Source organism: Lissotriton vulgaris, chromosome 7, assembly GCF_964263255.1.
Source record: "Lissotriton vulgaris chromosome 7, aLisVul1.2, whole genome shotgun sequence".
Classification (NCBI taxonomy): domain Eukaryota; kingdom Metazoa; phylum Chordata; class Amphibia; order Caudata; family Salamandridae; genus Lissotriton; species Lissotriton vulgaris.
Window position 1 is genome coordinate 1,181,702,364 of NC_141695.1, and position 144,179 is coordinate 1,181,846,542.

The window sequence follows — 144,179 nt, forward strand, 5'->3', positions numbered from 1 at the left end:
AAAATCATAAACTGGGCAGGCACTCTTGCGCACCATATAGCGCCATTTGTGCTGATTTTTCAGTGCTGCTCGCACTACTGGTGCTAAATTACACCACAGGCAGCGCAATGTGAATATTTTTCTTCCGTTGGCAAAACTCTGGAATCTCGCTTAGTTTTTATGGCTCCGCAGAATTCGACAGAGTAAAACTCCACACGGGCATTTTCTTCAGACATGATCAACAAGCATTTGCAATGCAATAGGTCTTGCATTAGGAAAGTTTGAGCTATTGGTATTGTAAATTACACCGTTTTTATTTATGTGTTAGTGTTGAAAATAGACAACTTAATAGCTTTGTCATTTACAATGCTAATAGTTTTAACTTTCGCAAATGTGACACCTATAGCATTTGTAATGCAATATGTGTTGTATTTACGTGACTTAGATGTATTGATATTACAAATAACAATGGCTTTTAATTTTTTTATATTTAATACTTAAATTAAAGATATTGCCATTTATAATGGCAATAGCTTAAAATTTTGTTAATCATTTTTGGGAAGATTATGTTAATTGTATTTTATTGTGACGAAAATCCAAGAACAGAAGTGAAATATTAACATCTTTTTGTGACATTTGTAATAAAGCTTGAAACATTGAGAGAACATATTTGAACCAGTTGTTGAATCGTTGCACAGATTATTATTATTATTATATTTATTTTTGTAGAGCGCAACAGCTACCCTAAGGTTTCCCGGCGCTAAAGTGAAACTGAAACAAGTAATAAGGAGGGATAGTGAGTTATTGAAAATCGAGTTATTGGTTGAACAACCATGTTTTCAGATTCTTTCGGAATTGCAAATAGCATTCATTTGTGCGGAGATGAATTGGAAGGGAGTTCCACAATGAGTTGGCCAGATAGGAGAAGGAGCGACCTCCCTGTCTGACTCGATTTATCCTAGGTACCTGGAACTTATGTTGGGTCGAGGAACGTAGGGTTCTAGGGGGGGTGTATTGCTGGACCATAGAGCTCAAATAGGCAGGAGCCTTACCAGCCTTGATTCTATGCATAAAGCATAGAGCTTTAAATTTTGCTCGTTGTTCAATACGGAGCCAATGGAGACTCCGGAGACAAGATGACGTAGGAGATCTTTTTGGTAACATACATATCAGTCTCGCAGCTTCATTTTGTAATGTTTGCAGTTTCTTTGTAACATCCTTGCATGCTCCCAGGTATAATATGTTGCCGTAGTCCAGCCTAGATGTAATTAATGCTTGGACTACGGTTTTTAGTGTGTTTCGTGGGAGCATCCACCTGATTTTCTTAAGCCACTTGAGTATGGTAAAACACGTGGCGGCCACTCTAACAGCTGGTTGTTTCATGGACAGGTTTTCATCAAAAATTATGCCCAGATTGCGAGCGGATTTAGAAGGGGTGGGTGTGAGTCCCATCTGGGATGGCCAATGTTGTGGGCCCCACAAGGAGGTTTGTTTTCCAAACAGCAGTAGATCAGTTTTTCCTCCGTTGAGTTTTAACTTATTCTCAGACATCCAGTTGGCAATGTTGTTAAGGCCAGAGTGGAGGGAAGACGGGTTGTAATTTGCATTCGCCTTGAGTGAATAAACAATCTGGGTGTCGTCAGCATAAGAGTAGATCGACAACCCAGATTGTTCGGCTAAGCTGGCAAGGGGACTGACATATAGATTGAATAGTAAGGGGCTGAGTATTGAGCCCTGGGGAACTCCATAGGGTTGGTGGTGGGGTTTGGAGGAGGATGTAGCAGAGAAGACTTGAAAAGTTCTCTCAGAGAGAAAACTTTTAAGCCATGCCAGGGCCGGTCCCGTGATGCCATAGGTCCGCAAGGTGTTGAGGAGGATGGTGTGGGAGACCGTGTCAAACGCGGCACTAAGGTCGAGTAATATTAGTGCCACGGTCTCCCCATCATCAACTTGCCGGCGTATGGTTTCAGAGACCCCGAGTAGGGTAGATTCAGTTGAAAAGCCTGCCCTAAAACCGGATTGGTATGTGTGAAGGAGGTGATTGGATTCTGTGAAATGGGTGAGTTGGGAAACAATATGTTTCTCAAGGATTTTGGAAAATAAAGGTGACAGCGAGATTGGGCGGAAGTTGGAAGGGTCGTTTGGATCAGCATTGGCTTTTTTAAGAAGAGGTGAGACCATAGCATGTTTCCATTCTTTAGGGACTTCAGCCTCTCTCAAGGAAGTGTTAAAAAGTTCTAAGATGAGCGAAAGGGAATGAGTGTCGAGTGAACGGAGGATTTGAGGGGGGAAAGGGTCGAGGGGTGAACCTGATTTAATAGTTGTTATAATTTCTTGTAGTGAAAGTAGGGTAAGGGGGACCCAATCTACTAGGTGCTGGGAGTGAGCATCTAGAGAAGAGTGTGGTTCTTCAGATTTGGACAGGCTTACCGTGGGGTTTAAAACTGATGGAGAATTGGTTGGAATTTTGAATTCCTCATAGATTTTATCAATTTTATTCCTGAAGAATTCCGCCAGAGCGTTACACTGTGCAGTGTTCAGGGATGGAGCTTTGGGTTGGCAGGATGATCCAGAAAGTTCCTGAACTATTTTAAAAAGTGCTTTAGGCCTATTTTGAGCGTTTTCAATTTTTGTTTTAGTAAATTCAGCTCTAGCTGATGCACAGTTGGCATGATATTTCAAAAGGGCTGCTTTGTATAATGATTTTTGTGCAGGATCATAGTGGGCGCGCCATCTGCGCTCTAGATTTTTACAGGCCGTTTTTTCCAGCCTAAGTGCATCTGTAAACCAGGGAGCTGGGGAATGAAATGGAAATTGTTTTTTATTTTTCTGTGGAAGGCATATGTTGATGGCCGAACTAAGCCAGTTTTGGATAGCTGTAGCGTCTCCTATGTTTGTTATAGTGTTGAATGGTCTGGTATCATTTAAATGAGTATTTAGTTTAGTAGTATCCAACTTTTTCCAGTTCCTTGTTACCCTGGGACCAGATGGAGCTTTACAAGAAGGGGTTTGTTGTGGTATTGCTATTATAAATTCCACTAGATAGTGGTCAGACCAGGGAATAGGTTTCAATGGTTTACAGACGATATTGTCTTGATTGAAAAAGATAGGATCAAGGAGATTGCCTGCCTTGTGGGTTGGGCCTTCATTATGAAGGGTGAGCCTTAGGGCAGATAGATCTGATATGAAATTGGTGCTGGTGTGATTAGAGGTGTCATTTAAATGAATGTTTAGGTCACCGACTATCAAAAAATTTGTTGCCTCTAATATAAATGGTGCAATAAGTTCAGGAAAAGTGGTGGCCCAGGCGCTAGCAGTGCCAGGGGCATGGTATATTAAAGCACCAGAAAGCGGGAATTTTGAAGATAGCCTGAGCTTAAAGAGTCCAGATTCACAATTAGGGATGTCAAGATCTGTCCATTGACATGTATAGGAGTTTTGGAAAATAATGGCGATACCGCCTCCCTCTTTATGTGCTCTGTTTTTGCTAATATAACTATAGTTAGCTGGTAGTGCAGTTGCTATGTCTGGACCAGAGCTATTAGTCAGCCAGGTCTCAGTAAGGAAAAGTGCAGTGGGTTGCGATGTTGTGAGTAGGTCAAAAAATGTCCCTTTTATGTTTAGGTAGTGACCTACAATTTAGACTGATAAAAGAGTGGTCAATTAAGGATTGAGTAGGAGTTGGTAAGTGCCGCATCGGTGGGAAGTCGGCAGTTTCTACGTCAATTTCAGAGGGCAGGGAAAGAAGACAGAGATTGCATTCCGAGCATGTGAAAGGGGTATGTATACAATTTATGAGTTTACCTTTGGAGCATGTAGGTGGAATACATGCCAAAAGAACCTCTTTAGAGTAGATATGATGGGGATAATTAGAGGAGCCAAGAGTTATGGCCACTGGCCACGTCTGGTCGCGGATGGGCGCAGACGGGTAGGACTTTGGCTTGACTTCGGCGCGACAGCGGCGCGCCCGCTGCGCGGCCGAGGACACATGATTTATATAGGCAGGGGCGGAGTCAGCTGCAGGTCGCTGATTGGTTGTGCCCTGGAAGTTGCAATCACTTCCTCTGTGGTGGGCGTGGCGCCGTCCCTCCACTCAAACCAAACTATTGGCGGTGGACCGGAGATCAGGTGCGCTTTACATGTAAATGGGTGAGTGCAATTACAAGTTTTAAAAACATAATATCAACACTTTAAAATCGTGTGCAATCATTAATTTTTACCAGCGCTCGAAATTCGTGCTCTCCTATGTCTCACAACGTTTCAAATCAACAGAGTGAAAGGCGGGCGCGGCTTAAGAGCCTGTGGGGAGTCAGCTGCAGGTCGCTGATTGGTTGTGCCCTGGAAGTTGCAATCACTTCCTCTGTGGTGGGCGTGGCGCCGTCCCTCCACTCAAACCAAACGTTTGGCGGTGGACCGGGGATCAGGTGCGCTTTACATGTAAATGGGTGAGTGCAATTACAAGTTTTAAAAACACAATATCAACACTTTAAAATCGTGTGCAATCATTAATTTTTACCAGCGCTCGAAATTCGTGCTCTCCTATGTCTCACAACGTTTCAAATCAACAGAGTGAAAGGCGGGCGCGGCTTAAGAGCCTGTGGGGAGTCAGCTGCAGGTCGCTGATTGGTTGTGCCCTGGAAGTTGCAATCACTTCCTCTGTGGTGGGCGTGGCGCCGTTCCTCCACTCAAACCAAACTTTTGGCGGTGGACCGGGGATCAGGTGCGCTTTACATGTAAATGGGTGAGTGCAATTACAAGTTTTAAAAACACAATATCAACACTTTAAAATCGTGTGCAATCATTAATTTTTACCAGCGCTCGAAATTCGTGCTCTCCTATGTCTCACAACGTTTCAAATCAACAGAGTGAAAGGCGGGCGCGGCTTAAGAGCCTGTGGGGAGTCAGCTGCAGGTCGCTGATTGGTTGTGCCCTGGAAGTTGCAATCCCTTCCTCTGTGGTGGGCGTGGCGCCGTCCCTCCACTCAAACCAAACTTTTGGCGGTGGACCGGGGATCAGGTGCGCTTTACATGTAAATGGGTGAGTGCAATTACAAGTTTTAAAAACACAATATCAACACTCATAAAATCGTGTGCAATCATTAATTTTTACCAGCGCTCGAAATTCGTGCTCTCCTATGTCTCACAAGATTGATGCTGTGGTGGTGCTGAGTGATGTTGTGGTGGCGATGAGTGATACTGTGGCGTTCAGTGATGCTATGGTAGCGCCTAGTGATGTTGTATTTCCCATGAGTGATGTTGTGGTGGTGCTGAGTGATGCTGTGGTGAAGCGATAGATAGATAGAGGGAGGGCGATAGATAGATAAAGGGAGGGCGATAGATAGATAGAGGGAGGGCAAAAGATAGATAGACAGAGTGATGGCGATAGATAGAGTGAGTGAGTGCGATAGATGGAGTGTATTTATGTTGCATTGAGTAGTGTAAGTATGAGGTGTGTAATTATATGGCACTGAGTGGTATTATGTGGAGTGTATTTACGTTGCATTGAGAATAGTAATTATATGGCGTGTAATTATGTGGCATTGAGTGGTAATATGGGGAGTGTATGTTGTATTCAGTAGAGTAATTATGTGGCACTGAGTGGTATTTGGAGTGAATGTTGCATTGAGTGCAATGTAATTATGTGGTGTGTATTGTGTGGCACTCAGTGGCATTTGGAGTGTATGGTGCATGGAGTGCAGTGTAAATATGTGCTGTGTAATTATATGGCACTGAGTGGTATTTGGAGTGTATGTTGCATTCAGTGTAGTGTAATTATGTGCTGTGTAATTATGTGCTGTGTAATTATGTGGCACTGAGTGGTATTTGGAGTGTATGTTGCATTGAGCGCAGTGTAATTATGTAGCATGTAATTATGTGGCACTGAGTGGTATTGTGTGGAGTGTATGTTGTATTCAGTAGAGTGTAATTGTGTGGCATGTAATTTTGTGGCACTGAGTGGTATTGTGTGGAGTGTGTGTTGCATTCAGTAGAGTGTAATTATGTGGTGTTTAATTATGCGGCACTGAGCTGTATTTGTAGTGTATGTTGCATTGAGTGCAGTGTAATTATGTGGCAGTGCAGTGTGTGTGAGGCAGCGCAGTGTGTCTGTGAGGCAGCGCAGTGTGTGTGTGAGGCAGCGCAGTGTGTGTGTGTGTGTTTGTGTGTGCCATAAATGTGTAGTTAGTGTGTTGGCAAAGGGTCATCTAGTTTGGCTTGGGCCTGTCTCTGGAGCGAATGAACAATATTCTTGTGGAGAAGGAGTGCTGTGGCAGATCTGGTAGCCTGGTTTCACATGAGCCTTCCTTGCGCATCATTAGTCGTTTACTTTCATGAAAAGGAGGTGCTAAGAAATTTGAATCTGGGAAGTTTGGCAAAGAAGGTTAGATGGACTTGTGTGAACGAGGTCAACCATTGTACACAGAGTATGCGGGCCTTATGGGGAACTACAAATATAATTGGGAGTTGAGGAATAAGCACGGGATCGGATAAGACAAGAATTTTGATTTTGATCTGTCCAGTGTTTAATTGCTACAAGGCAATCCAAGAGTTTCTTTTGGAGGTGGGGGATACAGAGAAAAAGATCTGTGTGTCATCATTAAGGAATTAAATAGAGAATGCACAAAATAACATGGTTCACGGTGCAAAATGAGAATAGGATAGACTTAGGGGCCGATTCTTGGCAAATGGTAGGGAGGGAACTAGGGTAGTGATAAACAGCCAGGGGTGGTGAAACAGCAGTTTAAATGGTACTTCATTTTAACTCTATGCGAACAATGCCTTAAGTAAGTGGCAAGGATGGTGTGATGTACACTTTTCCAAAAAACTAGAGAGAGGTTAAGGAGGATGAGACGTGAGTTGGTGGTGGACAGATGCTTGCGCAGTCGCCATCTCGGTTTAACACAATTGGCCAAAAACAGATTGAAGTTGATTTGGTAGGTTATGATGATAGGCAATTAGTGAGTTGGATGAGCATTAATCGCCCAAGTGTTTTCAGAGGAATGAGCGTAGAGATAATGTCAAGTAGCTATTTGGATATGATGCGCACCTACGACTGTTTTCTACACCGTACTTTGGTTGGATGTCTTTCATTTATTGGAGCATGCAACTTGGGGCATTAAAGGAAGCTAGCAGACAAAACCAGACCACTCGTTATCTTCTGGTGAGGATATAATATGGGGTGTGCTTGCAAAAGAAGTGGTAAAGAGCTACAAATAATCGTGTGATGCACGAATAATCAGAGATTTCTAGCGAACAATCAGTTTTGTATATATACTCAAATGATATATTTATTCTATTTGGCCACTGAATATATTTCTTTTGAAAAAAATCAATAAAATACTTGAACTAGTCCTTCGCTGCCATCAGCTCTTCGCCGGCCTGTGAGGAGTGGGAGGGCGGGGGCTGCCTGCCCATGCGCGCCACTCTTCAGTTTTGTTTTGAGGTCGGAGCGCGAGCCCGGAGAAGAGAAGTGCCGCATGAAGTCCCGGGTCCCAGGTGAAGGACTGGGTTTTTCTAAGACCCAGCGGTGCCAGGGACAACACCTGAAACCTTCGTGGGTTACCTGTTCCGGCGTACAAATGACAGAGACACGGGACACTTCCTTCGGCGTCAAAGATTCAAGGTTTATTTACTGCAGGGAACACAGAAGTCGCAAGAAGTACATAGCATGTAGGTTCAAGGAGACTGCTTCGAATTGTATCTGTGGATCGCTCCTTTTATACAGTTTTTCGTCATATAACAACATGGCAAACAAAAGGTTACAACCCGGTTTCCACAGTAAATTTCATAGGGGGTCGCTTTCATGTATTCAAGGTCCCGGAACATAATTACAGTAGCATCGCCGGTTCCCAACTGTAAAAGTACATCTTCTCACCATTAGTGCATTCCATTCCGGCAGTAAACGAATCAAGGAAGAGTCAGAAACAGGTGCAGAGGAAGACGAGGATAGCGAACAGATTGAAAAGAGTGTAAGGGGGTGCTATCAGAAACACGATTGCAGGGATCAAAGGAGACGTGCCTAATGAATGCACAACTGAGACAATAGACCGGCACGGCAAGATGAGCCTCGAGCGGGGCCATCTGCCTTGCAGTGTCATCCCCCTCGTCATAAAGACACCCTCAAAGGAACACGTGTCGTCCGCAAAAGCTTGGGGATCCCAGGGTCGCGAAGCGGACAGTGTCCGTTTGCTGGCTACTTGAGGGCAAGAGACAAAATGGATGCCATATCTAAAATGGAACCCGTGGGTTCAGATGAAGAAACCCACGTAACAGACGAACGATTTAGGTTAGCACAACGAAAACGCGTACACCCACTAAACTCGTCATTTTGCGGTTCATAGATACCAGACTCGACCATATTCGTGCGAGTCGAAAACACCACTTACAATTGTCACAGAACCTCAGACGCTCCTTTTGCCCTCATGTAGGCAAGCACTAGTCGGAATCAAAATCGATCTCGATATTCATCAGACCATCCAGATGTTGCTGCAACATTATTCTATCCATCAATGCTTCCTTGGTAACAGGTGGCCGTCTTATACACGTCGTAGCACAGAGGCCACATAAGGCAGGACCACACTGCACACAAAGACAACACGTGAACAGAAATGCTACAACAACCCCAATGATCATCAGAATTTTCCAACCCCACGTCGACATCAGGCCCCAAAACCACCCTAGTAGCGTCCAATCCCCTACGTCCACGTGTATGGATTCGGAGATCTTATGCAACTTTGAGATGGCTTGATAGACAGTTGGAGCGTTGTCAGGAATGAAAATGCAGCAACTCGAATGGATCATCTTACATACTCCACCTCTATCTGCAAGGACAACGTCTAAAACCATACGATTTTGTAACGTCATAAGCCTGTCAGCCTGAAGCTCTGCTGTGATGTTACCAAGGGCACTTGCAGTGATATTAGCGGTCGATTCCACCACTCGAGTCAACTGTCTCAGGTTCCTACTATTGATCATAGGTCCCCAAAACGGCAAGAAACCCTTAAAGAAGTCTCCTGCTTCTTGACCGGCAGTGTCCTCTTCGCTAATCACGCCTCTCACAACTCTGGTCTTGTGATAATCCGACCCAACAGTAAAGGTCGGCGGCAACAGATTTGCAATATAACATGTGCCTGAGAAGTCACGAGGCAACCATGTATATGCGCGGTCGTAACAAACAAAGTAAGTACCCTTGGCAGTCAGAAGAACAGGGGAAGAGGCCGACGGCAAAACATACGTTTCGGTACAGGCACTCCTCCCAAGCTGGGCTCGCGGACTTCGGCCAAGACCTTTCAGACAGAAATTACCGAGATGGGGTACGATCCAGATCGGAGACGAGCTTTTAAGCTGCAGATCACCCACTGACATGCTATACTCAGCCTCACTCAGATCTCTGTATGCTCGCACCTCTTCCTCTGGGATAAGCGATGCATCAAAGATATCCCTATCTAAATCGGCAATCGCTCTTGCCAAAGGCTTGTGGTACGGGCCAGGACCATGATCTGCAGTGCTTGGCTCTCGATGGGGGTAGGAATCTAGTGCGCTACGAAACATTGTTTGAATGCTCGAGCTTAACCCTGGGAACTGTAAGGAAGGACCAAGTATGGGATTCCCCTATCCGTGGTATGTGGCATTAACCCACACACCCAACAGTTGGTAGTGTTCATCACCAACTGATGTTGATGAAGGAGCTGAACGAAGGAATTGTTCATGAATTCCGCACGTCTAACCTGCTCGTGTTGGGGTAAGATGTGAAAGGAATGAGGAGAAACAGTGGAAGTAGGTTTGGGTTCAGAGGAAAGGGTAGGTGAAGCAAAAGGCAAGAATGATTGTATCGCATAGTACACTCCACCCACCAGTAACAAAGAAACAGTTAAGAACAGTAGGAACACCTGAAACATAAAACATTTGGTACGTACAACCTCATGCAATTCGAATCTTTGCGCTTGAGTCTTCTCCACTTCCGACAACCTTGAGAAAGTCATCCTCTAAAACTGTCCGCAACGTTCTTGACGCACTTCGTTCTGTGTAGCAGTAGTCAATCCCCAGGAGTTCCTAGGAATCAACGGCCTCCGACCTAGTGTCAGGACCTACTAAACAGAAGGAAGTACCCGCACGGCCCTACGGTCAACCCGGATGTAAGGTTCTTTTGATCAAACAATATATACAAAATCTCCTAGCTGTGGAAAAACACACATGTGTGAAAAGAACTTGATACAAAACCACAATTGTTCAAAAAATGTTCAGAGTGATAATGGGGGTAACGTGGATTTCAAAAGGAAAAAGCAAAAATAATTTTTATTTGTCTCTGGTATTGGAACGAAGAAAATATCTGCTTCTTCCAGGACGAGTCTGCTCTTCGAACAATGGGTCGGACTGTGGAACAGAGTCCTGTCGGTCAGACGATAGTTCAGATCTTGAATTCTCCAATGACAAAGGTTCAACAAAATTATCTGGCTGCTCTGAAGTATCTCCCACAGGCTGAGCATCACTGAACGGCACAAAGTTCGGCAAAGCTTCCGTTTCTGTTGCAGCAATGCCAGTCCTCACCCACGAGTCCGCTGGTAAAGGTATTGGTACCTTTTTGGTGTGGGTGGCGTGCACCCAATGCTTACGGCCCTCCAAACGAACAGCGGTTCTCATGGCGAGTAGCACTTGGAAGGGTCCAACAAACCTCGGCTCAAGGTTTCGCTTCCGGCCAAAGTTTCTAGTAACCACCCAGTCTCCGGGTTGGAGCTGGTGGCCTGGACCCTCCGTCTGCGCCGGCAGTGCTTCAAAGACCTGTTGATGAATTAACCTCAGTTTAGCAGTCAGATCATGAAGATAATCAATTAGCATTGGATATTCAAGATTTGTGAATGCACTGGGTCTAGGAACCCCCCAAATATTTGCAGGACGGCCGAACACAATCTCATATGGGCTAAGCCCTACTCGAGAGTGTACAGTCACCCTAGTTGACAGAAGAGCCAGGGGCAAAGCGTCGGGCCACGAGAGACCAGTCGTAGCCTGAATCTTTGCGAGTTTTAGTTTCAGAGTACCATTGTACCCCTCAACCAAACCTGCTGACTGGGGATGATTGGCGCTGTGGAATTTTTGTGTAATTCCAAGGCCCTTACACACACTCTTCATCACACACCCCACAAACTCACTTCCGTTATCAGACCACACAATCCGCGGCATTCCATACCGAGGGAAATATTCCTTCAGTAGGACTTTCGCTGTGGACAGGGCAGTATTATCTTTGAGAGGATAAGCTTCGATCCATCGGGAGAATGCGCAAACCACAACTAAAACGTATTTCAGGTTATTACATCGCTCCATATGGATGAAATCCAGTTGTATCACCTCAAAGGGACATGTAGGAGGAGCGAAATGGCCAGGGGGTGTAGGAGTACCCTTGCCAGGATTGTACATCATACATACCATGCAATTCTTGACCAATCTCTCAGCACATTTAGTAATACCATCATTCTTCCATACAGGGGACAACAACTTACAGATACCCTTCGCACTAATATGTGACAGACCGTGTGCCATGGTCACAACAGCTAGCACATATGCATCCGGCAACATCCATCTTTGATTCTCTGACAAATCAATCCAACATCCATTCGCATCCAACTTTCCTGTGCTTTCCTTCCACTTGGTCTTTTCAGTTTCGGTGGCCTCATTCTGGATCGCTTTTACACTTTCGACAGTATCCTCACACATACCTGTTTCTGCAGGCCACCTTACCGAACTCGTCACATACATCCTAGTTGCAAGGTTTCTCGCAGTCTCCTTAGCAATCTCATCCGCAAACGCATTGCCACGACCAACATCATCCGTCACCTTACGGTGCGCACTACATTTAATAATCGCCACCTGCTTAGGCAATGTGAGTGCGTCCAAAAGATCATTCACAAGCTGTCCATGTTGGATCTTCGTACCATGCGATGTCATAAAGCCTCTCTCTCGCCACAATCGTCCAAAACTATGGGCAACACCAAAAGCATACTGGCTGTCGGTAAACACATTCACCCGTTTCCCTTTCGACAAAACACACGCTCTCGTCAAGGCAATTAGTTCTGCCGCCTGTGCAGAATTCTGATTCAATCTTGCAGTTTCCACAACCGTACTCAACGTTACCACAGCATACGCAGTCGTCACATCACCATTCGGCAACTTAAAGCATGAACCATCCACATACAAAGTACCATCGGGGTCTTCCAATGGAGTGTTTTTTAGGTCAACACGACCCTTCGTTTCTTCCTCAGTTCACAGATAACAATCATGTGGTAATATGGTAATACCTCGTCTGATTCCATATTGACTGGCAACAACGTCGCCGAATTTAGAACATTGCAGCGCTTTATTTGAACGTGACTTGCCAAAAGCGTCAACTCATAACCGGACAACCTTGCGCTTGTCAAGTGTTGGGTTTTCGTACGATTCAAGAGAGTGTCAACTGCATGCGGAACCATCACTGTAAGCATATTATCCATGACCAATCCTGCAGATTGTCGGATGGACACCGCAGCTGCCGCTGTTGCTCTTAGACAACTCGGCAATGCTCTAGCTACTGGATCCAAGGTCGAGGAAAAATATGCACATGGACGCTGCTTACCACCAAATTGCTGCGTCAAAACACTCAACGCACAACCTTCCCTCTCGTGAACGTATAGTGTGAACGGCTTACTGTAGTCAGGAGTACCTAACACAGGGGCCGAACACAACGCATCACGCAGTTCAGAAAAACTTTTCTGACATTCTTCTGTCCATGGCAAAGGAGTTGGAACATCCTTGCACGTGAGGGCTACCAATGGTTTTGGCACCACAGGGAACTGAGGAACCACAATTTTATTCACCTCCCGTAAATCAATGACAAAACGGTAAACAGGAGGCTTAGATGGATCAGTGCGTTTCAGAATAGGTAACACAGGACTATTACACACGTTTCCCCGAGTCTCCTCGATAACATCTTTTTCCATCAAATCATAGATGATCGCTAGCAACGCTCGCTCACCATCAAGGGAGATACGATACTGGGGAATACGTGGTAATCGCACATTTGATTTTAATTGGACAACATAAGGGGAGATGTCAAGCAGGCCCACGTCATTGGGACCTGTTGCCCACAAAGATGCAGGAAGAGAACTCAATTCCGGTGGGAGCTTATCAATGGACAAGTACATAGGAGAGATTACTCTCTCACCCAATGTAAGTTAAACTCCCGCGGGAGAACAATACAGAGTCGCATACAAACGTTTCAGCAAATCCAGGCCCAAAAGATTTTCACCACAACCAGTGGTCAAAATCAAAGGAGCTTTCAGCTCACGAGGCCCAATTGTAAGGGGCAAAGGACTAGAGACCGGATTGCTAACAGGGGCGCCGGAGAATCCAACGGAAACATTTGTTAAGCCAGACAAAGGTGCGCCAGGGAGTTTCGAATGCATGATGAAACTTTTTGCCGCACCAGTGTCCAACAGAAAAGGCTCAACTACGCCCGATGCGGCAACTGCGACGTAAGGCCCTCTCTGATCAACCGGAACTGATACTACTCCCTCTCCTTGTCTATGGCTGTCCTAGTAATTACCGTCATCAGTACCCTGGTCGACATAATAATCATCCACATTGTACTGTGCGGATCTACCTGACGATGATCCACGCTGATCAAAACAATTATTGGAATCAGAGGAATTATTAGAACGCTCATTTTGATTCTGAGTAACACCACGACCTCTACCTCGTGAAGCCTGTTGAGGACCACTACGACCTCCTCTAGATGAATTACCATTATTCCGATCACGCAGAACCGGACAATCAAATTTCAAATGGCCCTCACCTCGACAATAGGCACATTGATTGTACCCAAGCATAGATCTCTGCGAAGAGGAATCATTCCGCGACTGCAACCTAGCGGGCTGCGATTGCGATCTATTCCGTTGTTGAGAATCGTTTTGATTTGAGCGCGGAGGATACGCTTGTTGTAACAAAACTTTCGTTTTGAGCTCTTTCGTCTTTTTATCCGCACAATCACTTTCCTCTTTCTCTCTATTTTCATAATATTGAGCCGTAGCCAATATCTGAGCAGAAGTAGAAACAGCCCACGCACTTTCAGAATTTTTCAATTTGTTGCTAAGTTCAGGCAACAGGTTTGATACAAATTTATCCACAAACAATCTCTGACCTCCCTCAGTGCCCATATCTTGACCACTATGATCGATGAATGCCTCCTCAAATCTCGTAAAGAAATCGGAGACACTCTCGTCCTTCTTCTGCTTACAGGCAGACAGTTTATCCCAGTTAACTTTCATTGCTGGCATAAGTGTCTTCATAAGGGTAATTATTCTTTGTGGAAGATCAGTAATGAGCTGTTCAGGCTTAGCCCCACCAACTTGTCGTACATCAGCCGCTGTAAGCGCAGCCCAATCACCACCCAATTCAGCTGCATGATCTTTGTGACGTATTTTCGCCCATACCGGTTGCGGTACGACATTGCCGAACAACATGTCGATGTCGGCAAGGTTCATGATCTTAGCATCCACTAGTTGGGACAATTCCTTATAGTACCCTGCAGGATTTTTGCGAGGGTCAGGCAAAGTTTGCTTAACCTGCAAAACTTCCGATCGTTTCCATGGTAGGTGTATCCACACTCTCTGGAAATGTGGCAGAATAGCAGGATTAGCAGCAGGATTACCTGGCATCCACACTGGTGGAACTTCACGCATGGGATACAGACCAGGCGTCGACATCCATTCCTCATGTTTGTCTTTAAACAGTGCATGAGGCATCAAAGTGGGACGAAAAGATAGAAGATGCTCGACAGCACGTCGAACATTGCTACCCACAATCATACCACTCGAAAACTGAAGCTGAAGTTCAGTTAAAACGGCCAGTACATCATCTGCCGCATCAACTGATATCTCATCGCGTAAGAGTTTGCACATTTCTTCAAACACGAATCTTTGTGTTGGCTCATTGAATTGAGAGACAGTGTCAACAACTACACGTGGAGGATTCTTAAGAGGATATCTAATCCAATTTTTCGCCATTTTAAATAGCGTATCACGTTCTCTACCACCAGGAAGCTGACTTCGTCTTTGGGGAGCATCAGAATCAGCAGACCCAAGAATCGGTCCAAGAGGAGAATAAAAGTTGGCAACAATATTAGGAATACGTCGCCGAACAGACGGTGAAGAGGAGAGAAGTAAAGGGGTAACAATAGGAGGATCAAATACAGGAGGAGCAAGAGCAGTAGGAGTAGCCACATGAGTGGAAGTAGCGGGAAGGGTAGCTTGAGAAGGTATAGACGATGGAGCAGTAGGGACAGTAGCAGGTAGAAGAATAGGGACAGAAGGATTCGCAAGAACAGGACCAGCGGCAGGCTGATTAACAGCTGCCGGAACAGCAGGTTGAGGAACAGGAGGAACCACAGCAGCTGTGGTATCTTGCGCATATGGAGGTGGTGACTTCAGTAGATAGGACAACAAAGGGTCCTCTACTGCTTCTTCTCCCTTCTTATCCGTACCCGTCGGTAAAACGGGATAACATTTATCCACTGTCATACGTTGCAATCTATCAAAAATTTCCTTTTCCTTCTCTTCTTTGTCACGCTGAAACTGCTCTGCGTTTCTCATCGTTGTAACGATACCTTCTCTTATTACGTTTAAGCTGTTTGATTTATTTCTGCTTGGCTTCTTTACGCCATAACCGAAAGGAATCGAACATGGCCGGCCTTGCTTTTCTTTGGAACAATTTAGCTTCGAGATTATCTAAAATTGGGGTCTCAAAACTACCATGAGGTGGCCAACTAAGGACACCGTCATCTTTAGTATAACGGACCCAGCAATCATTGAAAGTGATAGGACCCACACCATGTCGACTATATAATTCATATATTGGCGTTCCAACCGGAGGTATCGGACATGAGTCCTCCAATCGGGAATCTGCACCACAACCTCTAAAGCAACTGAACAAAGCACTACGGCCAGGCATCGTGCACACTAACCGAGTTTCACAAACGTCAAGGGTTATTGGATTACAATGTCCCCGCAAAAGTGCAAAAACCCTCGGTTTTTGGCGACTGCACCCGTCAAATACAACAACTAAAAACAAAATACGAAGGACCACAAATGCAATGGAACCATGCAACAACTAAGCACCCACAACAACTGAGGATTCTGGGGAGCGACCCACAAATACTTAACTCAGAGATCAATGGCGTCACCAGGAAGGCCCGTCAATCGTCTCGCTATACCAAGGTCTACGCCAGGCGCCAAAACAGGTCGACAGTCAGGGCAGCAGTCCGTCGCAGCCGTCAGGAGGCGGGGATCTTCGCGGGAAAAGTCTTCGGGCCTCTTGTTTCGACAACAGGATCGATGAAGCGGGGTGCACCTTCCCTTGGAGATTTCACACGAAGTTCCTCACGATCGTCGGGCTGTGGACCGGTACCGCTGATGCCGCCCCATGTTGGGCGCCAACTGAAGGACTGGGTTTTTCTAAGACCCAGCGGTGCCAGGGACAACACCTGAAACCTTCGTGGGTTACCTGTTCCGGCGTACAAATGACAGAGACACGGGACACTTCCTTCGGCGTCAAAGATTCAAGGTTTATTTACTGCAGGGAATACAGAAGTCGCAAGAAGTATATAGCATGTAGGTTCAAGGAGACTGCTTCGAATTGTATCTGTGGATCGCTCCTTTTATACAGTTTTTCATCATATAACAACATGGCAAACAAAAGATTACAACCCGGTTCCCACAGTAAATTTCATAGGGGGTCGCTTTCATGTATTCAAGGTCCCGGAACATAATTACAGTAGCATCGCCGGTTCCCAACTGTAAAAGTACATCTTCTCACCATTAGTGCATTCCATTCCGGCAGTAAACGAATCAAGGAAGAGTCAGAAACAGGTGCAGAGGAAGACGAGGATAGCGAACAGATTGAAAAGAGTGTAAGGGGGTGCTATCAGAAACACGATTGCAGGGATCAAAGGAGACGTGCCTAATGAATGCACAACTGAGACAATAGACCGGCACGGCAAGATGAGCCTCGAGCGGGGCCATCTGCCTTGCAATGTCACCCCCCTCGTCATAAAGACACCCTCAAAGGAACACGTGTCTTCCGCAAAAGCTTGGGGATCCCAGGGTCGCGAAGCGGACAGTGTCCGTTCGCTGGCTACTTGAGGGCAAGAGACAAAATGGATGCCATATCTAAAATGGAACCCGTGGGTTCAGATGAAGAAACCCACGTAACAGACGAACGATTTAGGTTAGCACAACAAAAACGCGTACACCCACTAAACTCGTCATTTGCGGTTCATAGATACCAGACTCAACCATATTCGTGCGAGTCGAAAACACCACTTACAATTGTCATAGAACCTCACAGGAGGGGGCCCGGGTGAAGACCAGCGGGGAGACTGCGGGGCCCCCATGCCTATGGGGAGAGCTCTGCTTCTTGGTAGAGTGGCAGAGGAGCTCGAGTGCTCTGCGGGGCTCCCTTGGCAGATGGTGCGAGCCCGTGTCCGACTACGGTGAGGTAAGGGGGGGGCTGTGTGTCTGTATGTGTGTGCCTGCGTGTGCATGCGCGCCCCTGTGTGTGTGTGTGTGCGTGCATGCAGAGGGGTGGGGGCTGGCTGTGCCTGTGTGTGTGTGCGCCGCTAATGTATGCGAGCAAAGCGAAAGCAGGGGCTGGGAGTTCGTCTGCGCAAGCGCGGCTCAGACGCGCGCTTCCGCGGTCAAAACTGAGACTGCAAAAGTGCGCGTCTGACTCGTGTCTTCATTCCTAAATACGGGTGACAATAGGTCTAAAGCAGACACCATCAATGCTTACGCATTGAATGTAAGTCTGCTCGACCTAAACACGAGAAACTCTGACTGACATCTCCGCCACACAAAAGCAAGGAAGAAGTTAATCTGCGCAGCAAAGAGAATTTAGAATATCGGTGAGTAAATCCTTTTAACATTTGCAGGTCCAGAGACTCAAGCACGTATTGGAAATATATAAATATGCTCAATGCAGATGTACAACAGTCCCTACCAAACCATCGATATTTGAATCCTGATAAACTTGTATATCCAACTTACATATCGAAAAGTGTTGAAACGGGATCTCTCTCGGCACCGCATCTCAGTAGAGAGCTGAATCCATGGCACTCCCGTCCAAATTGATTACCTACTGTCCTATTTAAATTTGAAACGAAATTTGGTCTTATTGACACTCTTGTACAGATTATGCAGGAAACATCTGATGTTCTTGACTTTTGGAGTGGTTAGATCCTTTATTCAAGAAAGGTGGACGCCTTATATTTGGCATCTACTACAAAATTGCATTTTTAAACATTGAAGCACAATTCTATGTCGCCTTGCTTTTGTAGATCTACAGGAATGGGTGGGAAAAAACACCTGTTTCCAACACTGCAGACTGGAGTCCCACCTCTTCTGGAATACTGGACAATATTGTCATGGGGCTGGTTAAGGCTGGGGAGAAATACTGCCATTTTCCATGCACACGTTTCTTAAGTTACCTTCTTTTCTACCGTTGACTTTAAACACACATTTGCTTGTGTGATTGCGCAGAATATGGTTCTTAGAAGCCACATTTGCTAACATTTCAACTTCATAGGCACATTATCACGATAACTTGAACATTTAGTTCCAGTGAAAAAGTTCCCTGCTGAAATGTTGTTGTTTGTTAATCGCAGGTAGGCAAAATAGCTATCATAAGAGGATAAACAACAACAGCCTGGCTCGAGTCTCAGCACGGTTGCATGGATTTGTTTTTATTATATAAACATGAGCATTTCCATATGGAAATCAGAGAAGCAATCTGCTGTCACTGCGAGGTCACTGCTTGTCAGAATTCGAGCAGAGATGTCCAACTTGTATACAGCAATAAGTACCAAGGCACCCATAGCAAGTCAATATAATAATGCTAAATCAAGGCAAGTAAAAAATAGAAAAGCAAGTGTAGACCATAATGGTTCTTCTTCTTTATACGTAGTTTTATTCTTTGTACATATTGCAAATCTTGATACACATTGAAAGTGGAAGCAGCCGACACGTGTTTCGTCCTTTGGACTTTTTCAAAGCTAGAGTGTCTTCTTCAAACAATACAAAAACCATGCTGGTTTGTAAGTTAACTGTTGCATATTGAGACAGTTGTGCTCAGCTAAGTCTGGCCTTATGCAAGAAATCATGTTCATAAATGAAGTGTAGTCTGTCTTTTCTGTCCTTTCCAGGCTGTATGCTTTTAGACCCCTTTGCATGGAGGTAAACATGGTACACCATACATCAACTGTGCTGTTCCTGTGCTGGAGGCAAGGCTGCCTGGGCGGGCGCAGAACCTACTTGTGACCAAGACGGGCCGCTGAAGACACTTACCCTCAGGTCATGAGGAGTCAAATCATCCAGTAAGGATTTTGGCAGATCACACGCCCTAGGCAACTAGGCTGAGCAGCACATAGTACTTATATGACAGCAAATATACACTGCTTTAGCACAATGGTGGAAGTGTTCAAACTTTTCACTGTTCGCACGATTCTAACAACTCTCATTTGTTTCTGTCTCCTAATAGTTGCAGCAGATATATTTTATACAAGAATCGCAGTGCTACAATAAATATTGAAACCCTTACTTATATATCTCTTTGGTTATGCACAAGTGACTGAGCAAAAGGGTTCTAGATCTGTTACCATGATTCCTTGAGGAGTCGGGGTTGTCATGTTCTGTGGTTGCACTATCCATTTGTTACCTTCCTATGTTCAGGGGTACCTAATGGTGGTACTATGAGTTAGGAGGACTATAGACCAACATGTCCTGAGAGGGTGCATAGAATCAGTATTGCACCATCCTAAAGTTTATGCTGTCCAACAAACATACAGTTCCTACTGAGAGGTAGAAACCGTATGACAATATACTGTATATTACTACACAAATTGCAAGTGAGCATCAGAGGAATTCTATTTACTGCAAAATAAACTATTGGGGAATTCCTTCTATTGTACTCATGCTTGACCATTATGTCTATATATGAAAAGACCTGCGTTCAGATCAAAATTGAGGTCATGCAATAATGTATCAAATAGGAATTCAGCCAGTTGTGACCTGAAGCAGGGCTCCCCCTTTTGCTCCTCCTTCACTATTCTGTTTATATAATGCAGCTAATGCCTCCTATCTAAACTCTGCAAATGCATTTCTCTCAACTGTACACTACACCAGTTCCATTCTTTCAATTTGCATACTGCACTGTGTTATACAACCATAATTGTATTAGGGTTCAGAAGGCCATGAATGCCCTTGAAATCTCCTATTGCTCTAAATTGGAAGTCAATGTTAGTGAAAACAAAGATATACACATTTTGGGTAAAAAAAATGTTGTTAAGAGTAGGCCTGGGTGGAATTTTAATTATGCCAGAGTAATCAGAGTAATTTCAGTAATTTCATGTTACACTTGTGACACACAATTACTGCTAATTACACCTGTTCACATAATTTGGAGTAATTTGCCTACCAAGAGCACAGGAAAGGAACTCAGGAAGATGCTGACTTCTGTTGTTCATGTTCTGTTACATTTAACTCTATTTTGTCATCTCAAAATGCATCTTCTGAGTTCCTTTTGGACGTGAAGGTGCAATGTGTGCTCAGAAAATACTCTAATTGCATGGTTACTCTCCTTGTGTAATTCCGTGTAATATCACACAATTTTGCATTATGCGGCCACAGCAAATTAAGCAAATGATTTCCAACCCTATCTCAAAGTCGCACTTTGTCACATCCTGTAAATAGCATGAAGTTTGAATAGATTGTTGCGACCGGACTAATTATCACCATTACCAGTTGAAACACAGAGCCATGGGTCTGAACTTTTCCTTGCACAGCATTTATTGTCTACTATCCAGTCAATCTGCCTAAATTAATTTTGAAGTCATGTGGCTAACGATTCTTCTAACTCTTACATACGCCCATGAGGCATTTCTCTGCTGGTTTGCCAAATGAATGGATGTGGCCTAATGTGCCCTATAGTGATACACATTTGCCCTTCCTTGTTAATGGTGGCGATGTTGGATCATACTGGAATTCGAGTTAAGTAAACTTTGTTGGCAGTGGCAAGTTTTTCAAAATGGTAATTACTGGTCTTAAGCTGATTTGGGGTATGATCTTGCACAATCTCAATGTCCTCACTAATTGTCAGTGAATTAACTACCTGACAGAGTCACTGATAACTTTAAATCCTACAGAGTTCTGGTCAAGCAATTTGAATAATCCGGTTTCAAACGTCCATTTAAGAATAATCTGTTTTAATACTCACACCTTCAAGATGTAGTGGTCTTACCACAGAATATGTTCTTGATAGCTATGTTGACCTCAGACCTCTGAATATTTAATGACATTATTAACAAAACAAACACAGGATGAATTCCATAGGCTGTGTTTATTCTTAAAACCACTAATGTTATTTATACATGAATGGCAATTGTAAAAATGGGTGATAGGTATGTGTTGCTTTTGTGGTACATGGAATTAAAAATGTACCACATATAGGGTCATATTTACAAAGAAATGTTGGAGCGTGGAGCTGTGCCAAATATGGCAGCACCGCACTTGGACATTTTTAAAATGAATACAGTGCACCCCTGTGTTTCCCCTAGCACTGGTGCAAAAAAAGCTGCCTAGAGCCAGCCAGGCTCCCGGACACCATGCAGCAAGGGTGCCTGCACTGCAGGGACGAATATTAATGTGCAGGAAGGAACACCTTCCTGCACATAAGCAATCAATAATGGCAATTTGCACCTTCTATGTGTGGTGCAGAAGGCTGTACACATGAAAAGAGCAAAACACGAGGAGAAATTAATAATTCTCCTTGTATCGCCATTCTAACACCTTGTATTTCATGCCGTTAGTTTTTGGTGCTGCCTCAGCCTAGTAAATCTGGGGCGGCGTCAAAAAACAATGGGTGTTGCGGTGGAACACCAACAGCAACACTCATTGCACGCCCCTTTGCCGCAGAGGACTGCAGCGGAAAGGGGTAAACCAAGGGAGTTTCCAAGAGGGCCCCAAAGTAATTCCCAAGGGAACCAAGCAGTGGTATCCCAGCCTCCCCAAGAGCAGAGGTCAGCACCCCCGACAGGTAAGCCTGTTCAGAGGGGGCCCCTTACTTGTTATAAGTGTGGTGAAGTGGGCCACCGGTATTTTGACCCGCAGTGTCCCCTGAGGGACCACCCTGCACCAACCCATGTCCCACTCCGCCAGCTTGCTAGTGGAGCCCTGGGAGAGTAAGAGGTGGGCGCCCCAGAAGGGTGGGATCCGTAGAATTGACCCTTGTTTCATTAGGAGACTTTGAGAGGGTCCCTAAACCTGCACTGCCTGAAAACACTAAGAAGTAGAGGCAGTGGGGGACCATCAATGGCCATAATGTGGACTCTCTAAGGGACAGTGGAGCCAGGATAACTGCTGTCAGCTCCCGGTTGCTGTCCAAAGAGCAGGTTGTCCCTCATGCATTCTACCCTGTAGTGTCAGCAGACAACTCAGAGAGCCAATGTGAGGTGGCTCAGGTTCCCTTTGAGTGGGGGGATCTCAGGAACTCTTCAGGTAGCTGTGAGGCCCGCCATGCCTGTAGACTGTCTGTTGGGCAATGATTTAGAGAACTCCCCTTGGGCTACAGTGGAGAGGAGAGCTCACTTACAAATGTTGGGTCTGTCTGAGTGGGCTTATGCTACCACCAGGTCCATGGCAGCCAAGGAGGATGTTGAAAAGGATCTGGGATCTGAGAGTATGGCCCAGATCCCTGCTTTAGAGAGAATGGGCAGGGGGCACGGGAAGCCGTCCCCCTTGGTTTCCACGGCCCAGGAGGGAGCAGACCCCGAGGGGGATGCCCTGGAGCCTACCGGGGAGCAGAGTGCCAACCTGGAGGACCTGTCTGAGCTGACCCATTGGCAGCAGGAAGGAGGGCCCACCAGAGAGGAGTTTTGTGAGCAGCAAAGAGTCTGCCCTTCTCTTGCGGGTATGTGGCAACAGGCTGCAGCCCAGGCAGCAGGTGACCCGTCTGTTTCACATCTGATTTATTGGGAGAACGGTATGCTGAGGTAAGCCTGTGTGCAGTTGGTGCCCGCATGCTTCAGAGCCATCCTACTGGGGTTGGCTCATAACATTCCATTGGCAGGACATCTGGGGCAAACCAAGACTTTTGAAAGGCTGGTCAACAACTTTTATTGGCCCCAGATGCACAAGAGTTCAGACTCTCATTGCAGGACATGTGAGACTTGCCAGGCAAGTGGGAAGAGTGGGGTGAAGATCAAGGCCCCACTCCAGACCTTTCCAGTTGTTAGTACCACATTAGAGTAAGTGGGTATTGACATTGTGGGGCCTCTGGATCCCAGGACAGCAATGGGCAACAGGTTTATCCTGGTCCTGGTGGACCATGCCACCCGGTACCCTGAAGACATCCCACTCAGGACGGTGACGGCCCCTGTGGTGGGACGTGCACTGATGGGGATTTTCTCCCGCATGGGGTTCCCTAGGGAGGTGGTGTCTGACAGGGGGACCAATTTCATCTCCCAGTATCTGAAGTCTCTGTGGAAGGAGTGTGGAGTAACTTATAAGTTCACCACTCCTTACCACCCCAAGGAAATGGTCTGGTTGAAAGGTTCAACCGGACCTTGAAGGGCATGATTGTGGGCCTAGAGGAGCCCCTGAGGGTGTAAGTGGGACGTCCTCTTGCCATGCTTGTTGTTTGCCTACCGTGAGGTACCACAGAAGTCCTTAGGACACCCCCGCGCCGCACAGCCACCAGCTGTGTGTGTGCCCCTTGCTGCTGCTCGCAGCCTCGTTGTGCCGTCTGCCTGCCTGCCTTCCCCAGCTGGTCGCCGTATCTGCTGTTGTATTTGTATTTAGTATTGCTTTGTGCCCAACTTGTTAACTGTTGTTTTCCCCTGTGCCTGCCCGCCCCGCTCCCCGTTTCCCGCCGCCGTTCACACGCGGCCACGCCCCCTTTTGCTCCGTGTCCTCCCCGCTCCCGCCTCCCAGCTGCTCCTCCCTCCCACTTGTCCTTAAATGGCGACCGCGCGGTGCAGGTGAGTGTGTCCTGTTCTCAGGACACCCCCGCGCCGCACGGCCACCAGCTGTGTGTGTGCCCCTTGCTGCTGCTCGCAGCCTAGTTGTGCCGTCTGCCTGCCTGCCTTCCCCAGCTGTTCGCCGTATCTGCTGTTGTATTTGTATTTAGTATTGTTTTGTGCCCAACTTGTTAACTGTTGTTTTCCCCTGTGCCTGCCCGCCCCGCTCCCGCTTCCCGCCGCCGTTCACACGCGGCCACGCCCCCTTTTGCTCCGTGTCCTCCCAGCTGCTCCTCCCTCCCACTTAGCCTTAAATGGCGACCGCGCGGAGGCGCCGATTGTGCGCTGAAGGCGCGCCAAAGGCAAGCCCGTCTGCGCCCGTCCGCGCCTGGACTGCGCCCAGCGCCAGGACCCCTGGCCCCCACCAATGCAAGACTACCCGACGGACCTACGACGCCGCCTCCCTCAACGCACTCAATGCCGGCCGGAACCCTACCTGCTACCGAGCCACCCCGAAATGCACCCACGGACCCTTCGCCTGCCAAGCCTGCCGATTCACCTGCCTCAGGACCTGCACCACCCCCGCCAAGTCGAGCACCAGCAGCAACCACCTGAAGTGCATCCTGCTGAACACCCGCTCCGTCCAGAGGCACACCGTGGAACTCTGGGACCTGCTCGACGCGACAGCACCAGACGTCGCCTTCCTCACCGAAACCTGGATGAACGCCTCCTCAGCGCCCGACATCGCCACAGCCATCCCGGACAGATACAAGATCACCCGGAAGGACCGCGTCAACCAGACAGGAGGAGGCATCGCCATCGTACACAAGAACACCATCCGCATCTCGACTAACTCCGACGAAACCTTCACCGCCGCCGAACACCTGCACTTCCAGATACACACCGACCCCAGGACCACCCTCCGAGGCACCCTCATCTACAGACCCCCGGGTCCACGCACACAATTCAGTGAAGACATCACAGACTTCATCAGCCCGCACGCCCTGCCCTCCGCTGACTACATCCTCCTAGGGGACCTCAACTTCCACCTGGAGAACAACAACGACAGAAACACCATCGCCCTGCTGGACAACCTCGCCAACCTCGGACTCAAGCAACTGGTGAACACTCCCACCCACTACGCCGGTCACCCGCTTGACCCCGTCTTCTCATCCAGCAAGCACATCTCCTTCAGCCACGCCTCCGAACTCCACTGGACCGACCACAGCTGCGTCCACTTCAGCTTCAGAAAAACTACAACCCACCACCACCCGCAACAGGTTCCCCGCCGGAGCTGGAGCAAGATCACCGCCGAGCAGCTCACCGCCTTCCTCAGCCAGAACACTCCCACCAACACAACAGACCCCAACGAAGCAGCCAGCAACCTCACCAAGTGGCTGACCGCCAGCGCCAACGACCTCGCACCACTTAAGAACCCTCCCAGCAGACCCGGCAGTAAGAAAACCCTCTGGTTCACGGACAAACTCAAGGAATCCAAGAAGAACTGCTGCACCCTCAAGAAAGCCTCGACCTGACCACAGACAACAGGACCGCCCTCAAGCACGCCACCCGCAAACACCATCAGCTGATCCGCACCACCAAGAAGTCGGCACTCAAAGAATGACTGGACAACAACGCCCACGACAGCAAGGAACTCTTCAGCAAGGTCAAAGAGTTCTCCAACCCCAGCGCCGGAAACAACGACATCACTCCCTCGCAAGACCTCTGCAACTCACTCGCCTCGTTCTTCCACCGCAAGATCACCGACATACACAACAGCTTCGACGCACAGACCATGCACCCTAACACCGAACCAACGCCCGCCACCACCACCCTCTGCAACTGGACCCCGATCAACACCGAAGACACCACCCGCACGATGAACTCCATCCACTCCGGATCACCAACCGACCCCTGCCCACACCACGTCTTCAAAAAAGCCAACGCCATCATCGCACCCCATCTCCGGGACATCATCAACTCCTCCTTCCACACCGCCACCTTCCCGGAGAACTGGAAGCACGCCGAGCTTACCGCCCTTCTGAAGAATCCAACGGCGGACTCCACCAACCTCAAGAACTACCATCCCATCTTGCTCCTTCCTTTTCCGGCCAAAGTCATCAAGAAGACCGTCAACAGACAGCTCACCGCCTTCCTCGAGACGAACGGATCCCTCGACCCCTCGCAGTTCGGGTTTCGGGCCAACCAGAGCACCGAGACCGCCCTTATCGCAGCCACCGATGACATCAGAACCCTGATCGACAACGGGGAAACAGCGGCCCTCATCCTTCTGGACCTCTCTGCGGCGTTCTACACCGTCTGCCACCACACCCTAGTGAAGCGCCTCAGCAACATCGGAATCCGAGAGAAAGCACTGAAGTGGATCATCTCGTTCCTCGCCGGAAGAACCCAGAGAGTCCGCCTCCCCCCGTTCAGATCTAAGGCCACCAAAGTCATCTGCAGCGCACCACAAGGATCTTCCCTCAGTCCAACCCTCTTCAATGTCCACATGAGCCCCCTCGCAGCCATCGCACGCCAACACGACCTCAACATCATCTCCTACGCCGACGACACCCAGCTGATCCTCTCCCTCACCAACGACCCCACCCCCGCCAGAGCCAACCTACACGAAGGGATGAAAGACGTCGCCGACTGGATGAGGAACAGCCGCCTTAAACTGAACTCAGACAAGACGGAAGTCCTCATCCTGGGATCATCACCCTCCGCCTGGGACGACTCCTGGTGGCCCCCGGCCCTGGGCACCGCTCCCAAGCCAACGGACCACGCATGCAACCTGGGCTTCATCCTGGACTCCTCCCTGTCGTTGACCAGACAAGTCAACGCCGTCTCATCTTCATGCTTCAACACCCTGCGCATGCTCCGCAAGATCTTCAGATGGATCCCCACTGAAACCAGGAAGACCGTTACCCAGGCTCTCGTCACCAGCCGACTGGACTATGGGAACACCCTCTACGCCGGAACCACAGCCAAACTTAAAAAAAGACTCCAACGCATCCAGAACGCCTCCGCAAGACTCATCCTGGACATCCCCCGTCACAGCCACATCACCGGACACCTGAGAGACCTGCACTGGCTCCCCGTCAGCAAGAGAATCACGTTCAGACTCCTCACCCACCCACACAAGGCTCCCCACGACCTGGGCCCCAAGTACCTCAACAACCGAATTACCTTCTACACGCCCACCCGCCAGCTATGATCGACCAGCCACGCCCTCGCCACCGTTCCACGCATCCGCAGAGCCACCGCTGGAGGAAGATCCTTCTCCTACCTGGCAGCCAAGACCTGGAACTCCCTCCCCACCCACCTTCGGCGAACCCAAGACCATCTCTCCCTCAAAAAGCAGCTGAAGACCTGGCTGTTCGAGCAGTAACACCCCCCTCCCCCAGCGCCTTGAGACCCTTCCGGGTGAGTAGCGCGCTTTATAAATGCCGTGATTGATTGATTGATTGATTGATTAGGGTTCAGTCTCTTTGAACTGCTCTATGGCCATCCGGTAAGAGGGCCTCTGAGTCTGGTCAAGGAAGGCTGGGAGCAATCTCCCAGGAAACCTCCCCAAGATATATTTAACTACATATCGGCATTTCAGAAAAATTGCTGAGGCAAATCTGGAAGCCAGCCAGGAGGAAATGAAACGCCGGCATGACCAGAACACCACTCTGGTCGAGTTTCAACCTGGTCAGACGATTTGGGTAATGGCCCCACTGGAACCTGGTGTGCTCCAAGATAAGTGGACCAGTCCCTTTGAGGTGGTGAAGTGTAAAAGTCCAGTTAGCTACTTGGTGGACATTCAGTCTCCCAGGAACCCCTTGCGGGTCCTGCATGTGAACCACCTGAAGCCCCACTTTGCGAGGTCTGAAGTGGGCATGCTTCTTGCCACAGATGCTGGAATGGAGGAGGAGAGTGAGCCTCTTCCTGACCTCCTGTGTGACGGAGAGAAGGGTGGGTCAGTGGAGGGTGTGGTCCTCTCCACCGCACTGACCCCTGAGCAGCAGAGAGATTGTCACCCGCTGTTGGGGCAATTTTCTGATTTGTTCTCCCTGGTGCCTGGTGTCACTGAGTGGTGCGTCCATGATGTGGACACCGGAGACAGTCCTCCTGTCAAGCACAAGGCTTACCAAGTGACTGACCGGTCAGGGCCTACATTAAGGAGGAGGTCTCCAAAATGTTTGGCCTAGGGGTGATTGAGTCCTCTAGCAGCCCATGGTCCAGCCCTGTGGTCTTGGTGCCAAAAGCTGCTGCGCCTGGTGCCACTCCTAAATTCAGATTCTGTGTGGACTGCCGAGGTCTCAATTCGGTCACGAAGACCGATGCGCATCCCATCCCCAGAGCTGATGAGCTCATAGATCGGTTGGGGGCTGCCTGGTACCTCAGCACGTTTGATCTAACGTCTGGGTACTGGCAGATCGCCTTAACTGATGGGGCCAAGGAGAGGTCAGCCTTCTCCACACCAGATGGGCACTACCAGTTCAATGTGATGCCCTTTGGAATGAAAAATGCTCCTGCCACCTTTCAGAGGTTGGTCAAACAGGTGTCGGCTGGGCTGGAGGATTTAGTACCGCCTATCCGGATGACATTGCAGTGTTTAGTTCCTCCTGGGAGGACCACTTGCGCCACCTCTGGGAAGTGTTGATGGTGCTGCGCAGAGCGGGCCTCACAATCAAGGCCAGTAAGTGCCAGATTGGGTAGGGTTCTGTGGTGTATTTGGGACATCAGGTTGGGAGTGGCCAGGTGGCACCCCTACAGCCTAACATTGAAACCATCCTGGCATGGGAGCCCCCCAGGACCCAGACCCAGGTGAGAGCCTTCCTAGGTCTCACAGGTTATTACAGGAGGTTTGTCAAGGGGTATGGCAACATTGTTGCCCCCTTGACTGAGCTGACCTCCAAGAAGCGGCCAAAGATTGTGAATTGGACTGACACGTGTCAGAAAGCTTTTGATGCCCTCAAGACTGCCATGTGTACAGCAACCGTCCTCCAGGCGCCCAAGTTTGCTAAGGAACTTCTTGTCCAGACAGAAGCTTCAGAGCATGGGGTGGGGGCTGTTCTGTCACAGATCAATGAGGAGGGACTAGACCAACCTGTTACCTTCATCAGTAGGAGGTTACTTTCCCGGGAACAGAGGTGGAGTGCAATTGAGCGTGAGGCATTTGCTGTGGTCTGGGCACTGAAGAAGCTGAGACCATACGTGTTTGGGACTCACTTCCGTGTTCAGACAGACCACAGGCCCCTCAGATGGTTGATGCAGATGAGGGGTGAGAATCCCAAGTTGTTGAGGTGGTCCATTTCCCTACAGGGTATGGATTTCACAGGGGAACACCACCCTGGTACAGAGCATGCCAATGCTGATGGTCTGTCCAGATTTTTCCTCCTCAGTGAAGAGAACCCCCAAGGAGATGGGTAGTTCTCCCCACATTTCAGATGGGGGGGACACGTGTTAGACCTGGCACCATTGGTGTGGGTCTCCCTGGCATTTTTCGCTGTCTCCTCTGTTTTTGCTGGTATTAGATGCTCTGGGCGCTGTGCCACTGCCATTCAGTGACATGGCACAAATACTCCCTGTGTAAATATGACTGTGAATTGGTATATCCCTGATTGGCTTATTTGGTTTGCCTCTTAGTCCCTAGTAGTGCGGCCGGTGTGTGCCCAGGGCTGGTAACTCAAATGCTGCTGGTGGGCCTGCAGTGCTGGTTTGCGCCACCCACAGAAGCAGCTTGTAAAGTGTTCCTCAGACCTGCCACTGCAGTGCCTGTGTGCACTCCAGAACTGCCATCCTGGCTGTGAATTGCCCACACTTCCCAGCCCCTGAACCTTCCCTTAGCATCATGTCAGCCACCCCTATGGTAGGTGCATTGTGTGTGTAAGGCAGGACATGGCTTGATATTTGTAGCATGTCCTGGTAGTGAATTACCCTCCATTTTGTTTTTCACTGCTGTAAGGCTACCTGTTCTCCATAGGTTAGAATGGGCAGACTGGCTGTTAAATCTTATAGTCCTAACTGTCCCAGGGAACATGGTAGAAATTCAAGTTTTGTATGCCTGAGCTCAGAATAATAATATGCATATTTTAGTAAAGTTGTTTTTAATATTCTGTGTTTGAAAATACCACTTTTAGAAAGTATGTATTTTCTTGCCTAAGCCTTCCAATGTGGTCTGCTGTTATGTGTTTAGAGGGGCAAGGCAGGATGAGCCAGACCTGGGTTGAATAGAGAGATCTGCATTGAGTACTGGGGAGGGGTAGCTCCTTGACATGAATAGGGCTGTTAATTTCTGAAAGGAAGGAGGCAGCCTGGTAAACGAAGTGCCTCAGGCCTGAGTAGAACTGGTTGTGGCTGGGTTCAGTGACTAGAGACTTTTGAGAACAAAGACTTTTGGGGTATAAATATCTGTGCCCAAACCCCTGATTTTTGTATTCCTCCTGGATGTCAAGAAGAACCTTTGTCCGTTTCACTGAAGGAATCTGCAGGAGAGGACTGTCCTTGTGCTTCTACTACAGAGAAGAGAGTGCTGACATCGTCGCTAACGCCTGATTGCGAGCCGCCGCAGCTGAAGAGCGTAAGAAAAATCATTGCGCTGCTGCCGCCGAGCGCTCGCAAACCAAAGATAATCGCATTGCACGCTTGTGGGCCACAAAGTGCACGCTAACCCTAGAGATCATCGCATCGCACGTTTGCGGGCTTTTCGAAGGCTCGCTAACCCTGGATCATCGCATCGAGATCATCGCATCACGACATCGCAGAGCGGGCGCCTTGCTTCTGCCATTTTCCTCGCATCGCACCCGGATCGTCGCTCTCTCGCGGGCGCCATTTTCTTTCATCGCCACAAGATTGCACACGCAACAGGATCAGCACATCATCCTCCCTTGCGGCAAGGATTCAACGCATAGCTGGCCTAGTGTGAAGAAGTCTGTCGCTTTGTCCCGCACGCACCCACAGACCAGTGTATCATCCTCCCTTGCGGCAAGGATTCAACGCATCACTGGCCTAGCGTGGGGAAAATCATAGCTACAGCTCGTTTGCGACATTTTGCTTGTTTTACTACGAAATCCAGGTACTTTGTAAGTAAAAGGGTCGCAGAGATCCCTGCTTTGAGCCGAGCCCCTATTTGAACCTTTGAACTCTTTTTCCAGCTTTTCAAGACTACCTCCTTTTTCAGTATTGTGGCTTTTTACCGTTATTGGTCTTGTGGTAAGTCTATATATAAAGATACTTATTTTTTATAAATACTCGTGTGGTGTCCCTTTGTAGTGTCCTTCACTGTGTTACTGTGTATGATCATAAATGCTTTACACACTGCCACTGAGATAAGCCTAGCTTCTCGTGCTACTTTACCACAGGGTTGAGCAGGGGTTATCAAATGGTGTAGCCCCCTTACTCTGACTTAGGAAGAAGGGTCCCTACTTGGACTGTGGTCAGCCACTGCCAACTAGAGACCCCCATTTCTAACAAACACCTTGTTAATATGGAAAATGGCACTATGCCATGAGAGTGTCAAAAAAAGTGACACTCCGGTGGCGATAGGGGCTCGTAAGTTTGCCCCATAGTGTGTCTATATATGCTTAATGAACACTACTTATTGCTAAAATCACTCCCTTGCCATTGCTGTCCATCTGAACAATTGCTCCCCTCAATTGCTGCTGAGACTTGTCAAATATTTTGACTATTCATCTGAGTTATTGATGGCCCACTACTCACTTCTACAGATTTTACTGCACGCTGACACCGTCTAGATGGACTTTTTCCGAACTTTACATATTGTTATTATTTTACTTTTTATTATTTTCTTGCTCATTGTTTTTTTGTGTGATGTTTATTTGTAATTGTTTTAATAAATCATACAATGTTTTATATATGTTTTCTTCTTTGAAAAAGCCAGTTCCCTAGTGGAGGGCATAAGAGAGGTTGGGCAAGATGGATTATATTAAGGTTGAGCTGTTGAGGGAAAACAAACTCTTGTTCAATAGTAAATAATTAAAACTCTCTTTAAACCCTCTCCAGCCCCAGTATATAATACCCTTTGCCCCAATGCACTGACTCTGGGCTGTAGATTTCCTTAAAATCATGAAGACTAGGCAAACTGTAGCATCAAAAACTTGGTGGCCTGCAAGCTCTAAAACAGTCCATCAAAAAAAGAAAGACAACCGGCACATTTACAATCCTGAGATCTGAATAAAATTAAAAAAGAAGAGTCTAAGAATATGTCATCATACATAGTCCAAACTAGATGCAGAACCTTTCTCTTGATTCCCAAATGGTGAATGACTAATCTCTTATACAGTGTCCTCAGACCTGGGTCTGCCTCAGACATACTTGGAGTTGGAAGCCTGAGCCAGCATGCACTCAAGATTAAGGTTGCACTGGGAGGCGTGCCTGACAGATACCTTTCAGATGAAGAAGTGCAACATGAAAAGTATCCCGCTGGAGGTTGAGAAGGACCTTTCCCTTTTGCCAGAGAAGATCCTAGACCTGAAGAGAAGAAATCCAGCAGTAGATGCTACAGGTTCTCTCAGATCTCCGGAATGTCACTAGAGCCCTGTCAGATAATTTATATTATCCTCGCCCCCCCCTGAGAGTGACTGGTACCTCCGCACAGAAATTCTTTGAGAGGGAAATATCTGTAGTGGTCACTTGTATTAAGAAGTAGTGGGGCGGGAGGAAAAATTAAACTTACCAGCTCCGACGGCCGCCGCCTTTCTCCCGATCCTCGCTGCCCAGATGCCCAGGAACTTCTGCACACTGCGCAGGCGCCCAGCTCCCAATCCCAGCTCTGCTCACATGCTGGGAATCGTATTCCCAGCATGTGAGCAATGCTAGGATTGGTCTGAGCGCCTCAGTTTGGCCCTCAGACATATACTGGGAGCCTGTGTTGGTTTCTCCACTCAGCTTTGCAACACAGCTGGGTGGAGAAAGACTAAGTGCGCATGATGGTTTGGACGGCCCCAGAGGGCCAAACCATCATGCGGCTGCAGCATCAGTATGAGAGGCCATGTCCCTCTCTCGGCTTGCGACCTGCAGGGCTAGAAATAAAACGATAATAAAATGTTTTTATTATCATTTTATTTTTTGGGTTTGCCTCTGCTGGCTTTCAGCCGGGAGAGTGGGGGGTCGGGGCGATGCTCCTCCACCAAGGAAAGATCCAGCAAACAATGGATGTTACGTTTACCCAGGGAAGTGCCAACACCTTCAAGAAATGTGAACATGATGTCACACATCACCTGACATCAGGAACCAATGGTCGATTAATATCTCTCTCACATCCTTTATTGTGGGAGCATCACTGTTGAGCAATTAAGCTTGCCTCTTGCCACCCCTGACTAAATATGTCTTGCATGTTGGTGGTGAACAGCAAAGCTTTCCTTTGCTTTCCACAGCACGGCCTGCACAGGGAATAGAGGGGCATATTATCCAGGACCGGTGTTTATAATTATCGCCATTTTATCAGCAGGAAACTGCTGATTAAACGGCGATAATTGGCTTGATAATACGCCCTTGTTAATTCCCATAGAAGCCCATGTTAACATCAGAACATGGGCTTCTATGGGAATTAACAAGGGCGTATTATCAAGCCCATTATCGCCGTTTTATCGGCAATTTCCTGCCGATAAAATGGCGATAATCTTAACACCGGTCCTTGATAATATGCCCCAGAGTTATTTAACAGATGAGTTGCCGAGCAATAGCCACTCCCCTTGCTCTAGACTGACTGTGGGGACAACCCCTTCTTTCAAACATTACAGAGTCTTGGAGGCTTGATAACCACTGAGGCATGCCTGCTAACCTCATGACCAGGACAAAAAGGTATATAACATCTGGCACCTTGGCCTTGCTATTTGGGCCTTGGAGATCTCATCCACTGTGGCCACGGATTACCCCTCACCACCACCACCAACCGCCTATATGATCAATGCACCTTTGAGCCAGCAGGGGCTTGATTTAGGTTCCATGGGGAGGGTGCAGAGGCAATTGTACTGGAGGCCAGGCACATTCTGGTCTCACCTCCCAATTTAGCGATGGCAGTAGCCCCAGCCCCGCCAACTGATAGAAACCGTGATGCCCTACTATAAGAGCCTGTGGTCACCCAGCATTTTGGCTTGCTGCAGTACAGCAGTTTACGCTCAACTCAGAGAACATAACAAATATAAAACAATATGTTTTTGCGGCATGATATATTTTCTATTTTTTTCTCCATCTAATATTGTTCCCAGAGTTACGTAAAATGGCACAAAGTCCCATGCAAATGACCGACATGACAAAAAATATGATTAATGATAATCTTTCCTTGAAGTCCACCCTGTAACATGTTGCATAGATGTCCAGTTTAACCCATCCGGGTAAACTCTGGGATTGCCTTATTTCTAAGATCCCTCACTTTTTTCACATGAGGGGCATAAACTAATGTGCCTAATCCCAGGATTGCGTACATGTTATAATTGCTATTAAAACGTTACTCTTCCCTATGTGTTACAGCCTAGGTCACGATTTGTACACATTCATGAACAGAAATGCTGATGGGCATAAATAGGTAATTTAACATTTCCTGGCACATTTCTGAAATGCTGCATCATCATATGGAAATTTAAAAATAAAATGCCTCTCCTCACAGCGGAATCACAGAAAATTTGGAGAGTTTTGTTTCCTGAGATGACAAAAGCGGTATGTTCACAATGGTTTCTTATAGCTTCAATTAAATCCTACACAGTTTAACCAGAAATAAACGTCTGATTTTTATTCTGCACTTTAAACCCGAAAAATAATGGACTTTAAAAGGTTAAAGCCATGTTCGAATTATACACCCAGTAATCATCTTTTTTCATATTCAATTTTTATTGTTGTGAAAATTGCAAAACAGATCAGCATAAGCACGGAAGACAATGAATCATAGACATTTACAGGAGCATGACATCCCACAATTTTCAGCCCCATAAGGTGTACACAGGCACAGTAAGTACTCAAAGTAAATCGATCATGCCACAGTACCCAGCCACTTTCCCCACACCCTACGGTACTTCTTGGGACATCCTCTTTTAGCATATAGGTTTTTTCTTGGGTTGCAGTCCATTCCACCCCCTTCGCCACTTTCCTAGGTCGGGTGGGTCAGGGCATTTCCATGCCACCGCTATGTCGCGTTTACCTACAGACATGACTGTGTTGAAGAATTTTTTTCAGTTTCTCGAGCCATCCAGCCCATCATTGATCCCCAATAAAGAATGGAAAAAGTCCGCTGGGGCGAGACCGCACCTTGCATAGGATGCATTAATTTATTTATTTTAGGAGTTTTATACAGTGCTAGGTCGACCCAATGGTATCAGAGCGCTTCACAACAAGTAACTTATATGCTAACAAGCAGTGCAGAGATCATAGTAGAACATAGAGGTTTGCAACGGGTAGAGTTCGAACAAAGGAGTAATTGAGCGGAAGAAAACATGAAGAGTCCAGGTCACACAGAACGAGTAGCCGATAAGTTTTCTTGTTCGGGGAGGAGGGAGGGGATAGGATTTCCAGAATGGGTCCGGGGGTAAAGGATGTCAGTGTCACAGGACACAGAGTTAAAGTCAGATGGAGTGCCGGCTAAGGTACTTCCGTGGATGCTGTTGGTTCGCTAGTGAGAGGTCGAGGAAGAGGACTTTGCTCAGGCTTTTGAATTTTGCAAAAAAGGGGATCGTTCTGATGTGGGGAGGATGGAGTTCCAGATTTTGGTCGCGTTACTAGCAAACGACCTGGCTGCGGATTTTTGTTTGAGTGTTTTCAGCGGGATGAGTAGCAGATTATTGGAGCTCCTGAGGTTCCTGGACTGGTCGGTCTTTTTGAATTTGGTGGACAGGTATTTTGGCTTGCCTGTGTGAAGGGCTTTGTGCTTGAGGCAGACTGTTTTGAAGCTGGCCCGCATTTCAATTGGGACTCATTTTAGTTCTCTGAGTGCAGGCGAGATGTGTCGAATTTCTTAGTTCCAGTGACCATTCTGGCTGCTGCACTGAAGGTTGTTTTGAGGGGGCGAGGTGGGATTTAGCTCTACCAGTCAGGACTGCAATCCTGTAGTCGAGTCTGGACAGCACCAGTGCTTTTTGAATGTCCTTGGGCGGGAGGAAGGGTTTTATTTTGGGCAGTAGCTTCAAGTTAAGGAAGGCACTTTTAGCGGGTCTTGTAATGTGTTTGTTCATGTCCAGTTTCGGGTCTAGGGTGATACCTAAAGATGTTACAGTTTCTGCCAGGGTGAGGTTACCATTGAGAGCATCAATAGGTTTGAGCCATTTTGCAATTTGGGGGTTCTCTTCTTTGTTGGAGAGGAGGAGTATTTCCGTTTTCTCTTGATTGAGTTTTAGATAATTACTTGAGAGACAATTTTGTGGATTAATTTTACTTTTTTCCCCTGCTCCCCTCCCTCTCCCCCCCCTCCCCTGAGGAACCCCCCCCTTTACTCCTATGGCGATCCTGTCGCCAGTCGGGAGCTCACCGGACTTCCGGGTGGAATCCCATATACACATATTTTTCTGTATATATGCGACAACGGCTAGATAGTTTTATCAAATCATCCCCTCTTACCCTCTGTTCCCCACTATTTCCAATTGGAACAAATAAAACACCCCTTATCTTGAAAGAGAATTTTTTTTTTTTTTTAATTTAATTTATTTATTTATTTATTTATTTATATATTTTTATATTTTTTTTTTTTTTTTTTTTATTTGTTTTTTATTATTCTTACCCTTTTACATTATTACCCTCTTTTAATTTTACCTTCTTTACCAACTTCCTGATTTACTTTACCATTTTATTTCCTTATTTTGGAATCTACTCGCACCCTGAGACCCAGTGATTCTGCACACACCATTTATCACCTTAAAACACGTGTTGCTTAGATTCCAAGCTAAAGGTCTAACTAGATTTACTCCACACCCCAGGGGCTTTTTCAGAGGCTTATATATCTTCCTCAAATGTATTTTCGCGCATCAAGATGAGGAAGGAGTCGACCTCTTGTACTGAATTAAAGTTATGGGTTTTGTTTTTCCAAACCACTCTCAAAAAGGCAGGAAACTTCATCTGTACCTGAGCCCCTAAACTCCTCAGATCGGGCATTCGACTCCCCAACTCCCACTGCCTTTGTGCTGTTATCTTCCCCACATCAGAACGAATCAGATAGTTAGCGGAACCTAATTGTAAAGATTTTTCCTTCAGGGCTTTACTCAAAATCAACTCTTTAACCGAAAAGGATAAAAAATTCACCAAAATTTTTCGAGGCTCTGACCTCCCTGTGCGCTGCCTAAAAGGATCTCTATGGGCTCTTTGTATCTCTCTTTCAAGATCTATTTCTGGACTGTCTTTTAGGACGCCCTCTCTAAGGATTTTACATATAAAGGCTTTGACATCCCCATTTTCCAGCCCTTCCGGAATTTTTAAAAACTTCAGGTTGTTCCTTCTTGAGTGGATTTCTAATCTTTCCACATCCATCTGAAGGTCTCTATTTCGCGCTCTTAGTGTCTCAATGTCTCTTTGGTGTCTTTGTGAGGCTCCTTTTAAGAAACTGACGTCTTCCTCCAGCACCTCAGTGCGTTTGCTGATATCCACCAATTTTTGCTCCAGACTGGCGCACTGATCATGAATAATTTTTTGGTTAGCCTCGGAAGTGTCAAATTTCTGATCCAGTTTTGTCAACAAATCCTCTCTGATACTTAAAAGAAGGGCCCCCACCTGTGACAAACCTGCGTCCGGGGTTGCCTCTAACCAACTTGCAGAAGATAGGTGACTGGCCTGGGTGGCCTGCGCTGACGTCTGACCAGAAGATCCTCCCTCTATTCTGATTTCATCTTCTTGCACTAGCCCTTCCTCAGACCTCTCCTGACTCTCTTGATTAGTCTCTTGATTTGTCGCATCCTCTAACTCTCCCAGTACCGTGTAGCTGTTTTTTAGAGTCACTGCGAAAGAAACACCTGGTATATCAGGAGAAGTATGTTCCGATTCATCTCGGACACTTTGAGGGTCTATGGCTTTTGAGCCCTTTGATGTAGAGTGACTAGAAAGCCCCGGTGATCCTGATGAGCTGGGGCAGGGGGCACTCCCTCCCCCTATTGGGATGTCGACCACCTTCTCCATTATTTTAAAGTAAGCCTTTAAAGAGGGGGCAGGCTTAGGGACAGTCCCGCCGGTCTTTAATGACTTTAATGACTTCGACTTCTGCTTCTGCCTTTGTTTTTGCCTAGTCACTTCCCCCACGCTATTACTCCTACTACCCCTCTTTTTTCTTCCTATCGGGGAGATTGGGATGACTCCTGTGGAGACAGCGACGGGTAGCTCAGCTCCCAACTTCTGTATTGTGGACCTTAGCTGATACCTGTTCCGTACTGGAGGTTTGGAAGGGGGAAGCGGTGGTTGGGGAGGGGGGGGAGAGGAAAGAACGTTTGAGGGTATGTTTAAAGGCACCTTACTTTTTCCCGTATTATCTTTGATGGCAGTCTTATGGGAGAGAGTGAGCTGATTCACAGGTACTGTGCTGACTACTGTGCTGACTTCAGTCTTGTTCTTCTTACCAGCCTCCCCCACCAAGTTCTCTGGAAATGTAACTTCCTCCTCGTCTTGCCTGAGGAAAGTAAGCTGATTCACAGGTATTGTGCTGACTTCAGAGTCCATGCCCTTATCCTGTAGCAGCCGCCGGAACTTACATACTGTCCCTCCACTGCTAAGTTTCAACACTACAATGCTCCTCTGGTGCCTCAGTATCTGTCCTCCCTTCTCTTCACTCCCCTCCTCCTCATCCTCCTCCTTTAAAGTGGCGCAATACACAAAGTTATTAGTTAATGGCGAACCGAGGCTTACTCTTGCCAACAGCCGCCTTGCTTGCCTCCAAGCGTGAGCCCAATCCCTTGAACCCTGCGCTCCCCCGCCGAAATACCTCCTCTCCTTTTGAGCTGAAAAGTGAATACAGGGATCTCCAACTTCGCTGCCCGTCGGTCCAGAGTCCCAACGCCTGATCAAGCTCATTACAAACCTCGGTCGCCTTCACTTCCTTCACTTCCTGGTCCCGTCGCCGCCCCCGTCTTCGATCTCACCGAATATCGGTTTGAAATCAATTCATGTTCAGGGAGGGACCTGGCTCAAACGCTTAAGGGATCATAGAGAATTATGGCCGATACCATAAATAGCATAAAACTTATAAGCTGGAATGTTAACGGGTTAAGGGACAGGTCTAAAGCAGGAAGGGTTATAGATTTTTTGTTCAGATCAGGGGCACATATTTGTTTATTAGAAGAGACGCATGTAGAGAGGGAAGAATGTAGTCAAATATTCGGGAGATGTGGATGGGTCCAGGATATTATATCCTCGGGACAGAGCGGCAGTACGCGGGGGGTGGCCGTGATTATTAGAGCAGGTTCAGGGATCAGGCTGATAAAACACGACACAGACATTTCAGGTAGATGGTTGATAGCCTCTCTGATGGTGGGAGGTTCCCCTTTGATCTGCGCAGTATACTATGGCCCGAATCTAGATGCCCCGGGGGCTTTGATAAAACTTAAAACTAACTTAATAGAGACAACTGGCCCTATAATTGTAGGGGGAGATTTTAATCTTATTTTTGATAGAGATCTGGATAGAACATCGAGGGTGAAGTTTTCCCCCCCCAAAAAAAATAGCTTAGAACTTAAGAACATCATGAGGGATTTTAATTTGATGGACATTTGGAGATTTAAAAACCCTGGGGGAAGAGATTACTCTTTCTATAGTAGAAGATATGGGCACCATTCGAGGATAGACTTTTTCCTGGTAGATAAGAACCTCTCATCGGCAGTCGACTCTGTATCCTATGTCCCTGCAATTCTGTCAGACCATTCAATGGTGGAAATGGTAGTCAACTTGACACAGAAAAAACTTCATAGGAGATGGACACTGGATCGGACGTTGCTGCTGGATGAAGGAGTGCGACAGGATTTAGTTACCCAGTCTGAAGAATTTTTCAGGGTCAATATAGGGTCAGCAAATAACCAAATTGTCTGGGAATCCTATAAAGCTTTCTCCCGAGGCTTATTAACAACCCGGATGATCAGGAGGAATAGACAGAGGAAAGAAAGAAGGGAAGCAAGGATTTCAAGAATCAAGCTTAAGGAACTGGAATTACAGAGGGCATCGGCAGAGGAGTCGGACAATAGGGAAATACTTCAGAGAGAGCTTGATTGTCTCCGAGCAGAATTTCAAGCTGAGTTGGACAAAGATCTAAAGGAAAAGTGGGACACTAGTAAATTACAACAGTTTGCTTATGGCGAGAAGTGTGGACGTCTCCTGGCATGGAAGGCCCGAGCCGACAGAACAAGAAACCAGATAGAAAGCTTGGTTTTATCGGGTACAGGGGAAAAAACTAACAAGGATGATTGTATTAGAGAAGAAGCAAAGAGATATATGCAGTCTCTTTATGGATATAACTCCTCTGGGGATAAGCAACAAGCAGAATCCTGGTTTGCAAATGTCCAGCTCCCTAAGTTATCGGAAACTGACTGTTCTTATCTTGGCTCAGAAATCAAAGAAGGGGAAGTTAGGGCTCAGGTGTCGAAAATGGCTAAAGGCAAAGCAGCAGGCCCAGACGGGCTCCCAGTGGAGCTGTTTAAGGCCGTTTTAGAGCAGATCATAGGGATTCTGACCTTATTATTTAACGAAGTCCTACTCAGGGGAGGACAGGTACCCAGGTCATGGGCGGAGGCAATGGTTACATTACTGTTGAAGCCAAATAAGGATCCGAGCAGGATTGAGTCATACAGGTCCATTTCACTTCTTAATGTTGATTATAAAATATTCGCGGGGGTATTGGCCACAAGATTAGCAAAGGTAGTAAAAACTGTAGTACATTGCGACCAAAGGGGCTTCATCCCAGATAGGCAGCTCAATGAACTGACCTTTCAAGTGATGGCTGCAATCGATGTAGCTCAAGAAAAGAAACTGCCTCTGACCATAGTAGCTGTAGACGCGGCGAAGGCATTCGACCAAGTTGACTGGAACTATTTGTGGCTGGCGATGGAAAAATTCGGCTTTCCGACGAACTATATAACAGCTATTAAGCTTTTATATTCAGACCCAACAGCAAAGGTCCTAGTAAATGGTTCTTTGACAGAGCAGTTTCATATTTCCCGAGGCACTCGTCAGGGATGTCCCTTATCCCCCCTTTTGTTTGACTTGTATATAGAGCCTTTCGTTTGTTTATTAAGAGCTGATCCTATAATTAAACCTTTTAAGATTGCGGAAGTGGAGTTTAAGTTAGCTTTGTACGCAGATGACCTGTTAATGTACACTATAAATCCGGATGTGGCAATCCCTAGACTATTAGATCTTGCAAAAGGGTTTGGTAACATTTCGGGGTACGCTATCAATGCTGAAAAGACGGAAATAATGGAATGGAACCAGCAGTCTAGCTCGTTAGGGAAGAAGAATAAAATGAGGTACTTGGGAATTCACTTGGTTAATGAGATAGATGAAATCCCCAAAACTAATCTAGAAAGGATTATCAAGGATACAATTGCTTTATTGCAACGCTGGTCGTCTCTGCCTTTAAACATATACGGGAGAGTGAATCTCCTGAAAATGATAGTGCTCCCTAAGGTCACTTTCCTATTTAACGCCATCCCATTATCCTTTCCAGCACCCTTAATTAAAAAACTACAGGGAAAACTGGGCTCATTCATTTGGAATGCCAAAGGTCCTCGCATAGCGTGGAAGAAATTAAGAAGGGGTCTCAAGTCGGGAGGACTCGCCTTTCCAGATTTAATGCTGTATTGCCACGCTTTTCTTTTTAAGCATTTTAGAATTATGGCGGGTCATATGGACCAATCATCAATGGGGCTGCTATTTTCTGTACTGTTAAAGGAGGTTCCTCAGGGTTCCAGTTTTTTTCTTTATAAGTTTGGAGACCCAAAATTTTTTAAAAAAGTGAGGTTGAAGATCTTAAGGTCAGCCTTGAAAAATTGGGTATTCGTAAGGACTAAATTAAACATCACCTATTACGCACCACAGGCTCCCATATGGGACTCACCAGGCCTCCCAGCCTGCCTTAATGATCAACTGTCACTACCTTTGAAACAGGCAGGGCTGCAGAGGTGGGGAGATCTGCAGGGAGATGGCCAACTCTTAAGCTGGGACGCATTGTACAATCTAACTAGGGGGGCCCTGACGCGGTTTAAATACTATCAATTGTCAGGCTGGTGGTCAACGAGATCTTGGACACCTAATGATAACAACCCCCCTAACCCTAAATTTGATGCGGTAGCTAGAAGGGGTAAGTGGAAAAGCCAAATATCTTTTTGGTATTCGGCTATGTTAGAAGGGGATGATGTGACGGAAATTGAAATCAGTAAATTATGGTGTAACACTCTCACCCTGACTAATGGGCCTCTTTTGGATTCTTGGTGCGATTCCTTCAGGGTGTTGAATGCTATAATTAAGCCGGCTGCGTTGAAAAGGAATCATCTATTCACAATGTACAGGGTCTATATAACTCCGAAGAAATTGGCAAAATTTTCAAATATGAATTACAACTGCCCAAGGTGTGGCCTCTTGAAGGCCGACGATGTTCATATGTTTATGGATTGTCCTGCTTTAACGGAATATTGGGGGAAGATAAAGGAATTTCTGGAAGAAGTCCTTTTAATGCCTATAGCACTCCCAAGGTTCACAGTCATGTTTGGGCTAGTGATGAACTATCAAGTTAATGATCTTTCCACCAAATTTGTATTTTTCATCATCCTTTTAGCAAGGCGCGAGATTTGCAGGGCTTGGAAAGATCCAATTCCCCCAACCTTTGCTAATTGCCTGAAGCAGATTATGTTGACTTGTAAATCAGATGTGGCATGCGATCCCAGAAGCTTGACGAAAGTGTGGGCAGCCTTGGTGGCATGGCAAGATCGATGATTGGTTTTCCAATGATTTGTCTAGAGCCCTGCTGGTTCCCCGTACTCCTAAGTAGCAAAGGGCGCACACGGATCGGCGAAAGAAAAGGAGTTTGGAGGGGAAGGGAGTGGCTACTTGAGGGTGCGGGCAAACCAACTTGCATCAGGCCAAAACCAACGAGGGTCAGTACAGAACGGCCAGCAGTGCATGGAGGAGCCAGTGTCCCATCAAGAGTTCCATCTGTGATATATGAGGATTACCAAAAAAAAAAAAAAAAAAAAAAGAGAGACAATTTTGTACCTCTCGGAGCATGGCGTTGAGTCTCTGGATGTCATCAATGGAGGTGGTTTCAAGTTATAACTGTGTCATCAGCATATAGGTGGAAAGAGAAGTTGAATTTGCTGAGTAGGGTGGTAAGGGGTTCAATGTAGATGTTGAAAAGCTGAGGGGAGAGCAATGACCCTTGTGGAACACCCCTGTTAACGGGGTAACGGATAAGACTCAAAGTTTTTGATTTTTATTCTTTGTGAGCGGTTGTGGAGGAAGGAAGAGAACCAGTGTAGGACCGTCTCTTCTAGCTTGCCCTTTCTTGTAAAACCTTGATGAGAAGTTTGTGGTCGACCGTGTTGAATGCAGCCGATAGATCCAGGAGAATGAGAAGGCAACACTGGTCGGAGTCAAGTGACTTGTGTAAATCATCTATGACATTAAGAATCGCGGTTTCAGTGCTGCAGCCTTTTCTTAAGCCCGATTGGTGGGGATCTAGAAGGTTGATATTGTCCAAGTGTTGGGTCAGTTGTGTAAGTACACATCTTTCCAGGATTTTGGACAGAAGAGGTAGGTTTGAGACAGGTCTGAAGTTATTCAGATCCTTAGTGTCTAGGCTGGGCTTTTTCAGCAGTGGTGTGACTTTACCGACTTTGAGGCAGTCTGGTACGACTTCTGATCTCAGGGAGCTGTTTATGATCTTGCACCATAGTGGGGCTAGGACGAGCTTCAAGTCCTTGATCAGTTGAGGGAGTAGCTGATCAAGGGTGTGGGATGAGAGCTTAGCGCTGGAGATTAGTTTGACTATCTCTGCTTCCTGAATGGGAATGAAGGAGGACCAGTCTTTTTGGGGGTTCTTGGAGGCGCTGTCATTGGTTTCAAGCATTGGGTTCTCGGTGGAGGGGATGTGATTGGTGCCTAGTGAGAGATCAATCTTGGCGATTTTGTTGTTGAAAAAGATGGCAAAGTTGAGGTTTGTTCCCTGATGATATTGAAGAGCTCTTTAGGTCTGTTTTTTGCGTTGTCAAGCCGGAGCAGAAGAAATACGTTTTTTTGTTCTTAATGTGCTTTTTGTACTTCCTGCGGGCTGCTTGTAGTTGATCGTGGTGGATGACGGTCGGGTTATTCCTCCAGAGTCTTTCTGAGGCTCTTATTTGTCTTCTTTCTTCGTTGATTTCAGTGGTGAACCATGATCTGGATGGAATGCTCCTGTCTTTTTTTTTGTTTCAGAGGAGCTAGTTGGTACAGGATGAGCGTCATATTTGAGTTGTAGAGAGAGGTGAGTTCGGTAGTGGGGAGATGATCAGTGATGTTCGGGAGGAGCACGCTTACCCTTTTTTCTATTTCAGCTCAAGGGATCTGAGCTGTGTTTCTAATCCATTTTGGGGGTCCTATGTGGGTTGCTGAGTTGGGATCGATTTGTTAATGTGAAATAAAATGATGTGGTGGTCGGACCAGTCCACGGGAAGGATGTGGTCGAAAGTAATTGCACTGCTTTGGGCAATAATTGCATCATGGGTTGCTCCTCTGTGATGAGTTGCTTCTTAGCAGTGTTGGGTCAGATTATTTTCTAGTAGGAGGTTGTTTAGGGTTTGAATTAGCGACTTATTTGTTTCATTCAACCTTAAGTTGAGGTCTCCAAGAATTATGTTGTTTGAGTTTCTGAGAGAGCAATGGGCAATCAGGTCATAGAGATGTTCCCCGAATGCGGAGGTGTTGCCTGGGGGGTGATACAGGAGGTGGCAACATTTTGGCCTGTTGTCACTTGTCTAGATGTTGTCTGTGAGACATTCAAAGGAGCTGTACGGGCAAGAGGCAGTTTCCATATGGAGATGTTATTTTTGTGTATGATTGCTATAACTCCTCCTCTGTGAACTTTTCGTTCTTTGTTGATCATTTTGAATCCAGGAGGCACCTGCATGTCCAAGCTAGGGTAGGAGATATTGTTGAGTCAAGTCTCCGTGATGAATGCTACGTCTATATCGTGGGAGAGGATGGCTTCTGCTAGTTCGGTTGCATGTTTAGAGGCTGATCTGCAGTTTAGGAGCATGCAGTTTTTGGAGGACCCTTCCTTGCTCTGATTCTTTGTAGATGGGGCCCTAAGTAGAGAAGTGAAGTGAGCCGGGGGTATTGCAGCTTTCGGTGGAGGGTGGTCTCTTCCGACTCCCATAATCACTTGGATCTTAGATTTGGAGGATGTAGTGTAGGGAGAGTCGTAGGTTGAGGCTAGGTCTGCCACTTCAAGAGAGGACAGTGCAGCTTTCGATCTTCTGGGTCTCTCTAAGCATTTCTCAGTAACCGTTCTTCTAGTGTCGATGGGCGGAACCTGAGGGGGGCATGGAGCCCACTAGGGGGCGGCACCTTGGCAGGCCAGAATTGGGTGAGATTTGGCGCTGTGGTAGGGGGATGAATGGGCTTTTGGATCATGTCCAGGTTAATAAAAAATTTGTTCAGGCCAAGGATTAGGATTTCAAGCTAATTTTCAAGGTGAGCGAGGCAATGCATCATGCTATTCGAGGTGGGAGGGAGGGTGTCTTGGGCAGAGTTGACCAAAGAGGTGAGTGACGAGTCCAAGTTGTGGTGGCTATTGAAGGAGGAGCTACCTGATTTACCTCTGGGAGGGATCATGGGCAGGAGGAGCACTGGCTTGTGTCGTGGATTGGGCTTTGTGTGGCCTGAGGGAGGAGTAGAGTCCTAGGGAGTCTGTGATTGGGAGTATGACTCATTCCTGGTTGGTTGGTTGGGATGGTAGGGGAGGCGAGGGTGGGAGGGTCATCTGACAGGGGGGATGGGATCGTTATTCGGAGGTGCAAAGTTGCAGGAAGTGTCTAACGGGGAGGGGAGAAGGTTCTCGTAGAGGACGCGAGAATGGTCTGGCACCTCACCTGGCGAGGCAGTCTCACTGGGGGTAAGGTCGGGCCAGGTTGAATAATGTGCAAGGGTACTTTTTTAGCGAGGGGAAGAGGGAGTCGATTACCTCGAGATTATCATTATTTGCTTGTATCAGGGCTGTGCCATTCGAGTAGATGGTTATGGAGGTGTTCCTGCTCTGCGTCTGGCGGTCAGTGAGAGAGATCGTCAGTTTTCAGCTTTGGGATGTGATGGTAGTTTTGGAGATGTGGCGATGTGTTGTGAGGATGGTATTTCATTTGTCAGGTCTTTCAGTATGGGAGATAAGATCCATTTTTATCTGCCCTTAGGAGGAGCAGTGGAAGGTGTCAGCGAATAAAGTTTCAGGGTGCTGTCCAAGTGTGGCCACGGACCACCGCCTCAGGAACCCTTGTGCTTGGATGGACTTACATGGTGTATGGTCTCTCTCTCTTGTTTTTCCGTTGAGAGCATTAGCAGTCTTCTTCCATGAACATGCTTCAAGTGGCTTGTAGTGGTTGTATGCAAGAATCAATAATGCTCAATCTTCTTACCACACACTGCTGTTGATAATTGACCGGACGCTTTGCTCCCAGGTGTTGTGCGATCTGCAGTCCATGTTTCCTTGCAAGGCTGAGAATGTCTCCCACTGATATTTAATCTTTATTCTTGTCTTCAATTTGTGCACCACAGTTGTTGCCTGTGGATAGCAAGAGTAGGAAGTGTGTAAACTGAGTTATCTCCTTCCAGAAAGGGTTACAGTTTTTTTGTTTACCACTTATAGGCACAATATATCAAAATTGAGTTTTTCATTGTTTTTGTTAAACATCAGTTAGTTCTCTTGCTCAATTGTTTACATGACCTTTGCAACTGCATTTTTGGGGGTGAATGAGTTAAAATCCTCTGTCCTTGTTCCTTTTCAGTGTATACTGCTTTAGTTTTTACTGTCGACTTGGGAGCTTTTAATGCTTGGGGGTATTTTTAACAGTTTTCTGGGGTTTTTAATAATTTGAGTGCTGTTATTTTGTAATGATTATGGGGATTTTCTTGTTGCCTTTGTCACCTTTGGCTTTGGGGCTTTTGACGTGCAAGTTCCTTCTGCTGCTATTTTTGTCCTGATTTCTGCCTCCATTTTGGCCGTTAGCAGTCCAGTTGTTCAGCAGTGGGGAAGGGGACTTTGACAGAGCTAATGCTCATAAGGAAACACACAGCACGGATGCACCTCTAGTGTGCTGTAGGTGTGCCAAAGGGTAGCCCATCCCTGTCGGTTCTGCATCCAATGCCAGCCAAGCTGACAGTTTTGCCCAGGACAGCATGGCCCATCGTTTACTCAGCAGGTGAAATTAAGGCTTACGGTAATAAGCCATGTTGCATTTTAAATTTTAATCCAGGCAAAGAGATGGGATCATTATCTTGCGCCATCTGTTGACGGGCTATCACTATAATCCAGGATGAGGAATTTGTCACAAGAAAAAAGACCCCAGGTTTTAATATGGGTACTCATAAAAAATATAGCAATAATATCAAATTGCAGGGGGAACTGTAAATGTGGATTTCTCCCTAAGCACAGGAACATCACTTTTAACAACATTCCAGTGGCACAATGCCCTGCTCCATATTTCCAAAGAGGCATTAAGCGACATTTTGTGGCTTTACGCCACTTTGTAAATATGGTACCCTTTCATGCAGGTATCTGCAACACCCTTTGTTTTTGATGCTGCCCAGATGTACAAGGATGTTTAAATCTGAGGCAGCGCCCAAACTAATGCAATGCAAGAGCAGGCGTTAGAATGCCAATACAAGGAGAAATACTTATATTTCTCCTCTTTTTTGCTTTTTCTGTGTGTGCTGCATTTAGCAGCACACGCATTAAGAGCAAAAAACCATGAATGATTGTTTATATGCAGGAAAGTGTCCCTTCATGCAAATAAACAATCATTTAAAAAAAAGACAATTTGCTAATTCTATGTGTGTGTATTCTGCAACTCCCATAGAAGTTACAAATCGCCATTATTGGTTGATTATGTGCAGGAATGGTCAACTTCCTGCACATAAATATTAATTCCCTGTAACGCAGGCACTCTTGCACTATGGTGCAAGGGTGCCTGTGTTGGCAGTAGCAAAAACAACAATTGATGGACAGAATGCAGAACAATGTCATACATTCACCCCAGTACAGAGATCTGGGCCTAAATCCATCTTTTTTTGCACTCCACACCACCCCAGTTCAGACATGGCCATATGCAAATCAGCCTTGACCCTGTGCCTCATGGGAACAGTCCAGCCCGAACTGCCAAGCCATGTCTTTCCTGGACTGGAATCAAGCATCCTAGGACCGGTTTCTGGCTATCAGCCGTCTTCAGCCAGGATAGCTTGACTCCAGTGGTGTGGAGAGCATGGGACTCACGTCTGAGCATACCCATCCCACTCGGGGTGACAAATTCAAAAACAACAATTGATGGACAGAATGCAGAACAATGTCATACATTCACCCCAGTACAGAGATCTGGGCCTAAATCCATCTTTTTTTTGCACTCCACACCACCCCAGTTCAGACATGGCCATATGCAAATCAGCCTTGACCCTGTGCCTCATGGGAACAGTCCAGCCCGAACTGCCAAGCCATGTCTTTCCTGGACTGGAATCAAGCATCCTAGGACCGGTTTCTGGCTATCAGCCATCTTCAGCCAGGATAGCTTGACTCCAGTGGTGTGGAGAGCATGGGACATACGTCTGAGCATACCCATCCCACTCGGGGTGACAAATTCAAAAACAGCAATTGATGGGCAGAATGCAGAACAATGTCATACATTCCCCCCAGTACAGAGATCTGGGCCTAAATCCATCGTTTTTTTGCACTCCACACCACCCCAGTTCAGACATGGCCATATGCAAATCAGCCTTGACCCTGTGCCTCATGGGAACAGTCCAGTTCGAACTGCCAAGCCATGTCTTTCCTGGACCGGAATCAAGCATCCTAGGACCGGTTTCTGGCTATCAGCCGTCTTCAGCCAGGATAGCTTGACTCCAGTGGTGTGGAGAGCATGGGACTCACGTCTGAGCATACCCATCCCACTCGGGGTGACAAATGCAAAAACAACAATTGATGGACAGAATGCAGAACAATGTCATACATTCACCCCAGTACAGAGATCTGGGCCTAAATCCATCTTTTTTTTGCACTCCACACCACCCCAGCTCAGACATGGCCATATGCAAATCAGCCTTGACCCTGTGCCTCATGGGAACAGTCCAGCCCGAACTGCCAAGCCATGTCTTTCCTGGACCGGAATCAAGCATCCTAGTGCCGGTTTCTGGCTGTCAGCCGTCTTCAGCCAGGATAGCTTGACTCCAGTGGTGTGGAGAGCATGGGACTCACGTCTGTGCATACCCATCCCACTCGGGGTGACAAATGCAAAAACAACAATTGATGGACAGAATGCAGAACAATGTCATACATTCACCCCAGTACAGAGATCTGGGCCTAAATCCATCGTTTTTTTGCACTCCACACCACCCCAGTTCAGACATGGCCATATGCAAATCAGCCTTGACCCTGTGCCTCATGGGAACAGTCCAGCCCGAACTGCCAAGCCATGTCTTTCCTGGACCAGAATCAAGCATCCTAGGACCGTTTTCTGGCTATCAGCCGTCTTCATCCAGGATAGCTTGACTCCAGTAGTGTGGAGAGCATGGGACTCACGTCTGAGCATACCTATCCCACTCGGGGTGACAAATGCAAAAACAACAATTGATGGACAGAATGCAGAACAATGTCATACATTCACCCCAGTTGGCAGTAGGCAGCTAAATTTAGAGGCAGCGCTAAGGATAAGCACAGGGGTGCGCCATTTTTTTGTAAATATGGCGCATACCTGCATTTTGGAAATGTCAGAGCACTGCGCTGCCAAATTTGGTGGAGTTCCGCATTCTGACATTTCATTGTACACATGCACCATTGTCTCTAAAGACTTTGTTGACTTTCTAACTTTTTCAGAAAGGAAGTCACTTGTTCATGTCCTGATCACCTCAAGGCTTCACCATTGTAATAGCCTCCTCCTGGGTCTGCCTAATTATCTGAACCTGAAGCTACAGAGGGTACAAAATGCTGCAGAGAGACTGGTACGTCATCTCGCTTGTCAAAGTTCCATTACATAGGGTTTGTGTGAGTGCTGTTGGTTACCAGTTGGTAAACAGATTATTTTTTAAAGTTTGACTATAGTGTACAGGGCCTATTATAAAACTGGTCCCACATTCCTCATGATCATTTTGTTACCTAATGGCTACGAGAATGTTGAGATCTGCCTGTAATAATCTTCTAGCTATCCCGAAGATCAAGGTACAAACTAGGGGGGCAGATCAATATTTGCTCTTGGGACAAAGGCATGGAACAATATTCTGCTCCCTCTAAAGCAAGCTGACAACCTTGTTACTTTCAGAAAGCTTCTAAAAACATGGCTGTTCACTAAAAACGTAAGTGAATATTTTCTGGAAGGACATGTTTCTTTTTTTTGCTGTGTTAGCACTGAAATGCCTCTCAAGGTGGTTGTTGGACTTCACAAATGACAAGTCTATTTATTCATTCATCATTTAGTTCAGGGCGTAGCTATCAATGATGCACCAGATGGGGTAGGACTGTGGCAAAGTGCCAAAGAGGCTTCTGAACCCTGACTGCTCATGTACATTAGTTTCTAATGAGTTTAATGGAGACCATTTGTATTGCTTACACTAGGGCCCTTTAAAATAATTGGCATATTTATATCCAACCAGCTGATGCCCTAGAGGGTGTCCAGGTGCTAAAAAACACAAACTAAAATAACAACTAAGACAATAGTGCTAGAGGAGTCAGTTAAAAAGGAAAGTTTTCAGTATTTTCCTAAAAGTAAATTGATGGCTTTGAAAGAGAGAGAAAGATTATGCCAAAAGGTAGCAGAAATCCAGCTGAAGACATGACCCTGTTGTTCTCAGATACTGAGCGAAGTGCAATACAATTGAGATATTATTAATAGCTTTATGTTCTAAGCACAGAGCTTTAAATGAAATTCTGCTCTAAACTGGCAGCCAATGAGGAGAGTATCGATAAGGAAGTCAAAGTCAAAGTCAAACAATTTATATAGCGCACTACATACCCAGAGGGTCTCAAGGCGCTTAGGGAGGGGAAGAGGATTACTTGTCAAATATCCACGTTTTAAGTTGCTTTCTGAATGCTAGGTGGTTCTGGGTAAGGCGAAGGTAAGTGGGGAGTGAGTTCCATGTTTTAGCAGCCAGGTATGAGAAGGATCTGCCTCCCATGGTTGTCTTGTTGATGCGAGGTACAGTGGCGAGGGCTTGGCTGGAAGAGCGTAGTTGGCTGGAGGGGGTGTAGAAGGACAGTCGTGAGTTGAGGCATTCTGGTCCGATGTCGTAGAGTGATTTGTGTGCATGGGTTAGCAGTCGGAACGTGATCCTCTTGTTGACGGGTAGCCAGTGGAGGTCTTTCAGGTGACCAGAGATGTGTTCGTTACGCGGGATGTCTAATATGATTCTGGCTGAGGCGTTTTGGATTCGTTGGAGTTTCTTCTGGAGTTTAGCGGTAGTACCTGCGTAGAGGGTGTTTCCGTAGTCCAGTCGGCTCGTGTCCAGAGCATGGGTGACTGTTTTTCTCGTTTCGGTGGGGATCCAGCGAAATGTTTTTTTGAGCATGCGAAGAATGTTGAAGCAGGATGAGGACACGGCGCTGACTTGTCTGTTCATTGAAAGTGAAGAATCCAGGATAACGCCTAGGTTCCGTGCGTGGTCTGTCGGGATGGGTGCTTTTCCAAGGGCTTCCGGCCACCAAGAGTCGTCCCATGCAGAGGGGGATGTACCTAAGATGAGGACTTCTGTTTTATCTGAGTTCAGTTTCAGACGGCTGTGTTTCATCCATTCGGCAACTTCTTTCATTCCTTCGTGTAGGTTAGTTTTGGCGGTGCTGGGGTCATTGGTGAGAGAATTAGGATCAGTTGAGTGTCATCCGCGTAGGAGATGATGTTGAGGTTGTGTTGGCGTGCGATGGCCGCGAGGGGGCTCATGTATACGTTGAAGAGGGTGGGACTGAGTGAGGATCCTTGTGGTACGCCACAGATGACTTCAGTGGCCTCGGACTTGAATGGTGGAAGGCGGACTCTCTGGGTTCTTCCGGTGAGGAACGAGGTGATCCATTCAAGTGCTTTTCCTTGTATTCCGATGTTTCTGAGGCGTTGTAAGAGGGTGCTGTGGCAGACTGTGTCGAAGGCGGCAGAGAGGTCGAGGAGGATGAGGGCGACTGTGTCTCCATTGTCCAGTAGAGTTCGAATGTCGTCTGTTGCTGCGATGAGGGCGGTCTCAGTGCTGTGTTTTGCTCGGAAGCCAGATTGTGAGGAGTCGAGGGATTTGTTGGTTTCGAGGAAAGCGGCGAGCTGGTTGTTGACAGCTTTCTTGATGACTTTGGCCGGGAAAGGAAGGAGTGATATTGGGCGGTAATTTTTGAGTTCGGTGGGGTCCGCTGTGGGTTTTTTCAGAAGGGCGGTGAGTTCAGCGTGTTTCCAGCTTTCCGGGAAGTTGGCGGAGTTGAAGGAGCAGTTGATGACGTCTCGGAGGTGCGGTGCTATGACAGAGTCTGCTTTGTTGAAGATGTGGTGAGGACATGGGTCTGTGGGGGCTCCTGAGTGGATGGAGTTCATCAGGCGGATGGTGTCCTCAGTGGAGATTGGGTTCCAGTCGTTAAGGGTGTTCAAGGGGGGAGAATGTTCATCATATGGTTGGGTGGGTTGGTCTCCGGGTTGGTTGTCGAAGCTGTTGTGGATGTCTGCAATTTTGTTGTGGAAGAATGAGGCTAGGGAGTCGCAGAGGGCTTGGGAGGGGGTGATGTCGTTGGAGTTGGCCGAGGGATTGGTAAATTCCTTGACGATGTTGAAAAGTTCCTTGCTGTTGTGGGCGTTGTTGTCTAGTCGATCCTTGAATGCTGTTTTCTTGGCCTTTCGGATTAGTTGGTGGTGTGAGCGGGTGGCGTTTTTGAAGGCGTCCTTGGTGCTAGTGGTTGGGTCTTTTTTCCAGGTCTTTTCAAGGGAGCGGCAGAGTTTCTTGGACTTCTTAAGATCATCGTTGAACCATGAGGCCCTCTTGCTGCCAGGTTTGCTTTGACGTTTTTTCAGTGGTTCTAAGGTGTCGGCGGTGTTGGATAACCATAGGGTGAAGTTGGCGGCGGCTTGGTCTGGGTTAGAGGAGTGGGCTGGGGTGTTTAGAAGGAGCGATGAGGAGATCTGGTCGATGGTGATTTTGTTCCAGTTTCTTTGTAGAGTTGGTTGGGGGTGGTTGATGGGTTTAGGCTTGTTGTAGGTGAAGTGAACGCAGCTGTGGTCAGTCCAGAGGAGATCCGTTGTATGGCTGAAGGAGACATGATTGCTGGAGGTGAAGATGGGGTCGAGTGTGTGACCTGCAATGTGGGTGGGGGAAGTGACCAGTTGTTTAAGTCCGAGGTTTGCGAGGTTGTCCAAGAGGGTGGCGGTGTTGCGGTCGTTGTTCTTTTCAAGGTGAAAGTTGAGGTCTCCCAGAAGGATGTAATCTTTGGAGGGGAGCGTGTGTGGAGTGATGAAGTCCGTGATGTCTTCACTGAATTTTGCGCGGGGTCCTGGTGGTCTGTAGAGGAGGGTGCCTCTGAGTGTGGTCTTGGGGTCGATGTGGATCTGGAAGTGAAGGTGTTCAGAGTTGGCGAGGTTGACGCCAGAGCTGGTAGAGATGTGGATAGATTTTTTATGGACGATAGCGATTCCTCCTCCTGTGTGGCCGGTACGGTCCTTGCGTGTGATCTTATAATCTTCCGGGATGGCAATGGTGATGTCTGGGGCGGAGGAAGCGTTCATCCATGTTTCTGTTAGGAAGGCGACGTCTGGAGAGATGGTGTCTAGTAGATTCCATAGGTCAATGGCGTGTCTGTGGACCGATCGAGTGTTGAGGAGGATGCATTGTAGGTGATTGGGGTCGGGAATCTGTGGTGTGGTCGTAGCGGAGATGTTGTCGGAGCCGATGAATTTGCAGGAGTAGCAAGAGAAAGGTCCATGGGTGTGTCCAGGAGTGGCTTGGACGCAGTTGGGGGCGCGACCGGGGTTAAGGGCTAGGAGGGTGGCGGCATTGTAGGTGATGCGAGAGGGCTGGGAAGCGCGAGGGGCAGGGGGACTGGCGCTGGGCGCGGTCCAGGCGCGGACGGGCGTAGACGGGCTTACCTTTGGCGCACCTTCGGCGCGGATGGGGCGCGGTCGCTGCGCGTGAACGCTGCGCGCGGGAGCTACTGTCATAAATGGAAGGTGGAGGGGGAGGGGCGAGGGCGGCTCAGCTGGGAGGCGGGCGGGCTCAGGAAGCACAACAACAACAACAACAGGGACAAAATGGAGGGGGGAGCAGATCAGGGCGCCGGGGGATAACGCGCAAAAAGCAAACTACAATGCAGAAATGCTACAGGCAAGCGAGGCAAACACAAATAAAATTACAGGCGAAAAACAATGGCACAGTTAAATGCAAATGAGCACAGCTTCTACGATACCGTGTCTCGGCAGAGAGACAAGGGAGCGAACCACTCAGGGCAGAGTCTAGTCCCAAAACTAAGTACAATGCAAAATTTTGAAGTGAATGCAATTCAGCAATTCAGCTCAACTGAGAGAAGACAGACGTCCTCATCGCAGGCTCCACCCCCTCCGCCTGGGATGACTTCTGGTGGCACGCAGCATTTGGACTCTCCCCTACACTCACAGACCATGCGCTGAACCTCGACATCATCCTGGACTACTAGCGCAACATTAGCCGCCAGATCGATGCTGTCTCATTATCCTTCTTCCACACGCTACACCTGCTCTGAAAGATCTTCAAATGGATCCCCACAGAATCCAGAAAGACTGTCACTCATGCACACGTCAGCAGCAGAATCGAACAGGGCTGGTGTCACCCAGAAACTCCTCAAGAAACTGCAGAACATCCAGAACGCTGCTGTCAGACTCATCCCCAACATCCGTGCCACAACCATATCACCAGCCACCTAAGAGACCTCCACTGGCTCCCAGTCAGCAGAAGATTCAGCTTCAAGGTCCTCACACACTTCTACAAAGCTCTACATGACAAGGGACCTGCTGTGATCCCCAACCACAGCCTCACATTCCATGTACTCACCAGAGACCTTAGCTCCGCCCAACTGGCCCTGGCTTCCATCCCACGCATCTGCAAGACCACTGATGGGGGAACATCCTTCTCCGACCTTACAGCAAAGACCTGGAACACCCTGCCTCTCCACCTCTGGCAATCACCGTCAATGCTTCAACTCACAAAAGACCTCAAGACCTGGCTCTTGGGCTAAACCTCAGAGCCTCAGCGGACCTGCAGCTCTTCCCCTCTCCCCAAGCACCTTGAGACCCTTATGGGTGAGTAGTCACGCTCTACAAGACACTGATTGATTGAGCAATCAAATTATTGGTATCTCTACGATAGAGGCTATTGCAATAGTTCATCTGCTGCAGTCAAAGCATTACCCATTCTTGAAAGAAATAAGGAAAGAAAGCATAGTTTCCATCTTCAGTATGGCTTGGGATCTTGGACCCAATAGAAAGTGGAGGTTGCTAGGGAAGAGGTTTAGCACCAAGTGTGTCAGCAGGCACTATAACTTTACTGTTATGAAGTTTTGAACCACTCATTGGCATTTCTTTGGTACCAAAAATTGTTTTGCTTTTGAACCCACACATAATTTGATCACCATGAAACCCCACCTTGATCAGCTGGGGTTTCATAAATGCCTTCTAAAATGCCTCTTACTGCATGGTCCTGCCAGCTTGACCAATAAAATGCCAATATTTTTTATTCAGCTTGACCAATAAAATGCCAATATTTTTTTATCAGTATGCAGAATGAAACTGTAGTTTACTGTTGGCGGAAATCTTACTTTCACAGACAGTCCTGAAGGTAGTGGTTAATTTGAGCCGGTGGTGCCAGAAGACCCCCGTCACCTAATTTTGGGTATTGGTACTTATTTTTCACCTTTAGATTTTTATCTAGGATAAGAAAGAGAAAGGCAGAAAAGGGGGATAAGAGGTGAAATAGAGAGAGGTAACAACTGTGACAAAAAGAGGAAGAAGGGATAAAAAAGACATTCAAAAGAGAGGTAAAGGGGAAGAAAGTATAAAATGATGGATGAAAGAGGATTGAGGTAGAATCAAGACTAGCCAGCCTTCATATTTGGCACCCTGACATTCACTAGTGCCGGCTCTCTGGCTTCTGAGAAAAAACTGAATGTCCTGGTACTTATTGTCTTACAAATTAAACACTGCCTGGCTGTCCAATAAAATCACCTCTGTGGAGTATTCGAGATCTACATGATAGAGACTTATCTGCTTGTAAGACTTACAGCTGGTCAATGGTCCATGATAGATAGAAGCCACAACTTTGGCCCTCCATGACCAACGGAACTCCAGGATAAAGGAAGCAGGGAAGCAAGGCAGAACCATTTTCTTAGGATAGGTCATCATGTTTCTATGTAGATTTAAAAACCTTGATGGGTAGCACGTGTTAACCTAGACCTGTTCTGATTTCAAAGCGGCTATTTCGGTCATCAGGTGCTCTCCTGTGAATCAGCTAGCCATGAGATACTTATTGCTAACATATATTCATAAACTGTTTTACAGATAAGCCACATTTCGTTGCCATAGCACAGATTAATTGTTTCTTTTTTTCTAATTCTATGCGTGTGTGTCCTGGAGCCACTTACGTGTAAAATATGTAATTTCTTTCTTTGCCACTCATATATGAAAGTCTAGCAAGCTCATTCTCTAGAAGCCCTTACTTATCTGCAGTGGTTAACTATTCCTTTTTAAACTAGGGTGCTAGAGAGCCAATTGCAAGATGACCATTATGGATATGGAATCACCAGATATCTGTTTTATAACACAATCTTGGGTACACGAATACTCCTCCACAGATGTGGTAGTTGCCTTTCCACCCCAATATAACATAACTAGGGTGGCTAAGAAGGACAGAAGAGGAGGAGGCCTGCTCATTGCTACAACCCCTGGAGTGACCATTACGGCTTTAGAATGTACGAGTACTGATCAATTAGAAATATGTATTTTTAGACTAGACAGTCCATCTCAGGTTACCTGGAGAGGAGCTATAGTATATAGGCCTCCCGGCCCGAAAAATTATTTTACATACAAACTGCTAGAGAGAATTGCTCCACATGTGTTAGCCACTGACCTTTTCCTCTTAATAGGAGACTTCAATTACCATGCAGAGATTCCATCTGAACCAGACACCAATCAGCTCATTACCCATATGAGCTCTCTGGCGCTTGTCCAAACGGTGGAAAGTCCCACCCACTCTGCAGGCCACACGCTCGATCTAATATTTACAAACTCCCCTGGCATCACGGTAGAACCTCCATCTTCGCTACTATGGTCACACCATGATCTACTGAAATTTACCATCCCAGCCCATATCACTAAAACTGAGTTCAGGAACAAAATAAAATGGCGATGGTCATAGCGGAAAGTTACTCCCATCTCTTTCTCAACTTATTTCAACCCTCCGCCTAAATGTCAAGCAGATAACATTGATCTGGCAGCAACCTCCCTTGAGGGAGCTATAACATTTGGGCTAAATAAAGTTGCCCTCTTTACTAAAGATACATTTAAACTCAGAACCGCACCCTGAATCAAAGAGCAACTGAAGATAGCAAAGCTCTCCTGTAGGACGGCGGAACGGAAATGGAAAAAATACAAAAGCCCGACTGACCGCCAAAAATATAGAAGTATCCATCGTAGCTATCTGGATAACATCAGACAAGCTAAAAAATTGTTTCTCCTAAATCAGATCGAAAAGGCAGCAAACTCCAACAAGGAGCTTTATAAAATCTTTAAAAAATCCACATCGCCTCCAGCCCAGTCATCCGTCTCTATCTCACAGAACTGGGCGGATTCCCTTTCCAAATTCTTTGAAGACAAAATCAGTGTTATTCATGGCTCCTTTCCATCCCAAGAAGACATAAATATCCTGGGAAATTATTCCATTGTCTCCACGGGCTCTCCTCCCATACTAGAAGAATTCTCCTTGGCCAGAGATATGCTAAAAATCAAATCAGGATCACCTGTGGATGCTGTACCGCCGCGTTTCCTATCAACCATTGCGCCAGTGCTTCTTGATCATCTCACAGATCTATTTAAGAGCTCACTGTCACATTCTGTCATCGCAAAGATATGGAAGGCCGCTAGAGACAAGCCTATCCTAAAAAAATCCACTGCAGACCCTAAACTTCTAACTAACTATCGCCCAATCTGGCTACTCCCCTACTTTGGGAACATGCTTGAATCATTTGTCAACCGACAGCTCATCACTCATCTGGAGAGCCATGGCTTACTGGACCCAGCACCATCTGGTTTCAGGGCCACCCATTGCACTGAAACAGCATTGGTAGAAGTTGCAGAAAACATCAGGCTAGCATTGGACAGAGGACAATCATTTATTCTCGTCCTGCTAGATCTATCTGGTGCTTTCAACACCATCTCCCACAGCATTTTAGATCTAAGGCTCGGGAGATTGGTGTCCAAGGGAAGGCCCAAAAATGGCTCTTTGTAATTAACTGCCTCTACACTTACGTATTTTCTCTTATCCCAATCATTTTAGCAGGGAGCTAAAAACATGGCTGTTTGACAATTAATTCACTCTCCTCGTCCAAACCAACTCCTGCATATTCCACAAGCGCCATTAGACTTCCGGATTATATGTGAGCTAAATAAATATTCCTGATTTGATTTGATTGTGTGAGGCTCTTCTGGCTGGAGCTGCTTATCCACTAATAATGTACCCTAAAAGCAGCATTGGGACTTATCAGCAGGCTGCCACATTTGTGATGCCCAGCGGAACCTAACTACCTCCCTGGCCACACTGCTGAGGACATAGCAAAGCTGTTTGCTGCCTGAGACTGTGTGGGGCCCAGCTGTTATTGCTGCGAGGAGCAAGCCCTGTGTTTCGATTCTGGCGACCGCTGGGTTCCATTGCTGGAAGCTACCTGTAACATGTGGCACTGTGATTACCTCTGTGGCGTGAGTTGTGGCTGTCAAGCAGAACATGAGGCTCTGATGAGAGTTGCGCTGACTGCTCTGTGGATCGTCTCCCAAACTATTCATTTGTAGTTACTGCAGTCTGCCTAGACAACAGAATGCATTTTGGCACTGGGCAGCCCCCTATGTGAGTGTGAGACCAGGTGAGGAGACGGAGGGCGGGTGCCACACCTTCCAATTATACTGGCCCCTGGAGAAGTGTTGCGGTCCTCTGACCTTGCCTTGTGTCTTGCAGCTGAGAGTGAGGAGCGGCCTGCTATTTCAGCACGCCCAATTACTTGCAGGCCCTAGTGGGCCTAATCCCTTTACTGCTGCCGTAATTTTGCTTGGTGCATCACTGGCACTAAAAATCAGTGCACTTAACAAATGCCTGCCATGCACCTCCCCCTGCCAGCCCAGACTGATCCTTAGACTGATGGCTCCTGGATAGATGGACTTTACCTTTCTTGCTGACCTAAAAAACAACCATACACCTGGATCAGACTCCTTCCTCCTGCAGCCCCATTGGACTCCCTACCTTGGTTGTGGATGGGGTGGAGAGATCTCCATCCAGTGGAGGTGCAAAGACTGCGGTCGAGACCCCTGACATGGCCAGCCTGCTCGTGCCCCCTGTGAAGCCTCCCCAGGGTGATACAGGGCCCTAACCAGTACTACATGTGACACCCCCTGCCACACTGAGAGTGCTCTGAGCTCCCCATTGTGACACATCACCCCATCGTTGGATGGCCCGTTCTCTGACTTTTCCGGCACAAGGTCTGGCCCTTGCCCCCTGCCACCCACTGTTCTGCTGGTGAGGAGGGTAGACCTGGGGAGCTGAAACACTTGCTGGCGAAGCATGCTCTGGAGAACCCTCTTCCTACCCCATTGCATTCTGGAAGTTCTCTCGCTGTTGGGGTCCCGAATCCCTGTTTACTCATCCATAATGCTGACTCGTCTGCTGGCAGAGATTTACCAAGTGGGGTCTGCTTGTACCCCCCCACCAGCACTCCTTTCAGGGCTTAGGCAGGATCAAAAAAGCTATGCCAACTTCAGGTGCGATTGGCTGCCGAAGGCTCCCTCCTGGTCCCCCCTCCCCCAAGTGGAAGCCATACAGAGATGGGCAAGACTGACGCCAGACAGACCAAGATCTCCTTTGACCAGAGCAGGCAGACGTGTGCTGCCAATCCAAACACTAATGGAGTTCTTTCAAGTCAACCACCAACAGGGGGCTCATCTCGGGAAACAGACATCTGCTCCATGTTCATGGACCAGAAACACAGTCTCAAGGTCTCCTGTACAGGAGGAGATGACCACCTTCTTCTCTTCCCTTTATGCCGCCACACAACCTGAAACTCCTTTGGACCTTAGTCACTATCTAGACTTGGTGAAGCTGCCCTGGCTCATAAATGGACATAGGCACAATCTTGATGAACCGTTTAGAGCAGAAGAGATTATACAAGTCATCAATGTGCTTCCTGGTGACAAGGCCCCTGGGCAGATGCCTCAAAGCGGCCTTCAATTCGCTCAGATCCTCATCTCTCACGATGTATGAAGAATTTCTTCAGAAAGGCACCCTTCCCTACGAAAAGCCCTGATTGTCACGAAACTTAAGCTTGATAAGAATCCTCATAAATGCAGGTTCAACCGCCTCTTGTCAGTGACCAAACTTGACAATAAGATGCTTGCCTAGCTGATCGCTTCCAGACTATTATCCCTTCTGCAGCTCAGCTCATTGTCAGGCCAGACCAAGCTGGATTTGGGCCTGGGATATCTACGGCTCATAATTAGCGTACCTTTTTTGCTCTTGTGCATACCATTAACCCTGACCTCAATGCCTGCTCGGGTTTTCCTAGATGCCACAAATGCATTTGACTCCTACTTATTTGCAATACTGTCACATTTAGGTCTCTGCCCGAAATTCATCTCTCTAGTTTATTTTCTATACCATAGCCCTACTGCTTGTCTGCGCATCAACGGTACTGTATCACCTGCTTCCTGGTGACTAAAGGCACACATAATTGTTGCTTGCTATCGCGATATTATTTCCATTCCCATGGAGCTGCTAGTGGTGAGACTGAGGCCACCTAACTCACATAGCAGGCTAGGACTCATGCATCACAGAATTCTTGTATCACTGTAAGAGTTGGTTAGATATCTGGGGATATGGATCAGTAGGAGCCTAAATGATCTTTGGAAGGACAACTACAGCTGCCTTATAACAGGATGATAGTGGGGCACTCTTTCCAAATTACAGACTGTGCCTTATACATTTTAAATTCATACATCGCACATACCACACACTGGTGCAAACACACAGAGTGTGCTTACTTGAGGATGTGCGCTGCCTGCGATGCTCGGTGTCCAGTGGACTTCCTCCATCTTGCGTGGTCCTGCCCCGGTATACAGTACTTTTGGTCAGCGCCCTTTGACATGATAGAGAAGATTGTGGCATATGTGATTGAGGACTCACCACACATTCCAATATTAGGCTATGTGAGGGATGTTGCGCCTAAAGCAAGCAGATTAACAGTGATGCTCCTCCTATTAGCAAAGCAACAGGTTGCAATACACTGGGGCAGACGACCCACTCCAAAAAAGGAGGATTGGCTGCATGATGCAGCTTATTGTCAGGAACTGCTTTCAGCATATTGGGAATTGATGCCAGTGCTTGCCCGATCCAAGGACATTTGGTCCCTCCTAGAAGCGTTTCTGAGAGCACAAGCTGATTCAGGAGATAGAACGAGACCATCGAGGCTGTGAGCTCCATTTAGGCTGGCCGGCCCACCAACTTGTTTGAACGTAACAATCCTGAGTGATCGCACGGTTGAGTACTGTTTGATGCACCCACACAGCTCCTCTATAATTGTCCACTTCTTACATATCAGCTGAGTGGCCTCCCCCCTCTTTTTGGGGGGAGGCCAGTGGTGTCCTGTTCCATATCCACGAGCAGGCTGCAATAAACATGTGTCTGAACAACAGCTTCTGTGTGGCGAGTCCAATTTGGGGTTCCTGGAATGTGATGGATGTTTTAGCGGCCTCCCTGGTCGCGGACTTGGCCCTTTGAAAGAAAAAAGTTCGACCTTAGCTGGCAACTTGAGAAGTTACAGCGTTCTAAGGCAGAAGGGGAGCTGACGCATTCCAGGTATGCGTGTGCGCCCGCACATATTGGAGCAAAAAAGCAGAGTGGAACATGGGCAAGACACTTGACTTTCACCCACTTGGGAAGTTATCATGTTTTATTTAAATGAAGTATGCATCCACTGTGATTTTACAGCTTAAAGACTACAGCGCCCAGAAGGCCGAGTGCGGCCACGCCCAAACAGGGCGGGTGCTTGACTTTGAAAAATGGAAAACATGCTGTTACTTCATTTTGACTTCAAGCCACTGAGGAAGAGAGCTGCTAACTCTCGAAACGCGTTTGGCTTTTAATGCAGATTGGAAGTGGTGTCCTGTTCCATATCCACGAGCAGGCTGCAATAAACATGTGTCTGAACAACAGCTTCTGTGTGGCGAGTCCAATTTGGGGTTCCTGGAATGTGATGGATGTTTTAGCGGCCTCCCTGGTCACGGACTTGGCCCTTTGAAAGAAAAAAAGTTCGACCTTAGCTGACAACTTGAGAAGTTACAGCGTTCTAAGGCAGAAGGGGAGCTGACGCATTCCAGGTATGCGTGTGCGCCCGCACATATTGGAGCAAAAAAGCAGAGTGGAACATGGGCAAGACACTTGACTTTCACCCACTTGGGAAGTTATCATGTTTTATTTAAATGAAGTATGCATCCACTGTGATTTTACAGCTTAAAGACTACAGCGCCCAGAAGGCCGAGTGCGGCCACGCCCAAACAGGGCGGGTGCTTGACTTTGAAAAATGGAAAACATGCTGTTACTTCATTTTGACTTCAAGCCACTGAGGAAGAGAGCTGCTAACTCTCGAAACGCGTTTGGCTTTTAATGCAGATTGGAAGTGGTGTCCTGTTCCATATCCACGAGCAGGCTGCAATAAACATGTGTCTGAACAACAGCTTCTGTGTGGCGAGTCCAATTTGGGGTTCCTGGAATGTGATGGATGTTTTAGCGGCCTCCCTGGTCGCGGACTTGGCCCTTTGAAAGAAAAAAAGTTCGACCTTAGCTGACAACTTGAGAAGTTACAGCGTTCTAAGGCAGAAGGGGAGCTGACGCATTCCAGGTATGCGTGTGCGCCCGCACATATTGGAGCAAAAAAGCAGAGTGGAACATGGGCAAGACACTTGACTTTCACCCACTTGGGAAGTTATCATGTTGTATTTAAATGAAGTATGCATCCACTGTGATTTTACAGCTTAAAGACTACAGCGCCCAGAAGGCCGAGTGCGGCCACGCCCAAACAGGGCGGGTGCTTGACTTTGAAAAATGGAAAACATGCTGTTACTTCATTTTGACTTCAAGCCACTGAGGAAGAGAGCTGCTAACTCTCGAAACGCGTTTGGCTTTTAATGCAGATTGGAAGTGGTGTCCTGTTCCATATCCACGAGCAGGCTGCAATAAACATGTGTCTGAACAACAGCTTCTGTGTGGCGAGTCCAATTTGGGGTTCCTGGAATGTGATGGATGTTTTAGCGGCCTCCCTGGTCGCGGACTTGGCCCTTTGAAAGAAAAAAAGTTCGACCTTAGCTGACAACTTGAGAAGTTACAGCGTTCTAAGGCAGAAGGGGAGCTGACGCATTCCAGGTATGCGTGTGCGCCCGCACATATTGGAGCAAAAAAGCAGAGTGGAACATGGGCAAGACACTTGACTTTCACCCACTTGGGAAGTTATCATGTTTTATTTAAATGAAGTATGCATCCACTGTGATTTTACAGCTTAAAGACTACAGCGCCCAGAAGGCCGAGTGCGGCCACGCCCAAACAGGGCGGGTGCTTGACTTTGAAAAATGGAAAACATGCTGTTACTTCATTTTGACTTCAAGCCACTGAGGAAGAGAGCTGCTAACTCTCGAAACGCGTTTGGCTTTTAATGCAGATTGGAAGTGGTGTCCTGTTCCATATCCACGAGCAGGCTGCAATAAACATGTGTCTGAACAACAGCTTCTGTGTGGCGAGTCCAATTTGGGGTTCCTGGAATGTGATGGATGTTTTAGCGGCCTCCCTGGTCGCGGACTTGGCCCTTTGAAAGAAAAAAAGTTCGACCTTAGCTGACAACTTGAGAAGTTACAGCGTTCTAAGGCAGAAGGGGAGCTGACGCATTCCAGGTATGCGTGTGCGCCCGCACATATTGGAGCAAAAAAGCAGAGTGGAACATGGGCAAGACACTTGACTTTCACCCACTTGGGAAGTTATCATGTTTTATTTAAATGAAGTATGCATCCACTGTGATTTTACAGCTTAAAGACTACAGCGCCCAGGAGGCCGAGTGCGGCCACGCCCAAACAGGGCGGGTGCTTGACTTTGAAAAATGGAAAACATGCTGTTACTTCATTTTGACTTCAAGCCACTGAGGAAGAGAGCTGCTAACTCTCGAAACGCGTTTGGCTTTTAATGCAGATTGGAAGTGGTGTCCTGTTCCATATCCACGAGCAGGCTGCAATAAACATGTGTCTGAACAACAGCTTCTGTGTGGCGAGTCCAATTTGGGGTTCCTGGAATGTGATGGATGTTTTAGCGGCCTCCCTGGTCGCGGACTTGGCCCTTTGAAAGAAAAAAAGTTCGACCTTAGCTGACAACTTGAGAAGTTACAGCGTTCTAAGGCAGAAGGGGAGCTGACGCATTCCAGGTATGCGTGTGCGCCCGCACATATTGGAGCAAAAAAGCAGAGTGGAACATGGGCAAGACACTTGACTTTCACCCACTTGGGAAGTTATCATGTTTTATTTAAATGAAGTATGCATCCACTGTGATTTTACAGCTTAAAGACTACAGCGCCCAGAAGGCCGAGTGCGGCCACGCCCAAACAGGGCGGGTGCTTGACTTTGAAAAATGGAAAACATGCTGTTACTTCATTTTGACTTCAAGCCACTGAGGAAGAGAGCTGCTAACTCTCGAAACGCGTTTGGCTTTTAATGCAGATTGGAAGTGGTGTCCTGTTCCATATCCACGAGCAGGCTGCAATAAACATGTGTCTGAACAACAGCTTCTGTGTGGCGAGTCCAATTTGGGGTTCCTGGAATGTGATGGATGTTTTAGCGGCCTCCCTGGTCGCGGACTTGGCCCTTTGAAAGAAAAAAAGTTCGACCTTAGCTGACAACTTGAGAAGTTACAGCGTTCTAAGGCAGAAGGGGAGCTGACGCATTCCAGGTATGCGTGTGCGCCCGCACATATTGGAGCAAAAAAGCAGAGTGGAACATGGGCAAGACACTTGACTTTCACCCACTTGGGAAGTTATCATGTTTTATTTAAATGAAGTATGCATCCACTGTGATTTTACAGCTTAAAGACTACAGCGCCCAGAAGGCCGAGTGCGGCCACGCCCAAACAGGGCGGGTGCTTGACTTTGAAAAATGGAAAACATGCTGTTACTTCATTTTGACTTCAAGCCACTGAGGAAGAGAGCTGCTAACTCTCGAAACGCGTTTGGCTTTTAATGCAGATTGGAAGTGGTGTCCTGTTCCATATCCACGAGCAGGCTGCAATAAACATGTGTCTGAACAACAGCTTCTGTGTGGCGAGTCCAATTTGGGGTTCCTGGAATGTGATGGATGTTTTAGCGGCCTCCCTGGTCGCGGACTTGGCCCTTTGAAAGAAAAAAAGTTCGACCTTAGCTGACAACTTGAGAAGTTACAGCGTTCTAAGGCAGAAGGGGAGCTGACGCATTCCAGGTATGCGTGTGCGCCCGCACATATTGGAGCAAAAAAGCAGAGTGGAACATGGGCAAGACACTTGACTTTCACCCACTTGGGAAGTTATCATGTTTTATTTAAATGATGTATGCATCCACTGTGATTTTACAGCTTAAAGACTACAGCGCCCAGAAGGCCGAGTGCGGCCACGCCCAAACAGGGCGGGTGCTTGACTTTGAAAAATGGAAAACATGCTGTTACTTCATTTTGACTTCAAGCCACTGAGGAAGAGAGCTGCTAACTCTCGAAACGCGTTTGGCTTTTAATGCAGATTGGAAGTGGTGTCCTGTTCCATATCCAGGAGCAGGCTGCAATAAACATGTGTCTGAACAACAGCTTCTGTGTGGCGAGTCCAATTTGGGGTTCCTGGAATGTGATGGATGTTTTAGCGGCCTCCCTGGTCGCGGACTTGGCCCTTTGAAAGAAAAAAAGTTCGACCTTAGCTGACAACTTGAGAAGTTACAGCGTTCTAAGGCAGAAGGGGAGCTGACGCATTCCAGGTATGCGTGTGCGCCCGCACATATTGGAGCAAAAAAGCAGAGTGGAACATGGGCAAGACACTTGACTTTCACCCACTTGGGAAGTTATCATGTTTTATTTAAATGAAGTATGCATCCACTGTGATTTTACAGCTTAAAGACTACAGCGCCCAGAAGGCCGAGTGCGGCCACGCCCAAACAGGGCGGGTGCTTGACTTTGAAAAATGGAAAACATGCTGTTACTTCATTTTGACTTCAAGCCACTGAGGAAGAGAGCTGCTAACTCTCGAAACGCGTTTGGCTTTTAATGCAGATTGGAAGTGGTGTCCTGTTCCATATCCACGAGCAGGCTGCAATAAACATGTGTCTGAACAACAGCTTCTGTGTGGCGAGTCCAATTTGGGGTTCCTGGAATGTGATGGATGTTTTAGCGGCCTCCCTGGTCACGGACTTGGCCCTTTGAAAGAAAAAAAGTTCGACCTTAGCTGACAACTTGAGAAGTTACAGCGTTCTAAGGCAGAAGGGGAGCTGACGCATTCCAGGTATGCGTGTGCGCCCGCACATATTGGAGCAAAAAAGCAGAGTGGAACATGGGCAAGACACTTGACTTTCACCCACTTGGGAAGTTATCATGTTTTATTTAAATGAAGTATGCATCCACTGTGATTTTACAGCTTAAAGACTACAGCGCCCAGAAGGCCGAGTGCGGCCACGCCCAAACAGGGCGGGTGCTTGACTTTGAAAAATGGAAAACATGCTGTTACTTCATTTTGACTTCAAGCCACTGAGGAAGAGAGCTGCTAACTCTCGAAACGCGTTTGGCTTTTAATGCAGATTGGAAGTGGTGTCCTGTTCCATATCCACGAGCAGGCTGCAATAAACATGTGTCTGAACAACAGCTTCTGTGTGGCGAGTCCAATTTGGGGTTCCTGGAATGTGATGGATATATATATATATATATATATATATATATATATATATATATATATATATATATATATATATATATATATATATATATATATATATATATATATATATATATATATATATATATATATAATTTAACTAGTCCTTTTTAAACTAAGTTTCTTGAGTAAAATCTTTGTTTCAAAATGTGCTGGCCCTTAGCCTTTCCAGACACATTCCTGGGCTGCATAAGCCTATGTCTTTTTCGATGTTAACAACTTATCTAACAATTATTGTGACTTACTACTGGCTTTATTAACTTCCTCCAAGTTTATTTTTCCCTCAAAGTTTCCTTCATCCCAGAGATACTCCTTAGTCCTCTGTTGTTCATTATTAGCCTAGCACAGGAGTAGTACGTCACATGCCATCTTGCAATTCTGGTGTGCACAGAATTTGATGGAATAGAATGATCCAGGATAAAGGATTATCCAGACATGCTTGAGTCCAAATCGGCCTTGCATGGAGAATTTAAATGACTTCCCCCCCACACACACATTGTTTTGAATAGGACTGGATGGTAATAGTTCTTGGACTGTGGGCACCCTTCTTCACAGAGCCAACAATGGCATAATTCTTTACTTTGTTCCCAAACGCTTCCTGTGCAGCGAACACATGTTGGCGGTTCAACATTTCTTTTTTTGCTCCTCGCTACCAGAGAACTGCCTAGTAGCTGCCAATGTATTTTTCACTCTTGGAAGATATTCACTTGGCTGTCAGAAGAAGGCTGAGACAAAGGCACGTCTCAGTCAATCGGATGGAGAGCCAATAAATCTGTTTGTGAATTTGTCATTCTTTCAGAGGCTTCCCTGTAGCAAGTGATGCTTGAATTCCCACCTACGGTCTTCATTGGTACTGAGCCTTCTGGCTGTCCAGGGTTGTGACCATGACATGCTCGGGCTCAAAATGTAACCAAGTATGTGGATGTATGTGAAGAAATTCTGCACTCCTTGCTTGAACGTTGATACTCACTCATGAGCAGATGCTCTTTCATGAAATATTACAGGGAGAAAGTAGTGTTAGATTGGATAAACTCTCCCTCAGCATCAGACGAAGCCCAACACTGCACCTATTCAGAAAGGACCTCAAGAACTGGCTCTTCAGGTGACCACGGAGGTGCCCCTCCCCCAGCGCCTTGAGACCCTCATGGGTGAGTAGAGCACTTTATATACCCACTAGCAGCCCGTCCCAACGTTGTCCGGGTATGAATTGCTGCCGGCCAGTAGTATATTGTTTTGTAGGATTTCGTTTTGATAGCATTTCTTATCTGTGACAGGCCTGTGAAACGCTCCGATTCACAGAGCACTGCTGATGCACTTAAGAGTGCGCGTTCAGTAGTGTGTGAACTCGAGTTTCCCTACTTTATTTTTCCTTGCAATATTATATAGCGCGAACTCGACAACATGGCATGAGCACAATTTACATTACAGAAGAACACATTCATTTGTGGTAGGCACGGGGAGACAAATCGATTTGCCTGGAATCACAGGATGGTGAGCTGATGCCGAGATTCGAACGTAGCTAACCAGCTCTAAAGTTCGCAATTCTAGAACTTGTGGCGGGAGGTTTATCTAAAAGTGTATGTCGGTGCTGGCCATCAATGAGAGAGACCTGTGCATTTTTCAAATGGGTGGTGAAAAAATATCAGTACGTTGCTGGAGATGTGGCCCGCCATGCCACCAATGTACTTACCGGGGGAGGGTAAACACCCATTATTCCGCAACTTTCTTTACGCATACCATCACTCCGCATACTATCATTACGAAAGTACCATGACTCTGCAATGCCATAATAACGCATGGCATTACATTTTATATGCTTTTACCACGCATACATTTACAACGCATGAATCGTAAAAGCATGTTTTTTTAAATGTTTGGATAAGGTAAGTATGGGTATAGGGGTATATGTTTTGGAGTACTGAGGTATATGTTTTGGGGCGTTTGGGTATTTTAAGGGTTCAGATATAGTTTTGCGTTAAGGGGTACAGGGGTAGTTTGATTGTTTAGGGATAGGTATGGGTTTTGGGGTACAGGGGTATTTTTAGGTATCAGGGCTAGGTTTGGGTTTTGGGGTAGAGGAGTATTTTTAGGGTTCAGGGGTAGGTTTGGGTTTTGGGGTACAGGGGTATTTTAAGAGTTTAGGGCTAGGTTTGGGTTTTGGGGTACAGGGGTATTTTTAGGGTTCAGGGCTAGGTTTGGGTTTTGGGGTACAGGGGTATTTTAGGGTTCAGGGGTAGGTTTAGGTTTTGGGGTACAGGGCTATTTTTAGGGTTCAGGGCTAGGCTTGGGTTTTGGGGTACAGGGGTATTTTTAGGGTTCAGGGGTAGGTTTGGGTTTTGGGGTACGGGGTACGGGTATTTTAAGAGTTCAGGGCTACATTTGGGTTTTGGGGTACAGGGGTATTTTAGGGTTCAGGGGTAGGTTTGGGTTTTGGGGTACAGTGGTATTTTTAGGGTTCAGAGCTAGGTTTGGGTTTTGGGGTACAAGGGTATTTTTAGGGTTTAGGGGCAGGTTTTGGTTTTGAGGTACAGTGGTATTTATTGGGTTCAGGGCTAGGTTTGGGTTTTGGGGTACAGGGGTACTTTTAGGGTTTAGGGATAGGTTTGAGTTTTGGGGTACAGGGTATATTTATAGGGTTAAGATGGGTTAGTGTTTAAGGGTGTTGGGGTATTTTAAGGAGTAAGGGTGGGTTATGATTATGGGGTGCAGGGGTATTTAAAGGGAGCAGGGTGGGAATAGCACACGATATGAGACATGGCATAAACGACGGAACGTACCACACGCCCCCAGCGTTTGTCACGCCCCCCCACATGCCCACAGCACAATGCAGACACGCCCACAAGGGACTACTTTGCTGGCACGGTTCTTTTACCTTTTAAATGTATATGGTGGGTGTCTGCATAGCCTATGTCCTTCTGCTGCAACTGCCCTTTCCAACGCTGTATTGGGTGTTGTGATTGGTGCCGTGGTTCCTGAGATTACCCGCCTCAAAGGTTTCGGATCTCTCTTTATTATATTAGTATGGAATGAGGTCTGGATGTCTGAGTCCCATCAATCAATCAATCAATATAATAACAGAAAAATTCACAGGGTATGGGGCAAATATGGCTGCACCTATCCTCTAATTGGGTTAGGGTAATTTGTTCCGTACACTTTTAATCTGACTTTGAGTGCGAATGCTGGCGGGTTATTTTAACGCCGGTTTCTTGACAGATTTCTATAAGTGTCTATTTTTATAACAAGTTAATAATACGGATAACCTATTTTGAAAGTAACGTTGCGTGATGATTATCTTCATAGGTTACAATAGGTCTAAATGCCCCACCTTCATCACTGATGTATGATTACACTGAATTTACCACTTTAGTGCTCGGGACTCGACATTATACTTATTTAAACAGAGGTAAGTGTGTCTAGGTAAACAAATTACACTCTTAAACTCTTTTAGTAGTGGGATCATGACATTAATATATACTATATCAATTGATGTTTACCATTTAGGAAGCTATTGATACACTGCACTCTTTACTTCCCTTTGTGTTTGACAGACACAACAAGAATATATTTGGTAAGCGCACTTACAATAATTTATGGGTAGTGTTTCCCTTATATTATAGAATCGCTGGGGGCGTGTGGTACGTTTCGCCCTTCATGCCATGTCTTATATCGTGTGCTAATCCCACCCTGCTCCCTTTAAATACCCCTGCACCCCATAATCAAACCCCAACCTTACTCCTTAAAATACCCCAACACCCTTAAACACTAACCCATCTTAACCCTATAAATGTACCGCGTACCAAAACCCAAACCTACCCCTGAACCCTAAAATACCCCTGTACCCCAAAACCCAAACCTAGCCCTGAACTCTTAAAATACCCCTGTACCCCAAAACCCAAACCTAGCCCTGAACCCTAAAAATACCCCTATACCCCCAAACCCAAATCTAGCTCTGAACCCTAAAAATAGCCCTGTAACCCAAAACCCAAACCTACCCCTGAACCTTAAAATACCCCTGTACCCCAAAACCCAAACCTAGCCCTGAACCCTAAAAATACCCCTGTACCCCAAAACCCATACCTTGCCCTGAACCCTTAAAATACCCATGTACCCCAAAACCCAAACCTAGCCCTGAACCCTAAAAATATCGCTGTACCCCAAAACCCATACCTATCCCTAAACCATAAACTACCCCTGTACCCCATAACCCAAAACTATATCTGAACCCTTAAAATAGCCAAACACCACAAAACGTATACCTCAGTACCCCAAAACATATACCCCTATACCCATACTTACCTTAGCCAAACATAAAAAAACATGGTTTTACTATTCATGCATTTACAAAGAATCTCGTTGTAAATGTATGCGTGGTAAAAGCATATAAAATGTAATGCCATGCGTTATAATGGCATTGCAGAGTCATGGTACTTTCGTAATGAAAGTATGCGGAGTGATGGGATGCCGAAAGAATAATGGGTGTTTACCCTCCCCCTGTAAGTACAATGGTGGCACGGCGGCCCACATCTCCAGCAACATACTCATATTTTTTCACCACCCATTTGAAAAATGCACAGGTCTCTCTCATTGATGGCCAGCACCGACATACACTTTTAGAATTGCGAACTTTAGAACTGGGGAGCTACGTTCGAATCTCGGCATCAGCTCAACATCCTGTGATTCCAGGCAAATCGATTTGTCTCCCCATGCCTACCACAAATGAATGTGTCCTTCTGTAATGTAAATTGTGCTCATGCCATGTTGTCGAGTTCGTGCTATATAATATTGCAAGGAAAAATAAAGTGGAAAACTCGAGTTCACACACACTACTGAACGCGCACTCTTAAGTGCATCAGCAGTGCACTGTGAATCGGAGCGTTTCACAGGCCTGTCACAGATAAGAAATGGTATTAAAATGAAATCCTACAAAACAATATACTACTGGCAGGCAGCAATTCATTCCCGGACAACGTCGGGACGGGCTGCTAGTAATGAATAAATCTGATGTGCACTGTGAAATAATGCTGATCAGATACTTAAATAAAAGGCTCTTTTTTATGGCCCCAGGACATACTATATAAACTATTCCATGCAGTTCCAGGAACACATTACCTTCTTCACTCATTTGGCACGACCAATATCAAGGGGGGCATATTGTGCATAATTTGATGTAGCATAATTGCACAAAATTACAGGAACATTTTGCAAGATTATGGGGAATTATATGAGGAGTATAACATAGTATTTAGCACTCTTTTTTTAGTGTAAAATGAACCCTCGCGCTCAAAATAGACCTCAGGTTGCAATTTGCACTAAGATACTACCGCGTAATGCAACATAGCATGAACATCAGCAGCCACTCACACTCACTAAGTCTGTTGTTCCTCTGCGCCTGTGGTGCAGTTTTTGTGCCAAATTACTCACAATTACATAAATGGGAGTAATTGTATAATTTTCGGTAATTTTGCATGATAAGAGTAACACAGAATTACCACAATTACTCTTATTACTCAGCATAATTAAAATTTTACCAAGGCCTAATCAATATTTAACAGCAGGCTTTCTATACTTGAAGTCAAGAACAAAGTTACCGTCAATCGAGGAAGTCCATTTTCGATTCACATGGGAAGGATCCATACCAAATTTTGAGGTGTAACCACTGACTATGCAAATTATTAACATTTAGAGTCACTGTACACAAATATGCCTAATGCAAGTATTTTGACAATCTGACATGGATTAATCCTCCTGGACCTATGATGGACACACTCACTATGCGTGTACATTGAAGTTAAAGTTGAACTCAGCAGTGGCGGCTGGTGACATTTGAAAGTGGTGAGGCGTAAACTGCTAATCGTACTGCACCGTAGCGAGCGTGCGTAGCGAGCGAGCCCGAAGCCCCTAAGGAGGGTTCAGGGGGATTTCCCCCCGAGAACATTTTGGAAAAATAGTGGAAAAATGGTGCATTTTCAAGCAAATTTGAGAAAGCAGGAAGGTTAATAAAGCAATTGTGAAAGTGCAGGTATTACATTATTAAAGAGCTGTCATATAACATAGGTAGCTGCTTATTCGGTATAACCACAGAGCTTCATAACAGACTTCAAGATACAATGCTGAGAACTTCACAGATTGTTTTTATTTAAACTGCAAACAACAAAACAAACAACTTTTTTTGATTTAACACCTTGGCTGCTGCTTGAATTTCCCCCCTGTGCTGGACAATGCAGGATAGGGTGTGGTCGTGACGGAACCATTCCGTCATCAGCACAGCTCAACCGTGACTGATGACGGAATGGTTCCGTCACCAGCATCGAAGGGGTTAAACTGCAAACAACAAAAGAACCAACTAAACAGGTCACAAACTATCACCATTCAACATATTTACTTTTTGTATCTAAATTCTGCACCGTATGCCAGAAAAACCAGGACAGCATTCCTTATCCCACTAAATAGGAACGTACAGAGCATGAATTTATTCTCCAGTCATCAAACCCCGAACCCTCCCCGCGCCCCCCCATTGCGCCATGCAGCATTTTGTTTCCCAGTTGCACTCAGTGATAACATGATGACCCCTTCTGCTAGTGTAATGTTCACGCTTCTGATTTTTAGCTAAATGTGAGAAGCTCGGTGTCACCTTCTACTGTTTAATTCACTCAAGTTTCACACATTACCCACATGTTCTTCCTCTGTGCCCACCAGGCGTGCAACGGCCATTGTGCTCAACGCCCCCCCTCCCTATGTGGGTCAGCCCGGGCTGAGACATCTTCCCGGGCAGACATTTTGTGAGCTGCCACTGCCAGCCGCACCCTAATACACAGGTCTTTAAAAGACCATTTATGTGTTAACGAGGCCTCTGCCTATGGCCGAAAAATTAGCTCCCCCCCCCTGAAATTTTTCGCAGCCATGAGTCTCAGCAGTAGGCCCACTGAACTACCTTACCAATGATCCAAGGCAGCAAGCGATTGAAAGGTTTGAGGCAAAGGTTCTTAAACAGTGCAAATACCTGGCCTCGGACCTTCCTTTCCTGCTTATTGGCATGCTCTCTCTGACTAGAGCAGGCTAGGGGTTGATCCAAGTCTTAGTGTTTGGTGCTCTCTCTGGCCAGAGCTGCCTAGGGGTTGATCCGAGTATTAATGCCCCAGTGCTCTCTCTGACTAGAGCAAGCTGCAGAAGAAACCCTAAAATTGTTTGTAGAAGCAAAATGCCTCAGTGTACTCTTCTACAGTTTCCTCTGGGCTTTACCTCTTCTTGAAGAAATTGAAACGTTTAAGGTTCTTCAGAAAAGTTCCTTTCAAGTCTGCCAATGCTTTTGGCATACTTGTCCCAATCACCGGATATTCCACATGGAGCATTCACAATGGAAAGATTGTCAAAGATGTGTTGTCTTTCTTGACCGAGGTGGCAGAAAAGTAATGCTGCCTTGTGTTTGGTTTCAAAATCTTCATCATCTATGCCCAGAAACATTTCAACAGGTACATATCCATGACTTCCACTTGACATGTTGTTTTCTAGGATACTGTGAAAATGGCGAGATTTAAACTAAGTGATGAGTAAAAGCCATCTTGAAGCATAAGCAGAAGAAGCAAAAGATGAAGCAGCTGAAAATGCTGGCAGATCAAAGGCCGTCAAGATACACTAGTGCTTATGGAAATCCAATGCAATTATATTTAAAGTAAACAATACAGCCCAATCCAAAATGGCTGACAAGGAAACAGAGTGAGGATATTCTGTGTAATGAAACTTAACACAATCAAGATGGCTGACAGCGAAATAGTGTGAAGATAGTTTACCAAATGGAACTTAGTCCAAATCCAAGATGCCAGATAGTAAAGTGGCATGTAGATAATCCAACAGTAGCATGGGCACAGCCAAAATAGTCGAAAAGTACCCCAAACCGTGATTGACAAGCCCAAATGATATCACCAAAGGGGAAAGGAAGGCACCAGATCAGTACACAGCTGTGTGCATGTGACTAGGAAAATCACTAGGTTGAAAACTTGCCTGGAATGTATTTATTATTTATTTATTATTGCAATTTATAAAGCGCAACGTATGCCTGTAGGCGTCTTGACGCTGTGCTGTGCAAATGTGCCACAAACGTAGTACACACCAATGTACCCTATAATTTAATTTCTCCATGTGCAGTGATGTGCAGTAAGAAACCCTCTATGTGCACACTTCCCATTGCCCTCTGCAAAACACCTCCTGGGTAAGCTAGCTGTAGGGTTGAGAGAAAGCTAGGAGTGGTCCTTTGTTATCCTTCATGCAAAACGGTACATTTATAAAGTACTTATAGCAAAATGTTTGCCAAAACAGATTTTATTGTACACAAATAACACGACATATCATAAAAGAAGCAATCTTCCTTCTAAATGGCAAACTGTTTTTCAGCTTCCTACCAAATAAACATGTACCCACATAGCTCTCTTACCAAAAAGATCAAATTCCAAATATGGCTTGCTCCAAGTTACAGAAATACAATAAATGCTGAAAATAAAAACAAACACAGCAAGAATACCAAAGCATATTTTATATTGCCCACACAGTAAACTGAATTCTATGTTGCTTTGCTCTGGGGCTCATAATGGTGATGGATTAAAGGACTTAGCGGCATGCCATCGTGAAGTGGCTAGAAATTAACTCAGCCAATAAGGAGGTTGTGAACCAAGGCTGACCATTTTAGATTAATGGCAACGTTTGCCACAGGCAGCAATCTAAGGACGCACTGTTGGCAATGCAGTTCTAGGCATATCTCTTTTACAATAACATGACATAACAGAAGGAAGGATTGCCTTGTGGAAGAAGGATTGAGGGAAATGGGCGCTTAAATCTCAAGTCTCTCTGACAGGGGTTGATCCGATTATTAATGCCCGGTGCTCTCCCTGGTCAGGGATGCAGTCTTGTGGGGATGGCTGAAAGGGAGAAAACCAAAGGTGATGATGGACGGAGCATTGACAATACAAACACTCACCCCCAGTCAACTGATCTGGGTTTAATCCATCACCGTTCTTCAGCTCACTCCGCCACACCAGTTCAGACATGGCCATATGCAAATCAGTATGACCCTGTGCCTCATGGGAACAGTCCAGCCCGAACTGCCAAGTCATGTCTTCCCTGACCGGAATCAAGCTTCCCAGGACCGGTTTCTGGCATTACAGCCGTCTTCAGCTGGGCTTGCTTGACTCCAGTGGCAAAGTGAGCAAGGGACTCACGTCTGAGCATACCCTGCCAACTTAGGGCGAACAAAGAAAAACCAAAGGTGATGATGGACGGAGCGTTGACAATACAAACACTCACCCCCAGTCAACTGATCTGGGTTTAATCCATCACTGTTCTTTAGCTCACTCCGCCACCCGAGTTCAGACATGGCCATATGCAAATCAGTCTGACCCTGTGCCTCATGGGAACAGTCCAGCCCGAACTGCCAAGACATGTCTTCCCTGGACTGGAATCAAGCTTCCCAGGACCAGTTTCTGGCATTACAGCCGTCTTCAGCCGGGCTTGCTTGACTCCAGTGGCAAAGTGAGCAAGGGACTCACGTCTGAGCATACCCTGCCAACTTAGGGCGAACAAAGAAAAACCAAAGGTGATGATGGACGGAGCGTTGACAATACAAACACTCACCCCCAGTCAACTGATCTGGGTTTAATCCATCACTGTTCTTTAGCTCACTCCGCCACCCCAGTTCAGACATGGCCATATGCAAATCAGTCTGACCCTGTGCCTCATGGGAACAGTCCAGCCCGAACTGCCAAGCCATGTCTTCCCTGGACCGGAATCAAGCTTCCCAGGACCGGTTTCTGGCATTACAGCCGTCTTCAGCCGGGCTTGCTTGACTCCAGTGGCAAAGTGAGCAAGGGACTCACGTCTGAGCATACCCTGCCAACTTAGGGCGAACAAAGAAAAACCAAAGGTGATGATGGACAGGGCGTCGACAATACAAACACTCACCCCCAGTCAACTGATCTGGGTTTAATCCATCACCGTTCTTTAGCTCACTCCGCCACCCCAGTTCAGACATGGCCATATGCAAATCAGTCTGACCCTGTGCCTCATGGGAACAGTCCAGCCCGAACTGCCAAGTCATGTCTTCCCTGGACCGGAATCAAGCTTCCCAGGACCGGTTTCTGGCATTACGGCCGTCTTCAGCCGGGCTTGCTTGACTCCAGTGGCAAAGTGAGTAAGAGACTCACGTCTGAGCATACCCTGCCAACTTAGGGCGAACAAAGAAAAACCAAAGGTGATGATAGACGGAGCGTTGACAATACAAACACTCACCCCCAGTCAACTGATCTGGGTTTAATCCATCACCGTTCTTTAGCTCACTCCGCCACCCGAGTTCAGACATGGCCATGTGCAAATCAGTCTGACCCTGTGCCTCATGGGAACAGTCCAGCCCGAACTGCCAAGCCATGTCTTCCCTGGACCGGAATCAAGCTTCCCAGGACCGGTTTCTGGCATTACAGCCGTCTTCAGCCGGGCTTGCTTGACTTCAGTGGCAAAGTGAGCAAGGGACTCACGTCTGAGCATACCCTGCCAACTTAGGGCGAACAAAGAAAAACCAAAGGTGATGATAGACGGAGCGTTGACAATACAAACACTCACCCCCAGTCAACTGATCTGGGTTTAATCCATCACCGTTCTTTAGCTCACTCCGCCACCCCAGTTCAGACATGACCATATGCAAATCAGTCTGACCCTGTGCCTCATGGGAACAGTCCAGCCCGAACTGCCAAGCCATGTCTTCCCTGGACTGGAATCAAGCTTCCGAGGACCGGTTTCTGGCATTCCAGCCGTCTTCAGCCCGGCTTGCTTGAATCCAGTGGTGTGCAGAGCATGGGACTCACGTCGATTCCCGCTGTCCTCGCTTTCAAGTCCTGCAGGCAGCACCAGCACGTCATCAGTAAGGCGGCGCGGCAAGCAGCCTCCCTCTCCACTGCCGCGTTTTTCATTGGTGCGGCCGGCTGCCCCAGGCTACGTCAATTTCTCTCTGTATGCTGCTGCTGCAGCATACAGAGAGAACAGGGAAAGTTACTCGAGGGCAGGGGGGAGTGGCTTGGGGGAGTGGCTTGTCCACTGTTGGTAATACTGTCTGTTTGGGCAGCCTCAGGCTGCCCAAAGAGTCAGTATTAACAGTAGTGGGCAAGCCACACCCCCAAGCCACTCCCCCCTGCCCTCAACTAACTCTAAACCAGGAAGTTCTGCTTTCTCGCCGTGCGAGAAGGCAGAAACAATGGTAGATATATAATATGCTAACTACCATTTGTTCTGCCTTCTCGCACGGCGAGAAAGCAGGGGGGGGCGGTGCCCAAACGCCCCCATGGAGGAATCGCCACTGGAACTCAGGAAGGTAGTGTGTGGAGGCAATGGAAAGACCACAATCCCTAAGGTCTCAGTGTAAACTGATATTAACAATACTAATAAAAAATGCAGTCATAGTTTAAAGTTACGGTATAAAAGATGTGTTTGCTCATGGCAGTTAAAGACAGAAACAACGTTTGGGTTAATTATTTCCTATCTTTAACCTAGAACGTGAATTTGCACTAGTAGTCTGAAACACTGAATCTTGTCGACTCTCATACCTCATACACACCCTACTTGACATATTTTACTCTCTACCTCCCAAAGAGAACCTTTAAATAAATATATATATATATATATATATATATATATATATATATATATATATATATATATATATATATATATATATATATATATATATACATATATATATATACATATATATATGTATATATGAAGAATCCTGCAGATGCCAGACAGCTGAACTCCAGAACTGCATTAAAATGGCTCTGGGCTCCCTATTATCAATAATTAGCCAGGGTGCTATGGGACCTAATGCAAACAAGGATATTGTGCCTACCTTCACCTGGTTTTATAGCAAAAAACAGACAATGACTGGGGTGAAGTGGGCTTGTCTTGCCCCGGAAACCCAATGTCACTCCACATCCTGTACTATTGATAGCTAGGCCCCTGAGGTCACATGGTGATATCTCACTGAGAAACGTCTTAGATCATTAGAGAACTAGCAACTTGCTCTTGTTATCCTATTAAATTTCAGAACTGTTTTTAAAGCATATAAGAACCTATCTTGAGGAAGCGGTTTCAAGATTGATAGATGGATGTGAGTGTTTAGGAGTGGGCAGAGATATTCCTTTGCTGATGCCATCAATGCTGTTCTGTTGGAATACTAATCTAGAGCTCTGGTCAATTCTTACGAGGCTCTCCCAGCTTTCTGCCCTATTCCTCTTTCTTTTTTACACTTGTGTGCCCTTTGGCTAAAGTTATACACGTTCAAGCAGTGACACATCATGCGTACCCAGAACTTACTTTTATGAATTTTAGATTAAGGCTGAAAAAGCACCTATGCAGGAACGCCGCTATCTGTATTCCTGGCTCAAGTGCAAAAATTGATGACTCACATGCAAAAATTAATGAAGGAAAACAGTCTTCCTTTTTCTAGCCTCCTTTAAAAGCAAAATTCGGCGCCAGTGGCTTCAGTAAGGCACCACGGACCAAATGTACAAAAGTTAGTAAAAGCTAGCAATTGTGATTTCCAAATTGTGATTCGTACTGAATCGCAATTAGAAAATCGCAGTTCCTAGTGTGAGAAACTATAGAGCTTTTAATTTGTGATTCCTAGTGGGTCTCAAATCGACCCACCTCATGAGTTTAATGACGTAGGTCACAGTTTGCGACTCATTGGTGGTCTTCTGAGATCACCGGACCACCATGTCTGTGATTGCTTTTTAATAAAGCAATTTTTTAAGGCCGTTTTTTTTCAAAGGAAAATGGAATGCGCTTTAAAAATAAAAAATAAAAGTTTCACGTTTTATTTTTTAAGAGTAAAGAGTAAGCAGGGGTTCATTGGGACCATTAGCTGTTCTTAAAAATATGTTGTTAAACATTCTGAAAGGGGAAGGTGTCCCATGGGGGACCCTTACCATTTGCAAATGTTTATCCCGACCTTTGAGTAGCCAGTAAAAAATGAATGTTTTGCTATGGCCCTAATATATATCACTATGATTCAGTACTTTGAAGGAGCTCCCTAATCATGCTCCTTCTAAATACTGAATTACAATTACCAAATCATAATTTTCTCCTGTATATTTCAACATGCTTTTTGTCAGGCGCAAATGGGCCAATTCTGAGAGACGGACCCTTTGTGACCTCCAAAAAGGATATGCACATCTGCCCCACAGGGGTTTTATTGATGTTTTCACTTCTATTACCTAAATTAAAAGCAGGTTCAATAAACATATAATTTCATCTTAAATTAGAAATGGATTTTCTAGATATTTACAATTTTAACAACACAGGAAATTCACTTAGGCTATTGCAATGTCTAGATGGGACTATTGCACTATTTAATGTATCCTCCATGGTTGACCATAAATCAAACAACAGGGCTGTACCACTCCAATGTTGAGCAATATATGTTTGTTTTTATTGCAGACCAGCACAAGCTTCCTGTTCAATGAACAGTGAATTTTGGAACTCTAGGCCACACTAACGTCATTTCAGAATACATAACTATCATATCTATGAGATGAGCTTCTCAGCTTCATTGACCATTGGGAGATTTCAAAGTACTTGTGACAGCAGAAGCACAATGGCTGCCATGCACAAACGCAGGCACCCTTGCGCCATGGTGTTGCAGAATTGATTGATGTTGTGCAGGAAGGGACACCTACCTGCACAAAACCTATTAATCCAGAGTATTTCCTCTTCATCTATGTGGTGTACGTTTACATTGGATCTGAAGGTTGTGTGAGTTTCAGGGGTATTGCTGTGGCTCCATTTCTTCTCAAGATGTCTGCAGGTGAGTCTGGATTAGTAGACGGCGGGAGTGAACCAGTAGGCCTTCTTGCAGTGTTGTTTGCCTGATATTCTCTGTAGGGGTGACAGGGTGTCGGCAGAGTTGAAGATCCATCGGTGTAGGTTGCGCTCTGCGGAGTTGACATCTGTAAGCATTGGCGGAGTTGTGGTGCTGGGGGAGTTGACGGGAAGCTCTTTGGTGGCCTTGATCCAGCTGCAATTGGAGGCGGTGATGGTGGTGAAGTACGGGGCGTAGTGAAGGTGTGATGTATACAATGATGGTCAGTCCAGGAAAGTTTGGTAGTGTGGCTGTAGTTGAAGTTCCAGCTGGCAGAGAAAATGGGCTTGAGCATCTGTCCAGCTATGTGGTTTGGTGCGGTGACTAGCTGCTTGAGTCCGATGTTTGGCGAGGTTCCACAGGAGGGGGGTGGCATTCTGGTCACTTGGGTTATTCAGGTGGAACTTGAGATCTCTGAGTAGGAAGTAGTCGGTGGATGGGAGAGCCTAGGGTCAAATGAGGTCTACGATGGCATCCGTAAATGCGGGGTCATGGGCCAGGGGGCCTGTAGACAATAGTGCTGTTGGGGGTGGTTTTGACATTGGGCCAGATCTGGTAGTGGAGGTGTTCCATGGTCGCCCTTGGGTAAGTAGAATGCGTGGTCAGTCGGATTGTGATTTTGTAAAAGATGGCAATGCCTCCTCCTGGACGGTCGGGCGGTCCTTGTGGGTGATTTTGTAGCCATTGGGGATGGCGATGGAGACGTCTGGCGTCTGGTCCGGAGCAGAGGTTCGTCCAGATTTCCGTGAAGAAGCCGATGTCTGTAGAAGTGGTGTCGAGGAGGTCCAAGATTTCTGTGGTGTATTTGTGTAGGGACGGCACATTGAGGAAGATGAAGTTGAGCCGGATGGGTGCACTGTTGGTCAGTTGGCTGGCAAGAGGTGATGGTGTGCTGATGTAGCAGAAGGTGTTATTGCAGTTTTGGCACGCGCAGGGTGCAAGGGTATTCTTTGGTGATGCTAGATGGCAGGCGGAGTGGCGTCTTAGCAGTGGAGTGTCCTAGAGGCAGGGTCCCTGGTGCTGGTTCCGGTACTGGAGCGGACAGACGCAGACAGACTTGCCTTCGGCACACCAGTGGCTTGCTCTCTGCTCATGGCCGCACAGCGTTCGCCATTAAGTACTGCTGCAGAGGGCTGGACAGCTGCGAAGCAGGAAATGCGGGAAAGAACACTGGAGGGGCGGGGAAGTGGGGGATCGCAGCAGCAACAAAGGAGAGGACAGGGAAAGTGAAACTGAAATAAACTGAAACTCTTGCATAGTAATGGTTGTCTCCCATCTAGCGCAGCTCAGGGGCCTCAGCCTCCTCAGCTTCCTGCCAGCGCAACATCCCCCAGCCTGTGATGCAGAGAGGCGTGGCCCACCATTGGTAATCTCCTCCTTCCACCCTGGTGTACTGGTGGCACATGGCATGCGATGTAGACCTCACCACATTAGTGCACAGGAGTTCCTCTACCATTCACAGTTCCAAGGTGCACCAGGCGGTCTTCTCACACAGGTCAGTAAAGTGTCGCCAAGATACCGGCCAGACTTCACCAGCAGGTAGGGGTGATCGAAATGCCTCAATGTCTACCGCCATGGCCCAGCAACTCCACAGCACCTCTGCCACCCACTCTAGGTCAAAGACGCAGGCCCGGCGAGGCCTCCAGGTACCGGGGACTGTCTGTGCTTTCAAGGTTTGGTTGCTATGGTGTTGCAAGGGAGCTATGAAACGTGATGCATCACTGGTTGCTCCCAGCGATGCGCCTCTTTTCATAAATGTAGCCCTGAATCTGCATTTCCTCTTTCCCTGGGACTCTGGCTGGTCATCCTGGCTGTTGTAGAGTTAGGGGGGGGGTTGTTGATCTGGGCTGCACTTGGCCCTGGCTGCGTCATTCTTAATTCCGTTGTTTTTATTTTATTTTTGTCATTGGAGATGGACTCATGAGCTATTTTTGTCTGTAGAGGCAAAACAAGTGACATCGGGCTGACTAATGTGAGTTTTTTGGCCACTAATTGGCCTTCCGTCACTTTTCTCTCGCTAGCGTCAACATTTTTATCACCTTAACGCCAGTGTCAGCAGCAGTTTTACCCCGGCTAGCTGATACTATCAATATGTAGCGACATATTGTAAATACATCACTAGAAGGCGATAGTTTTCCATGATAGGCCGCGTTAAGAAAACTGCCGCCAACTAATGCTAACTCTAGTTAGCGGCATTTATTGTAAATATACCCCTGTATGTCCTCACGTCAATGCATTTTACGTTTTATAATAGATTTTTAAAAAAACACAAGCACCACAAACAGCAGCGTTCTGTTCATTCGTGTTGCTCCCGTAAAGCTTTGCTTCTTACAATGTGTCATTACGTTATCCTTCGGTAACCAGCATATTGCGAAATTTCCAAAATGATGTAAGATTACAATGGCGTAATGGAATAGGTCTACAGTGCACCAGACAGCATAAATATATTAAACAAATATAAAAATTGCAGAACAAGCTACGTTAGCTCTGTGACCTAAGTAGAAGCATGGAAGCTGCGTGCCTTCATCTTTCACTAAGGCAGTGCTCACTATATCTCTGTTTTGCTGCTCCATTTGCGCAATATTTCATGCTTTCTAACGCTGCTCGTGTGGCGCGCGTGCAGAGCCCTTCAGTCAGCTTTGTTATCCCAGAGCGCGGGAGCCTTCTTTCTTTCATTTGCTGCGGGCCTGCACGGGTCAGAGCGGCTGAGAATAATTGCATGGCTGATCTCACCACTGCTTTCAAGAGGCTGGCTCTGCGCCGGCAGAACACCCGCTCTTGAATTAGACCAGCTCTGAGATGCTCTTACATCTAATTTAACATGTTGCCTGGCATATGAGTTCAGTTTCATGCTGAACCGTCTTCCTCTAGGCATCCGCCTGCTTGTCTTTAATACTAACTAACATTTTCTGAAATAACCAAAAATGGTGCATGCTGAATTTGCTGATGAACAATTGCAGCGCATTCAACTCCTTCTCTTTAGGATAGTTTCCAGACAATATGCTCCCCAGTGGGAGCTGGTTCATTATACACATCACTGTCACCACGTGACGCAGCATTTTTGTTTTGTTCAATTGCTACAGCGAAAATGAACACACACTGTGCATACAATATGACAGCGTGAGGGCAGCAAATGGTGATATAATACTTTATTTGCAGATTTGAGGTTGCAGCCTAGATTCATGATTTGTGGTGTCTCGTGGACACCATGCATACTATGCAAATATGCATTCCGGCCACCCTCTACCACGGCCTGTAAAATAAACAATGCCCAGTGCTTCCCGCCTCTCATCATGTCCCTTCCTGTAGTCCTGCCCTCAGTTTCTAAAGCACATCAAAAATATACCCCATTTGGCGCTTAGATTACAAAGCATACACTCGAACTGCCTTCATGCTTACTCCAACTATGAAACACAAACGGGGATGACATCATCTCACACCCTACAATAAAAAGCCTCAGCTACTGTTCGAACCTCTCCCCTTCTAAAGTCTAATCCACCTGGACTCTTGTTACACATAGTGCACAGAAAGTGCCACAGGTATTTTAGTCATTTTTATGCACTGACAGGGCATAATGGTTCTACAAAACGGAAGGTGGACCCCTTTTTCAGTCCTTTCTGTAATAAGGATCATGTCAGCACACATTTCACACACAAGCAGGCCCATGGGGTCATTCCATCATTTGCTTGGGGGATTGCTGCGTGCAAATGAGGGTCTGCCTTAGCCTGTGCGCCTGCATGGCAACAGAGGCAAGCAGAACATTAACAGATGCTAATTGTGTGCCACATATGAAATTGCATGGCTAGTGCGCGCCATGAGGGAAGGGGACCACCCAGGCATCCCCAAAAGCAGTTCTTGTAACACAAATCAGTCACATGCAGGTGAGTCCTGCCATCTCTGAGAAAGCAAGTCGTTGCTTCTGCATTGAAGGGCAGAGTGATGGTTTTAAGTAGCATGTCTGCCCTTCAGTTCTGCACTGTCAACAGTGCAAGTACAGTTGTGTCTGTAGTTGGCAGAGAAATTGTTTTCTAAATATGGCACATCGTCCCTGGCCACACCAGTTGCTCTGAAATAACATGTATTTGTAAAGGGCACGTTCACCCAGAAGGGCATCTTGGCGCTGAATAGCAGGTGTTTGTTACCCAACTCAATGGTACTCATTTTATCAAACTCAAAAGGATGAAAGGCTGAGTGGACCCGTCGAGACTTTAACCTGTGCCTATGAGGTCAAACAGACACCCATACAGTGGACACAATAATTCACTAAATCACCACACCCCACTAGCCAGGAATGTAACAGCCCATGCAGTCCCATTGGCAGGGGGGGGGCCGGTTGTCCGCAAGGCAGACCCCAGCCTATCAGGATGCCTTCCTTCAGCCCAAGGCCAATGAATATCTGTGAGATATGGGAGGCTTGGGGCTCCCATCACATTCTGTAGGGGGAGGGCATCTTTTTGCGTTACGCCTCTGGCACTATCCCACCATATTTACATGATATGGCCCCCAAAAGTGCACTGCGGGTTCCATTGGCTTTTAAACCTGTTTGTGTGACCCCACCGATGGTACAAAAGGGACTGCACACACTAGTACCGCCCCTTATATGCTATGAATTATGAAGGTGCACGTTTTATAAACATGCAACCCCTAAGGGGACATTCACTCATTTGCATGGGGTCGTGGCCCCATGCGAATGATGGAACGCCCTTGTCTCTGCACCTGCACAAGTTATCTCTGATATCACTACAGTGATAATCTCTTACATTTCACCAATATATTGTGCTTTATAGCCTATTTTTTATTATGGCTTACCAAAAACGTTACCTTTTTATTAACATAGCGCAGGTATCAATATTACCCTTATCTACGTTAACCCCAAAACAGTTTAAAATGTTCAACATTTTTGTGTTTCTTTTCAATTATGTTGCATATTCAGTTAAAGTTAAGTATACAGAACATACTACAATCGACGATCTACGTCTTTGCCTTTCTTATCTTTATTTTGCATGAATAACCAAAAAGAATAGAAGGGCTGAGAGGACATTTTTTCGTGGAATTCAGTATCTCACGCTTAACCATATTTTAATACTGCTCCGTGCTACGATATCCCACAAAGTAATGTCAGTACTTCTACCAGGACCCCTAGACTATCAGAAATCTCGGGTTGACTCAATATGCACAGTGACAGTGTGTCAGGATTCTAGAAGGGCTTTAGGCCAACCAATGCAAATGGATGCTCGTCATTTTTCACACAGACATGTAAATGTGTACGTAGCCAAGTCGTTTCTCAATTATTTTCATGTTTAAGGAGGAGACTGAAATATTAGTGTTTAATTCTGATTGTGGCCTTTAAACAGTGCACTCCTGCACACTCGCAGACCCCCCTCTCTCCACGTCTGAAGTGCCAGGCTCTTTGTAGCACAGTCACGCGCACCTGTCCTTGCCCCTCCGAGATGCCATGTCAGATCTCTCTCACAAATGATCACTTCCTTACAGAAGACTGGAGCAGTACTCTGCGCGCTTGTTTTACCTCCCTCCAGGGCAACAAAACATCCAAACGTATTATGTCTAGCGTGAGGCCTCTAATCACTCTTTCCTTAGTCACCGAGTTAGGGGAATATGCCTCGAAGGTACTTGCAGGGTCTATCACTGGCTCATTCTGACCAGATGAAATCCAGAATTTGCAAGAAAATAAATGCCAGTGTCCAATTTTTTTCTTTCAAGGCCTCTGTCTTCTGATACTGCTGGTGCCACCCACTTCCATAACATGCACTAGCCACTGACCATAGTCTTTTTTAACTGTTGCTTTGTGTTTTTAGGACCTTTTTAGCGTTTGAAGGGCACTAGCTGAATTTCCTCATATATCGAGATAGTTGTGTGGAAAAAATGAATCCGATGGATTCTATTCCTTATTGAGTGTTTACTCTAGAAATTGTAGGATTTTCATCAAATAGGGCCGTGCACCTGTCACTTTGGCCTGACAGCCCTTTTGTGGACAGGTTGTTAGATCAAAGGTTTATGCCATTCGAAACTAGCAGATGCTCTGCTGGTGTAAACCCAACACTTCCCCTTGCTCTAAATACTGTGGGGGAACTTCAGGTTTAGTGGGGTGGGACAACTGCTGATTTACAGTGGTGCTCTTTCTGCACCAGTCTTTACTTGTGGCATTCATTTTATGTTAGGGTCTCAAATAATGTGCACAACAAATTAAAACTGAAGATATTATGTGGCTAAATGAAAGTAAATGGTTTGTGCCCAGGTGAGTATCTGTTTGGATCTTCTCTTAGCCTGAGATAAACTCCAGAAACCATATCTGACTTCTTCCTGGGGCACATATACATGTACTTCCCCAGCAAGGAGCTGTTTAAGCATAAGACAAATCCAAACAGTACCCATCTTCTTACTTAGGCACAGACCTGCGGCCCTCATTTGCAAGAGACGGACACATCTGCATCGATGTGTCATTTTCCTTGCGCCTGCGCCAAATGTCCTTGCAACACCATGGATGTTCTGTATTTACAATATGGGGCTCCATGGTGCATTGTATTGTTAGAGTTGGTCATAAAACTGATGCAACTGCAGCAATGCATCAAAACACATAGGTGATGCCCACTGTAAAAGCCCTGCATCATTCATTAGGCCTGGCCTGAGCAAGCGTAAGGATTTTGATGCAGGGACATGGTAGAGTGATGCAGTGAAATTATGTAAATTTCATGGCCCCAATTCTACAGGGCCTTTTTGTGTGGGAATGCCTATCCCCCATATATTATACCTGGCGCATGCACAATGTGATGCAGGGCTCTACAAACAGATGCATACGTTTGTAGATATGGTGCAGTGTGGAAAAATTGATTGTGCTGCAGCTGCATCAAAACATGATGTAAATGAGGCACTATGTTTCTGAGCCTTAGCAAACAAAACAGTAAGCAGCAGGCTTTCTTGTCACCACAGAACTATACATTTGTACCCCAGCACACACCCAGACACAATTTGGAATGTTTCTTGGCCTAACAAAGAATCCTAACAACATCTGTGTCCTTGCTCAGTTACAGGCCCAAACAAGGAGCCACACATTGGGCCTGATTACGATTGCGGTTTTCCCGCATCCTCTGGGCCGGCGGAAGCCACCGCCAGCCCGGAGGATGCGGGAAAAACGCTGCGGACTGAAAAAGACCCCCCGCCAGATTAGGATGGCTGGGGGATCGTTTTTCAGTCCGCAGCTTTTCCGCCGCGGTCGCCTTCTGACCGCGGCGGAAAAGCTTTAACATGGCTGGCGGTGTCTATCAGACACCGCCAGCCATATTAGGATGTCTGCGGAAAGATGCCTTTACATGGCGGCATTTCCGCCGTGTAAAGGCATACGGATTTGTGTTTGGGGGCCCGTTGCGGGCCCCCAGGGGTGAAGGGGGGGTGGGGGGTGCACATGGGGGGTACCAATGGTACCCCCCTGCATTTGCCTGCACAAAGCGGGAGGCACCGCGAGGTGCCTGCCGCTTTGTGCATGCAAATGCACAACTTACATTTTTATGATTGCGGCGGGTGCTGCTTCAAGCAGCACCCTCCGCAATGATAAAAATACAGGATGTGACCGCCAGGGTGGCGGTCACATCCTAATTTGCACGGAGGGACCGCCGCAACCCCTGCGGACGGTCCCTCCTACTCTATGGTGGCGGACGGACTCAGGTCCGTCCGCCATCATAATCGGCCCCATTGTTTGGATTTTTCCTTAGACAAATAAAATATCCAAATAGCTTCTGGTTCCTAACTGTGGCCCAGAAACACACCTCTGGGCCTGGGCTTACTTGGCACCTCGGGAACCCTATAACTACTGAACATTAGAAATATGGAGGAGACCTAGGTGACATGGCTTGCATGGATGGCATCTGCAGAGTCAGCCCCAGACATTTTGACTTCACTCCTCCATTTTTGCTGAGTTCATTTTTGTTGCCCTTAGGACTCTGTGCACTTATCACGGCTAACCAGTGCTAAAGTGCTTGTGCTCTCTGCTTAAAACATGGTGGAATTGGCTTATATCCAATTGGCATACTTAATTTAGTTATAAGTCCCTGGTAAAGTGCCACAACATGAGCCCAGGGCCTGCAAATTAAACGCTAATAGTGGGTCTGACAGAACGGTAGCTGGGCCATCAGCAGCCCTTAATTTGTTTTCCTTTTATTTTTCAGGGGGCGAGCTTCATCGAACAGCTGAGGAGCAGAGCAGAGCTGAAGCAGCTGTTTCCCATCTGATGCGGGACGGCAAAAAAGGCGGCGTGTTGCGGAAGTGAGGGCAGCGCGGTTTGCGGAGCACCTTGGCGAAGGAGAAATCAGCTATTTTCCTCCAAGCTGGGACAATCAGCTGCGGCGCGTTGTGGGGGGGCAGTTATTTGACAGCGGTTGGCTAAGGTGAACACACGTTTGACAAGGCGCAGTGCCTGCTCATGAGGGGAGCTATTTTTGACCCGTTTAGGGGCGAGTGTGACCGGGGCTGCCTCAGTGGTGTGTGTGTGATAGCGGCAGTCTGCCTTGTTGTACCAGTTGGCTGGGAAGAATGGGGCAGTGTGGAGGGCAGAGCTTTTGCCCTGGTCCACTTAGTGCCTACAACGCGCAAACAAACAAGGGCCCAGCTAGTAACTCCTCAGCCGAGGAGAAGCTTTGTTTCACGGCAGTGCTGCTTTTGCATTTCAGTTAGCACTTAAGGGCCCATGAGACCTTTGTATACCAGTGCTTGGTGATTTCCAAGAGGCAGCGCACAGGCATTGCAGGCTTTGGTGAACGGAGAGTACTAGCGGGTGCGCAGGGTTGGGAGAGCGCGCAGCTCAAATGAGAAGTTTTTCCTTTAGTCCCTCAACTGCAGTGATGTCCTCTGAGGAAAGCACATAGCAAGGGCCATTCCTTTCATTGCCATAACAGGAGAAGGAAAGCACACAGCAAAGGTTGTTCCATTCCTTGCCATAACAGGAGAACCAGCACACAGTGGAGAGTTGTCGGGAGAGGTCTGTGAATGATCGGTGTGGGCAGCATCAGCAAACCAGCATTTCAGCGCCTCTGGGAGCCATGCAGGGTGGGAGTCTTGACTCACCTGAACCCACTGGGATAGCTGGTGGGACGTGGCTCTGGTTGCATGGGTGCAAAGGCTGGCTGGTGGCTGCTGCGACTTGCAGGTAGGGGTCTGGGCAGTGTCCCGGGCTGTTGCGCAAGGTTTTGTGGTCCGCCATTAGGATGGAATCAGACCAACATGTTTATTCACTTGAAGCATTTGGTACAGGGGCCATCGGACAATTTTCGAGCGCAGGCACAGGACCATGGGCAGTTCCAGCCCTTTCGGACAGGCTCTGCCGGGAACGCGGTGGCCATTCCATGGAAGACAGGGGGCACAGGGAAGAAGGGGGTGTGCTTTGATTTCAACAAGTGAACCTGTAACAGAGCGCCAGGCACAGTAGGTTCAAACACACCTGGGGTTTCTCTGGTAACGCATCACACCCCGAGCATAAGTGTTTCAAGAAATCCAGAGACAAAGGGGTCAAGAAGCAGGAATGAGAGAGCGCCCTTTAAGTTTGGCTGGATCCCCCATAAAGATCAGTGAAATGATTCCCTGGCTAAACATCTATAACTCCTCAAACGCTGCAAGGACAATCAGGGAGGGGTTTTGGGAAGGTTTTAGGAACCCGGCGCAGGGATACAATGGGGTAAGACACTGCAGGAGCCAGCTTTTGGTTAGGCCCAATGTGTGTATAGCAGCAGCAAAAATTTAAAAAGAAGTAAGGCTGGGTAGAGTTCAGGCCCTATTGAAAATGTCCCAATCTAAAATTTTGTCTGCTCACCGCTCGGGTAATTCCCAAGAAGGAACAGGGTTAATTCCACTTAACCCACAAACATTCAGCACCAAGGGGGATTTATGTGTACGAGGCAAATGCAGACGCATTGTGTAGTGTAAAATAAGCATCCTTTGACCAGGCAGTGGACATGCTCAGGAGTTTAGGTAAAGGCACTTTACTGGCAAAGTCTGACATAGAGTCTGCTTTCAGGTTATTACCAGTTCACCCTCTAAATTTTCACCTGCTGGGTTTCCAATTCGAGGGGAAGTATTATCTGGACAAATGCATGCCAATGGGTTGTTCGGTATCCTGTGCCTTTTCTGGGAAGTCTAGCTCCTTTTGGAGTGGGTTTTCAGACGGGAAACAGGCCACCAATGGGTATTACATTACCTGGATGACTTTCTCTTCTTGGGAGCACCAGGCTTGGGGGAGTGCAGGACAGCATTAACAAAGTTCTGTGCCCTCATGCAGGAGTTTGGCGTGCCATTGGCACCCGGAAAAACAGTGGGTCCTAGCACAACGAATTCCTGGGGATTGAGCTGGATTCTGTCCAAGGGGTGTCTGGGTTACCGGAAGAAAAGGTGAAGGATTTCAGGCTAGCTTTACAGCACTGCCTAAATAACGAAAAGGTTATGCTGCATCAGTTACAGCAAGTAGTGGGACAGTTAAATTTTGCACTGCGCAGAATCCCAATGGCACGCCCTATTTCCCGCACTATTGTGCAGGCCATGTCTGGCCTCAAGGAGAAACATCATTACACCAGGCTATCCAGCAAGGTCAAGCAGGTCATGCTCATTTGGAAGGCATTCATTCGCGATTTCAGTGGTAGGGTGGTGTGGTCTTGTCCGCCCAGGTCCATTCCAGTGTTGGGACTGATGACCGACGCTGTGTGTAGCGAAGGTTTTGGTGCCATTTTGGGGTCTGAGTGGATTGCACAGCATTGGCCGGGTTGGTGGAGAGACTCCGGGCTTACAAGTAACATAAGCTTCCCGGAGCTCTATCCCATCCTGGTGGCACTGTCCGTATGGCCTGAACATTTGAGAGACCAGTCTGTGATATTTTGGTCAAATGACCTGGCAGTGGTGGAATGCATTAATAATCAAGTGGCGAAGTGCAGTATGATCCTGCATTTATTGAAAGAGATTGTATTACAGTGTGTGAAAATAAATGTACTATTTAGAGTCAAACATGTGCTGGGTGTATTAAATCATGCTGCTATGCATTGTCTCATTTTAAAATGCAGGCATTCAGGTCCCCCCTCCCAGAAGCAGCGGTTCACCCAACACCTTTCCCAGAACAGCTTTGGCAGCTTGGTGCCCCTAGTTATCGGACCTCGTGGCAGCTAGCCTAGCACCCAGGACTAGGAGATCTTACGAAGGGGCGTTTTGGTCATTTTGTCAGTTTCTAGGGGATACTTGGGAACAAAAGTGGCACAACCCAGGGTCGGTGGTCGATTATCTTGGATTCATGAGGGACCAGGGGAGCCCAGTAACTGGGGCTAGGCGTCACATCACGGCCATATCATTGTTTCCTAAGGCAAAAGAAAAAGGGGATCCAACAAGGGATTTTGTTGTACGCCAGGCATTGAAGGGCTGGCAACGCTTACAGGGGGCACAGCCTGATGAAAGGAAACCTACAGGACTGGAAATATTAGATAGTTTGCTGGTAGCCTTGAAGCGGGTTTGTAGATCCCCAGGGGAGGTAACGCTGTTTCAAGCTGCATTTTGCCCCACATTTTATGGCGCCTTTAGGATAGGAGAACTGGTGCCAAGGAACAAAAGGGATTGGCAGGGGGGTCTACAAGTGGAGCCTGTAAACATAAATTGGGACTCCATGCTGATCTCCTTGCATAGGTCCAAGACTGATCAGGGAGGAAGGGGTGAGAGCATAGTGCTTCACAGGCTAGAAGCAATGCATGCTGCGCCGTTGCCAGACTGGAGGCCTTTATGGTACTACGGACGTGGCACACAGCGAGGTCACTTTTGATACACCAGGATGGGTCCCCCCCTCACTATCTTCCTGTTCGAAAAAGTCATGGGTTTGGCCATTCAATGACGCTGGGTTGAAATCAGCTAACTTTGGGACCCACTCCTTCATTATTGGGGCGGCCACCGAAGCAGTGGCCATGGGTCTAAGGGACAAGCAGGTCAAGAGGATCGGTAGGTGGTCCTCTAACTGCTATAAGCACTATGTGCGGCTGCACATGCTTTAGCTCATTGGTTTTGTTTCATGTTAAACTGCAATTTTGCTTCATCCTGTGACTCAGAGAGAAGATGGCAATCAGTTCACTATTCATAGTGCTATGTGCAGTTGTGTATGTTTTTAGCATGTCAGTAGAGCAATGCACTGACCAGTGTTCCGTTTTTCACATTACTTGCAGTTTCTTCATTCTGTGACTCAGGGGAGAAGCCTGCATTGGTCTACCATCAAGATAGGAGGAGGTCACCTTGTCACTCAAGGGGACAACGATCAACAATCGATGAACGAACATCACAGGTGATGGCACAAGTTCAATCTTGGGGCCCGGAACAGCAGGAAATTTGGGTCTTGGGCCACTTTTATGTCCGTCGTTCGAAAACTTTCTTTTCAGGCGCCTAAGAGGCCAGGGCGCCTAAGTTGGAAGCAAACATAGTATTTCATGGACAAAGTGGTCTGTGTGTGGAGCAATTCAGGGAGCTGGTGAACTGCGCTTTAAAAGAAAGTAAGGGACCACCTGCAATCTGGATCCTGTACCTAGGGGGTAACAATATTGCCCATTTCGGACGGGGATGCTAGTGGTGGACCTGCTCACTGAGGTGGGATGGTTGACGAAGAGGTGCCCGATGCTATTATCGTCTGGTCTCACATGATCCCACAGTTTCAATGGAGAGGGGGGAGTCAGTGCGAGTGTTGAATCACGCGGTAAAGCGGAACAACAATAAGTTTGACAAACTGTTCACAACCCCAAAACTAAGGTCAATAGGACATGGGTACATCCGGGGTGATCAGTTTTATTAGCAAGACGGTGTTCACCTCTCGTCCAAAGGGAATCAGGTGTTTATGGAGTACATCTTAGTAGGTTGGAGGGCACGAGACATAGGGCATGACCTCCTAGTGGGCTGAGGAGGGGCAGATAGTCAGGCAACTATGCTGGCATGTGGCGGTAAGGCGTTGATTGGTAAGCATAGTCTTCGGTCCTTAGCAGTTAGCACCATGGAGCTCAAGGGGCAGTGACAGGCGGTAGGTAGGCTGTTGGGGTGCGGGGGCCTTGGGAGTCACTCTTCCCAGTGGGCCTGTGGCCACCCTCGCATGCGCATCAGGGCGCAAGTATGCAGAATTTTGCAGCCTCCATTATGGAGTTTAAGGCTCAGGGCGTAGGGGGGGCCTGGGGGAAAGTATCCATCCGATAAGTGTACTCCCTACGCAACCTTTACTCCGTTGGTGTATTTGTAGTTTACTGGGATCTGAGGGCTGCCAGTCATTGACCTTGCTCTAGGCTCTAGAGGGGACCCGCAGAAAGTGAATATATGCATTGTTAGATTTATGGTAGGAGTGGCTTGTATATTACAGCTTGTTAAGGTTAGCCACGTCACATCATGTGTCTATCAATGTATCTGGACTTTCTGTGAAATTGTACATAATGTTAATAACTAATGTTTTTTAGCTTTATAATAAATACGGCTGGGGTTCACTCCACCCTAATCCAAAAATTGTGTGATGTTAATGCTTGACTTAGAGGGACAGAGTCCACATCCATCCAAGGGGTTGTTTGGACCAAAAGAAAAAAGGGGACTTAGGCAGTACCAGGCCATAAAGACCTTTGAGACCAACGAACACCGAAGGCCATGTATAGAGTTATACGTGGGATCCTGCACTTTCACAAAACAAAGTAAAGTACAGACTCAAGTCTGAGAACCAGCGCGTTGCCTGTAAAGTTTATATGGGCTGGCTGGCACTCAAAGAGATCTCCCAGGGAGTCAGCTTCTATAAAGACACTTTCAACTCATTCGGAAAGATTCCGGTCACCATCATCTTGACTACAAACTCCGCACTTTACTGTACCTGCCATGCAGGCCCCTATAATTTACAGCACAAAGCACACTGTGTGCCGACGTCTTTCAGTTACAACAGTTGCAAACCTCTGGGACTGCTGTGCTGTCAGAGATGTACAGGTGCACACAGTGGGGTAAACGTGGCACCTACTGGCTGCATGCCAGGAGTGAAGCATTATGATGAGTGACAAGATGTGCAGGATTCTCTTCAACACTGCAAGACACCTATGTGCCCCATCTTGAAGTACTGTATTGCCAAGGTGAAATGCCTCATTAGGTTTGGCGAAAATCCACGAAATCTAGCGGAGTTTTTATGTTACTCCGCAGAATTCCGGGAGTAAAACTCTGTGAGTTCCGCCCACACCTACAAAGTTTTCCCTACTGGGCAGTTCCACTGTTGACCCCAGTGTAGTTGTAGTCTTTGTTGTTGTTCTGGTTATAGAGCACAAGCAAAGCAACAGTGCAAAATAATCATTCTCTGCCCTAGGGATGATGCTAAAGTCACTGAAGTAAACAAATAAATTCAATTGAACAAATGTTTAGTTTAGTTTAAAGGAGTTTGTAAAGCGCCTGGTGACGCCTCCCGGCGTGTCCCCGCGCTGTGGAGAGAGCATATTAAAAGGAGAGAGAGAAACCCATTCACAAAGTAAAGAGGCAAGTTTTCAACTTCTTTCTAAAAGAGGACTCATTAATCTCTAGCCTGGTATCCATAGGCAGGAGGTTCCAGTGCCTTGCCGCTAAGGTGCGGAATGATCTGCCTCCCATTCTAGCTTTTTTGGGACAGGCAGTTCTGAGCAGACCTATTCCTTTGGATCTGAGGGATCTGTTGGGTTCATACAAAGACGCCAGATCCGACATATAGGCCGGAGCTCTGTGAAGGATTATCCTATGGCACCAAAGCATAGCTTTAAAAACAATCCTCTTACTAATAGGTAGCCAATGGAGGGCTGCTAGAGAGGGTCGTGAAGGGGCTCTGCGGGGAAGCCTTAACACCAGGCGTGCTGCCGAATTTTGTAAAACCTGTAGTTTCTTGATGTTTTTCTCCGATGTACCCATGAGCAGTACATTACCGTAATCAATACGGGAAGTTATCAATGCCTGCGTCATGGTACGCCTGGAGTTAAGAGGTAGCAGGTCAAGGGTGCGATTGAGCGTTTTCATCACCCCAAAACATTTGCCTACAGTTTTCTTTATGTGGCTATCAAAGGACAGCTTATTGTCAACCCAAACGCCTAGATTCTTCGCCTCTCGATTAGGAGGGGGCAGAGGACCCAGGCAACTGGGCCACCATTCTGCCGTCCATTTGGCCTCATTGCCTCCAATAATGAGGACCTCCGTTTTTGTACCGTTCAGTTTTAAACAATGCTCTGTCATCCAAGTGGCCAGCTTGGTCATGCAGGCATTAAAGTTATCAGCTTCCATAGAAGGGGCTTGGGTCAGAGATATAAGAAGTTGCGTATCGTCGGCGTAGGAGACAAGCGCCACGCCGAACGATTGCACCACCTCTGCCAGGGGGGCCATGTACAGATTAAACAGGGTGGGACTCAGAACAAGAACAGCATGACTCTGTGGGGAAATATGAGTCAAATTATTGGCCCTTCTAATAGAAAGCGACCTTTTAAAGAACATAGTCTTGGTGAATGGAGAAAAGAGGACAGCAGTCTGCTAAGTTTGTCTTAGCACTGTTTCAAGATGTCAGAATTAGGGATTTTCCAAAGGAGATTCATCAGATTGTTCAAATGGCCATCCGACTGTTATACATCTATAATTCAACAGAGCTGCAGTTGCAAAGATGTATTTCCAGGCAAAAGGAGAAGGTTTCATATGAGAACGGTGGGGTACAAATGTGTGCACAGGCTATTTGTGATATACAGCACCTACTGATGGACACTCAAACACACTGAAACATTATGGGATGAGGATAACTATTTTCAATAGGATGACCGCCTGGCATGTAGCCAAATTCTGAGCAGTGGCTGTAAAATTTCAAAAGGACAAATGGTGAAAGTTCAGGGCAAAAAGTCAGGAAAAAAGGTCAATTTTACAGACACATCTTAGGAGCCAGGTATCTCCACACACAGATTGGTGTATATCATGTTCTAGTATGTGAGTAGTAGTACTACTTTACGTGCTAAAAAATGCAATTTGTTAATATGCTACAACATGAGGTATAGGTGGCGGTAAGCATGGGCGAATTTTGCGAATCTCGCGTTCGCGAATTTTGCAGATTTGCGAACTCGCAATCCGTAAAATTAGCGAATTCTTGCGAATTTGCGTTTTTTTTTTTTTTAGTGTTTGCAAGGATTTCTGCCAGTTCGCGAGGGGTTCGTACCAGTTCGCAATTGCGAACTTACATTTCGTCGCGCAACGGTCGCGAATTATGTTGTTTCTACGTCTGGTTCATCATCACAGGTTCCCAGCACCCTCTGTTTCACCACTGCAACCCTCTGTTACATCAATGCCACCCTCTGGTTCATCATTACTGTAGATTATGGGGGGGAAAAGCAAGCACACCAGCCCTGCTTCAACTGAGATGAATTAATTTGGGGTTAGTTTATTAATGTGTCACTGTTTTAAAATTCCAGTCTGGAACCTGCTTCCTTATCTGTAATTTTGCTTTCTGTTGCAGTGCATTTTTTTTCCCCAGGACCTTCTTTGTGGCCTACTTGTAGCTATTGTATGAGCCTGCTGTGAGGGTCAGAGCAGGGTCATACAATTGTTGCAACTAGCAACTGAATTCTGGAGGGGCCCCAGTCAGGAAGCACTACCGGGAATTGTTACTAATGATGAGTTTGAACTCTTGCCCCTGCAGAGTGCTTTCAGTTTTGAAAAACTCGTTTTTCTGCAATTTCGCGGGGTTCGCGGGGTGCGAACACGCGCGAGATCGGATTCGGAAGCCGCAAAGTCGTGCGAATATGCAATTTGTTTTTTTTGCGGCGTGTTAGTTGGCAAGGTTTTGTGCGTTTTTGCGAGCCGCTCGTAGCGCAAGACGCGAAGTTACCCTCGCGGTCGTTCAAGGGCGCAGCCATCTTGTTTGCCTGACGTATTTCCGTTTCCGGGCGCGAAGTGTAATCTCGCAAAGTCCGCGGCTTGCCAGTACAGTCTCGCGCGTGTTCGCAAGGAAAATCTCGCGCGAACTTACCCGCGCGGTCGTGAACGGGCGCGGCCATCTTGTTTCTCATTCATTGCTATGGTTCTGGGCATGGTCTTTGTATCCTCTGTCAATCTCTGCCATCCTTTGCTTGTTTGAAGTTTTTTTTGATCTATTTTACTTATCTATCCCTCTATTTTTCTAGCCCTATATTTTTGTGTTTGCTGCTACTTTTGGTTAATTTTAAACTACTTTTTTAAACTCTTTTCTTTTCTTCTCTTCCCTATTCTATTTTCTTTATTCCTTTCCGCCCAGACCATGGTGAAGGGAGCCGGGAAGCATCCCGAGAAGGGGAAGGGTCCCGCACCCCGTGTCCGGCTCCCGTGCGGGCGTTTGAGGGGGGAGGAGGTCGTACCCAGGGAGATCTTTACCCCGGAGGAGGTGGCCCAACTCATTTTTTATGTTCAGCGCCGCCTCCCCAGGACCATCATGGGAGGCGGCAAGATCAGTGCCGGGTACGGGGCCCGGGAGCGCCGGAAGCGGTGGGAGAAGGTGTGCCAGGCCATTTACCACCACTCTCGGGTCTGGCGCACCTACAACCAGGCCACCCACCGCTGGACGGATGTCCTGACCCGTGAGCGAGATCTGCTCGACCTCCTTGGCCTTGAGATCCCCGGGCTTGGTGAGTAGTAGTAGCTATGTCTTTACTACTATGTTTTCTCCTGCTGTGTTATTATATTGCAAATTTTTGTTTTTTACCAAGAGCAATAATGCTGCTCATTACATTGTAGGTAAATTTTATTTCAAAATCTTCTGTGCCTTTCAGGTACACTGCTCTCCTTCTTCTCAGTAGTGTTGCTACTATGCTTATTTGTTTTAGATTTTGTGTTCATTTCATTGGCCTGTGAAATTATGTATGAGTGTAGTTGAAAGAACTGCGTAATGCTACACACTAAGGTTCAGATTTTTAATTACCGGCGCATCCCTGCAAAGTTGCAGGGATGCGCCAGTAATTGTGCGTCACGCCACCATCACCCATGGTGCGCCGTATTTACAATGCGGCGCGCCATGGGCCCAAAACGTCACCAAAGCGTTACGCATCTGTGCCGTAAAGGCGGCGCATTGCTGGAGTTGCGTCGCAACGATGGTGCAGCTCCATCAATGCTCTGGGGTGCCCTATCTCCCCAATGCTGCGTCAAGCCGTACGTCTGCTTCAAGCAGGCGCAGGGTTTGAGTCACGCATCATTGTCCTCAAAGTGACTGATTGAAATCTTGTAGATTTCCCTCAGCCAGTTTTAGGATGCGTTCCTGCGCAGGAACGCCCTCCCTTGCGCCGGAACACCCCTATTGGCGCAGGGCTTTACAACGTGATGCATCTCCCAGATGCGTCACGTTGTTAATATACGCCGCACCATTGCGCCTCTTTTGTGCTGTCGCTGCGTCACAAAAGTCACGCAACAATGGAGCAAAAGAGCCGGAAGGGCCTTCTAAATCAGCCCCTACAGACTCAAGTCCAGTCCTTCCTTTGTACACATGGCGATAAGAAGAAATAGTGGTGGTGGATTAATAGTTTGAGTATTTTAATGACTGGTGAATGTAGTAGGAAACTTTAGTGTTGTCGCTGATCTTCAATCACGATGGACTTTGGCTGTCACTTTGCGTGCTGCGGACTGCTGCCTGCCAATCCTAGGCAAACCTTTTTAGTACTTTGTTTAGTGAGTTACATAGGGTAGTTTCCAATTCGACGGTCCTCAAATCAAGCAATACTAAAGTAATGACGTAGTCGACCACATGAGATTGGTCAATAATATATCCCGTGGAGTCGTTCCCTATTTGCTATTTCCCAAAAATATTTTGTTACTTTGTTAGTTCTTTTTTAAATGTTTGATTTGGTTGAGAAATATCATCCATGTTTTCTGTTTTTCTTTCTTTCATGTTGTACATCAGCTTCCCCCAGGGGCAAGAGGAGGACACAGGAGGAGGAGGAGGAGGGTGCTGTTGTCGATGCAGGCCAGGACCGGGCAGTCGAGGGCTCCTTTGCTGGCCCCAGTAAGTTTTAATTTTAATATAGAGTACTTATTTTTTCCTAGCGTTCCTCATTCGATTTTTTCTAAATCGTCTTTGATCTTCTTGTAGACAGGATCTAAATTCTTATCCTGCCTCGACTATGACTCCGTGTGGTATTACTAGATTATTCTTATTAGTCTGTCTGTGTAGCTAACTAAGATTGCACATTTGGCATTTCCATTGGACTCCCATTCTAGTCAGCAATAGCTCTATGCACTGAGTGTAGTCCTCTGGGATTGTCCATAATGTCTTTTCAAGTATTCTAAATGTTTATGCTTTGACCATTGCCAACAATAAAAAGGTGAATGACCACCACCAAGAAATAATAAGATACTACTTTACTTTTGGTTTCGATAGGAGGACAATCCATTCTACTACTGTTGCAGGGACAAATCTGCACAAACAGAACTATGGACACTAAATAATGCATCGCTTAGCTTATCAATTATAATAGGTGCTGTAACTGTTAGACTTTCCACATACCTCAGTGATAACAGACTTTGTAGTTGAACCCCCAATCTCCTTACTGACTAGATAGTGTGGCAGAGTCATTTAGCTCCCAAAGTCACCGATGGCAGAGGCACGGACTCATGCTTGCAAAAATTCGAAAACCTTTAGCTCATCCACTCTAGTCTGGAGGACCAAAAACCACAGAGTCTATTTAAGTTTAAAAGCTTTATTAAAAGTAAACACATTTATTAAATTCAAGTTTGTCATAAAAGTGAACGTGTAACTGAAAATGGAAAAGTGCTTAGTGCTGACGATTAATTGGACACATTTCTTGTGGTCGAGCTGAGCTCTCACCTGGTTTGAACTTGATCCTGCTCGTGTTCTTAGAAGTCAAGGTTCTGTCTGTTAGGAGAAAAAGTGGTGCGTGTTAAAAAGTAAAAAGCAAACATTCATCAGTTGTGCCAAAAAGTGCAGCAAGACAACAGCCTTCCCTGGAAAAAGGGACATTTTTACTCTAGAGTACACAGTCAAAAATTATTAAATTGTACACTTTTTTTCACATTTCTTTCTTCCTCCTAGACCAAATATTATATAGTAGTGAGTGGTGTATTCTAACATTATTAAATGTACTTTGTAGGTGGAACATCTGGAGACGGGGCCAGCGCGGAGGTGGTGGTGGCATTGGACGAGGAGGACAACTCTGGGGAGGAGGCGGTGCAAGTGCCGGACAAGGACATGCCTGTGAGGGTTCACACGGTGGTGGCGGGCAGAGGTAAGCTATACATTCCTTAGTCATTGGGATTGAAGACTGCAGAGTGTGCTTTCTGCACGGGTGTATTATAAAAAAAGCAGGTAGTAGCCTCCTCTAAATGTACTTCGACTTAGCTGTGAAGTTTTTGGCGAGAAGAATCCCAATCAGATCTGAGGTGAACTTGATGGATGGGATGAACGAAAAGCGAAAGAAGGGTGTAAGTGTGGAAGCACGAGAAATGTAATGATGACTGGCAAAGAAGAATGATATGTGTTTGCTTGGTCCCCGAGGTGGCTGGGAAGGTAAGAAAATGGTATGGTGCATGGCTGGGTGAATGATGAAGCAAGGATGGGTGGAAGGAGAACAGCCTGGGTGGGTGAGACAGAAACTGTATGTGTGCAATATACTTTGAATGGATGGATGCCTGGATCATTCATGGTACTATCTGACTCTTAGATAGCATATGTGAATCTAGAGAGAGTAGACGGTCACTGGATGAACTAAGTGTTACTTTGAAGAGCATGTAACACCGCACCCGCACGTCCGTTCCAGTGTAGGAAAGGGAAGGAAAAGAAGTTGTAACGTTGTCCAAAGACTACCATGAATAGTAGCAGTAGTTTGTATTGCAACTGCAAGCACAGCATATATCCAGTTATTACGGTGGACACTCCCTACCTCCCTTAATAACTTTAGTTTAGTAGTAGTACGTCATTCATGTGTGGGGGTATCACTGTTCACTCAATAATAAGCAAAGCACCTAAAGTCATCCCATATGTCATCAAATACATCCCATGTGAAGTGATAGATAATCCGATAATTTAGCTTCTTCATTTTCCTTTTCTAATACTCATTTGCACTGTAGGGTGAAAGCTAAATTAATTAAGCAGTAGCCCTTTTAACAGAGTATTCTCAGTGCCACCCGTAATAGAAAAGTAAGAGCTTCACCACCTGCATGTACTGGACCGGTACAGTAACGCAAGTCTGTCTCACTCACCATGGTGTGCGTCTGTTTTTCTCGGGTGCAAGTTCACTGCGCTGGCATTATGCCGGCTTGCATAAGATAACGTACCAATTTTCCTAAACAAGAGAGAAGAAGAAGAATAAGAGTGGTGTACTGTCATAGTCGACTGTAATAGAAGTCCATAGTGCTCGTAGAATTTGTTCCTTAAACTCCCACTAATGTTAGAGCAAGGATGAAGAAGTCGGAGGTTACATAGATACTGTCCTAAATAGTTATGCACTGTGCTTTCAATTTGCTACTTGTACTGTGACAACTTTCTGCTCAATCATTTTGTGTTAATCTTAAGGAGCATTGGTTACAGACTATGTCTTTCTTTTTTCATGTAGTTGCTCCTTCCAAATCCAAGACACCATCAAGGAGGAAGGAGCTGGCTCAAATGGCCCGGCAACGGAGGCTGGATGCCACTGTTGCTGAATATCGGCGGCTGGTGGCCCTGGAGGAGGAGGAGACGCAGTCTGGTACAACAACAACGTCCACTGGGACAGCTGCATCCTCCTCCGTGCATGCTGCCAGCCAGCGCAGTGCTCCAGCGGTACGGAGCCGGGCTACCAAAGCCAAACGCCACCGCCCAGCAGCAAAGAAAGCAGCTGCCCCTCACAGGATTTGCAAGGCACACCGGCGCCGCTTATCCCTCAGACTGTCCTACCTGGAGCAGGAGGTCCATAATTATAAGAACGTGGTGGAGGGCCTCCGCTTCGAACTTGCCACCCTCCGCAAGGAGCATGATGCCCTGGCTGCTAATTCCAACAGCACCCTGCCATAGTGTCCCTTGCCCCTTTTTTAGAGACTTTTGGGGGGTGGGAATTGGGAGTTGTGATTTTTGGGGACTTTTGAAGGACAATCGTTGGGGTTAGGGAGGGTCTTGCGGGAGATTCTTTTGTTAGGGCTATAAAAATATACTTTTTGAAACTTTATCTGACCATACCTGTTTTTTACTGCTTTTGAGTCTGGTGGGTGGGGGTTTAACATAACAGTAAGTTTGTTTTCCTGAATAGTCCTAGGACTTTAGTAGTACTACCGTCAATCAAATCTCTCGTCTCTCCTAATACTCCATTATACTACCTCCAACCAAACGCCTATCTTACCTGTAATTTCTGTTTGCAAGTAGGGCTAGGCCCAGGGCTGGCTCCACGGGAAACAGCAAATAAGGTTGGCAATCCTGGGCGGATAAAATTTCCTCATAGCGGTGGTACTAGTGGTGTGACACAGTGGCAGTTGCTTGCCTATGAAAAAAAAGAAAATGAAATCTGGTTTGTCCTCCTGAGCAATACAAAGGTACAATACAGAATATAGCAGGTGACAGAAGTACACTAGAACAGTGCCACATTGTAGCCTAACAAATGTTAAAGTATAATTAATTCGGTTGAAGTTCTTTGACATTAGCCATGGGTCTTTGTCAAGCAGAGTAAGAATATATCCTCAGATTTCTTCACCAGCCTGTTGCTATCACCTTATCCTCCCCAGCAAGTGTGTGGATTTATTGCTGTAATTTAGTCACACATCAATCAAAACCACACAGCCCGGGGGAAGAGGGTTAGGGTTTGAAAAATGGATGGGTACGGGGGTTTTTGGGAAAGGTTTTGGGAGACAAGAAAAAGTAGCACAGCATGGACAAACACATGTGAACATAAACAAATCTTTGGGTACAAACCTATCCATCAATCTTTGAAAGTGCATACACTACTGCATGCATGTCAGTTAAAAGTAAGTAGTACTTTCGACAACTGTGGAAGAAAGAATGCGACAGTACAGGGCGTGGGTGGAAATATTGATAACTATATTCAACATAAGGTCTCTGTAGCCAGATACCTGAGAGCCTTGCTGGTCACTATAAATCCATTCACAACAACACTCAATGGGGTTGGTCTGGAAGGTATAGTAGATAGAAAAGGAGAAATTGCTTTTTTTCTAGGTGTCCCCTCACTCACCAGGGTGGCCCCTTGGTGACATGCTTCATCATTGGGGCCATCCCAGTCCTCTAAGGGCTGGGGCGTGCTGCGACTTGCGAATTACGTAGGAGCACTTACAAATGACTATGTGTGGTGCAGATGTGATAGTGGAGTGGACTAAGTGATGTGTTAAGGGATCAATTTAGAAGCAGAGAGAGATCCAAGAAATGCAGTCACAGTCAGAGAAAAAGGCAAGGGATACTGTATCTATGTGGTTGTAGTGGTCCTGTTGGAAGTGGTAAGTAAGTTGCCTGCAGAAAAAAAATCCTCCTTTTAGCGGCACTCCTCCATTGCAGCCGCCGCTTCGTCCATCGATGTTGGTCGCCAGAAGACACCCTGTAAAAAAAAGCACAGCATAGACAAACAATGGAACATAAACAATTCTTTGGGTACAAACCTATCCATCAATCTTTGAAAGTGCATGCACTACTGCATGCATGTCAGTGAAAAGTAAGTAGTACATTCGACAACTGTGGAAGAAAGAATGCAACAGTACAGGGCCTGTGTGGAATTATTGATAACGATATTCAACATAAGGTCTCTGTACTTAGCCAGATACCCGAGAGCCTTGCTGGTCACTATAAATCCATTCACAACAACACTCAGTGGGGTTGGTCTGGAAGGTATAGTAGATAGAAAAGGAGAAATTGCTTGTTTTCTAGGTGTCCCCTCACTCACCAGGGTTGCCCCTTGGTGACATGCTTCATCATTGGGGCCATCCCAGTCCTCTACGGCCTGGGGCGTGCTGCGACTTGCGAATTACGTAGGAGCACTTACAAATGACTATGTGTGGTGCAGATGTGATAGTGGAGTGGACTAAGTGATGTGTTAAGGGATCAATTTAGAAGCAGAGAGAGATCCAAGAAATGCAGTCACAGTCAGAGAAAAAGGCAAGGGATACTGTATCTATGTGGTTGTAGTGGTCCTGTTGGAAGTGGTAAGTAAGTTGCCTGCAGAAAAAAATCCTCCTATTAGCGGCACTCCTCCATTGCAGCCGACGCTTCGTCCATCGATGTTGGTCACCAGAAGACACCCTGTCCACTGCCTGCCTGATGCTGAATTGTGGCTCGCTACTGTGAAGCCTGACTCCATCCTTTTTTCCCCATTGCAGAGACTGAAACCCGGCCTGTAATTATTCAACGAAAAACAGGAAGTGATATAATATTACAACACCACTGATAAATAAATATAAGGTATGTAGGCTGTGGAGTGCAAAAAGTCACAATTTGATTTTCCTAGTAGACAGTACAATATTTTTGAAAGTGCGTACTCTGAGTCACCTTTTGAAGGATAAATAAGTATGGGCAAATTAATGTAGGGGATCTTGCCCCTCAAGCTAGGTGTACTGTAAACTGTGTTTTAGAACAAAATTAGATCTTCCTAGCAGTGCTCCCACCCAGACCCTTACTAAAGCCAGTCGCAAAAATGTAGAAGACCCCCAATCAAATCTCAAAAAACGAGGCCTAGCAGAAAACTGGTGACAAAACTTACTTTGAAAGTAAAAGTAGGCCGAAGTACCCCCTTCCTAATTACCCATTACCCACCGTGGATTGCATTCAAACCACTTGCAAGCAACCAAGCAAAAGTAGCCATAGCCAGCATCGCTCCAAGACTCGAAATCCCCCCCACTCAAACACATGCAATAGAAATACTGCTAACCCTAACGAACCCTAAGTTAAGAATAGAGGCAAAGGCTTTCTTTAACTATGCCAAATCCCCCCTTTCCCACCATGGATTTTCTTCAAATGACTTGCAACCAAAATTACACATTCTCACGAGTGCTCTAAGACCCCAGAACTCAGTTGGAAAAATCTAGAACACCCCGAAACACATGCAATCCTGCTGCTAGGGCTAACCCTAACGAACCCTAAGTTACAAAAAGTGCCAAAAGGCTTTTCCGCGAGGATTTTGTCCCAACCACTTCTACCCGGTATTAGACCTTCCCAGGAATGCCCCAAGACCCGCCAAACCACCCGCCAAGAAGCATAACACCCCCAAACAGGCCAAAAGCAAAATCTCATACTTGCAATATTTCTGGGCCTTCGGTCCAAACGCGCTGCGTAGCTAGGCCATAAGTCGGGGTTGGCACGACGGATTTCCTGAAAAGCAAATGCAATCAAGATTAGAGTGTCCCAGCAATGCTCCCAGACCACGAAACTCACCCACAAACACCAGGAAGCCCCCCAAACAGGCCCCCGAAAACGCTACATAGAGCAAAATGTCAAAAATAGCCAAAAATAAATCGGCCTGGATTTTGTCCCAACCACTTCTACCCGGTATTAGACCTTCCCAGGAATGCCCCAAGACCCGCCAAACCACCCGCCAAGAAGCATAACACCCCCAAACAGGCCAAAAGCAAAATCTCATACTTGCAATATTTCTGGGCCTTCGGTCCAAACGCGCTGCGTAGCTAGGCCATAAGTCGGGGTTGCCACGACGGATTTCCTGAAAAGCAAATGCAATCAAGATTAGAGTGTCCCAGCAGTGCTCCCAGACCACGAAACTCACCCACAAACAGACGGAACCCCCCCTAAGAGCACCTCAAAGGCAAGCAAGTCATCAAAAACACAAAAAAATTTCCGCCTGGGATTTGGTCCAAAACACTTTAATCCGGTATTAGAGCTTCCCAGCAATGGCCCCAGAGCCGTCAACCCAGGAGAAAACGAGTAGAAGACCCCCAAACAGCCAAAGAGCAAAAGTACAAAAATGGGGACTTAGTCAATTTTTCACAAATTTCCCAAATCACTCCGCGCGCGCTCTGCAGCTAGGCCCTAACTCCCCTCTGCCACCATGGATTTGCTTGAAACCTCTTGCAAAGTAAAGTATATATAGCCAGCAGTGCTCCCAGACCACGAAACTCACCCACAAACACCAGGAAGCCCCCCAAACAGGCCCCCGAAAACGCTGCATAGAGCAAAATGTCAGAAATAGCCAAAAAAAAATCGGCCTGGATTTTGTCCCAACCTCTTCTACCCGGTATTAGACCTGCCCAGGAATGCCCCAAGACCCGCCAAACCACCCGCCAAGAAGCATAACACCCCCAAACAGGCCAAAAGCAAAATCTCATACTTGCAATATTTCTGGGCCTTCGGTCCAAACGCGCTGCGTAGCTAGGCCATAAGTCGTGGTTGGCACGACGGATTTCCTGAAAAGCAAATGCAATCAAGATTAGAGTGTCCCAGCAATGCTCCCAGACCACGAAACTCACCCACAAACACCAGGAAGCCCCCCAAACAGGCCCCCGAAAACGCTACATAGAGCAAAATGTCAGAAATAGCCAAAAAAAAATCGGCCTGGATTTTGTCCCAACCACTTCTACCCGGTATTAGACCTTCCCAGGAATGCCCCAAGACCCGCCAAACCACCCGCCAAGAAGCATAACACCCCCAAACAGGCCAAAAGCAAAATCTCATACTTGCAATATTTCTGGGCCTTCGGTCCAAACGCGCTGCGTAGCTAGGCCATAAGTCGGGGTTGGCACGACGGATTTCCTGAAAAGCAAATGCAATCAAGATTAGAGTGTCCCAGCAATGCTCCCAGACCACGAAACTCACCCACAAACACCAGGAAGCCCCCCAAACAGGCCCCCGAAAACGCTACATAGAGCAAAACGTCAGAAATAGCCAAAAAAAAATCGGCCTGGATTTTGTCCCAACCACTTCTACCCGGTATTAGACCTTCCCAGGAATGCCCTAAGACCCGCCAAACCACCCGCCAAGAAGCATAACACCCCCAAACAGGCCAAAAGCAAAATCTCATACTTGCAATATTTCTGGGCCTTCGGTCCAAACGCGCTGCGTAGCTAGGCCATAAGTCGGGGTTGCCACGACGGATTTCCTGAAAAGCAAATGCAATCAAGATTAGACTGTCCCAGCAGTGCTCCCAGACCACGAAACTCACCCACAAACAGACGGAACCCCCCCTAAGAGCACCTCAAAGGCAAGCAAGTCATCAAAAACACAAAAATATTTCCGCCTGGGATTTGGTCCAAAACACTTTTATCCGGTATTAGAGCTTCCCAGCAATGGCCCCAGAGCCGTCAACCCAGGAGAAAACGAGTAGAAGACCCCCAAACAGCCAAAGAGCAAAAGTACAAAAATGGGGACTTAGTCAATTTTTCACAAATTTCCCAAATCACTCCGCGCGCGCTCTGCAGCTAGGCCCTAACTCCCCTCTGCCACCATGGATTTGCTTGAAACCTCTTGCAAAGTAAAGTATATATAGCCAGCAGTGCTCCCAGACCACGAAACTCACCCACAAACACCAGGAAGCCCCCCAAACAGGCCCCCGAAAACGCTGCATAGAGCAAAATGTCAGAAATAGCCAAAAAAAAATCGGCCTGGATTTTGTCCCAACCACTTCTACCCGGTATTAGACCTTCCCAGGAATGCCCCAAGACCCGCCAAACCACCCGCCAAGAAGCATAACACCCCCAAACAGGCCAAAAGCAAAATCTCATACTTGCAATATTTCTGGGCCTTCGGTCCAAACGCGCTGCGTAGCTAGGCCATAAGTCGGGGTTGGCACGACGGATTTCCTGAAAAGCAAATGCAATCAAGATTAGAGTGTCCCAGCAATGCTCCCAGACCACGAAACTCACCCACAAACACCAGGAAGCCCCCCAAACAGGCCCCCGAAAACGCTACATAGAGCAAAATGTCAGAAATAGCCAAAAAAAAATCGGCCTGGATTTTGTCCCAACCACTTCTACCCGGTATTAGACCTTCCCAGGAATGCCCCAAGACCCGCCAAACCACCCGCCAAGAAGCATAACACCCCCAAACAGGCCAAAAGCAAAATTTCATACTTGCAATATTTCTGGGCCTTCGGTCCAAACGCGCTGCGTAGCTAGGCCATAAGTCGGGGTTGCCACGACGGATTTCCTGAAAAGCAAATGCAATCAAGATTAGAGTGTCCCAGCAGTGCTCCCAGACCACGAAACTCACCCACAAACAGACGGAACCCCCCTAAGAGCACCTCAAAGGCAAGCAAGTCATCAAAAACACAAAAAATTTTCCGCCTGGGATTTGGTCCAAAACACTTTTATCCGGTATTAGAGCTTCCCAGCAATGGCCCCAGAGCCGTCAACCCAGGAGAAAACGAGTAGAATACCCCCAAACAGCCAAAGAGCAAAAGTACAAAAATGGGGACTTAGTCAATTTTTCACAAATTTCCCAAATCACTCCGCGCGCGCTCTGCAGCTAGGCCCTAACTCCCCTCTGCCACCATGGATTTGCTTGAAACCTCTTGCAAAGTAAAGTATATATAGCCAGCAGTGCTCCCAGACCACGAAACTCACCCACAAACACCAGGAAGCCCCCCAAACAGGCCCCCGAAAACGCTACATAGAGCAAAATGTCAGAAATAGCCAAAAAAAAATCGGCCTGGATTTTGTCCCAACCACTTCTACCCGGTATTAGACCTTCCCAGGAATGCCCCAAGACCCGCCAAACCACCCGCCAAGAAGCATAACACCCCCAAACAGGCCAAAAGCAAAATCTCATACTTGCAATATTTCTGGGCCTTCGGTCCAAACGCGCTGCGTAGCTAGGCCATAAGTCGGGGTTGGCACGACGGATTTCCTGAAAAGCAAATGCAATCAAGATTAGAGTGTCCCAGCAATGCTCCCAGACCACGAAACTCACCCACAAACACCAGGAAGCCCCCCAAACAGGCCCCCGAAAACGCCACATAGAGCAAAATGTCAGAAATAGCCAAAAAAAAATCGGCCTGGATTTTGTCCCAACCACTTCTACCCGGTATTCGACCTTCCCAGGAATGCCCCAAGACCCGCCAAACCACCCGCCAAGAAGCATAACACCCCCAAACAGGCCAAAAGCAAAATCTCATACTTGCAATATTTCTGGGCCTTCGGTCCAAACGCGCTGCGTAGCTAGGCCATAAGTCGGGGTTGGCACGACGGATTTCCTGAAAAGCAAATGCAATCAAGATTAGAGTGTCCCAGCAATGCTCCCAGACCACGAAACTCACCCACAAACAGACGGAACCCCCCCTAAGAGCACCTAAAAGGCAAGCAAGTCATCAAAAACACAAAAAAAATTCTTCCTGGGATTTGGTCCAAACCACTTTTATCCGGTATTAGAGCTTCCCAACAATGGTCCCAGAGCCGTCAACTCACCTGCAAAGAGGTACAACAACACCCCCACAAGTGCTGAGTCTTTCTTCATTGGGCGTAAACCAGCCCTCTGGTTTGATGGAAATAGGAGTCTGGAGGAGGAGGATAGAGGAGCATGTTCTTCTGAACTTGTGAACCTGAGGAATGCAGACTGCGGCAACTTCAAATCAATTAGCAAACCAGCGAAGACAGTTCTGCTGATGGGCTTGATTTTGTGATTATCTGATTAAAGTTTGAAATATATTAACTGTGCACAACAAAGAAAGACAGACACACAGGAATAAAAGTGAATAGGGACGAAAAAGAAAGTTATTGATTCGTTGTCTCATTTTCAGGGCTCGGTATCACGGTCCAGGAATGAGAATAAGGCTTCGTCATCATACTCTGCGAATTCAGGCAGGGTGAGCTCAGTGTCACCTGACAGAGTAGAAATTCCCTCATCTATGCTGCTGGCCACCTCCTCTTCATCCGGCACGCTCTCTCGTACTCTGAAATCTGGTGGTATGAGGTGCTGATTCATCTTGATCATTGTTAACCTCTCCACATTTTTGGGCGAGAGGCGGCTCCGTTTGGGAGTTACAATCCCACCAGCCGCACTGAAAACCCGTTCAGAAGACACGCTTGCGAGTGGGTAAGACAAGTAGTTTAAAGCCAGGTTGGTGAGCTGTGGCCACAATTCTTTTTTCCCATGCCAATACGCCAATGGGTCAGAATTAACATAGACCTCTGTTGAGTCATTCAGATAGTCCTTCACCATCGACTCAAGGTCCTCATCCAAGGTTCCTCCACTTTGCTTAGCTCTTGCTGTGCCTCTGACCTTTTGAGAACCAAACCCACGCAGAGCTAGCCAATCCTCTTCAGCCTCCAATGTTTCTGTTGTGTTTCGTGCAGATGATCCGGTTGCCGGTGTCTTTAACGGCTGAGAGGTCACTTGTGCCACAGCCACAGGTGCAGAAGTGGATTGTTTTGACTGGGGATGGCCTGCTGATGTACTGCCATTTCCTTCAATTTCCAGCCGTTCTGTTTCAAACCTCTTGGCTGACAAGGCTAGCCAACGTTTGTACTTTGGAACATGTTCATCATCAAAAGGAAAGAATGCTTGGCCTGCCAGCGCCTTTTTGTAGCGTGGATCCAGAATAGTAGCACAAATGTAATGCTGTTCTGAGTGGATCTTTTTAAGACGTTCATCACCTTGTAGGAGCTCTAATAATTGCTCAGCCAGAAGCAAAGAGTCTTGGTTTTTGTCATCTTTTCCAAACACAGAACACACCTCCTTCAGTTGGTCCTCCAGCATGTACAACAATGGGATAGCTTTTCCCAAATTAGAGTCCTCCTTGCTGACTGCACGCGTGAAGAACTCAAAAGGACGAAGCATGCGTGTCAGGCTTTCAACTATGTTCCATTGCGGCCCACCCATCCTCAGCTCCTCTGTACCCTCTTAAAGGAAATATTGATCGAATTCCGTATACTGCTCATACAGACGCTCAAGCATGTAGAAGGTTGAGTTCCAACGTGTTACCACCTCCTGGATGAGTGCTTTCACTGGCATTTGACGTTGATATAGCAGGCTCCTCAGCTGCTTCCGGGCCTTAAAAGAATGGCTGAAATGCTTGCACATTTTTCGGCAGGTCTCCAATACACTGTACGCTGCACTGCCTTTATTACCCAAGAATTTTTGGACAACCAGGTTTATACAGTGCGCCAAACACGGCACTCTGAAATAGTAACCGTCCTTCATGGCCTTAACTATATTGGCGCCATTGTCCGTGGAAACATAACCAACCTTGCGTTTTAGTGGGGACAGCCAGTTAAGGACCTTTGTGTTAAAGACATCCAAAATGTTTTCTGCTGTGTGACGTTTCTCCAAACCAAACATGGCTAGTGTTGCATGTTTCCGAGCACCTTTAAAAACAATGTTCGTGTCAACACCTGCGTTTAGCTTTGCTTTAGCCCCTGAAAAAGAGACCCAGTGTGCAGTGATGCACATGTAATCAGCGCCTGCGCCACTGGTCCACATGTCTGTTGTCAGATGTATAGTGTGAACAGCACTCTTCTGCAAAGCTGCCCCAATCACCTTCAGAACATCTTCATGTAGTGCTGGAACCGCAACTCGGGCAAAATAGAACCGGCTAGGAACCTTCCATTTAGGGCAGAGCGCTGCCACTAATTCTAGAAAACCAACCCCTTCTACAAAAGAAAAAGGGAGAAGGTCCAGAGCTAGCATTTTAGCCAGCTTAGTGTTATACAGACGGGTCATTGGGTGGTTGCGTTCATATTGCGCTTCTGTAAACAACATCTTTTTAATGTTGCCCTGGACCAAGGATTTACGGGATGATGATGATCTCTTCGACCCAGTTACGCTCGCTGATGAACTTTTCCGCATTGATGTCTCACTCTCTCCCACACTCTTAGTGTGGCTCCCATGGGGTGTGCTGCTGACAGGGGAACTGGGTGTAAGTGAAGTGTTCGAATCGTCTTCTTCCTCCTCGTCATCATCAGATGAAAAATCAACGTTTTCATTGCGTGCAATTCGGGCTTCCTTGATCGAGTGTAGGTGCGCAAACCATTGGACATCGTGCGTTCTCCTAAGATGACCTCTCTGGCCTCCGGTACCATAGTTGGAACCCAACTTACCACGACTAACTCGAAGCTTACAAATGCTAAAAATGGCTACGTTTTCCTTTTTTGGGCAAACACTAAAGAAGTCCCAAACTGGAGACTTGAAATGTCTTCGGGGGCCGGAGGAGGCGGCGATACTGGTGGTGGTGGTCCTGCTGCTAATGCCAGATGAAGTGGAGGATGTGGATTGCCGAACTTCAGTACGTTTTGCACTTTCACCACCACGAATTGAGGTCGAGGACGAGGTGGGTACCTTCTTGCGAGGAAGAAATATGGAAGCGGTAGGTTTTGGTGTACTACTTAACTCCAAATCTAATGATTCCATTTCCATTGCCTCCTCGCCGACATCATCATCACGCTCAGCAGCTTCTCGGGATAGGGTCAAAATGTCTGCAGCGACCTTTGTGATGACTGGCTCGTCGTCATCGTGAGAGGCTTCATCACCAGCAGTATCTGTCACTTCTTGTTGAGCCTCATCACACTCCATAGCTATGAGTTTTTCGACGACCTTCCTTTTACGCTTAGGTACCTTTGTCAGATCATGGTGTGCCTCACTCTCAGGCTGCCGTGGTGGTACCCATTCGTCATCCAGATCATCAGTAGGAGGTGGGCTTGAAGAAGATGTAGACACCCCCCTTGATCTTTTCCTTGCTGGGGATATGGAAGACAGTGAATGATCATCAGGAGGAGTGGCTTCCAATGATACCTCGGCTTCATTGTCGATTTCCTGATGTGCCCCTACTTCGGGAGGAACAACTATTGTGGGCACTTGTGAACCTCCATGCACCTTTGCTTGCGCATCTCCTTTTGCTGCCTCTCCTTCCACATGTACTTGGGCGTGTACTTGCACATGGTGTTGTTGTTGCGGCTGTGGTTGTTCAACACTTGTCAGATGAGTTACAACAACCTGTGTTGATTCAGGGACATTGCTGCTACTTTCTTGCGATGAGCCAACATCACTGGTCGATGGTGATTGGAGAAGTACACTGACTGCCTCTGAAGCACTCAAGGGCTTTGACTTAAGTTGGCGTGGTGGTGGAGGCACTGAACCCAATGGAGCAGGGGTGCTGCTCCCAGCTTGGTCCCCAGCAGATCCTGCTGCTGCAGGCGTACTTTTTTTTTTCTCCCAAAAAACGTGGCGGGTGGCACACCAGCCTCCTTGGTAACTTGCTTCTTCTGCTCCTTACTAGCAACTTTCTTGCTAGAGGAGCTACGGAGACCTTTCTTTGGGGCCATCTTCTTCAGAGCAGGTCAGACAGCAGGCCGCAGTTGGACGAATTGTAGAGTTGTCTGAGGCCAGACGTGACGTCGCGTGACGTTATGCTGCACACACACACCGCTGCAGGACTTCTTCCTGGCACTGGTGGTTCTCTTGAGTCTTGTGCACCTAAAAAAAATGGAAGACAGAGGAACATCAGTTCAGTTATAGAGCACAAAAAAATCGAAAAACACTGCAAAATCAGCACAATCCCAATCCATCCATGCCCTCCATAATGTTTAAATTCAAGACAACCCACAGAAAGACTAGGCCCATGCAAGACTCACTACCCCTGGGCATAAATAAAGGTTGAAAAGTAGGCAAAATGGTTGGAGGCCTAACAACAAAGCCTGCATTCAAAATGGCCACTTGCCTCCTAGCACATGGCCAGGGCCTGCCTGTACCAGCACTCAAAATGGCCCCCACCCACATGGCCTGTCCCCATGAACAATCCAAAAAATCAAAAAACACAGAAAAATCAGCACGATCCCCATGCCATCCATGCCCTCCATGATGTTTAAATTCAAGACACCCCACAGAAAGACTAGGCCCATGCACCACTCACTACCCCTGGTCAAAAGGCCCCAACAACAGGTCAAAAATCGAAAAACACAGAAAAATCAGCACAATCCCATTCCATCCATGCCCTCCATGATGTTTAAGTTCAAGACAGCCCACAGAAAGACTAGGCCCATGCTAGACTCAAATACCCCTGGTGAAAAGGCCACAAGTACAGGCCCAAAAAACGAAAATCACTGAAAAATCAGCACAATCCCATTCCATCCATGGCCTCCATGATGTTTAAATTCAAGACAACCCACAGAAAGACTAGGCCCATGCAAGACTCACTACCCCTGGGCATAAATAAAGGTTGAAAAGTAGGCAAAATGGTTGAAGGCCTAACAACAAAGCCTGCATTCAAAATGGCCACTTGCCTGCCAGCACATGGCCAGTGCCTGTAGCTGCACTCAAAATGGCCACCAGCCACATGGCATGTCCCTCCCCATGAACACCCCCAAAAATCGAAAAACACTGCAAAATCAGCACAATCCCATTCCATCCATGGCCTCCATGATGTTTAAATTCAAGACAACCCACAGAAAGACTAGGCCCATGCAAGACTCACTACCCCTGGGCATAAATAAAGGTTGAAAAGTAGGCAAAATGGTTGGAGGCCTAACAACAAAGCCTGCATTCAAAATGGCCACTTGCCTCCTAGCACATGGCCAGGGCCTGCCTGTACCAGCACTCAAAATGGCCCCCACCCACATGGCCTGTACCCATGAACACCCCCAAAAATCGAAAAACACTGCAAAATCAGCACAATCCCATTCCATCCATGCCCTCCATGATGTTTAAATTCAAGACACCCCACAGAAAGACTAGGCCCATGCACCACTCACTACCCCTGGTCAAGGCCCCAACAACAGGTCAAAAATCGAAAAACACTGCAAAATCAGCACAATCCCATTCCATCCATGCCCTCCATGATGTTTAAATTCAAGACACCCCACAGAAAGACTAGGCCCATGCACCACTCACTACCCCTGGTCAAGGCCCCAACAACAGGTCAAAAATCGAAAAACACAGAAAAATCAGCACAATCCCATTCCATCCATGCCCTCCATGATGTTTAAGTTCAAGACAGCCCACAGAAAGACTAGGCCCATGCTAGACTCAAATACCCCTGGTGAAAAAGGCCACAAGTACAGGCCCAAAAAACGAAAATCACTGAAAAATCAGCACAATCCCATTCCATCCATGGCCTCCATGATGTTTAAATTCAAGACAACCCACAGAAAGACTAGGCCCATGCAAGACTCACTACCCCTGGGCATAAATAAAGGTTGAAAAGTAGGCAAAATGGTTGGAGGCCTAACAACAAAGCCTGCATTCAAAATGGCCACTTGCCTGCCAGCACATGGCCAGTGCCTGTAGCTGCACTCAAAATGGCCACCAGCCACATGGCATGTCCCTCCCCATGAACACCCCCAAAAATCGAAAAACACTGCAAAATCAGCACAATCCCATTCCATCCATGGCCTCCATGATGTTTAAATTCAAGACAACCCACAGAAAGACTAGGCCCATGCAAGACTCACTACCCCTGGGCATAAATAAAGGTTGAAACGTAGGCAAAATGGTTGGAGGCCTAACAACAAAGCCTGCATTCAAAATGGCCACTTGCCTCCTAGCACATGGCCAGGGCCTGCCTGTACCAGCACTCAAAATGGCCCCCACCCTCATGGCCTGTCCCCATGAGCAATCCAAAAATTCGAAAAACACAGAAAAATCTGCACAATCCCCATGGCATCCATGCCCTCCATGATGTTTAAATTCAAGACACCCCACAGAAAGACTAGGCCCATGCACCACTCACTACCCCTGGTCAAGGCCCCAACAACAGGTCAAAAATCGAAAAACACAGAAAAATCAGCACAATCCCATTCCATCCATGCCCTCCATGATGTTTAAGTTCAAGACAGCCCACAGAAAGACTAGGCCCATGCACCACTCACTACCCCTGGTCAAGGCCCCAACAACAGGTCAAAAATCGAAAAACACAGAAAAATCAGCACAATCCCAATTCATCCATGGCCTCCATGATGTTTAAGTTCAAGACAACCCACAGAAAGACTCAGTCCACCCACCACTGAGTACCCCTGGGCAAAAGGCCCCAAAACAGCCCAAAAATCGAAAATTCCAAAATTTTAATTGCAGCAACTGTAATGCCCCAAACAAACTTACTTGTAAAATTTCTAATCCAACAGTGATCCAAAGAAAGTCAAAAAGGCCTCAAATCCAAATATCCAGCAGCATCCACAAAAAGTAATCCTTCCAGCTCCAGACCCAAATGAAAAGTGACCAGGAGATGGACAAAGCACTGGGAGGAGCCTGCTGAACAGGAACAGGAAGTTGAAGACTGTGGGGCACTTCCTTCCTCCCACCCCCCTGCCCCCCTCCCCAAAATGGACTCCTCGCTAAAAAAGTGCAGGCAAATGTCAAACTAAGGAGTTATTCAGATAAAAATCATCATTTCTAGAAGGTTTATGCTGCTTGCTGGTGGATTTCTTGTGCAGAATTGCAAATTTATATTTTCGCTCGCCGCATCTCAAATCTCGCAATTGCGAAGTACCGCGAGACGTGATCTCGCCGTACTCGCGTTGACAAACTCTCGCTGTGCAAGTTGGCAAGCCGCGATGACGTAATCGCGCTCGCCAAATTCCCGCGGGATCACACAGCAATATCCAAAATGGCGCAGCACTCGCAAAATATCGAGAAAAACAACTCGGCAAACGATGATAAACGCCGCGCGCCGCAAAAATTGTATCACCAACGCCGCGCGCCGCCCAAAAAATCCGCTGCGTGCGAATTTGCGGATTTTGCGGGAAATTCGCGAATCTCGCGGATTGCGAATTTCCCAAAAATCCGCAAAATCCGCGAGCGTAACGGATTTTCCGCCCATGCTTAGGTGGCGGGCCAGAGAAATTAATAAAGCAAGGTATAGGTGGTATTGTAGGGGAGAAGTAATATGTATCTGGCCTTGTACTTACACCTTTGAAAGTGCTTGCTTCTAGAATAAATCATTATACTCCTTCCCGGTGCTTTCCTGCCTGCTCTGCTTTGTTTGGCCAGAGCACAAGGGCATGGTGAGAAACTGAGGTAGCTTCTTCCTCTCCATACATTGCAATTATTTGTGTGGCAAGCTTAGATTTACACACCAAACTGAAAAGAAAGGTAATGCTTGTGGAGAGCATGCAACAGTCAGGCTGGTTGCACAGAGATTCACTTATCTGGCTGTGGGGCTTGACACCAGTGGTCATCACCTTGTTAGTCCATCACCAAAAAATAAGAGGGCTGTCAAAGGAAGCCTCAGATGGCTTGAAGTAACCCAAGTACGCACTCAATGAGCACAGAGCAAACTGAGTGGAGATTTCTCGGATTAGCAATATGATTTATAAACCATTCCTAGGTCAACTCTCACACACAAGGCTGTCACTGGAGAATGTTTACAGCCACTTGATTGGCCATCAAGAAGCTGCTCAGAAACTATCATCTAACACTATCTGTAATTTAATTGTTTATGAACAATATGTGTTCATTTGACGTAACAGCCGATGCATGTATATAATGGCCAAATGGTGACCCTAATGTTATTTGTTGAAGTGTAATTGGTGGAGAGGAGCTGGGGGACATGTGGTTGATGTCAGGTAGTTGAAAAGGGTACAACAAGGAAATTGAATATGGGGCAGCCTTAAGTGGCAGGGAGCTCTAGGAAGGGGGAAGAGGAACCTGCTATGTGGTAATGGGAGAAGGGGAAAGTCATATTAGGGGAAGATGGTGCTTAATTTGTGCCAGTGCTTTCCGGTGCTTAGCACCAGCACGTATTTCTAAGGGCCGGGTCTAGACTGGAGTGTCACTGCTTGACAAATTATATCAACAACAACTGCACAACGTGTCCCAAAAACATAATTTATTGACTTACATTCTGTCATTCTTCCCGGTGAAGAGTGCTTGATTAGCTGATAAATCAATGCCTGCCCTTCAGTCAGTGTTGCTGTAGGGCGGGCCACTGGTTAGGCTGCATTTGTCCTGACTTTGCGTCTGCGCTGCGACAGCGTGCATAATCTTGAGTCATGATGCATTTTATAGTATGTTAGAATCTGATTGTCGAGGTACCTATCTTCTCCAATGTTGTACTGTTGTGACCCTTTTTCTGCATGGAACCCAAGGGTGGGTGCATTTGAAGCTCAGTTAGAATTGTGTTCTGACTCTCAGTGTAGATGCCTTGAAGCCTGAGCTGCTGCATCAATGTGCTGCTGGTTCAAGGGTCACCAGTGCAAAAAACTGGTTTGTTTGTACATTTGCGAGAACCAGAGATTACACACATAATACACAAATTGGGCAGTGGGCAGGGTGGGGGGCTTAAAGATATTCTTTCACACTCCAGCCTGGACACCCCCAAGAATTGGATAGGGGTATTACATCTGGCTTTTAGCAGTGCCAGTTGAGGATGTGGGTGGAGCCAATAGAGAACGTGGGTGGAGCTGGGAAAAGAGGGTGTGGCCTCTGACAAACATTTGAGCACCTGGACTTCATATTTTACAAATTAAGCACTTGGGGAAGATGACTAAAGAGCTACACCTCAGAGCTGCTATAGATATGCAATAATGACAAAAGGCCATAACCTTTATGAAGAATAGGTTAGGTAGAACTGAGTGCAGATGGAGATTGCCTCAGTTTACTTGGCAGAAGAGAGAAGTTGGGTCCAAAGACAGCTACCAGAGCAGGTTGCAGATGGAAAGCTATACATGGAGAAACAGAGGAATGGGCCAATCATCATCAGGAAAGCTTTATTCGATTGTTACAAATTTACAATCATAAAAGCACAAATAAAAAGTGTACATTACTTCCAATCATTCTCTGGATATATGACGTTACAACGCGTCCTATTACAACGCATACCGTTACAACGCATCTTTTACAACGCAAATACTGTTACAACGCATGTTTTAACAACGAGTACTATTACAACGCAAATTAGTACTTTAATACTAAAAATACCATTACAACGCAACATATAACATCGTATACCATTACAACGCAAAAATAAATTTAAATATATATATATTTTTTTTGTACAATAAAACCTGGCACGGGATGCAGGGAAAATAGGGGTTTTGGGTGGGGAAGTGTATTAAATAATGAAGTAAAAAACTACCATATTATAACGAAAACTAAGTTTTTAAAAAAAAATTAATACTCGAGTATGAAAATTAATACTCGAGTACTCAAATTAATACTCTGCCTGCTAAAAATTATCTCATTTTACCACATTACATTTCAAAATAAAAATAAATACAGAAACAGCAATTATTTTCACTATATTTATCGTTAGAGAAATTTGAACAGATATGGTATTAATAATAGACGCCATTTTAAGAAGGTATTGCATAGATTTTGACATCCATGCATAGATTAGTCCTACTATTATTTCAATGAATTAATACCACAACACATTATCTAAAATGGATGCCAAAACGGCAGAATTAACGCGAACAAAATAACTTGTAATTAATTTTTAAAATAAACCTTTACAGAGAAATAAATCTAAAAAAATAAATCATTTATAACGCATATTTTTAATAATAAAATTGAGTCCGTAACCGAAACTTATAAATACGAGGCAGACACCATTTTAGAACCAGTTGATCCTCAACTACCCGAGAGAGCAGACGTGAAACCTGAACCTCTGACCTTTTCACCTTTTGAGATCTGTTTTACCAACAGAGCGAAATAATTAAATGATTTACAAGTGAGTAACATTAATAGAAAACGATAAAAAAATGAGCACATTTTATTTAAATGGAATATTGGAAAAGGTTAACAATAAATATTATTAATATATAAAAATTTAACTCATATTTTAAAAATATTACTGAGATTTATTAAACATATACGTGAAAGAAACACATATTAAGAAAAAACGCTAAATATGTTTTTCTATATGCAACTATTTTTGATGACTAGAAAAATAAAACGCAATAACATTTAATAAGGTTAACATAACGTTAAAATGTGTTTTATGTATTACTCATAGATATCACTTCTTGGCCGCAGAAAACGTGTGACCACGAAAGATATTCTATTCGAGACTACCAACCGTTTTTTTCTATATATAAAAAGGTACATATTCAGTATTTTTTGAACAACTTAAAAATGCATTAGTCGAAATAAGTTGCATTATAAATACATGTTCTAAATTATTTTCACAGAAAAATCACTTCAAAAATAAATTCTACTTCATAACTGACAGAATAAAGTGACTCGACATCTTTTGAAAAAGGTAAATAAAATTATTTAAAGGAAGAGTAAATACAGCAATTAATTTTAAGAACATGTAAACTAGAAACAGAATAATTAATAATATTTTTTTATATGTTTAAGATACGAAAACCGAGGCTTGATAAAAGTTAAGAAAATTCATCCATGTATTGAAAAATAAAACATCTAACCTTCGTTCCAAAAGGTAAATCTGAAAATAAATAATTAATATGTATTATATCTTTAAAATGGTGTGAGTGTGTGACATTTATGAACATTCGGTCCATCACCTATTGTATTTGCATAGTCTAGAAGTATAAATTAGTACTCAATCTCATGGTAAGTGCTGCAGTGGGTAAAGTGGTGGATAGTCTAGTATTATATATTACTTTTAATAAACGAGGTAAGTGCAGCAAAAAAAAAAAAATTGATAATGTAAAGGTATAAATTAACAATCAAACTCCAAATAAAAACTGTAGTGGTGAAAATGTTGTAAATCTACAGATATAAATTACTATTCCATCTCCGGGTAAGTGCTGCAGTAGGAAAAGTGCTGATTAGCCTAAAAGTAAAAAATACTATTCCACATCCAAATAAGTGCTACAGTATAAAAAGTGCTGGATAGTATAGAGGTATCAATTACTATTCCAATTCCGGGTAAGTGCTGCAGTAGGGAAAGTGCTGGATATTATAGAAGTAAAAATTACTATTCCAACTCTAGGTAAGTGCTGCAGTAGGGAAAGTGCTGGATAGAACAGAGGTATAATTTTCAATTCTAACATCTTATAAATATTATCTAACTATCACTGAACATCAATAAAATTATTATTAAAGAGAAAAACATGTAAACATTGTACTTTTAAATAGTCTCAATTAATCAGAAAGTATAAGTCACATTTTTTTTACCATATATTATTTCCAGAGTACTACCCACCAAAAGCAATATCCTGATAAACAACAGCTAAAGGAAAGAACTACATCAATTACACTTTTCAAGTGTAAAAAGCTCCAATTTCATAAGTAAGTGAAATTCAACATAAATAATACACATAACAATAGTACATGCATGCATTGCTATTTAAATTCCACAAAAGTGCTACAGTCAAAAAAGTCCTGGATAGTAAAGAGGTTTAAATATCTATTCCAAATTGTGGTAAGTGCAGCAGTAGAGAAAGTGCAGGATAGTATAGAGGTATGAATTACTATTCAGAATCCAAGTAAGTGCTGCAGTAGGGAAAGTGCTGGATAGTGTAGAGGTATATATGACAATTCCAAATCTGGGTAAGTGCTGAAGTAGGGAAAGTGCAAGATAGTGTAGAGGTATAAAGTACTATTCCAAGTCCAAGTAAGTGCTGCAGTATGGAAAGTGCTGGATAGTCTAGAGGTTTAAATTACTATTCCAATTTCAGGTAAGTGCTGCGGTAGGGAAAGTGCTGGATAGTCTAGAGATATAAATTACTATTTCTACTCCAAGTAAGTGCTGCAGTAGGAAAAGTGCTGGATAGTATAGAGGCATAAATTACTATTCCAACTCCGGGTAAGTGCTGCAGTAGAAAAACTGTTGGATAGTATAAAGGTATAAATTACTATTCCAACTCCGGGTAAGTGCTGCAGTAGGGAAAGTGCTGGATATAACAGAGATATAATTTTCTAGTCCAACATCTTTTAAATATTATCTAACTCTATCTCTCAACATCAATGAAATGAATAAAAAATACAAAAGCATGTAAACATTGTACTTTTAAATACTCTCATTCAACAGTAAGCATAAGTCACATTTGTTTTACCATATATTATTTCCAGAGTACTACCCACCAAAAGCAATATCCTGAAAAACAACAGCTAAAGGAAAGAACTACATCAATTACACGTTTCAAGTGTAAAAAGCTCCAATTTCATAAGTAAGTGAAATTCCACATAATTAATACACATAACAATAGTGCTTGAATGCAAATTGTAAATTAAAATAAATAACTAAAAATAAATGTAGCTACACAGAAAAAACACAATTAAGTGCTACAGTAGGTATAATGCTGGAAAATGTAAACGTATAAAATGTTATTTAAATTCCGCATAAGTGCTACAGTTACAAAAGTACTGAATAGTATAGAGGTTTAAATTTCTATTCCAACTCCTGGTAAGTGCAGCAGTAAAGAAAAAGCTGGATAGGATAGAGGTATGAATTACTATTCCAACTCGGGGTAAGTGCTGCAGTCGAGAAAGTGCTGGATAGTCTAGAGTTATAAATTACTATTCAAAGTCAGGGTAATTGCTAGGTAGGGAAAGTGCTGGATAGTATAGAGGTATGAATTACTATTCCAACTCCGGGTAAGTGCTGCAGTAGGGAAAGTGCTGAATAGTCTAGAGGTTTAAATTACTATTCAAAATCGGGGTAAGTGCTGCAGTAGGGAAAGTGCTGGATAGTATAGAGGTATAAATTACTATTCCAACTCTGGGTAAGTACTGCAGTAGGGAAAGTGCAAGATAGTATAGAGGTATAATTTTCAATTGCAACGTCTTTTAAAGATTATCTTACTCTATCATTGAACATCAATTAAATGATTAATAAATTAAAAATCATGTAAACATTGTACTTTTAAATAGTCTCATTCTTCAGAAAGCATAAGTCACATTTTTTTTTCCAAATATTATTTCCAGAGTACTACCCACCAAAAGCAATATCCTGAAAAGCAACAGCTAAAGGAAAGAACTAGATCAATTACACGTTTCAAGTGAAAAAAACTCCAATTTCAAAAGTAAGTGAAATTCCAAATAATTAATACACATAACAATAGTGCGTGATTGAAAATTGTTAATATATATAAATAAGTAAAAAAAGATGTACCTACACAGAAAAAACGCAATTAAATGCTACAGAAGGTATAAAGCTGGAGAATGTAAACGTATAAATTACTATATAAATTCTGCATAAGTGCTACAGTCAAAAAAGTGCTGGATAGTATAGAGGTTTTAATTTCTATTTCAAATCCGGGTAAGTGCAGCAGTAGAGAAAGTGCTGGATAGTATAGAGGTATGAATTACTATTCCAACTCCAAGTAAGTGCTGCAGTAGGGAAAGTGCTGGATAGTATAGAGGTATGAATTACTATTCCAACTCCAAGTAAGTGCTGCAGTAGGGAAAGTGCTTGATAGTCTAAAGGTAAAAATTACTATTCCAAATCCGGGTAAGTGCTGCAGTAGGGAAAGTGCTGGATAGTCTAGAAGTTTAAATTACTATTCCAACTCCTGGTAAGTGCTGCAGTAGGGAAAGTGCTGTATAGTATAGAGATATAAATTACTATTCCAACTCCGGGTAAGTGCTGCAGTAGGGAAAGTGCCGAATAGTCTAGAGGTTTAAAAAACTATTCAAAATCGGGGTAAGTGCTGCAGTAGGGAAAGTGCTGGATAGCATAGAGATATAAATTACTATTCCAACTCTGGGTAAGTGCTGCAGTAGAGAAAGTGCTGGATAGTCTAGAAGTAAAAATTACTATTCCAATTCCGGGTAAGTGCTGCACTAGGGAAAGTGCTGGATAGAATAAAGGTATAAATTACTATTCCAACTCCGGGTAAGTGCTGAAGTCAGTAAAGTGCTGGATAGTCTAGAGGTATAAATTACTATTCAAACTCCAAGTAAATGCTGCAGCAGGGAAAGTGCTGGATAGTCTAAAAGTAAATATTACTATTCCTACTCCGAATAAGTGCTGCAGTAGGGAAAGTGGTGGATAGACTAGAGGTATAAATTACTATTCCAACTCCTGGTAAGTGCTGCAGTAGGGAAAGTGCTGGATAGACTAGAGGTATAAATTACTATTCCAACTCCTGGTAAGTGCTGCAGTAGGGAAAGTGCTGGATAGACTAGAGGTATAAATTACTATTCCAACTGTGGGTAAGTGCTGCGGTAGGGAAAGTGCTTGACAGTATAGAGGTATAAAGTACTATTCCAACTCCAATTAAGTGCTGCAGTAGGGAAAGTGCTGGATAGTCTAAAAGTAAAAATTACTATTCTAACTCCAGGTAAGTGCTGCACTAGGGAAAGTGCTGGATAGACTAGAGGTATAAATTACTATTCCAACTCCTGGTAAGTGCTGCGGTAGGGAAAGTGCTGGATAATCTAGAGGTATAAATTACTATTCCAACTCCAAGTAAGTGCTGCAGTAGAGAAAGTGCTGGAAAGTCTAGAAGTAAAAATTACTATTCCAATTCCGGGTAAGTGCTGCAGTAGGGAAAGTGCTGGATAGAATAAAGGTATAAATTACTATTCCAACTCCGGGTAAGTGCTGAAGTCAGTAAAGTGCTGGATAGTCTAGAGATATAAATTACTATTCAAACTCCAAGTAAATTCTGCAGCAGGGAAAGTGCTGGATAGTCTAAAAGTAAATATTACTATTCCTACTCCGAATAAGTGCTGCAGTAGGGAAAGTGCTGGATAGACTAGAGGTATAAATTAATATTCCAACTCCTGGTAAGTGCTGCAGTAGGGAAAGTGCTGGATAGACTAGAGGTATAAATTACTATTCCAACTCCTGGTAAGTGCTGCAGTAGGGAAAGTGCTGGATAGCATAGAGGTATAAATTACTATTCCAACTCTGGGTAAGTGCTGCGGTAGGGAAAGTGCTTGACAGTATAGAGGTATAAAGTACTATTCCAACTCCAATTAAGTGCTGCAGTAGGGAAAGTGCTGGATAGTCTAAAAGTAAAAATTACTATTCCAACTCCGGGTAAGTGCTGCAGTAGGGAAAGTGCTGGATAGACTAGAGGTATAAATTACTATTCCAACTCCTGGTAAGTGCTGCAGTAGGGAAAGTGCTGGATAGACTAGAGGTATAAATTACTATTCCAACTCTGGGTAAGTGCAGCAGTAGGAAAAGTGCTGGATAGTCTAGAGGTATAAAGTACTATTCCAACTCCAAGTAAGTGCTGCAGTAGGGAAAGTGCTGTATAGTATAGAGGTAAAAATTACTATTCCAACTCTGGGTAAGTGCTGCGGTAGGGAAAGTGCTGGATAGTCTAGAGGTATAAAGTACTATTCCAACTCCAAATAAGTGCTGCAGTAGGGAAAGTGCTTGATAGTCTAGAAGTTAAAATTACTATTCCAACTCCGGGTAAGTGCGGTAGGGAAAGTGCTGGATAGTATACAGAATTAAAATAATATACTAAGTTACTGCTTCAATTGAAAACTTACTTAGACAGTAGGGTAAAACCTGAAAAGTAAAACCTTAAAAAATCAATTTTTAATCTTTGATAGTGGTTCAGTACTAAAGATACCAACAATTATATGAGTATATTGTGCAGTAATCTAACACAAATTTCATATACTAAACACAACATATTTGTAAATGCTACAGAAATTACAATTATGAAATGTTTTCAAAAAATTTAATATCATTTATTTTTCTTTTCAGAAAATGTCTACACATCCTACCGCGAAATATATCAACTCCAGGAAAGGAAACCGACTCCTCAATCATGCAGGTTACATTTATTGTAAGGAAAGGATAAGTTTTCCACGGATTCATTGGAGATGGGTGCAATACTTTACAACCCGTTGCAGCGGCAGAGCGGTTACGGTCGATGACATTATTGTAAGAACAACCGACCATAACCACTCTGCTTCTGCAATGGAAGTTGATGTAAGAGAAACAGTCAATGAGATGAAAGTTATTGCAAGCACCTCCAATGATTCCACAGGATCCAATTTGAGAGAGGTTGCTCAGCATGTCCCTACCCATGTTGCTAGTAATATGCCTACCATTCATAATTTGCATAGAATTATACAACGTCAAAAGCAGGCAAGTAATACTCAAATTAATACACCACATAGCTTTTCTGATATAAATATTCCACATGAACTTACTATTTCTTTTGCTAATGAACCTTTCCTTCTGCATGATAATGAAAACCCTCAAAAGCGTATCTTAATTTTTAGTACTCCCCGCAACCTTTTAAAGCTTGAAAGTAGTGAAATTTGGATGATGGATGGGACGTTTAAAAGCACGCCCCATCCATTCACCCAAATTTATACTATACACGCAAAAATAAACAATAGTGTAATACCCCTAGTGTATAGTTTGCTGCCTGATAAGACTTCTGCAACTTACACAGAATTTTTAACTGTGATTAAATCTAAAACTAACCAAAGCCCTAGGAAAATAATAATGGATTTTGAATTGAGCATGATCAATGTGATCAACAAAATGTACACGGATACCCAAATTCAGGGGTGTTTTTTCCATTTTTCCCAGGCATTCTGGCGTAAATTACAGAAAACACCCTTAGTTACAGAATACTCAACAGACAGCAAACTTCAAGTCGAATTAAAAAAACGAACAGCTCTTTGTTTTGTCCCTCCCGAAAGTGTAGACGAGTACTACACTGCCATTACAGAATCTGAATATTATTTAACAAACGAAGATAAATTGGCACCAATTCTAAATTATATGGAAGACACATGGATTGGACACCTAGGCAGATCGGGTCGCAGGAGGAAGCCACGTTTCCATGTGGAGTGGTGGAACTGTTATTCGAGTTGCCTACAGGGAGAGGCTAAAACAAATAATGCCATTGAGGGATGGCAAAACTCCTTCAATCATGTAATTGGAAAACCCCACCCAAATTTCTACTCATTTCTTGAAACTTTGAAGAAGGAGCAAAGTTTTCAAGAAATGAGAATATTACAAACTCTCACAGGTAGTCTAAACTCACGGATTACTCAAAGAACTAAGGAAATGTCTGAACGACTATTGGGACTTATACAACAGTTTTCGTTGTGTGTGGCTCTAGATTACCTTGAGAATCTTGCTAACATCCTTTCTTTTTAAAAACATATTCACATTACTTTCCTGCTTTGCTCTAAATTTACTCCCTTTCTAATTTTAATTGGCAAAAAAACATTTTTTGTAAAAAAAATTCAAAATTATATGTTGGGTCACCTATCTTTTTTTTTTTTTTTTTTTTTAAACTATAATTTGAAAAAAAAAATTAATAATCATCCCCTTACAACGAAAATTTTTTATTAACTTTTTAAAAAATATATATTTGATTAATTAGAAAAGATTATTAGCAAACAAAATGTATTACATTATTGCTAATCTTTTCCACATTACTATGCAAAAGTTGTAAATGCATTTTTGATAGTTAATACTCTTCTTCTTTCCAGTCTACACCGGACAATTGTTGATAAAACTATTTCTTAAAGCAGAAACTTGATATTTCAATGATATTACCGATATTGGCAAATTATTTTGCCTAATTTTTCAAAACATAGTTTTCAAAAATCTACTATGTACATCAACAAAACCTCTTTATATTTGTACCAATCAAACCTTTTTTCAAGAATTTTAAAAGTCAACAAAAAGATTTGATTTACATTTTTTGGTTTGAATTAAACAAATTTCCTTCTTTTTTTAATGTGTTAAAACACCACATCCAATATTTTATTTTTTTGAAAACATTTTCACATTTTTGTAATCAAACGAATTAAACATATTGATTACCATTTAAAAACATACCCAAATTCTCAAGTGCAAATGTATTCATAACATTTTATACTTCTTGAAATTTTCAAAAAACATAATTTCTAGTACAATCTTTTTTTGAAATGAATTGTCAACGCTTAATAATCAACAGAACAAGAAAGTAGCAAAATTCGAATTTTAAAATTTTATAACTCAAATATAAACCATAAATATATGCTTCACCATATTTTTCTAAAAAGAGTGAAAAACAATTCGGCCTTTCATATGTACAATCTTTTTTTGCTATGAATTCTCAACGCATAATAATCAACAGAACAAGAAAGTAGCAAAATCGGATTTTTTTAATCAAAATGTAGTATCTGAAATATAAACCATAAATATAAGCTACACCTTATTTTAATAAAAAGAGTGAAAAACAATTCGAACCTTTCAAAATATCTTTTTTTCCACATTATACAACACTTCCAAACTAAAAATCATATTCCTTTTCCACAAATCACGAAAACCACATTGGAAATATCACTGTTTACTATCGATTTATGTTTTATCAACAATTACGTGAAACTAACTTTCTCAAACGTCTTTTTGCAAAACTTTTATTAGATCGAAAATGCATTTTAATACATTGCATACCAAACGATTTTGAATTTATAATACATTCAGTCTAAATCACTTATTCTTCATTAAATACAGCTAATACGCGACATGTCTTCTTATTTACATTTTTTAAAATTCGAGCAACCTCAACCTATCCTATCCTTACAATAAATGTTAATCTTTTTATCATTTAAATTATTATTTAAGGTTTAAGTTATTTCCTACCTGGACGTAGATCAGCATCCAGCTGCTTCCTGCTCCGATACTCCACAAAATAGCCGCTGACGCTCACGTAAACGTCATGACGTCAAAAAGTGCTGCAACGATAAAGGAAGGACTACTGTACATTTATATATTACATATATTGTAATAAAGTTATTTTTTATATATATTTTTCCATTATATTTAAAAATGTACAAAAATATGCATTAAATTGTTAAAAATTGGATGTTTTTTTTCAATTTATTTGTTACTACTAAAATAAAATCTAAACTTATTTAAACACTGATTTCTTGTTATTATTTTGTTATTCATTATTTATTTTTAAATACAATTTTCATGTAAATTAACTACTTTCATTACTTACCTGTTTTCTTCTTTCATTTCCCTTATTTTCCGATTCTTTCCTGTGCTTTCCGTTACTATTATTCCGGACCGCTATACACATATCAAGAAACCATAGAAATAAATAAAGGACAAATTTATCCATAGAAAGCAATATTAAACCGTGGGAACCAAATTTTTTAAATTTATTAAACATATTTTTTCTCAATGTAATAAATATAAAAATATAAACTATTTTTAAAAATATTAATACTTTTCTTCCCTTTAAATTAAATTGATATATACTCATTTTATTTAAATATAAATTAGTTGTAAAGTACCTTTTTTTATTTTAAATTTTTTAATTTAAAAAATTTAAATATATTTAATCAAACTTATTACTAAATTTGCCCTTTTAATTTAAATACATTAATTCAATTTTATTCTTATTTTCTAAAATTATAATATTATATATAATAGAGTTGTATAGTACCCAAATTAATACTCTAAATAATAAATTAATAAATGAATACTACAGATATAAAATATGAAAATTAATACAATATATACGAATACTATAGTAACCTTTTTTTGAATAAAATAAATACTCTTTTATATTCTATTTTTAATTATTTTATTTAAATTTTTATATTAAATTAAATATTGAAGTACCTTATAAATTTAATAAATTAATACTCATTTATAATACATATAAAATAGTTTCCTAAATAATACTCTAATTAATACATTAATATATTAATACTACAAATATAAAATATGATATTGTAATTGTAAAAAATAGTAATAAATAGTAATTTAAAATTAATACTATAATACCCTTTTTCCCATTAAATTTTATTAAATAAGTCCCCTTTTTAAAAAAAAGAATAATATATATAATTTAGTTCAATAGTACCCAAATTAATACTCTAATAAATAAATACATTAATTAATACTAGAAATATAAAATATAACATTGTTATAGAAAAAGATAGTAATTTATAGTAATAAAAAAATTATACTATAATACCCTTTTTCCCTTTACATTTTATTAAATAAAACCCCTTTTTTATTAAAACATTATTATATATTAATATATTAATATATATAAATTAGTTCTATAGTACCCAAATTAATACTCTAATTAATAAATTATTAAATTAATACTTAAAAATAACATATTAAATTACAATATTAAATAGTAAAAGTAAAAAATAGTAAAATATATTTATAAAACATTAATACTATAATACCCTTTTTAAAAAATAAAACTCATTATAATAAATAAAATTATATCAATTTAATCCAAACATATCATTAAAAAATGCGTTGTAAAAGTACCTGCGATGTAAAAGTACTAGCGTTGTAACAGTTTCAGTTATAAAAGTATGCGTTGTAACAGTATTTGCGTTGTAAAAAATGCGTTGTAATGGTATTGCGTTGTAAAAAATGCGTTGTAACAGTTGTATACCGAAATTACGGAATAGCAGCAGTCTTTTAGGACAAACACATTCAAAAGTCAAATTCATACAATGAAGTTTTAAAACCGTTAAAACAAACAGTTATAATTCATCAGTAGTAGTTAGACTTATCCTTAAACAGAGTACTCTCTTTAAAAACGTGGCAAGCCTCCATACTACATGTTTGTTATCCAACAGCTGAAGTTTTAAAAAAGCAGGGCGACATTGTCTTAGCCCATACGTTTTTGAAAGTGGAATTAACCACACTTTCCTTAGTTCGGAATACCATTTATAAAAAAGAATGGAGTGAATGGTAGACTGGCATCAGTGATTATCGCAAGGACACGATGGGAGCTGTCTCGACCAATCATTCATTTTAGGCCACGATACCAGTCTATGAAATATATTAAACCTAAATCTAGCCAATAGCATTCTATCATAGGTTACAGTAACAAATGAAAAATATGGCTCCATTCCAAATATAGTTAAAATAGATTGATGTTGGTTAACGGTGGGCTTCGTAAGTTCACTAGACAATGTGGCCCCTTCCAACATACAGACCCCATCCCTTTTTAATGTTTCCCTTGAAATCATCTGCAAAGAACTTGGATCTGTAAAATATTCTAGGTGCCCTAAGTCATTCATGAAATCATGAACAAAACTGATCCATGGTATTTTTAAGGCGCCATCTAATTTAAGACAATCAGCAAGAATATCCCGATTTAACTGTTTCTGCTCCTTGATCCAGATACTATGTCACAATAGTATCGGTTCTATTTTAACTAAATCAGATATAAAGGGGAGGACCAGTTCTTCATGACAAACAAAATATGATGTACTAGGGGGGACAGATAATATAAATCTTAAAAAAGAATTCTCCACTTGTTGCGTCTGCATGGTATTTGCTGGTTCCCACACCGTACATTGTGGAAATGATACACTTCGCTTTGTAGATTTGTATAAACTCCGCAGGGGGTTTCTGGCACAATTTCCTAGAAAAGCTTACCAGGGCGTTCGATGACCGGATAAGCATCAGTTTTTTGGCAATTATAGTTTGAGCCCACAATTCGTTTTGATTACACAACACGCCTAAATATGAAAAAACTCCTAGTTGAGGTTAGTTTCTGAACCTCTACAAAGATATCTTTCGCTCGCATGCACCCACGGCCACATCTCATTACGTATGTCTTTGAGATATTAGTACTGAGGCCTAGATCCTTCATAAAAACAGAGAATCCATTAAGGACCCTTTGGAGAGCAATTTGGGTTCTTGCCAACATAACTGCGTCATCCGCATAAACGAGTGCCGGGATAGGTCGGCCTGCAACATGGGGAAGGTCATGTGTCATTCTTACTAATGCTTCTCCTAACCCATTAGTATATAAATTAAAAAGAAAGGGGGCCAGCACGCAACCCTGCCTCACCCCCTTCTAATGAGAAAGTTAGCTGTACGTCCCCCCCTGTTCCAAAGCGCACACCAGCTGACGTCCTGCTATAAAGGTTCCTTAAGAAAACTATAATTTGGGAGTCTACTCTCAACTCCTCTAGGACCTCCCACAATCTAGCATGTTTCACAGAATCAAAAGCTGCAGTTAAGTCTACAAAGATAATGTGCAATCTGCTAGTTTTTGCCCTGCTATACTTTCCTATGAGCAGGGCCAGATTTAAACACTGCTCCATGGTTCCAAGCCCCTTTTGAAAGCCATATTGTAGATCTATTAAAATAATATTATCTTCTGACCAATCCTGCAGGCGCTCTAAATCACGTGTCCCACCACTTTCACTATTGAATCTAATAAGGAGATTGGTCTATAGCAACCTGGATTGTGGCGGTCCCCTTTTTTAAAAATGGGAACTATTGTTGACACTCCCCAGGTTTCAGGTAATTGGGTTTGACAACGGGGATTAATGACCGGCATTATAATGGACCCCATAGCGAAATATTAAATTTGAACAGGTCTATTAGGATGCCATCCGGGCCAGGTGCTTTTCCGGTCTTACTCCTATGCAGAGCTCTATTCACTTCATCTAGAGTGAAATTTAGGTTGACATTAGAGTAATTGCTCTCTAAATCATCATCAGATACAATACATAAATTGTCAATGCCATTATATACCTGTGAGAAATAGGTAATCTATTCCTCCTCTGAAATGGCAATTGCTATTAATGGACCGTCGTGTGTAGTTAGGAATGGTGTCTTCACGGTCCTTGAAAAAGCTACACTATCTTTCAATACTGATGCTGTGTGTAGGGCTTTCCATGCTTCATCTCTCAAGGTATTCTTTCTTTCCGTTATTGCCTGTCTATATTCCAATCTTGCAAGTCTGATGTTGAACACTATTCTATGTTGCCTATGTAATTCCATTTTTAGATTGGAATAAGCTTGGGTACATCTTGAATTAAACCAGCCTGATTCCTTATTTTTCTTATGGTGTTGTACTAATAATAGTTTCTTAAGAGCATTTGATATCTCGACATAGAATGCTAAGATACTTGCAGTAGGTGCTGACTCAGACAGGCAGACCTCAATCGCTGACTTACAATTTACCATGAGGGATCGAGTTATTTCTGCGGGGTCCACCTTTGACCATTTTAGTGTGTAACCATTAGTTTTATCTAATTTCAATTCGCCCGCATCCTCTCTGTCCTTATTGATATTGGAGACCTTCTTTAAGGGCAAAGAAACAGTCAAGCATAGCGGAAAATGATCACTTAAAGGATTCTAGTCAACCTCAAAGTAAAGTAATCTTGAAGCGTGATTATATGAAACTAATATGTAATCGATTGTGGAGAAACCTCTTCTAATATAAGTATAGCGCATCATTACTGGGGGCTCCAAAAGCTCATTTACAAAGCCTAGAGCCGTTGTTATGAACACCTTAATTAATTATCTGATAAAAACTATTCCTCAGATATGCCTGTGTTTTGGTAATTTCTAGCTTGTTGGAGATATACAAACTCAGACCACCCTTAAGCCTACCCCTAAGGCCCTACACGGCCGGTGTGGTAAAAGTTTTAAAGCCATTAATATGGAATGGGTAATTGGACCAAGTTTCCTGTAGGCCTATTACATCTCTATCTTGAATAAATGTATACCATGCAGGGTTATCTATTTTTGACCGCAACCCAGCAATATTCCGTGAAATAATATCACAAGTGGGCACATCACCATTCTGTAACCGTGATGGTGGGGCAGGCCTGCAATAATGAATATCGCCAGAACAAGTCAATTCTAGTGTATGCACGGCAGGATTACGGTTCAGAGGTGAAAACACCTTGTTACTGGAATCTAAACCCCTCACTTGCTCACCCCCTGGTCTTTGCGGGTTACTAGCTTCAGACACCTTATCGCTTATCCCCAGTGACAGTATATCCTCACTACTGACCGTTCCTGACTCAATATTCTTGGCCAGGCGGTTGGCCCCAGCAGTCAGTCAATCAATATCCCCCAAGGAGCTCAAAGCATCAAATTGATTACTAATTGGAATAGGGAATCTTTGTTGAACCCCCCCTAGCGAATTCTCTATCTCAGTGGGGTATTGTATACGCCTGGGAGGTTGGTAAAAGAAGCCAAGAGGTAGGATGTTTATCCCCCAGGGAGTGATAGGTCTAGATGCAGCACTCTCCAGTATAGTTTGAATCGTGTTAGGTGAACTAAATGTTAACACTATGCAATCTCCAGGCATAGATTTGCTAGACCATCTTAAACTCGGCAAATAAGGTGTTGGTGATCCCCGTCCTTGTCCCCAGGAGGTAAAGAGGCTTGTTTCTTAATGTTGTCCAACGCTTCGTTTTACCAGTTGGTAGTGGGGGAACATTCGCTAAGACTACAGTATATGGAGTTGCTTCCGGCGGAAGATGCAAATTCATGGTTTCTGGTAAGCCTTCCTGCCTCGATGTTGCATTTCCTATCATATTTATGGGCTTGTCCTTACCTAGTTGTGCTTGCATGTCTGCCATTGCGACAGTCTGCATAGAATTGTTTGCCGCCTTCCCTCTCCCTGGTGATATGCCCTGTCTAACAAAAGTTGCCTGTGATTGAATTTGGGAAGCATTTAGTGCACTTTCTCTCAACAACTCAGGTCTTATCAGGGTTATTGGAATATTCAGAGTTAATTGTGTCTGCTTCTGGTGGACAACCCCACTCTCATGATTAACTATGAGATGGCTACCTGACATAGCTCTTTTTGTACTAGGGTGTACCGCTTGTTCACTGCAGCTGTACACCATGTTAGTAGTGTTCATTAGACTCTCCAATAATATCAACCTGTTATCAATTTGTGTCAGCATTTGTTTTAATGGGTCAAGCAGAGTCCCTACAGTAGATTCAAGTTTTTGCCAAAATTCCTCCCGCCCATTGTCAGCCTGAAGACCTAGACGGTCGTGAACACTCGTGGTTGAGGTCTGCTCCTGATAAGTTATCTTTTCCACAGGCTTACTCTTACAAAACTGGCCTTTTACAGTTTGTCTCTGTTTGTTTATATACCCTGCCCCTTCCTCTTTTTAGATGGAGGAGTAAGTCTATCACAATCGATGGATTTTGCCTGGGCCTTTTGTTACTGGTCTCTAGAACCTCAGTTGAAACAGCATCTTCTATGTCGGCCACAATCAACTGGGGTGCTGGGGTTATACATAAACCACTATTATGAGAGCTATTTACTGGGGGGGTAATTGCTACAGGGCAGACTAGGGCATTTTGAGGTTTTAGCGAGAGCCTGCGCTCAGTAAGCTGTATTTCATGAATTAGCGCTGACTCTGCCCTCATTAAGAACGCATCTAGAGTTCCCACTACTCCCCACCCTGTAAGGGACTTTCGCCTGTTCATTATTGATTGCAATCCTTCCACAATAGCTTACATGTACAAATACAACACTGCTCAGTTGGTTACCACCCTACCAAATATCAAAAAAACCTGCCCAGCCTCCTCAACTCCTGGTCTCAGACAAGTGCAAACTGTTGAGTTCCTGCCTCGGTATATATGGCCCCTATTTGAAGAGATATACGTCACTTACCACAGTACCTTGCTTTTGGGCTGTAAATTATATATAGTGCAATCCGGCAAGTAGTTGTAAGGGGGATGGCCCTGCCCTGCCTATTCCTGGCGATGAGGGGCAAGGAAGGGCCCGCCCTTGGCCCTGGCTTCGACCGGACCCAGCCCGCGCTGCGTGAGCCGCGCTTTGAATTTATGCATCCCCGGGCGCAGGCAGCCGTCGTCAGCGCCTCCAGGCACCATGGGGGCAGGCTGGGATTGTAAGTCCCTCTGCGGTGACCCTTGATGGTAGGTGAGCGGTTGGTGAGCATGGGCCAATCACCAACTCCGTGCATTAAGGAAACTTAAACATTTTCTTCTCACTGCAGATCCCAAAACATCAGTTCAAGCACTTGTGATCTCCAGACTTGACCATGGTATTGCTACCTTGGCAGGACTACCCTGAATGCTGCTTCCCAGAGCATCACAGGCATAAAAAAAGCTATCACATCATTACATGTCCTACACTCGCTTGAAATGGCTACCTTATGAAGCAAGGTTTCATCTAAAAATTGCTTGCATGACACATAAAGCTCTCCACCACAACACTCCTTGCTACCTTGCACAGAAACCGGTTCTATCTTGTGGGAAGAGACCTTCTCAAAGCACAAGCTCTCTACTGTCGAAACCACCAAAAAATCAATAAAAAAATAGCTACAAGCGAGCCTTCTCTGGAATTGCCCTCAACATTTGGAACTCTCTTTCTTCGGAACAAGGCCAACCCTTCCATATCCCACTTGAAAAAAAAAAAGTAAAAATGCATTTACTGAACAGCCTCCTGCCCCTCTGATGCTTTACCTCTTACCTTTACCACTGTGAATCCTAGCACTCTTGATAATATATTAATGTATTTCTTTGCTCCGCAAGTGATCTGTTTTTTAAACTCGGCCTTTTATCAGTTGTATCACTTATCTGTATTACTGTGTATACATCCACTGTTATTTTCACATTGTACTGCGCTCTGATACCAGAAATGGTCATGTTCGCGCTTTATAAAACTTCATGAATTTAAAATAAAAATGTGGCACTGGTGACAGAAGGAAGGGGCCAGGATTGCCTTACAAAAAACTGTTTCTCCTACGGTAGCAGCCTTAAATTCTAGAATGGCAGGCAACGTTTTTGTACAAAAGAAGAGCAATACACCAAGCTTACTCCAATGTATACATCACCGGTCTATAGCCAGAAATTTCCAAAGAATTGGCTGATAACAGAGGGTATTTTGGCTGATAATCAACCATGCAAGGGGCCTTCAAGGTTTTCTTCAGTGACTTTAGTCACAAAACTGTGTCTCACTGGGCCAGAACTATTCACTAAAACTTTATTAATGTAGATTTATGATACTTTACCCTAAGTACATTTTTATGGGGTTGTTGAGGTAAAGGGGACATTCTAATATAACTCTGACCATCAATTTGATTAAAAACTGTGGCTAAAGATGCATTTCAGAGCACACTGCATTAGAAACACTAACCAAACAGGGTCTTAAGGTTTCTCCATAAGAACTGTTAAATTAAATTCTGCTTTGTAAAGCTTATAAGGCGAGTATCAGAAGAAAAAACACAACAGGTTACAATTTTCCACAGTCATTCATTCATTTCATTTCAAAATTCTTTATTTCGGCATTGATGCCATAAAAGAAACAATGCATATACATTACAAATAAAAAAAAAAAACAGGAATAGAACGATACAGCATGGAACTTTAAAAACCATTGGCTAAAAACAGTTCATTTCATGTTAGAGACAATCAATACACAAACAACAATAAAATTCTATAGTGGACCCCCCACTAGGTGCTAAAAAATTAGTCAATTCTAACTCTGGAGTTGATCCCAGTTACAATCGATATCCCAGTTTTTTCCTTTGGAACAAAATAGAATGTAAAAATCTGCTAACACTAAATATTATTGGTTGAGTTGTGTTAGTTGAAAGAATTCTCAAAGCCTGTGAACATGATCTCACGCCTAACACTAGGCATATTGGTTTAATCCATCTTTTCCTGGCCCGTGCATATACTGGACAGAAAAAGAGGATATGTTGCTCATTTTCTATCTGGTGGCTTCCGCACATGGGGCAAGATTCATCTATCACTGTGGTTGCAGTGTTTGAGCCCCTAGCCCAACGTGCCAAGGTTGACCTTGTTAGGAGATTTCCATATCTGAATTTTAAAAATAAAGTTTTGGCAAGTGGGGGCTCTATTTCATCCAAATAAGTCTCAAATAATGGATCATCCTTAAAAGTGAGAAACTTTGTTACTAAGGTCCCACCAGATGGAGCACTTATGATCATGTTGACAATAAAGGTCCAGAAGGCCCTTTTTAATATTTGTTTCGAGTTGGATGGTAATTGGTCCGGGTTCTCCCAGAAATGTTTCAGACCTATTTTAATAAACCAAGTTTTGACATGTTTGAACCACGGGATAACCTTAAGGTTATCAAGCTCCATAATTTCTTTTAGCCCATCCCTGTAGTCTTGTAATTCAGGTACCCACCATAGCCTAACCCACCGCAGCAATGGGCGTATTATAATGTGGTGGTCCGTCCTTTTGTGGTTTAGGTCAAATTGGAGGGGCACTAGGGGAGTGCCTCTCGGGACCCTTACCAAACTTCTCATAAAATTATTGTCCAAGACACTGAAGGTGCCCTTGGACCCAGGGCCCCAAATTTCTGCACCGTAAAGCACTGCTGGTTGTACTTTGAATTTATAAAGTTCAATCGCCGGGGACACGGCTTTGCTAGTGCTCAGGCTTTGTTCCCTAAGGATGGGTTTTACATTCTGGGAAAATGTCATCTTACTTTTTTCCATTTGAGCTTTGCAAGAAAAATTGGAGTCTAATGTCACCCCTAAGTATGAAAAATGGGGGACCGATTCTAGTTTTGCTCCTTTTAAGGTTAAACAGCCTTTGTCTGGTTTGGTAGGATTTAGGGCCATACATTTGGTCTTTTTCCCATTTATCTCCAGTCCCTTCTTACTGCAATATTCACTGAAGGAGTTCAATAGTGCCTGGAGACCTCTTTTGGTTTGGGAAATCAAGATAGTGTCGTCAGCAAATAATAGGGATGTTACTTTTTCGCCGTTAAGTTTTGGCGCATCGTTTTTGCATCCCTCTAGGTGTAAGGGGATGTCATTCACGAAAAGAGAAAAGAGTGTGGGGGCCAATACGCACCCTTGGCGAACACCACGCTCAATGGGGATTTTTGGGGTTAATTCTCCATTTGGGCCCCAACGAATTCTCGCGAAATTACCTCTATGAAGCTCTTTAATCTGAACTAGTAAATTATTAGGCATCCCTACTGCACTCAATGCTTCCCATGGTAAATTGCGAGGCACTAAATTGAATGCTGCCCTTAAATCAACAAAGGCAACATATAAATGACCCCTTTTGATCTTTACATATTTCCAGTAAAGGCAGCAAAATCTGGTCTATTGTGCTGACTTTGGATCTAAATCCAGCTTGGTATCTGGTTAGAATTGCGTTTTCCTCCAGCCAATCACTGACACGGAATAAAATGTGTCGTACATAAATTTTCTGGAGTATATCCATTAAACTGATTGGCCGATAGTTAGAGGGGTCCATCCTGTCTCCTTTTTTGAAAATTAAAACAATCTCGGCTCCCTTCCAACTTTCTGGAAAGTCTAGGCTGCGGGATAGCTTATTGCACAGATAATTAATGTAAGGTACCCATACCTTTAAATCGTGCTTGTATAAGTCTCCCCGAATCTTGTCTAGACCTGGGGCTTTGCCAGATTTTATTTGGCTTATTGCCAACTCTGTTTCGCCTAATGTAAAATCCAGATAATCTGTTGGAAGTTCGTAGCTTGGGGCATTCATATCTATGTAGGGATCTTCATATTTTTTGTACAGGCTAGTGAAGTGGTTAGCCCAGGTTTGTTCGTCCAAATAGACGTCCTTAACCACTCTCCCTACATGATTTCCATTGGCTACTAGCCTCCAAAAAGCTACGTTATCACGTGATTTGGCGGCCAGCAACATATCAGCCCATTTTTCTTCTTCCCAAGCTATCTTTGAAGCCTTTTGTACAGATTTATAATTGTTCCTAGCTGTTTTAATATCTAAGGGTGACTTAGATTTAATCGCTAATAAAAGTGCCCTTTTGGACTCTCTACAGGTTCTGTCGTACCAGGGTTTGCTGTGGGACAAATTATGTGTCTTTTGCTGGTTTTTCTTAGGCATTTTGGTAACTAAAAGTTTTAAAGCATCAAAGAATTTTTGATGTAGTGTTTTAAAATAAGTTTTGTTTCCCTCATCTGATATCAGGTCTAAATATGGGCCAAAGGTACCTGCAAATAGTGTATATATTTCTAGAATAATTTCGCCATGGTCCATTATGAATGGCCATTTTAGTGATCGCCTATTATTGCTAATGTGGATCTCATTATTGTCGCCATTATTTTCTTCTAGAGGAGGAGAAGAAACTATATCCTCTAACAGTGAGGCTTCCATTTTAAGATCTAAAGGAAAATGGTCACTTTCTAGCCTCTCTTTAACCTCGATATCAAGAAGATATGGCCAAGTTGATATAGAAGCAATCACGAAATCTATATTACTTTTGTAGTTTCTCCTACAAAAGGTAGGCTTCTTCAGGCTATCAGACGGTAACCGTCCATTACAAGCCCTAAGGCAGTGTTCTGTACATATTTTGGTCATTTGAAGGGCCAGAGTTGAGCATTTGACTGATTTAACATTGTCCATGGCGGGGATTCTATTAGCCTGGTCTTCCTCTTCGAAAATATCGCTGAGACCCATGACTGGCTCGTAATTGCAATTTAAATCACCGGCCACGATAATAAAATCCTCCCTTGCATCCAAGTAACTTAGAAAGTAATCTAGTTTGGATAGTGTTGATGATTCTCTTGATGTAGGTGATGGCCTGTTATAGATGTTTATTAAAAATAGGTTTTTCCCTTCTCTTACAGTAATTTTTAATGCTAATATATCTAGGGAATTTGCATCCACCACCTCGATGTTCACCCTTAAATGTACTTTCACCCAGATTAATAAACCACCCGAGGGCCTTCCACTTCTAGATGGAATCGCACCAATTCCATAAGTCTTATACCCTAGTCTATGTGGTGTATCCACTGCCCAGGTCTCTTGTAACATGCAGAAGTCGAAGGATTCAATATAGCTAGCCCATTCTGGGTCCCACAAATTTTTTGTGACTCCAGCTATGTTCCAGGAGACCAATTTTACTGGCCCTCTTGTTATTGCTGCCATTTCGAGGACTACCTTTTGTGCCTCCCTGCAACTAGGGAGAACCTCAGGTTGTACCTCCAAGGAACCTTCAATACTACTCAGATTGTCCTGAGATGCTACCAGGACATTTGGGTGCGTACCACTCTCACCTAGGATAATTCTATCCCTAGTTGTTAATACAGCCACAGGTAAGGACCCAAGGTTCCCCAAAACTTCAATTTCATTAACAATGCCCCCAACACTGGGAAATCTTATTCCACTTTTCTCACCCCCACACCCCCAACACTGGCAATTCTTATTCCACATTCCTCACCCCCAGTGTCTTAAAACATCAATCACAATCATCTAGACCACTAAATATGTCAAATCTATTGGTGGTCTCTAGAGGTGTGAATGGTTTTAGATGATCCATTCTTCTGTTGTTGGCATTGAAAGGTCTAGCTGGCACAAAGTTCCACCCATAAGAATCAGGAGCTGACACCGGATGGGGTAAGTAATGCGAGTTCCTAGCATTCTGTCTGGTTGGCGGGTACAGTGCATGTTGAGTGTTCCCAGCACTCTGTATGGTCGGAGGATAGCTACTTGGGAGGGTTTGTGATGTTATATGCTGAGGTGGTTGGTACTGAGAAGAGAATACCACTGACCTGGGATAGAAATACGTCAGTGGTCTAGGGATTATGCAGTTGTTAGTGATACCTGGCGGCCAATTTAATATAAATTGGACAGCATTGGGATCCCTGAAATTCACAACCACCACATCACCCTCGGTGTCTTTGGGTCTACCCCCCAGCCATTGAAGACGGCGAACATGAACAATTTCGCCGCTTATATGATTTGCAATTGGCCTGTATAGACTTAGCCAGTGCATAATCTTGTTCTTTAATTGGGCAAAGCCCTCCCGCTTGTTCGATTCCAACACAGGGACCCCTGTTAGAACTACCACAAAGGGCACTGCCTCTGGTGGTAGTTCAGGTAATGGAGTCCGTTTGGGTCTCCCCCAGGTGTACTTGGAACCCCCGCCTCCATTGTTGGTCTCTCCTGGAGTGTGTTTGCTGTAACATTGGAAGATTTACTGGCAAAAATAGCCGGTGTCTGGTCTGGTTTATTTTGCAGTTGTTGGGGTGGTGGAATGAGTTGGGAGGTCGTTTTATTCCCAATGTGCTTTGAAGTGGAAGGATTCGTTATTGGGGTAGAAATTGGGACAGAGACTGGTACAGCTGGAATAGATTCAGGGGGTAACGTGATGTTTTGCAATACATTACTTGGTGCTACGGTGGTGTCAGCATCCTTGCTTCCCAATGCCCGCTCAATTTTACGTAATCTAAGTTCCACTTCAATCAACCTCTCTAGAATTGACGCAGAATAATTTTTAATTAGACTCTCTAGAGTATCTAATGTAACAAGATCTGGGTTTACTTGGGGCACTTTATCAGCCATAATAGTATCCAAACTGACCTCTTTGTCTGTAAACATGTTAGATAAAAGCGGTGATATAGTGTTGGTCCCTTCTATAACTACTAATGAGTTGTTAGGATTATCAACAAAAGTCTTCGTCTTTTTCCCAAAATCGGAATGACTTAACTTTGATTGTTGAGAATCCCCCCTTTTTCGCCGTTTCTTACAAGGAGGAGGGCCATATAACCTGGGTACAGGCATAATCTTTTTTACCCTATTTCGCGTTGTTTTGGCTAACATAGGGACAGGTGCCTTCATTAAACTAGGGGTACTCATATGAGTTATTGGGGGGATGCCATCCATAGCCAACTTGGGGGAAGTAGTTAATGTAGGTGTGATATCGCTCGCTTCCAGAGGCTGGGTATCCAGTATGTGTACAGTTACATTAGCTATCTGGGTATTCTCGTTAATAGAGGAAATAGGTAGAGGTAATGGTGACGCTGCCCTATTTCCACGGAACGACGGCGTTCAGCTCGACGCTCTGGCAATGCAATTTCCTTAGGGATGTCAGGAGTGGATTTAGTAAAATAGTTATTGAGCGTTTTGTTTAACAGCCCCCCCTGTTTATCAGACATGGTCAGCTCAAAGCTGACAATATATTAAAATACAAAACAACAGTCCAAAGAATATCCAAACAGACCTATCTAGTATCTTATATGATAACGGGCAAATGACAAAATACCAAGGTGCTGTGTCCAGTCCGGTCTCCTCGGCTCTCTGAGGGTCTCAGAGGGTCTCAGAGGGTCCGCCCTTAGTCCGGGCTTTGTCCCGGGATTTGTCCCGCACACGCGTCCCGCTCACGCGTTGCCACACCAGGTAATATATACGTGACCAATTGAAGGGGAGGAGTCACGGGAAGAGGCGGCAGGTGTGCAAGGTGTTCCTGCGCACAGCCTGGTGGGCCTCGCAGTCCCGTTCCGATGACAGCAGGGTTTCCACAGCTCTCCTCTTACACGGCAAGTTCCCAGCAGGGTTTCAAAGTGCAAACAGTCCAAATCCGTCTGCGAGCGGCTCCCGCGAGGCGTTTTAAAGGACGCTGATGAGGGGAGGGGTCACGGGAAGAGGCGGCAGGTGTGCAAGATGTTCCTGCGCACAGCCTGGTGGGCCTCGCAGTCCCGTTCCGATGACAGCAGGGTTTCCACAGCTCTCCTCTTACACAGCAA